This window comes from Periplaneta americana, chromosome 5, assembly GCF_040183065.1.
Source record: "Periplaneta americana isolate PAMFEO1 chromosome 5, P.americana_PAMFEO1_priV1, whole genome shotgun sequence".
NCBI lineage: Eukaryota > Metazoa > Arthropoda > Insecta > Blattodea > Blattidae > Periplaneta > Periplaneta americana.
Window position 1 is genome coordinate 178,388,582 of NC_091121.1, and position 135,938 is coordinate 178,524,519.

At 36.3% G+C, this 135,938-nt stretch overlaps 2 protein-coding genes across 14 annotated transcripts in view; both read left to right on the forward strand.

The window, feature by feature from the left end:
- The window catches only part of LOC138700302 (uncharacterized), a 507,020-nt gene extending 500,167 nt beyond the window's left edge, over positions 1 to 6,853 (forward strand). For all 7 annotated transcript variants that reach the window (XM_069826822.1, XM_069826826.1, XM_069826824.1 and 4 more), the window contains 2 exons: positions 2,039 to 2,197; positions 6,561 to 6,853. In XM_069826822.1, the coding sequence (XP_069682923.1) occupies positions 2,039 to 2,197; positions 6,561 to 6,684 (283 nt within the window). In that variant the 3' untranslated portion in view covers positions 6,685 to 6,853. The remainder of the gene's footprint in view (positions 1 to 2,038; positions 2,198 to 6,560) is intronic.
- A 9,386-nt stretch (positions 6,854 to 16,239) lies between these two features.
- LOC138700304 (solute carrier family 12 member 8) lies at positions 16,240 to 111,058 on the forward strand. Of its 7 annotated transcripts, none has more exons than XR_011332323.1 (18): positions 16,519 to 16,658; positions 17,192 to 17,478; positions 34,166 to 34,346; positions 38,306 to 38,451; positions 41,433 to 41,667; positions 46,279 to 46,480; positions 50,886 to 50,986; positions 51,108 to 51,241; positions 53,591 to 53,935; positions 59,326 to 59,496; positions 60,735 to 60,913; positions 63,033 to 63,203; positions 101,106 to 101,238; positions 105,973 to 106,134; positions 106,329 to 106,512; positions 106,989 to 107,070; positions 108,148 to 108,229; positions 111,013 to 111,058. XR_011332323.1 is itself a non-coding variant. In XM_069826835.1 (13 exons), exons 2-12 carry the CDS (start codon positions 17,248 to 17,250, stop codon positions 63,196 to 63,198), a joined length of 2,091 nt encoding a protein of 696 aa, XP_069682936.1. In that variant the 5' UTR covers positions 16,240 to 16,324; positions 17,192 to 17,247; the 3' UTR covers positions 63,199 to 63,203; positions 80,862 to 86,685. The 7 variants fall into 7 exon arrangements, 5 of the variants coding, with proteins under 5 accessions (XP_069682936.1, XP_069682932.1, XP_069682937.1 ...); XR_011332324.1 differs by having other exon boundaries at positions 106,329 to 106,473; XM_069826835.1 differs by lacking the exons at positions 16,519 to 16,658; positions 101,106 to 101,238; positions 105,973 to 106,134; ... (2 more) ...; positions 108,148 to 108,229; positions 111,013 to 111,058 and adding exons at positions 16,240 to 16,324; positions 80,862 to 86,685.
- The last annotated feature ends 24,880 nt before the right edge of the window (positions 111,059 to 135,938 follow it).

A 135,938-nucleotide genomic window follows, 5' to 3' on the forward strand; every position in this document is an offset into this window, starting at 1 on the left:
CGAGTTCAGCTTCATCAGCCCAAATTATGAAAGGCTTTGAGTTTGGCTTAAAATGAATTGGGAGTGGATCAGAATCATGCATGCAATGATTGCATGTCTCTGCCCTCATCATTCCCCACGTTTATCATTATATGCAAAGTTCGAGTGCTCAAAACTTGGCCGAAAGTAATAGATTTTTAATATGCAATGGAAAACAATTTTTAGTATGGCTTTCTTCAAAATGGCGGTAAAACCATCGTCCATTTCATAGATTTTTAGCACATAAAATAGTGGAGTGGAATACCCATTGTTGTAGGGTGAATTATTAGAAATAAAAGTCACATTGTTATCGGGTGCGTGGTGGTAAAAGTAGAATAGAAAATTACAATATTGTATTTCATTATGCTTTGATTTGTTGCTGAGTTTGTTGTTTGGACAAAAATAGATATTTTTAACTTTACTAATAGTGGAGGAATCGTGTTGGTTCTGTTAATAGAGCTTGGGTTCAAGTCCAAATGATTGCGGAATTTTTCAATTCGTCATAAGAATCAAAATAAGTCGAGGATCCACTCAACTACCAGTACTGTACATATAAATCAGTCGCAGCTCATGGTTTTAAAATTGAGGAAGGCTCTAGGCTGAAATGGCAAATTTTCATGGTCTCGAGCATGAGTATTTGTTCATTTATTTCTGTTTGTTTATTCGTGTATTTCCGTAACTGGGAATTTTTAATACTAAGTTATTATTATTATTATTATTATTATTATTATTTATGTATTATTATTATTATTATTATTATTACTTATTATTTATTATTATTATTATTATTATTATTTATTATTATTTATTATTTATTATTATTATTATTATTATTATTATTATTATTATTATTATTATTACTATTACTACTACTATTACTACTACTACTATTACTATTATTACTATTATTACTATTATTACTATTACTACTATTATTACTATTATTATTACTACTACTATTATTATTATTATTATTATTATTATTATTATTATTATTATTATTATTATTATATAACGGGCACCTGACTTACATTTACCTTCATTCATTTGCTTGTAGACAAAATTGGCCCTTCTCTCTTTCGATATATTACACACAATTCATTGTTCTCAAATAAACACTCGCAAAAGGTTCTCACAGTCACAAGTTCACAACCACATAAAATACTGATACGCAAGCCAAAACTAATTCGCACATTAGAAATTCGGTTGTGTTGTTTTCCCTCCCCTGACGGAGGTTTGAAAAACTTTCACTTTATGGGATACTACGGATACCAATTGTGTCAATGAATAACTAAACGACTCCTTCATCTTATCATCGCAATGTTATCCTAAAATGCCAATTAGGCCTATGACCTACCGTAAAATGAATGACAGAGCAAACACATAACCTCAAGAATGGAGTGTCAGTCATTGTTTCTTTTCTCTTCTCCAGGAGAAATTTTTAAAATGTTGGCAACGACTCAAGGCGTAGATCTCCACGCCTTAGCTGCCTATCCGTATTAGCCAGACTCCATTAAGAAACCTCCCCGTCCTGTTTCTATTGTGCTGAAGGGACCGTGAAAGGTTGAGCCTTTATTACTTATAACCTATCTCAAAAACATGTCGGTACCAACAGTTCCAAATATATTGACCGTTATTGACGAACAAGCCGGGTAAAATTTCGATGTTTCTCCTCTATTGAAAATCTTTATTCTACTATTAAACACAAACAGATGTCAAGATTTTTGTAGGAGATTTTTATAGGGGCGGCTCTGCCTAAGAGCCTTAAACTACGAGCCGCTACTGATATAAATTGAGTATCGGCTGTTTTCTAACAGTTTTAAAAGCAGTCAAACATTTTGTTGGCCACATCACCACCTCCTAGTGCCCAAATCAAAAAAGCATAGAAGCTTTACCTCCCTGTTTCTTACGCACCCCACTGGAGTATTAGCAGACAACTGTATTTCTTTTCAGTACTAATTAGTAAAGATAATTTGTTGCCCATTTCTTATGTGTATGTATTTTATCACAAATGTTGCAGCCATCAGAATGCCATTGTACGAACATCTAGCGCCCGTTTACTGGTGAACTTGGTGAGCAAAGTTGGTGTGGAGAAAGTAATGACATATCCTGGAGACATGAGAGACAAGATCCTCATTACAGGCTCCAACCTTTTAACTGAAGGAAGTCTGGACACAAGGTATGTTGTCTTTGAAAAGAATGTTCGTTGAGATTAAATTCACGTTTCTGCGCTTGCTTTAATAAAAGATAGAGATTGGAAACATCACAAGTGTGATTTGCTTGACATTTATTAGCAGTAACACTAAAATATAAATAGAGATAAGAACATTATTACAGAGATAAGGAACTATCAGATCAGATATAAACAGGATGATCCCAAATCGTCTGTCAAAACAATTGAATGGCTGCCTAGAATAACGTTGTAAGTCCGTTTTTGACCAAACTGAGTTTTCGGCTGAAAAATCTTGTATTGCACATTCTGCATCATGTGCTGTCATCGTCTTGCTGATATTCACACTACTTCGAGAGCTGTAGTATTTTGATTGTGTTGCTGAGCCAAATAACGTTGTAACGCAAATAAAATAGCGGACAATCATACTTGTAGCATGTCACAGGGGTAGAGGTTAGTGTCAAGCAAGACCAATCAAACCATTTGAGGTTGTTCATATGCAACAAGAATACTTTAGTGATATAGGGCTAGTAGAGCAAACAATAAGGAAGGATCCAGACCTCGAGATAACAACAGCTGCCTAGTTTCAGTTCAGTTCTGACCAGGGACGGCTCTACAATAAGAACTGCAGAGCTGCCATTTAAATGGACCTGTAAAGTTAAAAATGTAAAACGTGCTTTTATGTAACCTAGTTCATTGTTTCATTTATTTTTCCAATTCATTCTTCTTCGATTCGAGATTTTACTGTCTGTAGGAGCCTTGAACTGCTCGAGAATTTTATCTGTAGTGTACTTTTCGGATCTGTGATCGGCAGTTCCTGGAGCTCAACATAGGGTAGTCAGCAGCAGAAAACTGGTTTTCTTCACCACCCCATAAGATTGCATTAAAGCTGCAATCGAAACAGCTCTCTATGAATATACAAAAGAACAGTCAACACCCTCATCTCTTTATGACCTGCGTTAGAACACATAGGCTTCTGTATATCATTAGAGTTCCAGTGTGTTATTGTACTGTGCGTGGTGTGATGTGATTAGTCAGTGTGTCTAAGGAAATATTTTATATTAAAAATGAATGAAATTAAAACCTAATCGACCAACCCTTTTCGAAATTAAAAGAGAAATTGCACGTTAACTTAAGAAATTAGGACGTCCTACACCAAATTTAAATATTGAAATTTCTGGAAAAGGTCGAGGAAATCATGTAGCCTACTAGTCATTTTAATACCGTAATGTGTAATGGAAACGATTGGTTTTTTGCTGCGCTCATGAAAACGCTTTCTCCCCCACCCATTCATTCTGTTTAGAGGAGAAAATACATGGACAGATATCAGAGTGAAGGATATAGTTAATTTGATTAAAAAACTAGAAAAGCATGAAAATTCGAAAACTCATTTCAAGTCAAACAGATTTGTCACTGCTAGAAATATTAAAATATTCTAATTATTGGAAATTTCTCTTCACTGTCACCAAAACATTACGCTGAAAGTTTGATGCAAACTATCTTAATGGAATATAGGCTTAACGGAAATTCAGTCATGAACCACATGAATTAATTGTGCTGGTTAATGGTGGGGCTAACGTAATGAGTGGGAAAACACAGAGAATTTATTTTGTGTCCCACAGCTCATTTCTTGCGCTGTTATGCCAAAGAAATAAATTTAATAATGCAACAAACATGTTCACAAACTGGTCAAGTTACGATACAGTATTGCAAATCTGTAGGAACTCCCAACTCTCTGTTTTATAATTCCGTCAGCCGGTAGAAAAGTTGGCGTAAAGAAATTCAGTAGGAGTTAAAAGCATTCGAAAATAAAGTTCAGGTATCAACATGTGGGGCACATCTCCGCTGTTATATGTGACTAGTTGTATCAGGTGTAGCACACGGGGTGGGTAGGGCGCATGGATGGTTGGAGTACAATTTCGGGTGCACAGTCAACTTCGAGAAGGGGCTGTAATTACATGCGTTATCCAATTTAGATGCAATAAACAGAATGTGTTTGCTAAATACACTATTTTTTTTGCAGAACTGCCAACCTTTGTAACCGCGGGCCGCTACTGGTTCTGACAAGCCTATGTCTATGAAAATGCGGAAATTTCATGATATATTGTTACCGTGCACAGTTTATTCTTTATTAAAAAATAAAAAATAAAAAAGCAAGCGTGCAACAACAAGTGATCGTCATGCCATAGTTTCTGTGTTTCCCGTAGAGCCATTCATGACAATACCTAAGCTATAGTGTGCACGCACAGCAAGCAATCTCACTCTTCTACTTGCTATGGTTACAATTTAAATCCTTTACATCTGTCTATATTACCAGTATATAATTTTAGTTTTCAATGTAGTATTTTTATTAAACATTTCTTATTATAGCCTACTATATACATACTATAGTTACCGTAATTCTTTATTTAATATTCCTTTTTAAACCATAGTGGCTGATCAGAGATGAAATGGTGATGACATTATGATAATGAAGCGAAGGTAGAATGACAATGGTGGAAAAACCGAGATACTGGTAGTCAGAGAAAAGCTGTCTCTCAACCATTTCCTCCCCCCTCGCAAATCTGTCTGGATATGTTGATCAATAGGCATGAAAGTCTTCAGATCACATTTCGTAAATATTCTACTTTCAAAAAATAAACTTGAAATTACCAGTAATTAAATCCCTGATTTATATTATGCAAAATGCAAGTTACATGCAACGTTATAGGACATAAAAGGGTCCAGGGGAAAAACCTGCTAAGTCACATTTTACTGTTTTTACAGGAGAACAAGTTAAAATTTTCAAGGTCCATTACATTCTATTGTCTCTGAGGTATCATTCTTCAAATATTTCTGGCGTAATCAAGTTTTTACTCTGTACAATTAAACCACAGAAATCTCTACTGCCTGAGGTATTACATGGCATCCAAAACAAAAAATTGATAATTTTGGACTTAACAGGTTTTTCCCCTGGACCCTTCTATAATGTAACATTATGGTCTGATCGACGATTTGACAGAAATTTGATTAAATACGGTATACGAATCTTTATTTTAATGTTGTTGTTGTTTCTTGTTTTCTAATGCCAGGCGTTTGACAATAAAGTCATTTGACCTCTTGCACTCCAGTATTTTTCAAAGATATTGTCATGGTCAGCCACTGAAGCACAGATTTTGAGGTGTTCCAAATCCATTTCTTGATTTGAGTTGCACAATGGGCAATTGGGGACTAATAAATTTCAATTCTATGCAGGTGCTTGGCCAAACAATCATGGCCTGTTGCCAATCTAAATGAAGCTACAGACGATTTGCGTGGTAAATCGGGAATTAACTGTGAATTATGATGCAGAGAGTTCCATTTTTTCCCTTGAGATTGTGTTATCAAATTTTGATTGTTGAAGTCTAAGTATGTAGATTTAATAAATCTTTTCACAGAGTAATACGTTGATTTAATTACCGAAAATCGCTTTTTTTTAATTTTTGTTTGTATATCTGTCTCTCTGTCAGTATGTTTGTTACCTGTAAACTGGGGATACTTGAACCACCTCAGAAAGTTTCATTAACTCCTACAAAAAACGTATACCTTGAGAAACTTTCATTGCTCTCCTATATGTTGAATCTTGCGACATACAAACCATAGGTAAGCAGCTTTATTGCATTGTCACTATTGTTATGTATTTATTTATTGTTTTATTAGTGGCTCAAGTTACCCAGGAAATGGGTATACTTGAGCCATCCATTTAAAAATGCTGTGTGGTGCAAGTTAAACTTGATATGAGGTTACTTGAGTTAATAAAACCTTAAATGATAACATTTTATAGATTTGGGTACAGTATATATGTAGTTTATTATCTTTAGCTATATTCTATAATTCACTGAGATAATATGCACACATAATTTTCTTTTCTTTAATTCCAAAATTTGAATTAAAAAATTACAAAAATCACAGAAACGAAAACATCTAAACACCTGATTTGGCTCAAATATCCCCGATGTCTCAAGTAACCCCACCTTACCCGGTATTTTAAAATTGTTTAATATTTAATATCAATATTTTTTAAAATTTAATTTTAATTACTTATTTAAACAATAAAATGTATACTTTACTGATATTTTCTCATTTAAACTTATTAAATTAAGAAAACAAAATTTTATTATACAATAATTTTCTACTACAGGAAACATCTTCGAAAATTTTAGTAATGGAACTTGAAACTCGCGTAAATTTGTAACGTACTTTGTTGATCTACTAATTTTAACGTAATAGAGTGAACACCATATTTCTCAATTTTATTGTGGGTGCCTATTTCTAAATTGTTAATATAAATTAAGTTTTTATTTTACAACTACTTATTACTGGATGTTTATGAATGGTATATCTTTCTTTTCAGGTGTTTTGCAAAGCAACTGTTCCGCATGTTGTCAACTTATCCAACATTCAGTTCAGTAATGGCAGAAGTAATTCCTTCTCATGTTCTAAGAAACATCAGCAAGACCCTGCAGAGCTTGAAATAGGTTCCTTAGAAATACTAATTGGATATTTAGATAAGTTTAAGTGTTTAGTTCTATACATATGTGCATTGTTTTTGTTACAATAAAAGATACCGATACACATTTATGTAAATTCACAATAACTCTTAATTAGTTAAATAAACTTAATAATAAAGATGGTTTTTAAACTATTTTTTCAATGAAAATTATTTCCTCTCGTCTAAGACATGAATGTTGACATTTACACTCTAGCAGGTTTAATAAAAACATGGAAGTGCGGAAATTCACTTAATTTTCTAGCATAGTAGCACCTTAAGAAGAAGAAGAAGAAGAAGAAGAAGAAGACGACGATGAAGAAGAAGACGATGAAAAAAGAGAAGAAGAAGAAGAAGAAGAAGATGATGATGATGATGATGATGATGATGATGATGAAAAAGAGAAGAAGACGATGAAAAAGATAAGAAGAAGAAGAAGACGATGAAAAAGATAAGAAGAAGAAGAAGAAGAAGAAGAAGAAGAAGACGATGAAAGATAAGAAGAAGAAGAAGAAGAAGGAGAAGACGATCAAAAAGAGAAGACGGTGAAAAAGAGAAGAAGGAGAAGAAGACGATGAAAAAGAGAAGAAGACGATGAAAAAGAGAAGAAGGAGAAGAAGACTATGAAAAAGAGAAGAAGGAGAAGAAGACGATGAAAAAGAGAAGAAGACGATGAAAAAGAGAAGAAGGAGAAGAAGACTATGAAAAAGAGAAGAAGGAGAAGAAGACGATGAAAAAGAGAAGAAGACGATGAAAAAAGAGAAGAAGAAGGAGAAGAAGACGATGAAAAAGAGAAGGAGAAGAAGAAGAAGATGATGAAAAAGAGAAGAAGAAGAAGAAGAAGAAGAAGAAGAAGAAGACGACGACGACGATGAAAAAGAGGAGAAGAAGAAGACGATGAAAAAGAGAAGAAGAAGAAGAAGAAGACGAAAAAGAGAAGAAAATGAAAAAAGAGAAGAAGAAGAAGAAGAAGAAGACGACGACGACGACGATGAAAAAGAGGAGAAGAAGAAGACGATGAAAAAGAGAAGAAGAAGAAGACGAAAAAGAGAAGAAAATGAAAAAAGAGAAGAAGAAGAAGAAGAAGACGACGACGACGATGAAAAAGAGGAGAAGAAGAAGACGATGAAAAAGAGAAGAAGAAGAAGAAGAAGACGACGAAAAAGAGAAGAAAATGAAAAAAGAGAAGAAGAAGAAGAAGAAGAAGACGACGACGATGAAAAAGAGGAGAAGAAGAAGACGATGAAAAAGAGAAGAAGAAGAAGACGAAAAAGAGAAGAAAATGAAAAAAGAGAAGAAGAAGAAGAAGAAGAAGAAGAAGAAGAAGAAGAAGACGACGACGACGACGATGAAAAAGAGGAGAAGAAGAAGACGATGAAAAAGAGAAGAAGAAGAAGACGAAAAAGAGAAGAAAATGAAAAAAGAGAAGAAGAAGAAGACTATGAAAAAGAGAAGAAGGAGAAGAAGACTATGAAAAAGAGAAGGAGAAGAAGAAGAAGAAGATGATGAAAAAGAGAAGAAGAAGAAGACGAAAAAGAGAAGAAAATGAAAAAGAGAAGAAGAAGAAGACGACGACGATGAAAAAGAGGAGAAGAAGAAGACGATGAAAAAGAGAAGAAGAAGAAGAAGACGAAAAAGAGAAGAAAATGAAAAAAGAGAAGAAGAAGAAGAAGAAGAAGAAGAAGACGACGACGATGAAAAAGAGGAGAAGAAGAAGACGATGAAAAAGAGAAGAAGAAGAAGACGAAAAAGAGAAGAAAATGAAAAAAGAGAAGAAGAAGAAGAAGAAGAAGAAGAAGAAGAAGAAGAAGAAGACGACGACGATGAAAAAGAGAAGAAGAAGACGATGAAAAAGAGAAGAAGAAGAAGAAGAAGAAGAAGAAGAAGAAGAAGAAGAAGAAGAAGAAGAAGAAGAAGAAAAAGACGATGAAAAAGAAATAACAATTTTGTATTTTACTCCATCTAGGTACTTTTCAAGGTGACTTTTATACACTGGTCCACCTCAGTGACATTAGCTATTACTGTAGATTCGAAGTTCAGTAATTCAAATCCAGTCGAGAGTGATGTATTCGGACAGGTGGAAAAAAGTCTCAGCATGGCTTCCTTTGGAACAGAAGTAAAATCAGATATTCCATTTAATATTTAATAATCCTGCTTGAAAAAAATTTCCTCATCTCACCAAGTCTTCTAATTTGCCGACACAAAGTGACTTTTTATATCAGAAGAAGTAATGAATTCCGCTTTATAAGTTCCCACAACTCAGAAATGGAATTATTAATGTCTGCTACACTAGCAGAATTCCTGAAAGGACCTAGTATCGTATCTGGAGACACGAAACAACATTTTACAACATGGTAATGTTTACATCTTACTCTTAGTCCACCATTGTGGAGTAATGGTTAGTGCGTCTGACCATGAAATGAGTGGGTCCGGGTTCAAATCCTGGTTGGAATTTTTTTCGGAGTTTTCTCTCAACCAATTGAAGCAGAATTTCTGGGTAACTTTTGGCGTTGGACCTCAGACTCATTTTGCCATCATTAATTCACATATCATCATCATCCATACCATACTGTCTTCCTCCGACGAGTTTAGTGCTGGGACCTAAGATATTCTTGCCATCGGTGAGAGGGGTTGCAGGTAGATTCTTTTGTTGCTACAGCCAAGCCGAGAGGAGTGGGAAGTATTAATCGTCCAAAAATATGCAGTCTTCAGTGAATATGTCATATACAGGGAACGGATTTATATGGACTAAAAATATATGAAATATGTAAATATATATGTAGTTATTTTTACCAAAATATGGAATTAAATATGGATTTTTACCAAAATATGGAATTAAATATGGACTTAAAATTATAAAAAAATGACTATGTACGTTAAATATTGGTACATTTTAATCAAACTAAACAAAAAATATAATGGACGTACCTTATCTTCCAATGTAGTTTCAACAAAACACAATTTTTATTGTCTGTTACCATAACAATAGGTTACAAACATTTCTTTCAAGTGCTGAAAAGTGAATCTTCTTCTATTGTCTCTGAGGATAGATTTATACTGACTAAAAGAGCGTTCGACGTCACAAGAAGTAACTGGTACATAATTCAATTTCACAATGTCTGCTGGGGATAAGTCCAAGTTAATCTTCACTGTTGATTCACCACTCATCACAGCAACAACCTTTTGTAGTTCTTCATATCCAGGGTTTTTTGAAAGTACAGTGTCCACCTTAGCTCTTACTGCATCTGCAACTTTACCTCTACCACGATTCAGTTGTTCCACAGTACTATTTATAATTTCAAAACTTTCAGATAGTGAAAGGTGCCTATTTTGGAGACTTTTGAGCGTTTTTATGATGCATGAAAATGTATGCTGAATGTGAGCTAAGTCATTCTTCACACTTATGTCACAGGTAACTGTTTTCGCAGTATCAATTGAGACTGCATCTTCAGAGTCCAATGCAAGGAGAACATTGTTAATAGAGTCTATATGTTCGGCATAATATTCAACTGCTTCTAGCCATGTACCCCATCTAGTTAAAATTGGCTTTGGTGGCAATGGAATTTCAGGGTACATTTCTTTCAACACGTTAACTCTACTGGGAGCTTTGAGAAATACTTTTTTCACTGATGAAATCAACAAATCTACTTTAGGGAAATTGTCTCTGACCACTTCTGCCACACGATGAAATGCATGCGCCACACAAGTAAAATGAGTCAATTTAGGATATACAACAGATAATGCTTGTCCAGCTTTGACCATATAAGGGGCAGCATCGCTAATAAAGAATAACACATTATCGTACATAATACCCTTTGGCCACAGGATACCCATAGCTTCGTTGAACAGTTTAACTATAGTTTTGTTATTGCACTTTTCTAGAACATCACAATGTAAAAGAATTCGTTCAGAATATTGTTCACTTAACAAACCGATAACTACATTACCAACAAGTCTACCTTCTTTGTCGGGAGTCTCATCAATGGAAACCCAAATTGAACTATCTTTAATTTCATCTCTTATCTTCTGTATTGTCTCATCGTAGATGGATGGAGCATACGTCTTCCTAAGTGTTGACTCATCCGGGATTGTATGTTGAGTATATTTTTCAAGGAATTCCCTGAAGACCTTATTCTTTAGTTTGTAGAGAGGAATATCAGCAGAGATGAGAGAACGGCACAGGTCGATGTTAAACTCAGATCTTACATTCGATGTTGTTGGTTGTGTTAAAAACAATTGTCTCTGCTTGGAATTTAGTTGTTTGTTGGCCTGATGTTTACTAGTTGTAATGTGTTGTTGCACCAGGAACTTTTGTGTAGATGATACTGCACACTGACACAAATTACAAAATAATATTTTATTGTCAGTTGATAAACCATCTTCTTTAAATTCTGAAATGTAACTTGTTAGTTTTGATTTTAAATTGACTGAATGACGTACTTTTGGCATATTTACCGTCTTTATAGTATGATTTACAAAACTGAACCTATGTGTACTCTGACTGGCATTTAACTGTTGAGCTGCACAACTGAAGTCTGTTAAAAATTTTAAATTAAATTAATACAGTTTTGTAACTTACTTTCCCATTGTTGATAGGACTGCTAATTTTCAAATAACTCTGATGTTAAAGGGATTACTGAACATGTGTTTAAATCTCTATTGTTGAAATGTATTTTTAAAAGTTAATGGAATTTTGTTTTGTTTTATTGTTAAACCTAATATAATATGGACTGTTTTATATGAAATATGGAAAATATATGGAAATTAACGAAAATATGTACTAAACTCTAAAATATGGAAAAATATGGAAAATAAAAGTAGGATTTTTCAACCCTACACATTGTGAAACATAAAGATAATGCAAAATATAAATTATATTAGCTTTATAAGTAAATATGTATTTACATATAAATCCTTTCCCTGGTTATGACAAACGTTTTCACCAATAATTTGGCATCTTCAGGTCACATTAAAAAAAAATGTGACCTGAAGATGCCAAATTATTGGTGAAAACGTTTATCATAACTTTTAAATACTATTTTGAATCTTGCGTACACCACTTTTAACACTTGAGTATAATTAATTGATGAACTAGTGGACTTACTCGTGTTAAATATGTAATATTTGTCTGGCTTACAGCTGTTTCAGTACTTTACGCACCATCATCAGAGCCTAGTCTAGGCTCTGATGGTGGTGCGTAAAGCACTGAAACAGCTGTAAGCCGGACAAATATTACATATTTAACACGAGTAAGTCCACTAGTTCATCAATTAATTTAAATACTACTTCATGTAATAACATAAAGGTTCAATGTATGTAATATTGTTAAGTAATTGACTGTAAGAACTTACACTATTTGATTCATAATTCTAATGAAAAAATATATCCTGATTTCCTGGAATTATAACCACAAATTTTCACCAAGTAAATGAATTAACATAAGCAAATTTATTTTATTATGTTACATTAAAAGGAGTTGTAAAAAATAAAAGAAAGGACAAAACAGAACATTCTCTGCGGAGATTCGAAGCATGCTGTGGAGGAAGCCCAAATCAGCGCCTTGTATTATGGAGTTAACTAAAGCGGCGCACAGAGGTTTACGGTAGTGAACTGCGCGCTCACCCGAAGGGACTTAGAAAATTTTCACTGCTCGAGAGACCAGCCACTTTCATTTTGACCAAGTAAGTGTACATCAGTTTCAATAGCATTTACATAGGAATCCCAGCTTTCTCGCTGCAATTTTCTTGTTTCTTTCTTTATTATTATTATTATTATTATTATTATTATTATTATTATTATTATTATGTCTCGTGACGAGAATATTGTACGAAATGGAAATATAAAAATTGGAAATTTATCTTTTGAAGAGGTGGGGAAGTTCAAATATCTTGAAGCAACGGTAACAAATATAAATGATACTCGGGAGGAAATTAAACACAGAATAAATATGGGAAATGCCTGTTATTATTCGGTTGAGAAGCTTTTATCATCCAGTCTGCTGTCAAAATATCTGAGAGTTAGAATTTATAAAACAGTTATATTACCGGTTGTTCTTTATGGTTGTGAAACTTGGACTCTCACTTTGAGAGAGGAACATAGGTTAAGGGTGTTAGAGAATAAGGTGCTTAGGAAAATATTTGGGGCTAAGAGGGATGAAGTTACAGGAGAATGGAGAAAGTTACACAACGCAAAACTGTACGCATTGTATTCATCACCTGACATAATTAGGAACATTAAATCCAGACGTTTGACATGGGCAGGGTATGCAGCACATATGGGCGAATCCAGAAATGCATATAGAGTGTTAGTTGGGAGGCCGGAGGGAAAAAGACCTTTAGGGAGGCCGAGGCGTAGATGGGAAGAAGATAATATTAAAATGGATTTGAGGGAGGTGGGATATGATGATAGAGAATGGATTAATCTTGCTCAGAATAGGGACCAATGGCTGGCTTATGTGAGGGCAGCAATGAACCTCTGGGTTCCTTAAAAGGCAGTAAGTAAGTAAGTATTGCCGTTATTATTATTATTATTATTATTATTATTATTATTATTATTATTATTATTATTATTATTATTATTATCTTGATTCTATTATGTAATTATATTAAGAGAGTCACATCGTAGATTTTTGAGGGGATTAACATTTTGGTGTGCCATGTTGAGTCTAGGCCCATCTAGGGTGTGCCGTGAGTAGAAAAAGGTTGCAGAACACTGGGTTAGCCCATTCTTGCCATTACAGAAAATGTCTTTCGAGAAATGCAAGAACTTCTACTTGCTGTATATACCTAATACGATGGTTTGAGTATAGTCCAATGTTAAGTTCTCATAACTGACAACAAATAGCAGTGCTTATCTCGAAAATTTTAATTTTGAGGGTTGACCCATTTTTCCGGGCATGTCTTCAATTGCTTTGCCATTGAGCAGATGATCGGAATTCTAACTTGCTTTCATATGCGTACATCTCCAAAAAGCGTATCGTCATTCGTGCTCTCGATGCTGCCCGCCAAACACAGTGTGCCTCAGTGGGAAGAGACTCGTACCTCAACAGAAGGGAGCAATCAGTGGGGGATCACGGCAATGGTCTGCTTATGTTTACAAATAATAATAACATCAAAAGAATAAGAAATAGCATACGTTTGTGTATTATTTTGACATACTATGAAGCTGGAGCCCTGTCTGTTGCTATTGACACAAGCCATTGCAAATTCAACCTCTTCTGTTCTATGGTGCCTTTCAGTGCCTGGAAAAGATCTTCTCCATTTGTATTTTGTAATTACATCTAGAAGACATTCAGACACGTAAAATGTTCATTAACTCCTCGGATGAAAATGGCTAGGTGAGCTTTGTCATTTCTATCTGTCCAATCCAAGTGAGTAAGCTACGAACTGGTTAATTGTGGTTTCGACTTCAGATTCAATTACATTTACAGTCTTGAAATTCCTTCTCTGAACTGTAATTGGAAACAATTTAATTTTCTTAAACTTCGACTTTGTTCTAGACACAGCATTTTAGTAACGTCCTGTATGCACGATTTTATAAATGATGCTTCTGTAAAGGGCTTCATTGATTTTCCAATATTCCAAGCTAGAACATAGCTAGCAAGAAGCTTCTTTGTTTAAGACTGAGGACATGTATGTGATTTGTTTTTGTATTTTCTTGTTTTATATTTATCAAAATATTTGTAGGCCTACGCATTTCACCTAAAATTAAACGAAAAACTATAAGTATGTCATGCGGAATTGAGTGCAAACGTATTGTAATATACTGATTATTATGTATAACCAACAGTTATACAGATAGCCCCAAAATGCATTATTTTCGCATGTCCAACATGCCTGTAATTGTATGATATTCTTTATAAAGAGTCGAGTATTGTGGCCGCATGTTGAATTTTAACACACCCTTAAGAATTTTCGAACAAATTAAGGATTTCACATTCTCCCCACTAAGTCAAAATATTTTTCTTCCCTTTTATCCTTGAATGTACTACGGCCATGATTAGAAGACATTGTGAAACGGTGGAACACGCCGACCAACACAGTGATAATGGCAGTCCATCACTGCTCTTCGTTTGCGCATAAACATTGAGTACAGTACAGGTGGGGATGGGTGAGGCGGAGCGCGCTCATTGCATACTGGCTTCGGTTCCGTTCAGGGGCTTACTCGCGAGTACGGTTTTGGAGACGTCTGATCTAGAGTAATTCCTTCACAACTGGAGCCAAATGTTCTTTATATTGCGAATTCTGGTAGCAGCAGGGCCAAGTGAGTAGTGTTGTTGCTGGTAGTTCTGTCTATTTAAACTCGACAGTGACTCAATTAGTGCATTTTAAACATGAATTTATTGTCCAATTTGCTATTAAAATACTTCAGTTTGCATTCAGAGGAAGAGAAATTAGAAAATAAAACTTTACGATGAACCACTCCAGCTCTATGTACAGTATAGAGTATATTATAAAAAAAATATGCAACAAGAAAGGCACAACTGAAGTGAGGAATACATGGATTGTAAATAGACTTATTTTCATCGTCAATGTTATTGGCTTGTTGATCATCCTCAAAACGGGCAAATGTTGAAAATGTATCCTATTTCCGTGAAAATCTCAAAATTGATTTTTTTTTTGTACGATCAGAACACCTTTATAGATAACATCACAAAAGTTTTATCCAGTGGCACACTGGTATTCACAAGCCAGATATCGTCAAGGAGAAGTGCATGGTGACCATGGTTTTGAGTATATTTTAATGGTTTGTGTTTCTTTTTTAAAAGGATGGTTAGGGGTTTTCTCCAACATTACATAAATTTGCATGTTATCGTATGCACGTCTCCTCAACGAATTCCTATACTGTATAGCGTTCGCGTGACGCTTGATCCGAAAAACGCGTGAAGATCCCAACCGCTGATTGCTTCATGCTTCAAGGCTGCGCGGGACTGTATGTTACAGGTCGTTGTCACAGCTTAGTACAGTCTATGTTAGTGATAGAAGATGTGTGTGCTTGTGTAATTCTTTTAAATGCGTTTGAAATGTGTGTACTGTGCATTAAATTACTTGTATAGATGAGTGAAATGCCGGCTGAAAAGTTTACTCTACAACAGCGAATATTTATGTACGAAACTTATGTCAAAACAGATTCTTGCCGACAAGTGTGTAGGCAATTTGTAGAGAAATTCCCCGGTATTCGACCTCCAAATAGAGGTACAGTTCGAAACCTTGTCATTAGATTAAGAGAAACGGGATCGCTGAACTCTAAAATTCGTAGGCCAAGACGAAGGGTTCTAACAGAAGCAAAACTTGATGATATTGGAGCATCAATTGAACGTTCTCCTAATAAATCTTTACGTTGTGTTGCACAAGAAGTAGGTGTATCAAAAACTTCAGCCCATACGGCTACTAAACTTTTAAAATTGAAACCTTACAGAGTTACTATAGTACGAGAATTACGGCCAGGAAACAACAGGAAACGGACGTAAACTTAGGACTTCCCGTTGCCACCTACACTTTAATTTCTTTAACTTCTGACGCACGTTACTTGTTTTTTCATTGGTGTAATTATTATCTATTTGTTATCTACGTTATCTCCCAGTCTACCACTGACGGGACATGACAACTTCAAGGTTTCGTTACATTAAGGTAGGTAATACCTTAGGTGCTTTTGCATTTTTGAATGTAATGAATGAAACAATTTTAAACAAAGTACTCATTTTAACTTCTTTATTTGTTAGGGATAAGATTTAAACTTATAGCTGCTTGATCTATATAATAACACGTTCTGAATTACATTCTATACAATTTCGTACAAGTTTAGCACGTTGGTCAGACTGTATCCACCAGTTGCGTGTGCGTGGGCTGCTAGGAAGGAGAAGCAGTCGAAATCATCTGACAAATGATAAATATGTAGATAAATATGTAAAACGTGCAGCCGTACTGATACTGCTGATTATCAGATTTCATTATCAGGATTCAGGTATGGTGGTCAACTTTAATCGTGTAAAAATTGAGGATTTGTTTTAATTTGATCGGTTTAGTTCCCGAAGTGACAGGAAGTTTTTGCGAGAAAGAGACAGATAGGGGCCGTCAACCCAGCTAGTGCAGTCATGTATATTTAAAGACTTCTGAAATATTTACGTTACACTGTATGATGACTAATAGAGTAATGTAGGAGGAAACGATCTTAAGGCGTGTTTATTATTTTTGCGTGCCTCCAAAGAGTTAAATAACATGTTTCATTCCGTGGTAATATTTTGCATGATGTACTGTACAATATGGTAAACTTGCCTGCACAGTGTTTATGTCAAATTTGATATCTCAACAAAGAAACAACAAGTGTGGTGATTTAGTACTTGTGGAATTACTTATTTACAACCAATATACTCCTGTGACCAAGGAAATGACTAATAAAGATAATTCTTGTTGTTAAATTTAGTTAAATATGAATATGTCTGCATACTCCATTGAAGTGTAGAATTATAAGTAATATTTTAATTATTTTATTTGCAGAAGCTACAATGAAAAAGTGACATAACCTATAAATCTTCAAACTTAATCAGATTAGCATGGATCCTTCATATTCAGATCATAACCTTCCAAATGGAAGAAGTAAAACGGATATTGACTGGTCAAAGTTTGGCCTTGGTAACCGAGAAACAAGTTCACAACAGCAACAACCTAACGGCAGCAATAAGACGGATAGACTTCCAGGAGCAACTGATTTTGGCAGCGAATATCACTATGGACCTGGTGGTCACCAAGCTTCTGAAGCCAATGAACTATTTGCAGAAGAGCAGGTAAGGAAAAATTACTTACTATAACAGTGACTGATTTCTTTAATATAGGCTATAGGAATGATGTTTGAGTAGTATAGATTTTCTCTTACTGCAAATAAGATAGTTTAGATAATTTCATGGAGGCATGAAGGCTCATCGTTTCCTTGGGTTTGAAACGGCCGAAACTGGAATGTAAATCATTCACCACCGAGCACACTCTCCCCTTTATTAAAACCTGATCAGAAGGTAACGGTTATGAATCAATATCTCTGGCCCACTCTTACTTATCCCTTACAGTGTGCTCCACTCTACCAAATCAAAACCAAATTTCTTAATGATTTAGATAAAGTTACCAGAGGCGCATGCAAAGAGCTTATTGGTCTTCCTCATGACTGCCCAGACGGAATGCTTTACTCCCCTAAAAAATATCGTGGTCTTTCGTTAATGAAAGCATCTTGGGAAGCTTATGTGCAACACATAAATATCTGTAATACTCTTCTTCGTGTTGATGACTCCCATCTCCACAATGTTAGGGACCTTGTAAGTGAAAAAGTTTCTGCTCTGTCAAAATTGAATATCACAGCTATTGATGCTATCAACTGATCAACTGGTCAGGTCGTAAAATTCGTAAACACTTAAGAAATGACGCATTCCAAACTTGGACAAACCATACCTTGCGTGGTAAAGGGGTTATTGTTGGTGAAACGAGCGTTGAGCGGATTCCACCGATTTTGGAATAGACACCGACGTACTTGAACTGCCAACACAGAAAACAAAAAATCACACTCAATCGCTTTCACCTTCATCTTGACGGGATAATAAAAGCCTAAACTAACCTAACCTAACCTAAGTGCGTCGGTGTCTATTCCAAAATCGGCGGAATCCGCTCAACGCTCGTTTAACCGTTATATGTTTATAGTGATCTCCCCAAGGCTAACTCATGGGTAAGCAATCGAAAGGGCCTATCTTCCTCAGAATGGACCAATGCTTTAAAAATGTCAAGCAATATTTCGGCGGTTCGCGCAATACCGGGCAGAACTCTAAGCACAACCCGCTGCCGTCATCCAGACTGTAGCGAGCTTGAAACACTTGGACACGTGCTTGGACAATGCCCCAAAGGCGAGCTGCTGATCAATGCTAGACATCATCGTGTACGACATGCTTTGGCGACATCGTTAAAAACTTTAAATTGGGAGATTCATGAGGAAGTACATTGTGTATCATCAGATGGTTCTTTTAGACGGGCAGACATTATTGCTATCAACGTACGCTTAAAACGGGCTCTTGTTCTTGACCCTACTTCCGTTTCGAAAGAAACCTAAATCAGGCCACCGAAGTTGATATTGAGAAGAAGTCCATATATGAACCTTGTCTGCCGTCTCTTTCTCAAAAGTACAACGTCCCTCTTAAACAATGGTCCGTCATTGGTTTGCTGTTTGGCAGTAGAGGTTCAATTACAAAATTCACATGGAATTATCTTCAAGGAAATTCGCATTCCTTTTGATTATGTAATGTCTATTCTTATAAATATTATCAAGGATTCTCTTCAAATATTACATCATCATCTCTATTTCAATTAATCAACTTATATTTGCCTACAACAATTAACTTTCTTTTTTCTTTAATGTATCACATCACGTTATTGTACATGTTTATTGTATTCAGGACCCTTGTGGTCACTCAAAATTCTTTGAGCTGATGTCTATAATTTAGAAATTTATTATACAGTAAAATATCCACGTTTGAATAAAACAATACTTATTATTTGTTACTAAGGGAGATCTCGAGCTGGAGGCGTGATGGGGCGGGGTGGGGTGTGATTTTGAAAGCACATCTGAAAGGTAAAATGATTTACATTTGAAACGGTTAAGGAATCAAATATATAAATCATCAGAAAAATTTACTGAACACGTTTACTGTATTTCCTCTGCACTACTTTTGTTCCTTACCCTTGACTATAACACATTTTGATTTTCCTTATGCTATCACTTTAACTCCTACTCTATTTTATTTATTTATTTATTTAATCCAGTCAACAATGTAATTACAGAGTAGATAAAATGAAAATAACAGTAGTAATACATATAATAATGGTATTTAAACTTAAACAGTTACAATCCAATACTACTCAACAAAAGATATTAAGCAAATATTACATGTAAATCTCGGTAAACAAAAATAAAGGTATTTACAGTATAAAGAAAACATGAAATGCAAATAACTAGTCACAGATTAGCAACAATAATACAATAACTGCTGAGGAACTAGACCTACGTTGTCAGAATTAGGAGTGAGTTCATAATGATAATTGATATGAAATAATTTAAGAAAGAAGACCAAAAATACAATATGGAAACCAGTTAAGACCTATTTATTAGCAAAATACTTATGGAGTGTTTTGAACGCTACCGGTATTTATTTCTCTCAAGAGTGTGGTTCTATCCTGAAAGTTGTCAATATTGCTCAGTTTATTATAGAAGGAACAGATTCTAAGAAGTGGAGAGTACTTACAATAACATGTCCTAGCATAGTTTATATTAAATGTTTTACTGGTCCTACAGTTCTCTCTTGGTACATGTATTGCTATCCTGGAAAGTAGATGACTATTTACAGAACTTGTTAATAAATTATGGAGGCATTTTATATCAATATTATTTCTTCTGTGTTGCAAACTTTCAAAATTAAAGAGAGACAAAAGAGATGAGTACGAGATACTACTTTCATTATTTGATAGGGGTTCCATACAGTACTGCAATATTCAAGTTTTGATCTAACTAGTGAAAGAAATAGAATTTTTAAACTATCTTGAGAGGAGAAATTTGTGGTATGTCTATAGATAAATCCTAGAATTCACTTTACACTTAATATTCTGCCTCACTATTTCACTATTCTTTGCCTCATTTTAATCACCATTCCTCACCCACTAATTATCCTTCCTCACTGTTACCATTTGTGCTCTTGTCTCATGCGTCATTGTTTTTTGTCTTTCCCTTTATGCTCTCCTTCCTCAAACACCAGTTTCTTAAACTATAATTCCTCTGTCCATAATTACTTCTAATCCATTTACAAATTAACACAGGGTTTACTAGATCTATTGCCATAAAAGCTACCGCTATGCCTCTACTCCTTTTAGATGTCATTCTTGTCATTCAATATTTTTTCTTTAGTACAATTAAAGGTCTCTAATCCTCTTAACCACCACTTACAAATTAGCACACGGTTTACAAGATCCATTGCCCAGTCCTTGTTTTTCTGTTGTCTTTTATTACATATCACGTACAAAATTTTGTCCAATATTCTTTTGAGAAGATTAACTCCGTACATAGATGAAATTATTGCGGTTTTCGGCGTAATAGATCCACTATTGATCAGATTTTTTGTATTTGACAGATAATGGAGAAAAAATGGGAGTATAAGGGTACAGTACATCAGTTATTCATAGATTTCAAAAAGGCATATGACTCGGTTAAGAGGGAAGTATTATATGATATTCTTATTGAATTTGGTATTCCCAAGAAACTAGTTCGATTAATTAAAATGTGTCTCAGTGAAACTTACAGCAGAGTCTGTATAGGTCAGTTTCTATCTGATGCTTTTCCAATTCACTGCGGGCTAAAGCAGGGAGATGCACTATCACCTTTACTTTTTCACTTCGCTCTAGAATATGCCATTAGGAAAGTTCAGGATAACAGGCAGGGTTTGGAATTTAACAGGTTACATCAGCTTCTTGTCTATGCAGATGACGTGAATATGTTAGGAGAAAATACACAAACGATTAGGGAAAACACGGAAATTTTACTTGAAGCAAGTAAAGCGATCGGTTTGGAAGTAAATCCCGAAAAGACAAAGTATATGATTCTGTCTCGTGACCAGAATATTGTACGAAATGGAAATATAAAAATTGGAGATTTATCCTTCGAAGAGGTGGAAAAATTCAAATATCTTGGAGCGACAGTAACAAATATAAATGACACTCGGGAGGAAATTAAACGCAGAATAAATATGGGAAATGCCTGTTATTATTCGGTTGAGAAGCTCTCATCATCCAGTCTGCTGTCCAAAAATCTGAAAGTTAGAATTTATAAAACAGTTATATTATCGGTTCTTCTGTATGGTTGTAAAACTTGGACTCTCACTCTGAGAGAGCAACATAGGTTAAGGGTGTTTGAGAATAAGGTGCTTAGGAAAATATTTGGGGCTAAGCGGGATGAAGTTACAGGAGAATGGAGAAAGTTACACAACACAGAACTGCACGCATTGTATTCTTCACCTGACATAATTAGGAACTTAAAATCCAGACGTTTGAGATGGGTAGGGCATGTAGCACGTATGGGCGAATCCAGAAATGCATATAGAGTGTTAGTTGGGAGACCGGAGGGAAAAAGAGCTTTAGGGAGGCCGAGACGTAGATGGGAGGATAATATTAAAATGGATTTGAGGGAGGTGGGGTATGATGATAGAGACTGGATTAATCTTGCACAGGATAGGGACTGATGGCGGGCTTATGTGAGGGCGGCAATGAACCTTCGGGTTCCTTAAAAGCCATTTGTAAGTAAGTAAGTTATTACATATCAAGGCTCTTGTGAACTAGGCTTAAAAACCCTCCTCACGGACACCACATCTATTCATCTATGCTCAGTGTCATTTTTGACTTTAGTGCCTAAAGTTCCGAGCTCTAGTGATGAGTATGACTTCTTTTGTGGTAAAGAAAAGAGAAATTAGTCTTTCTTTTCTGAAGTATAAACCTTTTTATGGAATGAATTACGAGTAAAGGATGGAACAACCCCGTGAATACTTCAGCTACTGATATCAGCTCATTGTGGCACTCCCAAAATTTGACGTGAGTTAGAATATGGCCAGCAAATTTTTGCCTAAAGCCTTCTATCAGGGACAGACTTCTTTCACATCCTGTAAACATGTATGGGACTATAATCTTTACTTTCCCTTCCAAAGGAAGCCATGATAAAGATTTTTATCACACTGAACTGTCCTTCACCCTTAGTATGTTTAAACAACTTTGAACCTTGGAGCCAGTGGCAATTATGGTAACTTTAGACCATACCTGCACAAACAGCGCTCAACGAGCACGCGCACTCCTTCGGAGCGGGAGAGCCATGTTTACTGCTCGCCGAACGGAGAGGAAGATACGTCAGAATGATATAGACTTGCTATAGGTAGAGGAAAGGGAAACGACCACTCAGTTATCTAGTGGCGTGCAATGTGTAGGCCTATTCTCAGTAACTGTTTCACGTTGCTTACCTACTGCTACAGTACAGTATGGAGGAATCTAAAAGACGGAACATAACATTTAACATTTAACGATTTACAGCTCGAACTTATTGATCTTCAATGTGACCTAAGGGCTTAAGATCGTTTGAATAATACTACTAGCCTGGTTGAGTTTTACAGGACTAAACATTAGCAATAATATCCACGACTACACAGGCAAACATAAATAGAGGTGTAAGACAGGGATGTCCACTTTCGCCTTCTCTCTTTAATGTTTATATTGACGATGCCATATTTCATTGGCAGACAAATTGAGATTCACATTTTAAAATACAAGAACAAATATTAGATGCGTTACTTTTTGCTGACGACCAGGTTCTCATTTCTAGCTCAGAAAATGATTTACAGAAGGCCACATTTCAACTAAGTAATATTCTTAAAAATTATAATCTTAATATATCAACAAAGAAAACTAAAGTTTTAGCTTTTAAAGGGCCAGATACCTTACGAGCAAAAATTATTTTGGATGGGAAACCTATTGAGCAAGTAAATAATTTTAACTATCTAGGCTGTAATATCTCCTATTTTAAGAAGGAAGATCTTTTTAATAAACTTAGTAAATTTAATTTTACATGTGGCACAATAAAGAGATCCCTGAAATACACTAGAAGAGAAACCAATCTAAAATTCTATAAAGTTATGGCTGTACCTATATTGCTGTATGGTAGTGAATTTTGGACTTTAACCAAGAAAGAAGAAAAAACTATAAAAGCAGCTGAAATGAGGTTTGCTGTATGGTAGTGAATTTTGGACTTTAACCAAGAAAGAAGAAAAAACTATAAAAGCAGCTGAAATGAGGTTTTTACGTAGTGTAGCCAGTTGCACACTTTTGGATAAAAGAAAAAGTGAAGATATCAGGAATGAATTAAATATTTTTGAACTGATGGATAAAATAGAGCAATATAGGAACAATTGGGAGGAGCATGTTCAGAGTATGAAACCAGGCCGAATACCAAAAATTATTTTAGATTATAATCCAGAGGGTAGAAGAAGTGTTGGTAGGCCAAAGAAGAGATGGATACAACTTTTTAATTGAAATCTATGAGACTGGAACGAGCCTAAATGGCTTAAGCCGTGAAATGTTGATGATGATGACTACACAGGCTGGCTGTGAAAATGATTGCTATGTTTGGCTCAACATTTATATTTGTGAGCAACTGTTTTCTATAATCAACTTTAATAAAGGCAGACATCGAACATCTGTAACTGATGTTTCATTACGATCAGTAGGCTACTGTTCCTTTCAGCTGCCAACAGCATAAAACCTCGTTTTGATATACTGATAAATATAAATATAACAAAATGATATTGTACATTTAAGTAGCCATAGAATTTCTATTACTTCTATGAAATAAATATTTCTTTATTAATTAATAATAGTCCAAGATAGTTTTGCAAACACTGAACGGGAATTCATTTCATAAGGACTCGTAATAGTACTTCCTTTTGTGTACATTTTGTACGAGATCACCCCTTCTTCCAGTCCACCCTTATACAGAGCGCAGCTAATACAGTGAAACCTATCTTTGCGGACACCCCCAAGATACGGACACTCCTCATATACGGACAGATTTTTATGTCCGAACTGAAATAATATAGAAATAATGATAAATTTTACTCTCATTTACGGACACACTCAGACACGGTCACGGACAGCTGTTTCACTGTCCTAAAGCTTGCTTTACCTCCTGACTGCGGACAGAACTTGGATTTCAAGACCTAATGTCTTACAAAAATGGAAAATTTAGTACAGAAATTCCTTAACATGAAATAAGACAATAAGGGTCTTGTAGGCTACCACTAGCCCAACCGGCTACCCCTTGTTAACTGGAAGCGAGTAGATAAACAAAGTCATTAAAATTTAACCTATCTCATGGGTCCAAGGTTTCCGCGATCGTGAAATTGTATTCGACACATGATATGGTTAGTAGGATTATTCTCTTCACTTCACTCAGTTGTCCTGTTTCGAGAGACATGGCACCTGAACGTAAAGGTTAAGTTGAAAACTGTAAATTACAGTACTGCAATAACTGTAGACCTAGGATAAAATCGCTGGCACAGTACTGTATTTTCCTTTCTCGGTCTTATCTACTGTATTTCAAAGTTACAAAGAATTTATTGTAGTACAGTATACTGTATTTAGAATTAAACTACAGTAATACATTTCATTTAAAGCGTGAAGGGATACATAATGCATATTATAAATTTACTGTTAGATTGGGGAGCCTCCCTCTCAATAAAGGACACCTCCCAGATGCGGACAGATTGTTATGTCCCTTCGATGTCCGTAAATGAGAGGTTTCACTGTATCTGCATTCCGCTCATGAGCTGTGAGCCGGCTTGGAGAATGCAAACCTTGTGCAGGCCTGCTTTAGACCATTGGAGACGATTTTTTTACAGTGTTTTTCCTCTCTTCCTTGCATGATGCTTGTAACTTCTTCGATATTTACATTTATAATTCTGAGATTGCATAACATCCTCTTGCGTCTCTAATGGGTTCATTTGAAGAGCACACAATCTTGATTTGTTCTTCTTATTCAGATTTTGTGCCTGTTGTATGGAAAATTTCAGTTAGTGTGGTGGATAGAGAAGTAAACACGTCACACAAGTCTTTCAGTCTTTGAAAATGTGTGTACTCGTGCTGAAAAGTAATTTGAATCAGTTTCAGTGATAATGTTTCCATTTTATGTGAATGTATGACCGTGAAGTTATTTAGTAATGTATGGGTGACAATAAATCTGGACAAGTGTTGACAGACACGTAGTTATATTTCAAAATAGTACTCAGACTTATCTTCTTGTACTACCTTATCTCATAGCCTATTCACAAGTATATTTCAAATAGTACTTCTCTCCCTCCACTTTCCTTTCCCATGTCTCTTTTTTGTTATTTTGTGCTAAAACATTTCATATAACTGAATAAATAAATAAATAAATTAAATTAATATATAACACAAGTATACAATCCAAACGATTAGGGAAAACACGGGAATTTTACTGGAAGCAAGTAAAGCGATCGGTTTGGAAGTAAATCCCGAAAAGACAAAGTATATGATTATGTCTCGTGACAAGAATATTGTACGAAATGGAAATATAAAAATTGGAAATTTATCTTTTGAAGAGATGGAGAAGTTCAAATATCTTGGAGCAACAGTAACAAATATAAATGATACTCGGGAAGAAATTAAACACAGAATAAATATGGGAAATGCCTGTTATTATTCGGTTCAGAAGCTTTTATCATCCAGCCTGCTGTCAAAAAATCTGAACGTTAGAATTTATAAAACAGTTATATTACCGGTTGTTCTTTATGGTTATGAAACTTGGACTCTCACTTTGAGAGAGGAACATAGGTTAAGGGTGTTTGAGAATAAGGTGCTTAGGAAAATATTTGGTGCTAAAAGGGATGAAGTTACAGGAGAATGGAGAAAGTTACACAACACAGAACTGCAGACATTATATTCTTCACCTGACATAATTAGGAACATTAAATCCAGACGTTTGAGATGGGTAGGGCATGTAGCACGTATGGGCGATTCCAGAAATGCATATAGAGTGTTAGTTGGGGAGGCCAGAGGGAAAAAGACCTTTAGGGAGGCCGAGACGTAGATGGGACGATAATATTAATATGGATTGCTAGTAAAATTCATGTTCTGGGAATAATAAGTTAATTAAGTAGTAAAATACTGCTGCAATTGAAAACTATTGGGAATAAATTTGAATAAGGAACAAAAAAAGTTTCCTTCTCACAGCAGGATTCGAACCACGAAAGTCTTAGTTACCAGTCTATCGTGCTCTGAGTGAACAAGGCTCTGAAATCAGCTACAAGGGTCGGTCCGGTTTTTTTTGCCACTACTGTACATCTATTATCAGACAGTGCAACTCACTTGATGGTATGTGTCAGAGGAAGAACAAATTATTGTTTGTATACATCTGAAGTCTGATTGGTGTACTGAATTTATTGCGATGTTGCAGTTATTTCTAGAAACAAAGTCAACTTCCCGCTAAATAAAATAAATAATGCAATATGACAAAGAAAATTCTGTTCCTTTTACCTTAAGGGTTTACTCTGTGACGTTACTGTCATTGAACACTTTCCACTCTGTATACATATAGCTGAAGTGCGTCATATTATATTACATTGTTAATACTTAAATGGCTTTTAAAGAACCCAGAGGTTCATTGCCTCCTTCACATAAGCCTGCCATCAGTCCCTATCCTGAGTAAGATTAATCCAACCCCTAGCGTCGTATCCCACCTTCTTCAAATCCATTTTAATATTATTCTCCCATCTACGTCTCGGCCTCCCTTTCATCAGGTCTTCCAACTAACACTCTAATATGCATTTCTGGATTTGCCCATATATGCTACATGCCCTATCCATCTCAAATATCTAGATTTAATGTTCCTAATTTATTATGTTAGGTGAAGAATACAATGCGTGCAGTTCTGCATTTGTATAACTTTCTCCATTTTCCTGTAACTTCATCCTTCTTAGCTCCAAATATTTTTCTAAGAACTTTATTCTCGAACACCCTTAACCCCTGTTCCTCTGTCAAAGTGAGAGTGCAAGTTTCACAACCCTACAGAACAACTGGTAATATAACTGCTTTATAAATTCTAGCTTTCAGTTTTTTTGAAAGAAGATTGGATGATAAAAGCTTCTCAACCGAATAATAACAGACATTTCCAATATTTATTCTGCATTTAATTTCCTCTCGAGTGTCGCTTATGTTGTTACTGTTGATCCAAGGTGTTTAAATTTTTCCATCTTTTCAAAGGATAAATTTCCAAATTTTATATTTTCATTTCGTACTATATAATCATATACTTTGTTTTTTCGGGATTTACTTCCAAATCTGTGTCATTATTTCAAGTAAAATTGCCGTGTTTTTCCTATTAGTTTGTGGATTTTCTCGTAACAAATTCATGTCATCCGTATAAACAGATAGCTGATATAACCAGTTCAGTTCAAAACCCTCTTTGTTTTCCTGTTAATAGCCTTCAGGAAGGTAACCTACTCAGTTATCAGAATTGTCATGATATGATGGACTCAATTGATTAGGCTACCATTCCTAACGAGACTAAGTGATGATTACAGTATGTGGCGCACTTCATTCACTTCTTTGTTTCTGAAAGTAGAACCAGTAAGGAATTCTACCATACTAGAGGCAGTACCTTCTTCTATAAGATTTAAATACCAAAAAGCTGTAGAATCCATCCACAAATTCAAATTACATAATATCTGATAATTTAAAACTTTGAAATCTGCGTTTAGAAGATAGTTATAGGCCTACATTTTTGTTTTTAGATACGTAAAGTGAAATGTGGGGATGTTTTGTGATCCCGACTGAATAGCCTTCAGAAAGGTGATGGGGATGTGGGAGAGTCACCAAATCCAAACAGAATAAAAATGAAAAGTGAAGGTATGCACAAGTTTCTGTGAAAGTGGGAGGAAATGGACAGTGATTACTAGAATATTATTACTCTAAGTTAGTAGTGAAATGTAGGAATTAAAAATTAATACAGTGTACACAAAATTGTAGTATTAGTTCGTCGTGTTTTTACTTTTAATTGAAGAAATATTTTCCGAAAATTTAAAAAAAAATGAAATGTTATTTTAAAAGGTATTAACCATACATTATCTCGTAAAACCAAATGCATGTGCTGTAGCACATAGTAAGAACCTTATGGTGGGGGAAGTGAGCTAGTTAGCTACAACTGGAAGCGTAGCGAGAGAAGGAAGCTTTCCAGTCCACTTTATTCTTCCCCTCACGTTCAAGTAGGTTTCAGGAGATAATGAATGACTATCCAATTAGATCCCCTTAGAGATGAACAACGATCGAGAAAACGAGATTAACAGCACCCGCAAAGCCGAAAACCTGCACAACAATGTTGTATTACGTCGCGTCCTTGACGTAAAGACCGCTTGTGAGTCTTTCGAGACTCGATATTGTGATCAAGTCCCGAAGTCAGCACTTGTTTATACCCGACTGAACTTTTATCTACTTTGGCAACTGTTATATATGTATAAACAATCAAGTAGCCTATTCGAGAAATCTCTACCTTTCAGTGTATAATAATATGTTCCCTAGTCTTTATTTAATTACTAGGCTCTTATTAAAAGGCTAGGAATTTTCTTTTCATATGTTTAAGATCAAGTGTGCAATCTCAAGTAAAAAGATATTGTCATGTTTTATGTTTCTTAGAAATGTAAATTTATTTGAGAATTGTTTTTTTTTATTTATGCTCGACCATGCCGAAATGTAGTAATTATACACCTGGTAGTAGCCCTTTAATGCACCTCATTAAAGTACACCTATTCATTAAAGTTCGGATGTTCAGCCAATGACAATTCACCTTTGTACCGTTATAAAACCGCAAGCATCGATTATTCTCGGATATGCAATCGAAAGACAATTAGCGAAAAGTCACGGAGGCTGGAAATCCAATACTGTCGCAGAAGGTTATGTTCTGTTACTATAATAATTAGCGTTAATTGTACATAATATTCAAATAAATTCAATTTGTCATCTCGTTTTTCAATTCTAAATCAATTTCCAGGTTATATCAGACTAATGTTAATCTTATTCGCTATCAAGGTCAATGACATTCGGCCTCGGAAAAAATCAATACTTTCGCGTCTGCGCACATCTCACAATTCAGGTCAGTTCGCACATAACCATAACATGACCTAATTTTGAATAATTCCAAGTTAGAAATATGGTCGAGCATAAAAACTCGTATGAAACTTGCCAATAATGGTAATTAAGATGCTCGTATGAAAATTATGAAACTCGCTTGCGCTCGTTTCATAAACAAACATACTTGCGTCTCAATTACTACCATTATAGGCTTGTTGCATAATGTACTATTATATAACCATAGGTCATATAATAGAACCACTAAGATACTGTTCTGTCTTTTTGTCTCATTTAAACATTTATGTTATTTATTTCAATGATATATGTTATTCAAAGTTATGAAATCTTTCCACACCGACCAAACGCTATTTCGAGAATGATGAGCGAGACTCGAAGTGCACGAGAATGACGAGTCGAGACTCGAAAGACAAATGCAACAAACACAGCGAGCGAGAGCAGCAGTTAGTTTTGTTCATCTCTAGAGCCCCTTTATAGGCCATAGCCATTATCCTACTAAATGATCATTTGTAATCTATTGTACTTAAGGCAGGATCGTTAAATATCCTAATAACAACTTGATAGGTTGGTTTCCAATGCCTCCAGCTATGGTCAGTTTAGAAGTACGCTATGCTAGCCTGACTGACTTGAGTTGAGTTCCATTTGTGAGGTAAAGACGCCTGTTAGGTGGAGTGCATTAGTCCTGATAAGAGGGTGATAGAGTTGAGATAATGTCTGACAGAAGGAAATTTCACATTGTTTCTACAGGACATTGATAAAGATTAGCTAGTGGAGTTGTCTACATCCGAAAATGGAAACTTTAGTCAGATAATACAAAGGCTATTGAGAATTTTGCTTACAATATTTTCCGACCAAATGTTGAAAGGTTATGTTAGGAAACACAAACTTATTGCAACATAGGATTTCCAGTTTTACTTCCTTTGAGAAATGCAACCTCATGAGCCGGATTTGAGCCTGTGATGCTTGGATTCAGAGATAAACATAAACTAGTATCCTCTCAGGATAACAGAGAGGGTTTGGAATTGAACGGGTTACATCAGCTGCTTGTTATGTCGATGACGTAAATATGTTAGGAGAAAATCCACAAATGGTTAGGGAAAATACAGGAATTTTATTTGAAGCAAGTAAAGAGATAGGTTTGGAAGTAAATCCCGAAAAGACAAAGTATATGATTATGTCTCGTGACGAGAATATTGTACGAAATGGAAATATAAAAATAGGAAATTTATCCTTCGAAGAGGTGGAAAAATTCAAATACCTGGGAGCAACAGTAACAAATATAAATGATACTCGGGAGGAAATTAAACAGAGAATAAATACGGGAAATGCCTGTTATTATTCGGTTGAGAAGCTTTTATCATCCAGTCTGTTGTCAAAAAATCTGAAAGTTAGAATTTATAAAACAGTTATATTATCAGTTATTCTTTATGGTTGTGAAACTTGGACTCTCACTTTGAGAGAGGAACATAGATTAAGGGTGTTTGAGAATAAGGTGCTTAGGAAAATATTCGGTGCTAAGAGGGATGAAGTTACAGGGGAATGGAGAAAGTTACACAACACAGAACTGCATGCATTGTATTCTTCACCTGACATAATTAGGAACATTAAATCCAGATGTTTGAGTGGTCAGGGCATGTAGCATATATGGGCGAATTCAGAAATGCATATAGAGTGTTAGGAGGCCGGAGGAAAAAAGACCTTTGGGGAGGCCAAGATGTAGATGGGAAGATAATATTAAAATGGATTTGAGGGAGGTGGGCTATGATGATAGAGACTGGATTAATCTAGCTCAGGATAGGGACCGATGGCAGGCTTATGTGAGGGTGGCAATGAACCTCCGGGTTCCTTAAAAGTCAGTAAGTATTATTATTATTATTATTATTATTATTATTATTATTATTATTATTATTAGTGCTTTTCTTCTGGAGAAAAAGATGATGGAACACTGTGTAGAATGTATTAGAGCAGACAGGGAGATGATTACTGTCCTGGCACGGGAATTTTGTCGTTTTTAACCTTCTTTTCGTCCAACTTTAAGACTTTTAATGCCCAAGCGGAGTTAAAGAAAAATGATTAAAAACATAATTATTAACATAATGAAAAATACAACAAAAAAAGTGCCGTAATGCCATTCTGGTGCATTCTGGCACAAAAAAGCATTGATTATTAGTAATTGATTAACTAGCGGACTTACTCGTGTTAATTATGTAAGTTTGTGCAGCTTACAGCTGTTTCGGTGCTTCATCACATCATCCTCAGAGCCTACTAGATCTCGGCCTCATCTCGAACTTCTCTGCCTGTTATGTGGATGTGTTTGATTGTTGAAAGGTATTGAAAAGTGTTCATTCAGAAAGTAGAAATACAACATAGCATACAGAACAGAAAACACACTACAAAGACATCTCAACATAAAAAAAACACAAACAAATAAATACGACCACACAGGTGTATACAAACTCACATGTAATAGTTGCGACAAGTTCTACATTGGATAGACAGGCAGATCATTCTAAACACTATGCAAAGAATACATTAAAGCAATAACCAGAGGACACAATACATCTACATACGCCTATCACATAACCAATGCTAACCATACATACAATAACATAAATGCGGACATGGAAATCCTACACATACAACCCAAGAACCAAAAACTCAACACACTAGAACAATACGAAATATACAAACACACTAAAACACACCCCAATCAAATTCTCAACACACAGATCAATTTCAGTACACACACACTATTTGACTCCACTTTTCAACACCTTTCAACAATCAAACGCACCCACATAACAGGCAGAGAAGTTCGAGATGACGCCGAGATCTAGTAGGCTCTGAGGATGGTGTGATGAAGCACCGAAACAGCTGTAAGCCGCATAAACTTACATAATTAACACGAGTAAGTCCGCTAGTTAATCAATTACTTATATTTAAGTGTTAAAAGTAGTGTACGGAAGATTCAAAATGGATTATTGATTATTATTATTATTATTATTATTATTATTATTATTATTATTATTATTATTATTATTATACATACAGTAGTTATTGGTACAATAATAACAGTAATGAATTATATAACATGTTATTAAAGCAAGAAAGCGTTGATATTCTGAAAAAAAAAAAAAAAAAAAAACATGTAAACTGCAATTTTACACACCTAGTCAGAGCGATTCAAACTGGTTTTTGTAGAGGAAAATCAACTATTGACCACATATACACTCTAAGACAAATTCTGGAGAAAACAAGAGAGAGTAGGATAGAAACACACCATTTATTTATAGACTTTAGTACTGCTTATGACAGTGTGAATAGAGCTGGACTCTATAATGCTATGGAAGAACTTGGATTTCCCCATAAGCTCATAAGATTAGTGAAGACCACCATGGAAAATAGTCAATGTTGTGTGAAAATACAAACGGACCTCTCTAATAAGTTTACTACCAAGGATGGACTCAGACAAGGTGATTCTCTTGCATGCCTATTGTTTAATATATCATTAGAAAAGATAGTGCGGGAAGCAAAAATATTAACAAGAGGTACCATCTTTTATAAATCTGTACAAATATTAGCCTTTGCGGATGATATTGACATAATAGCAAGGTCAGAAAGAGATCTAATGAAAACCTTCAGAAATCTAAGAGATGCAGCTGGAAATATGGGATTAAAAATTAATGGAAACAAAACAAAATACATGGTAGTCAATAACAAAAATAATAATAAAACTTCTAAATACATTGAGATTGATGATGCCAAATTTGAGACAGTCCAGAGCTTTGTATATCTTGGATCACTAGTTAATAGTAACAATGATATCTCAGAGGAAATAAGTAGAAGAATACAAAGCGCCAATAGGTCTTATTATGGGCTGCAAAAACAAGTTAAATCAAGATTGCTATCTCGTGGCACAAAATGTAGACTATATAAGACCCTAATAAAACCAGTGTTGACCTATGCATCAGAGACGTGGCCTCTTAGCGAAAGGGATAAATTTAGATTGGCCGCATTCGAAAGGAAGATATTGCGAAGGATTTTTGGACCTGTAAGGGATGGTGAAACTTGGAGAATAAGATATAACAACGAATTATACCAGCTTTATGAGTCTCCCGATATAATAACATCCATTAAGATTGCTCGTCTGAGATGGGCAGGGCATGTTAAGAGAATGGATGAATGTGAAATACCTAGGAAGGTGATGGAATATGGGATTGCTGGAGGAAGAAGAGTAGGAAGGCCAAAGCTACGATGGATGGACTGTGTTATGGACGACATTAAGAGGCTTGGAGTGAAGAACTGGTGGACGGTGGCTAAAGATCGAGACCGATGGAGAAGAATTCTTAAGGAAGCCGAGGCCCGATCCGGGCTGTAGCGCTATGGATGATGATGATGAGTCAGAGCGATTCATATCCCTTAAGACAACCCCTCATACCATAGATTTGAATATCACTGCTCTAGACCACCAAACAAACATATAGGCCTATGTTCTTTTTAACGTCTGAAAATATAACTCGGACCATTGTGGGCTCTGTTAGCATGATGTAAATTTAATTTCTGGTGTGGGGTACTGTAAGTAGAAATTCATTACCTCTATGATAGGACTAATCAAGTTGAATTTCAGTGTGAACGAGAAATAGCCAGTAAATTTATCGTGAATCTCTCTTATTCAGGGACAGCATTCTGCTTCCGTGTGATATAAATTGACCAATTCGGAAATTTTCTTATTTTTTCGTACTTGTTTGCTTGTTTCAGGGTGACAAACCATGGTGGAAGTCACAGTTCTTTATATCAGAGCCAGTTCTGTTTGGAACCTGGGACGGTGTCTTCACATCATGTCTGATAAACATATTTGGTGTGATTGTGTTCTTGAGGTCTGGCTGGATAGTGGGTCAGGCAGGAGTCATAAATGCGGTGCTTATTGTGTTTGCTACAGGTAATTTTCAGAATTTACTCTCTTATACTAGTTTGCAATCAGAGATGCTCCTAAAGCTTGCAAAGTTTTAGGTTAGATCCATAAATCGTAACAATATAAGACTGGATTTGATATAATTATTTATTAATCTGTTTTATTTTTCTACATTTGGCAGTACTAAATTCGTAAGTAACAAAGTAATAATCTGATTTTGAAATTTGTTAATGCACAGAATCGCCATAGGGCTTGACAGATAATGGATTGTAGTACTTTCTTTTTATCAAATTCGACTTCGAAAAATATATTTTTACTAAAGTTGCTATAACAGCAGTAATACAGTTCATAATCTGTTTGAATGTCCTGTTAGTAAATTTTCGTGCTACATATCTTCAAAACTGATTATTTTACATTTGCTGTTCTTAAGAATATCACTTTAATATAGGAAAAATACTTTTACCTATAATTTCCGCAATTCCCTAGGCAGCGACGTTATTCAATTAGTTGTGGTAGAGTCGGCCAAGATGGCGCAGTCGGTAGAGTGCTGGCCTTCTGTGCCTGAGGTTGCGGGTTTGATCTCGGCCCAGGTTGATGACATTTAAGTGTGCTTAAATGCGACAGGCTCATGTCAGTAGATCACTGGCATGTAAAAGAACTGTGGGACAAAATTCCGGCACATCGGCGATGTTGATATAACCTTGGCAGTTGCGAGTGTCATTAATTTTAATTTTTGTTGTGGTACATCTACCATGTTTGCATTAGAATTTCATCTCATTGCGCCACAGCTGGAATGCTTGGAAGTCAATGCCAACTTCAAATGTGCATTCTGTTTCTCGTCCAATCATTCTACTATTTTAGCATTTCTTTAGGCTGCACAATTTACTATATTTTCTCTCAAGGCAGAGAGCTATTACTACATAAGACCATGAAGATGATGATGATGATTATTATTATTATTATTATCATCATCATCATCATTATCATCATTTGACACTGAATTGCTAGCTATTGATGCTGCTCTTCAGTATGTTACTCAAATTTCTGAAAAATCTATTTTCATACTTACTGGCTATATTTAACATAATTAAATATGTACCAAACCTATATGCACATAGAATTATTTCAATTCAGAAACAACTAAGTAAACTAAAAATTCTCCAAAAGAAAATAACATTTCAATGGATACCTAGTCATTGTGGTATTCCTGGATACGAGAAAGTCGATAATATTGCAAAACAGGCAACATATTTGCAACCAAGACCTCTTCAAGTCATATCTCTATCCAGTGCTTTTGCTTCAGTAAGGTCTCATTTTATAAACCTATGGATCAACAATTGGCTCTCCTCTGACAAAGAAAAAATTTTACAGTCCGTACAAAAGAAACAAAATGACCTGGAAATGTACAAAAATTTGCCCAGACATGTTCAAACATTTTTAACAAGAGCCAGAACAGGTCACATTGTCACACAATTGTACCTACACCGATTTCACATTTCTGATAATCCTACTTGTCTGTGATTTAATAATCATGATGAAGTTCTGGAACACATTCTTCTATACTGTCCATCCATAAATCACAAAAGAAATAAATTAAAATCACCAGTACCAGTTGCAGAAGACACAGCCCTGCAGTATATATTGACTACACCCCAACTCTGGCTACTACCAACAGGCATCTATAATGAACACCGATCAAAATACCGCTCATTTCTCGTGAAAAACAACAACTGAATAGACTACAGTGGACTTTATGCTGTCAACAAACAGCTGGATACATTAAGAAGATTGATTGATTGATCATTATTTTTTATTATTATTATTATTATTATTATTATTATTATTATTATTATTATTATTATTATAACTACTGCTACTGCTACTGCTACTGCTACTAAACATGTATAATTGAACATTTTTGTAAAGTTTCAAAACAGACTTATTTGTGAAATATTATTTTACAATGATATTATATGAGGAGCAAATAACCTAAACGTAGATTGTCACATCAGACGAAATTTTTAGGAGATACAAAAGAATTCATATTTTCCTATCTGTAGCAGAAAAATGAACAAAATCTTGTTTTGATCAATGATTGAAGGTGAATGTACCACATATCTCAATAAAAAGAAAAACTTTAAAAGTTATAGAAGTTATAACACTATTTAACTTGGACAATTTATGTTGTGATGCTGTTTGGTGGACATTTAACGAATTCATATAATTATTACAATCATATTTTAACAAGGAAATGCGAATTTATGCTCATTTTATGTTCTGTTGATGATTAATTTTTGTTGTGTTGTCTGGATACTGTATGAACTGTGCTATCAGTGACTTTTTAACTTTTAATGCCGGAATTTAAATAATTCTGTGACTGGAATTTAAATCCCAGAGTCCTCATTTTCGGACATTTTTACTGTGATTAAAACATACGTTAGTCTCATTTTTCCCATTTATGTTTTGATTAGTTGTTCCTTACATAACTTTGTAAAAATGGATGGGACAGGTTGCGATTTGGAGAATTCTGATTACACATATGTGTAGAGAACACTGCCATCTATCAGAAACCACTCCAAACTCAGTTTTGACCGGAGATGGCCAATTTACGTTTTGATTAATTGCTCCTCATATAGTGTTTTTGTTGAACTGGAGATTCGCTAAGGTATATAAGAAAATTAATTTTTATTCCCAGTTTCTTCGTGAGTATGTTAGTTTGTATGCAAGTAATTCTGGCACTTATCATGCACATATGAAGAGTCCACTGCAAGAATGATGGATGTCATTTGGAATACATTTTTCGGGAGAAGCAATTGAAAATTTGAAATGCTTAGCGCTCAAAGCTTAACTGTGATTTTCCGATCATTACTGGACAATGACTATCAGTGTTAATGCCATATAACTCTCTATGTACATTCTATATGTCTTAAGCTATGCATTGACAGTCTTGGTTCATTTCCGACAAGAAAGTGACATCCATCATTCTTGCAGTGGACTCTTCATATTATAGTGTGAATCAATAATAAACATATTTTTGTTATAATCTTTTTACAAGCTGTTCTTAGACAAATACTATTGTAAATTTTAGATATATAGTAGAACCTCTATTATCCGTGGTAATGAAGGGGATGGACTGAACGGTTAATTGAAAAAATCAGATAATCCGTACCATGAAAGATTTTGTAATTTCCTCCATTGTCTTGTATTTAACTCGCTATGTAGTGGATCAGAATTTCACTAATTTAAATCTGGTTATAAACGACGGATTTTTAAAGGACAAGGAAGCCCTTTATAATGACTGTCTCAGGAAAGACAGGAATAAAGGAGGTCTCATGTTGTAGATTTACATTTTTTTTACTCTTTGTCCTTTTTTTTTATTAAATCGCGCAGTTGTAAGTCCAATCTCGTATTCTGATGCGAGATGAGCCACAGTTTTTCTTTCTCAAACCATTCAATTATCTCCATTTTTTTTTTTTTTTGTCGATACTTAGCGCAACACATTTTCTGTGGAAGACATTTTATATAGGCCTACAAGTTATATTATAGAATTCGAACAGTAAATAATGCTGTGTAACGATAAAGGCATGTAATAAAACACTATAGCAAAAACATATGTAGAACCTACTAACATAGTCTAGTATATACAGTCACGAAGCTTGAGTTGTGAGGGTACTAGAAACAATAGACTGTGTCGGTACTATTTTGTATTGTCTGAAATGAGGCGGTAGTAGCGATAGTAGCGATCCTAGTGGTTAGCAACTATCTATGGATGCATATTCCCTACGTATTCAGTACGTGACTGTATATACTAGACTGTGCTACTAATATGATATACAAAACAGTACTTTTATATGTTATTTATTTCTGAAGAAAAAAAAAAGCGCGAGATATAGACAGTCGGATAATCCGCCAATCGGTTAATAGGGTGACGGATAATCGGGGTTCTACTGTAACTATTTATAGCAGTACTGATTTTCTTGTTCCAGTATCTGTGGCGCTTGTATCAGTATTATCAGCCGTTGGTATCTGTGAACGGTGTCGTGTGGAGAGTGGTGGCGTGTACTTCTTAGTGTCTCATGTTCTTGGTTCAAAGTTTGGAGGCGCTCTGGGATTACTTTATGTTTTTGGACAGGTCAGTATAATTATGTACTTTAAGAACTGTATTTATCTAAATCCATTTTGCAATTCATATTGAATAATTAGAAAATGTAAAACACGTCATGTTACTATAGTAAGGCAAGCCAAAAGGCACTGGAGTAATCATACAAATTTTTTCTTCTGTGTTCTGTTTCTTCACCAATCCTGCATCCAATCAAATCTATTCTTCATACCTTTCTGCCTGATTTTTGATTGGTGACAACAGGCCAAAAAAAAATAAATACAAAAAAATAATAATAAAAATAAAAAAAAAGACCGGGTTTTAAAGGGAATCCCTTTTTTTTATTTCAACACGAAACATGAAATAATTAATTACAATGTTCAAAACTATTTTCCACCGACCAAATTTTGACTTCCATTTTTTTTTTTTCCTTTTTTTAGTCCATATTCCCCTTTTTTAAAAACATCTCTTATTTTGGTCCTTTTTTTGACAGAATATCGCAAACATTTAGGTAATTATATTTTTCCGATAGGCCTATAACTTCCTGAGCAAGCAAAAATAAATATCGTTCTTCATCTGATTTGAGACATTGAAAAATTAATAAAGTGTGCTGATTTAGAGTTCAGGATAAAAAGAAAATTTTCGCCTCTACCTTTAGTTGATGTTGAGCGGTCATTTTCTGTTTATAAAGACATTCTGCATTCATATTGAAACATATTGAAATGTTGAATGTTATCAAATACATCACTTTCCTTATGTTGTGAAGTGATAAATATAAGCTTGTGTGTGCTATGTGTATCCATGAATGTGCTGAAGTGTGTTTCCAATTAAAATAGCACCCTTTTGAGGGAGTAATATAGTCCTTTTTGAAGTCCTTTTTTGACTGTATCAAATACAACACTTTCCTTGTGCCATGTATTTCCATGAATGTGCTGAAGTGTGTTTTGGGGTGTAATTTTCCCTTTAAAATCCGGTCTCTAGTGATGACTATGTGATTTAATTGTCTTATTATGCTCTCTATATCTATTGTAGTTTTCCATGAAAATAAATAGGAGACAATACTTTCGGAATGACCCTCGTATTCGTTGTGTGTATATATATCTGCAATGCTCGGGAAAAGTGACACAAGTCAGTTTCCACAAACCTTTTTTGATAATTTATTGACAACTTACGGAACATCTGCTCACTTGGAAAAAAAAATACATAAGTATTCCTCCCATTACAATAATTCATACAGAAAAAAATCAAATCGACATAAACCAGTGTAAGTTGTCAATAAATTATAAAAAAAAAGTGTGTGGAAACTGACTTATGTCACTTTTCCCGAGCACTGCAGATATATCGTCGTTGTTTCTGCAATAACTCCTATGTGCAAAATATAAAATTATTCAGTAGGAAGAAAAAACACATTTATTCGTCCTATGGCAGCCGTACATAGGAGACTGAATTCTTACATTTTCGAAACAAAGAAATATAATTACATACAGACGATTTTATTATTTGTTGTATCACTATTTAAGTTATTTAATAGAGCAAAAATCTGAAAATCGATAAATATGTCACATAGGAGTTATTGCAGGAACAATATATATATATATATATATATATATATATATATATATATATATATATATATATACACAGGGACATCATTTTATTTTTACTTCAATTTTTATTGTACCTGAGTTTTTTAATGTACTTCACTCCCACCCCTTCTACTAAGGAAGTTCCAACTCCACACAGAACCAAGACTGCAGATAGTAAGCAGTACTGAGTTACTGGGTATAGTACGTTCCAGAAATATGTTCGCGTTTTCCAGTGACGAAAGAGCTTTCAATATGGAATCATATTTTCGCACAGGTACTGTCCGTTTGCCTACGTCGCATCCCGATTTCTCCCACCTGCTTCTGCTCGCCCCTCTGTAGAAGCTGGGCTGTCTTAGCTCTTTTCTGAAAACATTAATTTCTCTTAGGAATTGGAAGTTTACGTAATATTATACAGCTGTTTAATTTAACTTAAATAAAAGGGCCTCGTTAAGTAATTAACTGTCACGTGATTTCCTCCCTTTCTACAATCCTGCGGCATAACCACTTGGACGGACAGTAGATAGCATGTCTGAGTAATTTTATATTTTCGGGTCAGGCAGAAGTGAAGATTAAATTTACAGTATGTAGAGTAGGTACAGAATTATTTCAACATGAGTTACTAGTACGAAGGACGAAACTGGCAATTGGAATTAGATGCAATAGTCTATAGTGCGATAATATGCACAAAAGAACTGAAGCCTGTATCGAAATGAACGGCCACCATTTTCAAAATTGTGTTTAAATATTCATATTATGATTATTTTTCAATTTGACTTCTTTCTCTATATTGTACGCTAATGTGCTGTAGACAGTATACACTGCATAATGAATACGTTCACATGGATAACTCACTTCGTGAGTAAAAACACTTATTCTTAATACAGTACTGTACTTTGATTAAAGAAAAACCTAATGAAAATTATCAAACTCAAAATCGCGATATTTCCTAGTTTACGTAAATGGATAAACTACTTTTCTTCCATCCTATACCTAGTAGAGTGATTTGTGTTTTACGCCAGTATCATCGAACTCCAGTCTTGGAGGGGGGAGCAAGCAGTGTTTCCGGTTCTCTAAAGGTATAGACAGGTTAATATTAAAAATGTTAATAAAAATAAAATGATGTCCCTGTATATATATATATATATATATCAAACTTCATTGTAATAACATTGTGCTTCATTGGTAATAGGCAGTTCTTTACATAACATTCCTTTTCAATGACAGAGGCTATTTGGAAATGAAATGAGAATTGCAGGTAAAACTGAAATACTTGGAGAAAACCTGAACCAGTCTGACAGCTGCTTCAATCCACCGCAATACTCAGAATTATTCCGAAATCGAATCATGGTTGCCTTTGATGCAAAGCCATCAGCTGATTGAAATACACGAATGTAGTTTTGTTAATATTCTATTTTTCTGTCTCTTCAGGCTGTGGGATGTGCTCTCTATGTGCTGGGATTTGGAGAATCCATGGCAGGATTAGTGGGGTTAGAGTCTTCACCGTGGGCAGAGCGAGGCTTTGCCAGTGCAGCAGTCTTGTTGCTTGGAATGATCAATGTGGCAGGAGTGAAATGGGTTATCAAGCTGCAGTTCATATTGCTGCTTATTCTGCTCCTGGCTGGACTGGACTTCTTTGTTGGCAGTTTCATCCATGTAGACAAAGGTAAATCAGTACATTTTTAATTTATGTTAATATATTTTGATTGGTTTGTTGATTACTGTTACATTCAGAATTCAAAATTCTGCTCTTAAAGCTCTAAATCAACTACATGAATGGAATATATCAAATTTGATGACACTCAATTTAAGCAAAAGTAACTACCAAATATTTTCACTCGGTAAAAAAGAAAGAGAATTCAATATCCAATACAATGGCCAACACCTTCCTAGGACTTATGAATCTAAATATCTTGGAGTTATTTTCGATAGTAAGTTAACATGGAGCAACCATTTGAAATACATTTCTGAAAAAGCTCGTAAAAGATTCTCCCTTCTAAAAAGACTAGCAGGAAAGAAATGGGGATGCTCTAGGAATACTTTGAACACTACATACAAAATGTTTATACAGCCAGTGCTGACATACTGCGGAGAAATTTTAATTACTTCACCTCTCATAAACGACATAGAATATGTTCAAAACCAAGCTCTCAGACTCATTACTGGTGGAATCAAAACAACTCCAATAGATTCTGTGAGGTTCCTCACTAATATTAACAGTATCAAAATGACAATAGAAGAAAAAGCACTGATTCAATATGAAAAACTTATTAGATTACCAGGAAACAATTGGCATTCATACAGTCCTCTCTGTAGATTGAAAACTCAAAAAAGTTTCATATCCATTGTTCAAGAAGTAAAACAGAAAATCAATATCCCGAATTCAAAAGAAAACTTACAAATTAAACCAAACCCTTTAACTCTATTAAATATAGAATATAATCTAAATTTAACAGAAGAAATACTGAAATCAGAAGTAAACACTGAAATACTGAAACAATTGTCTTTAGAGACGATTAATATTAGGTACCCTCCACAAAACTGGCTTCATTTATACACTGACGGATCCTTGATCTCCAGAGAACAAGGTGCTACGTGCTGTCTCTTCTCACTTTATAGATCACTTGGATATGGAACAACAAGTTTTGATGGTGAAATCATTGCAATAAGTGAATGTCTCAGGAATCTTCTATGCCACATCAATAAATTTAGGAATGCAGTTATATTGTCAGACTCCAAAGCAGCTATTCTATCAATAGTCTCTAAACACACACCTTCATCTCAAACAGCAGAAATAACTAAAATGCTCTCTCAATTAATATCACTCAATAAAAGAATTGTATTCCAATGGATACCATCCCATTGTGGAATCCTGGGAAACGAGAATGCGGATGCTTTAGCAAAGAAGGGCAGCACTGCTACTTACAGACCTGTTACTAAATCTACGTATTACTCTGTGAAAAAGATTTATTAAATCTACATACTTAGACTTCAACAAACAAAATTTGATAACACAATCCCAAGGGGAAAAATGGAACTCTCTGCATCAAAATCCACAATTAATTCCCGATTTACCTGCATTGTAGCTGCATTTAGATTGGCAACAGGCCATGATTGTTTGGCTAAACACCTGCATAGAATTGGAATATATCAGTCCCCTAACTGCCCATTGTGCAACTCAAACCAAGAAATGGATTCGGAACAACCTCAAACTCTGTGCTTCATTGGCTGGTCATGATAATATCTTTGAAAAATATTGGAGTGCAAGAGGTCAAATGACTTTATTGTCAAACGCCTGGCATTAGAAAACAACAACATCATTAAGATATTGTAAAGTAATATTTTCCTGGACTCTGACAGTGTCGAATTATATTTCTGGAGTTTGTGTGCCAGTAAAACAGATGATAGGCCTACTGATGATGAGATGATTAGCAACTACCAGCTTGGTCTAGGAATAACGAGCAGAATTCATGTTCTGATGCTGTGTTTGGAATTGAGTTTGAATCCCACTCAAGTAGATTACCTAGTAAAACAAATACACATTTCTGTGCTCCACTGCTTGTTACAAGTTATCTGAAAAGGCCATTATTTAAAGTTTGTGGAAGAAGTGTTCATATCAAAAACTTTCAGAATAGTTTAAAAGGAATATTCATGTTCATAAGTTACCTTCTGAATTAGATAGATTACCGTATCAACCTTGCATTAAGTCATGTTAAAATTTCATTATTAGCCTATATGTCAAATTTAGACTGTTCTAACATTGTTCTAATCCACTGCTTTGGAGTAATGGTTAACACGTCTGACCATGAAATGATTGGGCCTGGGTTCAAAATTAAAAATTTATTTTGAATTATGTTTTTTTTTAACGATGCTCGCAACTGCTGAGATTATATCAGCATCACTGGTGTGCCAGAATTTTGTCCTGCAGGATTTTTTTTACGTGACATGAGCTCGTCACATTTAAGCACACTTAAATGCCATTTACCTGGGTCGGGATCGAACCTGCAACCTTGGGCACAGAAAGCCAAACTCTACTAACTGCGCCACTCAGGCCAACAACCGAGTTCTAATCCTGGTTGGGACAAGTTACCTGGTTAGTGTTTTTTCCGGGGTTCTCCCTCAACCAATTGAAGCAGAATTGCTGGGTAACTTTTGGCATTGGATCTCGGACTCATTTCGCCATCATTAATTCACATATCATCCGTACAATAGCCTGGGTAGTTTACAGTGCGGCATGCTGTACTTGTACAAGAGCATGGCTGTTTGGCTACCCAATCATTCACGGAATAGGAGTGGTAAGCACAATAAGCCTCAGGCTGCAGTGCAAGCCTTCTGGTCCCTCCTCTGTACAAGTGAAAAAAAACCACTGTTCTAATTTCCTTTGATTGAAGTTCTGGCTAATGTGTACATTATTATCAGACAGTACATCTCATTTGATGATATGTGTCAGAGGAAAAACAATTGTTTGTGTACATCTGAAGTCTTACTAGTGTAATATGTAGCTAATTGGCGATGTATGCAATGGAGGGGGAAAGGAACCGGCCATCCCACCCCATTGTCTCCTGGCCTAGTTGCATCATGAGTGATTTGTTATTAGTATCACCTATGGCGGGCAGAAATCAGACTCTAAATGTGCAGTTATGTGTGCGGATTGCCGGTCTGTGCAGGTTGCATCAATAAAGCGTTGCTCTTACCCGTTCTTAGCTGGAGGGGTGTACAATAATCTATTCTGCGCTTCTAGGGTTGGATTAAATATACATTTGGACATTATAAACATAGTTAGTAGAACGAAAAAAACACGGTTATTATCAGTGTCTATACTTGATAATTGTAATACAAGAAACTTTAGGCTTACACAATTATACTTCACAAAGTAGTGGTTTCTTCTTCTTCTTTCCCTTAGTTTATCCTCTCCCTTTTAGGTAAAGTAGTGGTTTGTAAAGCATAATTTATTATTATGATTTTTATACAGTATTTGAAGAAAAAAATTTGCTGTAATTTCGAAACAACAAGAAACGAAGAAGTATTTCATTTTACGTAGTAAGTACTAATTATTTTAAAGTAATAGACCCTACTCTTTCATTGTTCGTCAAGCATTATTATTTACTGTGACCATTGGTACATAAATGTTGAAGAAAATATTATACTCCCAATTAATTACATGCAGTAGGACATTGTGAAGTTTTTACACTGAAATCATTTCTTTGCTGTATGTCAATATAAATTAATATTAATGTTAATAAATATAAATTTAGCTTAAAATTTAAATTCATATAGTTTATTTGAAAACGTTGAGAGCAAGTATATAAAAGTTGGGAGTGTTACTCAAAGAAATTAAAAGTGTAGTTCACAATCTGTGAAGCGACGATATTGCCTTTATGTCAGATTTAAAGATTTATTATATCAGTATATTGAATTAATATTGTGACGTGAAATGGAAAATTTGCCATTATATATTTTTCCAGAAAATTTTTCCGCCTTGCAAATAGTTGTTTTCTTGTCTCCTTACAACCTCAAGAGCATCACATGTATTTCTCACTATATTCTCATCACTTACCAGTTTATGAAATGAAAGTCGTAAGTCGTCTAACCTTCGATGGTTGTGTTAGTACAGACTCCAAAACAACGCCATTGTCAAGTACATTTTGCCGTGAGAGTACTGATTAAGAAATAAGCGCTGGCAATATATTTTGAGAACTTTACTAATCTGATCTAAATTGTCATCTCACAACACTATTACCTCGACATAGGCTGATGAAAGCCTTTCATTTTAAAATAATTATTATTGTTGGCTGAGGAAAACATTATAACAATTATGTTGTATGATTCGTGATTTCTCTTCTTCGTTATCTGTGAACTCCTCACTTTATTTATCATAACTCATTCATAGACACAGCCAAATCGGCACTCATACTGAAACTGTGTTACTGAAACAAAAGCTGCTGCAAGTATTTTATAGCCCTGTCACGTTCCTCTCCAAGGCGATTCACTTCCTCCAGGTAGGGGAATAGAGAGTGCACATCGCATAGAGACAGTTGCACAATGTGCGCGACTGCACAATATGCAGGGGTTTGACATGCCTGACCTATGGGATTCACACCTGTCTTCGGACAGTTGACTAAAGAACAAACGGTTCTAATATACAGCTTCATTCAGGTCGCAAATTGATAATTAGGTCTAAAACTTGAGAAAAGGGCAAATTATATAATATGCAATAAATTTGAAATACCAGTTTCCTTTTCCATTGCTAATGAATTTGTTTAATTTGATATTTCAGATCATGGTTTCACGGGATGGATGTCAGAGAATCTTGTCAACAATACGTTTCCTGATTTCCAAGAAGACAATAACTGGTTCACAGTGTTTGGAGTATTTTTTCCAACTGTGACTGGTATCATGGCCGGCATAAATATGAGTGGTGACTTGCGTCATCCTTCCAGGGACATTCCTAATGGCACATTGGCAGCTATTGGAACAGGGTAAATATTCGTTCTAGTGAGGCAAAGATCCTACATGGACCATAAATGCCATGGAAGAATACTAATAGTTATAAGTTAGGTCTGTACTATATATAATTCACCTTGATGACTTAAAGTTCTTTATCCATTACCAGTAGAACGAATTCTGAAAGAGGAAGCAGGTCTTATAAAATCATATTTAACTGAAAATACTTCCCAAATAACTTCTACATTTACATACCAATTTCAATTGAGCATAATAACAATAATAATAATTATATAAATGATGACAAAGAAAAGGCCGACTTATTAAATTCCTATTTCATTTCGGTTTTCAATAATAATAATAATAATAATAATAATAATAATAATAATAATAATAATAATAATAATCCCGCTGATAGGAGTGGTTGTGTCACAGACCGTGAATGTGAACCAAATTCGACTTCCAAATAACTTCCAAAGGGGTTAGAGAGAGAATAACGAAATTAAAAAATCGGAAGTTTCGAGGACCAGATAGTATTGCTACAGAGATTCTTAAATTAGGTTCCGAGGCCATAATTCCATACTTAATGCGTATATTTCATGTTTCCATAAACAATGCAGCTATTCCATGTGACTGGAAATCAGCTATAGTGGTACCCATACATAAAGGTGGAAATAAATTAGATGTCGGAAACTACAGACCGATTAGCCTTACATCTGTTGTATGTAAAGTCATGGAGCATTTGATATCGGATTATATTCGTCATGTTCTAAATGTGAAAGACTGGTTTTACAACCGCCAGCATGGTTTTAGGGAAGGCTTCTCATGTGATAGTCAAATTACGTCGCTGGTTCAGGATCTAGCTGAAGAGGTAGATAGAGGCGGAAGAATCGATGCAGTTGTGATTGATTTTTCGAAAGCATTTGATTTGGTGCCACATGACATATTAATAGATAAGTTAAGTAGGCTAGGAATAGATAAAAGAGTGGTGCTATGGATCCAAGAATTCTTAAAAGGTAGAACCCAGAGAGTTAGAGTAGGTCATGAAATATCGGAAATTGGAAATATAAGTTCAGGGGTGCCACAGGGCAGCGTTCTGGGTCCATTACTCTTTATAATATACGTAAATGACCTATGCCAGGATATTACATCAAATATGAGGCTATTTGCAGACGACTGCATTATCTATAGAAAGATTAGAAATAATTCAGATGTAGATGCTATTCAAACAGACTTGAATAACATTTATAACTGGGCGTTAAAGCATAGGATGAAAATAAATGGTTCTAAAAGTAAATCTATAACATTTTGTAAAACCCGAGAGGAAACTAGTCTTAATTACAAATTCAGTGGTGTTGTAATTCCGCAAGAACAATGTTGTAAATACCTAGGAGTGTATTTAAACTCCAAACTTTCTTGGGGAGAGCATGTTGATAATGTTACAGGCAAAGCATGGAGGGCACTTCACTTTATTATGAGAATCTTGAGAAAGGCTAGCCCCAAATCGAGGGAAATAGCATATCTAACGTTAGTGCGACCGTTAATGGAATACAGAACTACGTGTTGGGATCCCTATAGAATATATCAGATAAATTCCTTAGAAAGAATCCAGTATAGGGCAGCTAAATTTGTTAAAGGTAAAAGAGAAGATGGGAACGATACGATAAAAGAACTTAAATGGGAAACTTTGGAAAACAGACGTAGGAAAACTAGAATAACATCATTGTATAGAGCACTTCTAGGTCAGAAAGCATGGGTAGACATAACGGCTCGGTTAGAAAAGCCAACGTACTATGGTAGGAATGATCATGATTTTAAAATCAAATGTAGGAAACAGAAAACGGATGTAGGTAAATTCTCATTTTTAAATAGAACTATAAATGATTGGAATGACCTACCTGCAGCGGTCTTTGAGGGCTGTCCTTCCTTAAGGAGATTCAAGAATAACTTAAAAAGTTGTGTATAAAGTGCAAATTAAAATTAAGGTGACATTCAACATTTAATTTTTTAAGGTGACATGTATTTATCTAGCCTGACGAGTTTACTTCCTTGGTTTGAATTGTAAATTATTTAAAAATAGCGTGTAAGAGGGCCTTAGACTAGAAGTGTTTAGTTTAAATGTAGTTCTGTTTATAAGTATGCATAAGGATACAATTATTTGACTTATTTGAACTGTTGTATCAGTGAAGCGAGGTGAGTCAGTGAAGTTATGGTTTTACAGTGCAGTGAACAGTTCCGATCAGTGATAATTTATAGCGTCAATGAAATGTATTCTATAGTGTCAGTGAAATGTGTTACAGAGTGTCAGTGAAATGTGTGCTAAAGTGTTGAAATGCGTCATAGTGCCACTACAGGCAATGAGATGAGAGTAAAGTGAAAGACTATTGAAACTTATGTAGGACCTATACATAATTATGTAGGTTGTGTTGTAAAATTAGGTGTTTTATTTTATGTTTTATTATTATTGTGTTAAATTGTATTGTGTATTCTTATTGTATTGTGTATAAAATTGTATATGTGTTGTAAATTGTATTATGTATTGTAAATTTTATTGTGTATTGCTTATCATTTTATTGTGTATTGTTAATATTGTATATACCACTGCCACCGGGTGCTTGCCCACTTGCAGCGTAAATAAATACATACATACATTTAATCTGGCAGAGCTAAGGCCAGTAGGCCTTCTCTTCCGCCCAGCCAGACTCTAATTCTAATTGAATACAATTGGTTACATAGTTATTACATTAATATCTAGACCATAAAACAACATGAAAGTAAATAATGAAAGTTGGATGAGTAATGTTAGTGTGACAATAATAAACATTGGTATGAAATAGTGATAATAATAGTGGTAATAATAATAATAATAGTAATAATAATGAGATAATTTAAATATTTATTCTGTGATATAGCCTATATAACCATCAAATATTGAGAAACCTGTTAACAAGAATTGTTAGAAAAATATTTCGTTAGTCTATTCTTAAATTGGTTTGATGTCTGACAGTCCCTGACATGGTGCTCAATGAAATCTCAGTGTCTGAAATCTAAAAACCTTATTTAATTCATATTTCATAGATGGACATTTAGTGGTTTGCAAACCGGAAATGTGCTTCGAAACTTTTTCCAACACTGAGAGATGGGGCTGTGATTTACAGTGCTGGTCTCTTTGTATCAGTCATTCTGTACTGTACAAATAACAATTTAAGTCGAAAGCAAATGGGTATAAGTGCACTTTAATTACTTTTGATAAAATGTAATTGAAAATGTTTAAGCTTTCGTAAATTTCATGAAGTTTTAATTTTAATTAAAAAAAAAACATTATTTTTGCACCAATATTAATTTGATCTGAAAATTGAAAAACAAATCACTTTTTAAATTTTTGAAATAGACTCGGTCTGACAATACTACACCTGGACTGTTTAATTCTCTTAAAATGTAGGTATTCCAAACATTTTTCCAGCTACTTTTAGCACAGAATGTTCAATGAATTCCCCATAAATTAATTGTTTTAGACTTGGCCATGCATGTTTTATGAGAGCCTGAATGATCTAAAAAGATAAAATGTAGGCTAACAGTAACTTATAGGGACTGTTATCAGTATTTTGTTTTTTTGTCAAATTCTGTAGATGTTGTTTCTTCCAACTGACTTTTCAATTTTTTTTATTTATTTTTTTTTATTTTTCGCTTTAACGACCTCAAATGAAACTAAAATAATTGAGAATTCTGTTTCACCAAGACAAAATATGATCTATCATTTCTTGCAGGTTTTCGTGAGCGGACATTTAGGGTCATATTCATAGACATTCTTAGCGCGGGCTTCTGGTGGATGATAAGCGAACTAACGTCTTTCGTATTCATAAACCAGTGTTAGCGATATGATATGATTTGAATCCTGTACAAGTAATCAGTCAATAGTCGGGGCTAGTTTAGCACGCTCGTAGCACGGGCTAGCGAAATGTCTATGCATAGCACCCTTAAAGTTTGAACGATCGTATAAAGTCATAGTAATCACGTTTCATAGTGGCAAAGGGATGTATCTTTTAACCAGATCACACATTAAAATTAAGATCAAAATTTCACGGAATTTACGAAAGCTTAAACATTTTAATCACATTTTCTCATAAGTAACTAAAGTGCACTTATACTCCTTTGCTTCTGACTCCTTCAATTGTTTTTATATGTACAGTACAGATACGAAGAGACCAGCACTGTAAATCACAGTCACATCTCTCGGCGTTGGAGGAAAGTTTCGTAGCACTTCGTTTCATGAACCACTAAATGCCCATCCATGCTATTGAAAGTCTGAGTAAAGTCAGATTTTTCTTTGATTCGTATTGTCATATGTTTTCATAATGCTGATTTTTAAGTACTTAATTCACATGCACGTTAAACTTTACAGCAATTAAGTTCAAGATATATTTTTGTTTTCACTTACAGAACACTCCTGTACTTGATGTTTCTACTTGTTCTTGGCTCCACATGTGAACGTACTGTACTTCTAACAGACTACATGATTGCTGCAAAAGTGTCTGCAGTTCGTAAGTATTCTTTAACGTAACTACAATGTCTTCAACTCATTTGCAGTACCTAATATTGATATAGTATCCATGCCATTTGTCCATTTTGAACTAGTAATTAAGATGTGTAATCCTTGTACAGGTTTCCTCCTTTTGGCTGGCCTTTACGTGTCTTCAATGTCTAGCTGTCTAGCTGCTATGTATGGCACTCCTCGTGTATTGCAGTCCATTGCCAACGAGAATGTTATTCCTGTCATTCAATTCCTAGGCAGAGGGGTAAGTTCAGTGGATTGTATTATACTTTTGTTTGGGGAATGACTGTAGCATATCCACATGGACTGTCTGAGTACTATGTTGCCAGATCTTGCTGCCATGAAACAACACAGACATCTCTTTTCCATATAGCGATCATTGTCAATAACACACAAAAAGGACGCATTTGTTAATTGATGTGAAAAACTGACATTTAAGGACTTTGTTCGAATTCTGGTAACACTGTCTTTTTAACTGAACTTCCTTCAGATTTTAATAATTTCCCAACAAGGCGAGTTACATTAATTCACCTTCAATTAGAACTGAGTCATTTTTGTTCTGTCCTTATCACGCACACTGTTATTTCGTTATTAACAACTCGTATTAAAATTATTACAATTCTCAGTGTACAATATTATTTACCATATTTACCCGAATATAAGACGAGAATTTTTCTTCCAATTTTTGTGTTTGAAAAATGAGGAATCATTTTAAATTTACATATTAAGAAAAATAAAGTTGCCTAATTTTTTATGTTGTACAATACACTAATTAATACCATAGTCATAGTTGTTTCTTCTGTGGTCTGCTTGCTCACAATAGTATTGATTTGCGTAGTATATGAAAAAAAAACTATTCCATATGTTTACCATACTTCAACTTTAACCCCATAAGTATGTAGATTTATTAAATCTACATACTTAGACTTCAACAAACAAAATTTGATAACACAATCTCAAGGGAAAAAATGGAACTCTCTGGATCATAATCCACAGTTAATTCCCGATTTACCACGCAAATCGTCTGTAGCTGCATTTAGATTGGCAACAGGCCATGATTGTTTGGCCAAACACCTGCATAGAATTGGAATATATCAGTCCCCTAACTGCCCATTGTGCAACTCAAACCAAGGAATGGATTCAGAACACCTCAAAATCTGTGCTTCAATGGCTGACTATGATAATATCTTTCACAAATATTGGAGTGCAAGAGGTCAAATGACTTTATTGTCAAACACCTGGCATTAGAAAACAACAACAACATTAACCCCATAAAGCCATTTAGTTAGTTCGTGTACACAATTTTTTTAAATAAAATATTTAGACTGTTAGGTCCTACAGAGATAGAAATTTCATTTCATCAAGGGGATCTATTTATTCTACAGACATAATGTATTAATTGTCTGTGAATTCAACAAAAATACCGGTACCTTAAAAATTTTAATCCTATGGAAGCCATTGTAAAACTAGAGGTCGTCTTAAATTTGAGGTCTTTTATATTCGGGTAAATACAATATTTTTGTGTTTATTTTAAACCTGTTCACAGTTTATTATTATTGTTATTATTATTATTATTATTATTATTATTGTTGTTGTTACTGTTATTATTATTATTACTATTATTATTATTATTATTATTATTATTATTATTATTATTATTATTATTATTATTATTATTATCATATTGTGTTGCATAATCGTCGCATTTTTATTACGTTTTTTTTGACGTGAAAATGTATGGTGCGACCATTATGTGAAGAATAAATCAAAATGGTAATGACTGATTGCGCCAACTTTCAGTGATCAGCTAACATATTATAATGGGGACATGTGCGAGCAAGCAAGGCCAAATTGCGTGATTCGTAGTAGAAGAGGAAGGAGGGGAACCAGTATTATTGTGGGATACTGGAACCTTAATGTGTATAATAGCTTAAAAATATAAATTACTGTGGTGTTATTGAATTAGAACACTTTTTTATTGACTAAAAAACATTCACAGTATTGTTGAGTCACATGTCTTTCTTACAGTTACATGACTATCTACAATGGACTGTTTTCGTGATAGACTGGGACATTGTTTGGCTGTGAATGGTTCTCATTTTAAGCATCTGTTATAACTTTTGTTTAGTAATAGTGTTTTGTTTAATTTTATGACCTACTCAACATGATTTTACGTATTTATTTGTCTCAAGTTTGAAGTCCACGAAACAAGTTGAATAAATAGTTAAAAGGCATGAAACAGGTGAATGGGTAAAATTTCTACACATTCATATGTAAAATTTAATGGGGATTGGGAATATTAAATTTTAATATAGAGTGCCATACTGTCACATTGTGTATGCCTGAATAACTTAACTTTTTTCGAACACGGTATGATATTGCATGGTATATCTCCGAAAGCTTTTGTATAAAACTTTTTTTGTAAAATTAAAATTTAAGAAGTTATGAGTAATATTCTATACTTTTTGAACTTGTATTAATATATTTTTCTTTCTCGTTTGGTACATATTCAAGTTCCTTATCCTGAAATTGCATCACACTTATGGATGTGAGATTATTCCTGACCTGTACTTGATATTTCTTTCTGTTCCAGCGTGGACCTAACAAGGTTCCTGTGTATGCCATGGCTGTTGTTGCTGTAGTGACCCTCACGTTTATTCTCGTTGGCAAGATAAATACCCTGGCACCAATTGTTACCATGCCATTTCTTCTTACATATGCAGCCATAGACTATTCTTATTTTGCTTTAGCACAAACATTTGATATTCAACTGAGAAGGGAAGAACGGTTCAGAGCACAGGACTTCCAAAGTCCGACATTTGATACAAGTCCTCGTGGAGGGTATGGAGCTGTGGGAAACCACTCGGAGGCAGTGGATAAATTTGGCAGTGATCTTGACAAACTTTTCCCTGAAAGAACTCATCATAAAAAACATGGTGTAAGTGTTTTATTAATGCGTTATAATAGCTCATTATTGACTGTTGTGCTACCATATATCCTAGAACTCTTGCCCAGGAGTCTTGCATGGACCATACCTATGTAGGGGGTGGATGTTGATGACCTAAAAATCTACTTAAAATGACCAAAAGGGTATCCGTCAGATACAGGGGGGAGAGCCATTAATCCTTCCCATTGAAGGCTTTAAGGAACTAATCTGGACAAATACCTAATGTCCCATCCCTACCTTCCCGTGGTGCAGCTGTTAGTAAGCATAATTTTCTCCGTTCCATTACTCTTTCATCGTATGATGACGCAGAATATCTGCATGGAAATATCATATGTACTCCAGTACATTAAAATAATATATATGATATGCGTAAATCACTTCGTGATTTAAGACTGCGCTTATTCCGTCGGATCCCGGCCAACTAGTCACTCATAACAAGTGCACCTCAGCACATGTGTGGACTTCGGTCCTACGTTCATAGACATCTATGACATAGTGCAGAGGGCGGCCACTAGAGGGAACCCAAGAGTTGGAGCTTAATCTGAGACGATTCTGTCCGACGCCAGGGTGGAATCCGGTGTGGCTTTTAGGATAAAGCATCAGCACGTAGAGCTGAAAACCCGGGTTCAAATCCCGGCGCCGGAGAGAATTTTTCTCTGTTCCATTACTCTTTCATCGTATAATTTTATAAGCTGAACTAAAGGGAGGGGCTACTCATCAATTACCACTGGTCAGCTTGATGAGTTAATGACTGAATTTGGTATAATTTTCCTCTATTCAGTACCTAATTCCCTCTTTACCCTTTCCTATTCCAGTCCTCTGACTGAACTCTTAGAGCGTATTCCGAATCTCACCGGTGAGCAATCCGATGGCATCACGGTGTTCCGAATTCCACCAATGACATCATTGATGCTCCACCAGTGTCACACCGGTGCCATCAGCTTGCAGAGATGGTGGCAGTCTCCATCAGCCGCCATCAGTGAATCTGATTGGTTCTTGTATAGGGTGGGAATTAGCAGACGAATGACATTGTGCACTGTTGTGTCATGGCGGTGTGTTCTGCTGTATTGTTTGTAATGAGCACAACGTAAAAACAATATGTTAATAGCTTATGAGCGAACATGTCAACGGACCAGTTATTACTACCGGTTCAAGAAATAAGTTGTTTATGATCTCTTTTATTTGAACGAGATGGCAGTACGGAAATTTCGCAAAATTTTGCTAGCGTAGCACAGATAACCACTTACACAGTCGCCATGACAGCATCGATTCTTACAGCAGTTTTGTTCCTTATTTTCGTTGCAACGTGACGTCATCGATGCCACCGGACCGGTGAGATTCGGAATACGCTGTTACTTTCTTCGACCCCGACAGCATTAGAGCATTCGAGGCCTAGGGTTCATTTCACTTTCCTTCCTCCTCTTTCTACTTTTCAGTTCCTAGTGCTGACCTGCTATGGCACTAAAATCATCCTCCAGTGGCTTAAGGGGGGAAAGCTGGTGATCAACAAGATCTCCCAGCTAGGTCCAATGGATCCATCGACCAACAGCAGGTGTGGTCGTCCAGACATTCTGGGGATTGTGTGTGAATGAAGTAGCCACCAAAACGTTAAAATATGGTGTTCACTTAAATCGGCTACAACTTGCCATTTTCAGCCATGATTGTTTGGCCAAGCACCTGCATAGAATTGGAATATATCAGTCCCCTAACTGCCCATTGTGCAACTCAAACCAAGAAATGGATTCGGAACACCTCAAAATCTGTGCTTCAGTGGCTGGCCATGATAATATCTTTGAAAAATATTGGAGTGCAAGAGGTCAAATGACTTTATTGTCAAACGCCTGGCATTAGAAAACAACAACAACTTAAAATGATCATTAAAATGCCCTTAAACTAATGGAAAAATGACATGAAATTAAAAGAAAATGGCATTAAATATTATTCATCGTACTCGCACCACAACTTCTTAAAAATTAGGCATCTTGTTTCAATGACTGCCCTGCAAATGTAGGAGAGAGGCGGCAACTTCCTGGAATTTGACTAAGATAAAGGAAAAGAACATGCAATAAAATGGAGGTTTTAAGGGAAAACTATAGATTTTAATGAGAGTTTACAATCTGTTCCAATCAGGGGTGGTCCATGTCAGTGCCTTCATTCTCTGTCTACTTCCACGCTTCACTTTTGTTACCAGATCTTCCAGATGAGGGAGTGTGAATGACAAAACAAATTGTGGGTGCAGCATGCATTCTTGCAATCTTTGTGTTAAAAATACTGTCTACTACAGTAGACATCTCTTTCGAACCATGTTGAGGACACAACGTCCTGTACTGTGCTCCAACCACGAGAAAGTCTCTCCTGGATGAGATGAAGCGCAGTAATGCTGTGAATGAATGTTGATGTCATAAGGTCACACACGTGGGTACTTGTATCTCTATTGGCTCGCTGTCACAGCACAAACAATAACATTGATACACGTTTATACTACCCTAGTTACAAAATTAGATCACTGTTAATCTCCTGGTCTTTTAATCTCTCCATACAGGAAATAACAAATGCAGGAGAGCGAATGGTTTTTAAACAGACGTTATAATGATAATATTATCTATCTACTTTGCTCCAATAGATAACTCAATAGTAAGCACATTCCTTTCACGGTTGATCTCCTGGTTGGAGAACAGTACAGGACACGGTGAAAGTTTCCCCCCTTTCAAACATAAATTCTAAAGACACCCTCGTACTGACAAAAGAACAGTAGCGGTCGAAGTCCTCATATAAACTAAGGTGTTGTCAAGCATTTTATATTACTTCCGTTGTGTGAAGTGAAGCCTTCAGTGAAATGAGGAATGGACTTTAGAGTTTGTTCCAAACTATAAAACTCAAACTTCACTGTTATTCACTTATTCAGTAGGTAATTACTACTGATCTATTTGGTTAGAAAATTATTTAACAGATCTATCAGTAAAGAAGAAAGTAAAATGCATTCCAAATGATCTAAAAGTTCTTCGAAGTATTAAAAATGACCAAAAAATACCGAAAAAAATATAAAAATGACCTATCAGTTCAAAAACGTCAAAAAAATGCAATGTAAGAAATTATTTTTTTACGTTAATATTAACATAGAAAGGATTTCTCTATTAATAGGCATCATCCTAATGTGAAAAATAAGAAGATGACTTTTCATCAACATCTGCCCCCTACTTATGAGCATTCTCGCATAGAGGATAGAATTACCAAATGTAATGAGTTCCTAAGCATAAGACGAAACTAGCTCAGTGGACCAAAGGTTATAATTCTTCGAGAAGAAAAATACGAGGAGGAGGAAATAAAGTATTATTAATAAATAATTAGGTTGGGGACAACTCGCCACAAAAAATTGGCCACAGAGGCAACTCGCCACATAATTGAAATTGTATCAAAGATAATTAGCCACACATTAAAATTCAAGGCAATACTCAAATTCGCAACAATTTAGAATATATTTCTATAGTAACACATGACAAATCCAGAAGCTGTAAAGTAATTCGGAACTATGGCGGAAGAAATTCGCTTCACAAAATCAGAAAGAGGCTCTGACAAATTAATATATAAAACGCATCCTTCCTTGTATCACGTGCTGGAGCAACTGCAGTTGGAAGTGGAAGAAGTGGACAGATGCATAGAGAGATTGGAAGGTGGTCATTCTCCTACCAAAAAGAAGTGGACATGGACAGACGAATATCACGTATAATTGAAGAATACCCGTGGTACAAGGCAGAAGGCACCGCTATCCGGTATTTGAGAGCTGTAGGCCACAAGCTAACAGGACATTTTTGAAGCCATATTTACATGTACATAGCAATTCACATACTTAGTGGAATTTACATTTATTAATCTCTGTATCCATTCGCACATTATAGAGCTTCTGGAAGTCATGGATTTATCTTTGTACCTCAGTGTGACAAATTGTCTATCTGTGACAGATTGTCTATTTGTGGCGAATTGTCCCTGTTACCAATTTTCTGTGGCCAGTTGTCCCAGGTTACCAATTTTCTGTGGCCAATTGTCCGGAACCGTAAATAATTAACAGTGCTGAGTTGTTGCATTCCTGAAATCTCGTTTAGTTTACTGTGATCTTGCGTCTTCTGGGGTCATAGATACGTAGTTCTTGTGTGTGCGTGTTATGATTATTAAAGTATGTCCATTTATATGTTTGTACATGTCACACTCTCATTGCATTAGTGTATTTGCTCAAAATTGCAAGTTTAGAGAAAATGACTTCTAAGTTTCGAATAATGAAATTAAATACTTCTTCAGATTATCTGCTACCAGTTATGTACAATACATAAGAGGTAGCAGGTAACCTGAAACGTATTTAAGTTTCATCCTTTCAGCCATTTTCTCTAAACTAACAATTTTGAGGCGATGCACTAATGCATTGAGAATGTGATATATGTGGGTCATTTGCAAAATTTGTATAACAAATGGACGATTGAGAACGTCAAAATTAAAGTACTATTTAGTGCATATTCTGCATGTATTAATGTAGTGGAATGTCTCTGCCATAGTAATCAGCCACTGTACACTCACCTTGCTTTACAGCGCTGTTTTGAATGATGTAACAGACATGACGGAGTAACAGATCTGATAGGTAACAGACTTGGCAAAGCAAACAAGCATGTGCTAACCTAATTTTTTTTTTTGCTTAAAAATCTTCAAAATAGCAACTTAACTATGGCACATGTGTACTATTATGTCCTCTTGATCTTGACTTTATATATTGTTATTTGTGGAAAACACAACACAAACAGATCTGACAGAGTAAAAATGCACGCTGAGACTAAAACATAAAGCAAGAGTATGACACACAATCTCGCCAAATCAAAATGGGTCTTTGTGCATCATCTTGGCTTATGCTGACATCTGTGGGATTTCTTTTTCAATTGTGTATCCATAGGAACAGAATGGTGTAACAGACCTGACTGACTTACTGGACTAGAGTAATTATGTAATCATGTTTAAGGAAATATAAACTCAGACATAAATGAAGAAGTTTTGATAATATTAAATGTTTCTTTAATTTTTTTTCTCAATTACATTATTAAACAAACCTTTATCTGGACATAACCATGCTCCATTTTAAAAACTTAACTAGTATGGACACGGCATTTTAGCTGTTACTATGAGAATTTTATTTTATTCTCGTGAAATATTTCACATGAAGGAAATAATTCTTGTGACGTTTACTACATTAGTATTGAAAGTATTCACTGTTAGGAATTTATAACTCTATCGTTATAAATGCAATAATGGGAAGGGTAAGAATTGATGGACATCATTTGTTATACAGATTCTGCAAATGACTCATGTATAAAGTTAAAGCTATTTAATTTTTCTTCCTTTAGGCTACCCACAGTTCAGGAACGTCTAGTCTAGTATCATCACCAGATGAACATTCAAGTATACGAAGTGAAGAGGAAGGTGGCAAGGGTCGACAAGCAAGAGATACCCATATACACTCTAAAGCTAATAACTGGTACTCAGGGCTGTGCAACCGTTGGTTTTCACTTGTTGGGGTAAGTTACTTATTCCAAATATTGTCACTTGAAATCTTTAAATCCACAAACATTATATTCTGACTTACAATAATTGATTTCCAGTTGTCACGAGCACGTATATGTATATTATTTTGTTAAATTTATTTCTTCCATAGTTTCTTTGTCCTTTTACTAGTTTTTTCCTCTATATTCTTCTATTCCTTCTTTCTCTGATATTCAGTTAATTTTTCTTTCAGACAATCGCAGGTTTAAGACTGATATAAATTGGTAAATTTTTCATCACCCCACCACCACCACCACCACCACCACACGTCGCTACTTTTGCTGCGCAACTTTTGTACTGCAGCTGCAAAAGTTGTGTGCCGTGTTCACACGTAAGCCAAAAGTAGTGCACTGCACACTACTTTTCGTGCTGTGCAACCCGAGCACTGCAACAGTTGCAACTGGAGGTTGCGAGTCTGTTCACACACAAGGCGCTACTTTTGCAGCCGCAGTCATGCTGCAGATTTCCATCTCCGTGTTGACTTCTCAATATACATTTTGTGGTTATGTTCTCATTATTAAGAAACTCATGCGAAAGCTTACTTATCTATTATTTGCTTTTCTGTCCTAACTAGTATTCAGAAATTGGCACTATTTTTACTATAAAGCTTTTAAAAAACGCCTATATACTTAAATGATAACCAACAGCATATTCACGTAATCACTGTTGGCAACCCTCCTGTTTTTTGAAACTACGCTACGGAAAATTAAAAAAATGAATTATATCGTCAGCAAATATACTCAGACTGTGTTGTGCATTTAGTAATTGTTACAAATAATTTTTTTTCATCACATCTAACATTAAAATTTATCCAAACAATAAAAGTATCATTGGCACATTTGGGTGGCAACACTGGTCGCAACCGCAGCAAAAGTTTCAACAAAACCGATATCAAAAATGCTGCGGCTGCAACCCTGAGAACCCTGTTCACACGTCGCTACTTCTAAGCTGCGCGCAGCAAGAAAAAGTAGCGGCAGCAGGTTTGGCAGCCGCTACTTTTCAGGTTGCAGCATTGTTCACACACACAGTACGAGGGTTGTGCAGTTTTTTGTACTGCAGCGCTGCAAAAGTAGCGACATGTGACCGTACCTTAAGATTTTCTTGAATTTCGCAGTCTGATTGAAAATATTTTATTAGGATTTGGTTGAATTGAACGAAATAAATATTGAGTTCAAATTTACAGAATTAATTATTATGAAATTGTTTGTTTTAGGCGCTTGTGAAACTTCTCATCATGTTTTTGGTTCACTGGGGATACGCACTGGCAAACATTGTCGTCGTGTTTGTGGTGTGGTTCTATGTGGGACATGCGAATCCTGCTGTGAAGCCCGGCCTAGCTGCTGAGTTCCGGTTTTTTACTTGGCTTAAAAATGCTCTGTTGCGCCTAATGGGGTAAGTTTTTATAGCATTGAGTCTTTCATTATGAGCTAGGCTATTAATTTGTGTAAACCCATTTTGTTAGGTTATAGGACTCTGCTTAGGATATTTGTTTTGTTCCCTTAGTAATTAAAGTTTTAAATGCGAGAATAGTGAAATAACTTATTTGGTTCATTAATATTTTACCGTACCATCCTCAGTGATTCCATTATTACCATGCTTGCTGATTCCAAGTACAGTAAAATTTCATTTATACGTTTCTCTCTTATATGTTTTTCACACTTATGCTCCCAGTAAAATTTCCATACTTTCCATGTTAATTTATTTTAGTTACACGTTTTTCGTTTATATGTTTTTCACACATACACGATCATATTTTGAACTCCGAGAGGTACAAAACTTCATTTATACGTTCTAATTGAATTTTGCTTGAAATTAGGTTTGCCACGAAAATGTAAGAATTCGAAAATACCGTATTTATGCAATCAAATATAATACACATCCCAATTTTTTATCCTAAAATCCAGAAAAAAGAAACTGGCGATTATAATACACACCTATGCTAAAAGCCACTCGAGATTTAAATTATATTATCAAGACAGGTTATAAAGGCACTCCCTTACCTCTAGCTATACATCACATTCATTCTCATTGGCAACTGGAACTCCAGTCAACAGGTCTGGGTTGGTGTCAGAACATTGATTGACAATGACTAACGTCATGTTACTCTTTCGTCAGTAATTATTGGTAAATTCTTATGCTTTAATTAAAGACGCACAATTGTTTAGAGTTGTATCCTAGATCATATAGCCTATGTAACAGATAGGTCGGCCTTATACGCTTTGACGTTAACAACTTTTATCAGGTTTACTACGCTGCCATCTAGTTGTTACATAAGGAGTCACGTCATAATTCCCATTTGAATTGCATTAGCGACTGTACTGCCATCTCGTGTTCATTTACGGCAGACGGGTGGCGATCTTGGCAGTTGTTCTCTTCAAAGTGCTGCCGATTTTAACATAGCGATGAGTTATCTGTTACATATATGATCTAGGGTTGTATTCATAAAAATTTACAATAAAAAATGTTATTAAATCATTCTAGTAGTTAAAAATATTATTCTTATTAGTGATTGTTGTCAAAAATGGACAATTAATTACGAATGAAAAGTGCGCAAAAGACGAGGGGCCATTTCTGTCAGTTGTTTTCCACCATATCTCGTAACATAAATAGAGCATTATTTTTTAAATTTGTTCGCTTCTGAGTGATTGCGAATATAATATAGTACGAACCCCAGTTTTCAAGACGACAGTTTGTCAAAAAAAAATGTGCATATTATAATCACGTAAATATGGTACAATATGTGTTCATTGTTAAGAGGTGGCCAGCTTTGAAATTCCTGGAGATTCAAAGCTGCCCATTCTTGTCTCTGCATGTGCTAGCTTCAGTAAATGTGTTTTGCACCAGTGGGAGAATCAATTTAGAGAGGGGAGAGAAGTATGCGAGTAAGTGCAGAGAGAAGAAATGGAACATTTCAGACAATGAGAATCCAGATCCAAAGCTGTGACCGCACTGAATGTAACTACCCTAACATTCCTCCAAACTGAAAATATTTTGACAGTAGACTCAACCTGATACGATGAGCAGGTTGCTGATTGGTTTTTGAATTTCATTGAGTGGAAGAAAGAGGAAGTGTGTTTGTAACTGATTTTTTTTTTTTTTTTGTAAAATAATAGCATGTTATCAGTGCTATTTCAGATGTAATTAAATGTCTTTTCAGTTATAAGTTGTAAGTTGTTCTCACTTATACATTTTTTTTCTTTAGACTCCATAAAATAGTATAAATGAAGTTTTACTGCATTTCGAGTTAACTCCTGGTCAAGGGCAATGAATTTTGCTTTGAGTTCATTTTCACACTAAGTTTGTGGCATATGAATGAACCTTATGACATTCACTTAATTAATCGTAAGGTGAAGAGAGTTCCTCATTGTCTCGAGAAATGAAGTCCATGAAGTAAATGATAGCCTATATGTTTTTGAAATAAATGACTGGGATTGTGCTCTTTCCTCTGCCTCTGAGGCCGTGACCATGTTCCAATAATGAAATAATGTTTTTGCGTATTCTTTGGTTACAGTAAACGTGTACAGGAATATGAACAAATTGTGGTGACACCAATGCATCCAGGAGTGGAAGTTACATCAGCTCAACTTAATGAGGAGAATCAAGATTTTGCTTCCCGGAGACGCTACCATCAGTCATCTACAGTTCATGGTCATTTTGTAAATGTGGATGAGGACTAGAAACTGTGAGTATTTGATATTTATTTTGTTGATATTATTAGCTACACAATCATTTCAAAAAGAGAGTTCTACACTTAATAAGTATTATAAACTGTAAAGTCTTGTCTGCAGTAATTCTTACGTAGTACTCAGTAGTTTATTTTCTTTTTATTTTACACATCATAATTTTCTTTCCAAGTTACCCCTTCTCCAGAAAAAAATACACCCGCGTAATTGGTGTGTACATTATACAGAGACATTATTATGATCTAGCGAGAAAATGGCGGGTTACTGGTGACGCTCTCCGTGCACGGTTTGTGATGCGCAGGCTGTTAGAAGTGCGGTGTAGTAGATCCTCAATCGCCATCTGGCATTTGCTGTAGTCACAAATCTTGATTGTTGAAGTGTACAAAGTTAGTGTATTTAGGTAATACCTACCAACAATTCTCATTGCGTGAACGTGTATATACAGTAGAAAAGGGTAAAAAAAAGCTGGAACAGTTTATTTGAAACAGTTTCACAATTGAAACTGTTTCGTATCGAAACAGTTTCGTGATATAAGCTGTTCCAAAGAGTGTTACACTGCTCCAACGTTCCACATGGTTCCAACAGATAAACAGTTCAGTTTCTAAACAGTTTTTCTCTTCTTTGTTTTCTGCAAAGGCCTGTGTAGTGCTATAATTGACCTCTAATCGAAAGTAGACATAATATCCATGTTCCACACGGCCTTCGTGCAACAGTAGCCTATGTAGGATCGCGCAATTTAATTGTACGAATCAAATTCCCTAATAAAACTCCTAATTATTAGCTGTCCATTGATGGAGAATATGTTCATGGTGCCCTGACATAGTGTTAATTATTAATATACCGCGAAAAATATCATCAGCTAATGTCATCGTTATTAAACTATCCTAGGGTCATATGCGTTATTTTTACTAAAATTGATTTATTTTGAATTGTAGTTATTTACTGTATCCTTAACAGTAATTTACGAAAACTATCTTTCGTTGTCATAATACACTGAACAGCTGATTTATAGACGATTTAAGGCCTTTGAAACATGTTCCCAAAGCAGATGAGAGGTTGAAACAGTTGGAACACTTGGCACTGATGTTGTAAACATATTCTCATGAAACTGTTTCTTTGAAAGTGTTATTTTGGAACAGTTTCGTTCATGAAACAGTTACAGTCGAAACTGTTTCTTAAAAAGAACAGTTTATCTCATCTCTAATATACAGTGCCTTTCGCTGTCGAATCGCTTACTATCGCCGGCCATCTTGCAATGAGTGACTCAACAGTGGAAGGCACTGTATGTACAATACGTACATAAAAGGCAGAAGGTCGTGTGCAAAAACAAGATGTAAATTTCGAATAAAGATTCCAAACAGACCTATGGCGTCTGTCGAAACAATTAGAATATTATATAAATATTTTTGCGATTAAAAAAAATTATTTACATTTCCCCCCCCCCCCCAAATTCACTTCACTGTGCAGGGATGAAGCGTTTCCCACATAACTCAAAAACTATTTAACATTCTGTGATGAAATTTTTTATGTGTATTTATGCATGTCATATCTACAATATGATGCAAGATCACTTCTCTACCTTTGATAGATTGTTTGATAAAAATAAATTAATTAAAAAAATTGTCAAATATCAGTATGTTCTTCTAACACAAAATAAAAAAATAGTATTTATTAAGGAATGTAGTTGAAAGAGCATGATATTGTAGACATGAGTTTCAGCAATAAAATAAAAGGGAGAGAACATGAAAAAGTTAACAAGTTTATGAGTTATGAGGGAAACGCTTCATCACTGCACAGTGAACTACCACCATTATGAATTTTGAAAATATATATATAAATATTTTTTTTAAATCGTAAAAATGATTTTTTCATATAGCAGAAGGACAGTGTTTTACACATACCAATTTTCATTATTGTACAAGATACAGTAATGGAGGAAAAATATGTTGAATATTTCCAAAATTTTACTGCTGTAAGCTGTAGTTAACCCCTTAATAGATATCTCAAAATACACGCAAGGAATGTGAGTTTTCCAGCTACCCAGCATTGTAAAAACAATTAAAACCATTTAAAATCACAGTTACCGGTCTCTTCTTTGGAGCGAGAGGCACCATTCCGAAAGCCTTTGTAAAGTGGAGGGAAAAATACAAGCTGAAGAAAGATCTTCAAGATGCCATCATCACCACCATAATAAAATTTTCTGTAGCGATATTTCATCAGCATCTTTATGGTGTACATTCAATTTAAATTATATTTGGTTATATTTTTTTTCTTATGTCTTAATCAATTTTGTCTGAAACCTGTTTATATAATTTTTCATTTTAAATTTTTATTGTGAGCTATTCTGTGTCGCAGGACAAACCCAAAATATTGGGTCAGACCAATAAATAAAATAAATTAATAATAGCATTACTGGGCATGCATTCCTTTTCTCATATTGCTTTTTCTTAATATGTGTACCAGTCTTATAATTTAATGTCACTGGAACATTGTGTATGTTGAATAAGTATGTTATATTTTAGTTTATTGTGTTTACTAGGTTTCATCTCGAGTCTTCGCAGATTACCCAGAATTAACTTCAGCTTTTCTGCTGTCGTCATGACACCTTCAATAGAAACAAACTACAATCGTACATTCAGAATTCGTATATTTTAAGAGTATTCTGGTAGCTCTTCTCTTTTAGAGATTCCTTTAACTTTTAGTTGTTGGTGAAGAATAACCACTGCCACTTTCTTTAATGGCATCCATTTAATTTTTACATACTTCCATCATAGCTGGTTGTGAACTGAATGAAATAGTCAGGATGGAGGAATATTCAGATCAAAGCTGAGATAAGGCTTGCATTTAAAATGCTATAATTTGTGATTTATAGTTGAAGATATGAAACCTTTTTAAACTGTATCCCAAATATTTTAATAGTGATACCATTTACAAGTAACTTATTTTTACTTACGTATTGAAATGAGTGAAGCATCCTAGAGGTCTGTCAAACTTGTTCCTGCAACAGTAACATATGGTAATAATGCCTTGCCTAGAATAAATACTTTTTAAAACAAGTATTCAGTCCGGAGATTACTGTTAGTACTGACACTGAAAACTGAGAGTTAAATGTTTTAACTGTATCGTCCTCATTGGTACAATGCATACATTTTATCTTCCCCTACTTGCAAATGTGCAGCTGCTCTAAGCTCTGCCGCATCTGCTCTACATCTGCGAGCTGGGAAGATAAAATGTATGGTTATCCATGCTCGTCATTAGATATGGTTCAAACTCAGGAAAGGACAAATATTTTTTAAGAACTTATGTCGCTGAATAATAGGGCTACTGGCAAAAGTCACCATCCATAGGCTATTTTTGCCAGGTTGATATATACTGGGTGTTCATTTCAAAGTGTGTCATGACGTCACTGTTGTGAATCAGCGATTTGAAGCGAGTTTCAGCTTTTATGTCAGAGAAGTTGCCTATTAATCAAGGCGTTCAATCTGAACTTGAGAACGTGTACGGTATAACTTGAACGCCGTAGCAATAGATGGCGGCCTGTAAAGTCTGTGTGCTACCATAACCTCTTTCGAACTGTGTTTTGCGCGGCCAAGTCGTACGCAGGGTATTTGTTATCTTGGGTTGCGTACGGCAACATTCCACAACACAAATCAAATGCTCCATGTCCATGTTGACTGTCGAAGTTAATGTCACAAATACGTAAGTCTTAACCCTCTCCCCATAAAGGGAAAAACTCACCACAGTACGTGTTTCCAAACAGTTCACATTCATGCCACTACTGGCAATACCGTACATATCGGTAAGTACTCTTCAGAATGAATGCCGTACTTGCTAGGCAACTTCTCTGGCACATAGGTAATACACCTTTGCAGAATTTAGGAAGATTGAATTCTCTAGGCTCATCGGCTAGCCACATGACGGCATACAGCTAGCCATGACACACTTTGAACTAAACATGCAGTAGATGTGTTGGAAGTGGGTGACCAGATGTCGTGTTTTCTCTGGAGATGTCCTTTTTATGGTTACTTTCTCAATAATTATTAAACAACATATAAAAATAAAGTGTTGTAATACTGCAGAAAATAATTTTCAAAACTTTCACGAAAATATACATTTTCAGCATCCGTGTACTGAAAGGTAGTATTGGCCACTCTTTCTGAGTACAGCCATTTATACCGAACTTTTGGTGGGATTTTAGTAATATGCAGATACCCACATAAGGAGAATGTACAACAATTTTACTACTATTTTTATGTCTTTGCAAAATCTGATATAGATTAAGTAAGTTCCTTTACACTTATATTATCGTCCACACTTGTGAAGTAATGGTTAGCGCGTCTAGCCGCGAAACCAGGTGGCCCAGGTTCGATTCCCGGTCTGGGCGAGTTATCTGGTTGAGGTTTTTTCCGGGGTTTTCCCCCAACCCAATATGAGCAAATGCTGGATAACTTTCGGTGTTGGACCCCGGACTCATTTCACCGGCATTATCACCTTCATCTCATTCAGACGCTAAATAACCTAAGCTGTTGATAAAGTGTCGTAAAATAACCTACTAAAAAACCTACTTATATTATCAGATTCAAAGGGAACCGTGCAATCTATAATTTCACAACAGTCTACAAAAGGGGCTAGAATTCAGGACTGTAAGAAAGTGATGTCATTCATTGATGGTGTTCTGCCCAAGGGCAAGTCTTTCACTGCAAACCCAGCATTCTCCAATCTTTCGTATTTTTCGCCTTCCTCTTAGTCTCCGCATATGATCCATATATCTTAATATTGTCTGTCATCTGATATCATCTTCTGCTCCAAACTTTTTTCCCGTTCACCATTCCTTCCAGTGCATCCTTCAGCAGGCAGTTTCTTCTCAGCCAGTGACCAAACCAATCCCTTTTTCTCTTCGTAATCAGTTTCAGCATCATGCTTTCTTCACCCATTCTTTTCAACATAGCTATGTTTGCAGTTTTTTTTTGGGAAAAATAAATGTGGTATACTGTATTTTATTTCAAGGAGTGCAGTTCGGTGGCTCCTTTGAACACCCACTTACAGATTTATGACTTCCTACAGAAACAACTCTGACAATTCCATCCTGTCCCCTCATCCCAACATTGCACAGTTGCCACAATCCTGGTGACGTCTCGAAATGAGACTGACGGGATTCTTGGAATTCGGAAAAGATGCAGCAACTCTACCTCCACGTGGATTTGACGGGAACCTGTCAATTCTTCTGAACAAGGGTTGTGATTGGTTACTGACAGGAGAAGACAAGATTTCCGTCACAGTAAGGAAGACATTTATTTATGACAACCAATTAGTAGGGGGCAGTAGAAGGTCTGTCGGTGAAGTCCTTTCTATGAAACTGCACTCCATGAAAAAAAAATAGAGTATAGCTTCCCATTGCTTTCCACACACACCACTTGCTCTTTCGCATCTTAAAAGATTCCAGGGAACCCCAGCATGGAGGTAAGGAGATTAGATTTGACTAATTAGGCCCTTTGGACTTCACTGAAATTCACTGTAAGAGTTAAATATCAGTTCTATCAGGGTTTTCGTCCTAATCAGAGACCGAGAAATCCCAATTAGCCTTTGCCCCTCAAAAGTGTTCTATTATCTAACTTAGCTACAAAAAAAATAGTTTTCAGTTGATTTCTTCCCATTGTGATATAAAGAGAAATGAAGTAGCTGAGTCTTGGCACTGAAATTTTACATCTTTCTACTAACGGACGTCTTTTCATTCTGTAAAACAACTACCCAAAAACAACAAAATTCGGATGTAGTAAAAGATAAAATCTGGGAAATCTCTCAAGGGACCGTAAATCTGCTGCTTTAATGTTCAGATTGATAACAGGTCATGATTGTTTGGCAAGCCACCTACACAGGATAGGAATTTCCCATATATCTGCCTGTGTATTGTGTGTTGGAAATGAACTAAGAAAACACGTCAAAAGATGCACAGCATTGCTACAAGAAGATGACATCATACAAAAATACTGGTGTTCAAGATGGTGAATAACTTTGTCAAGTGCCTGGGCATTGGACCAACAACTTCTGCCTTGATATTCTTCGCTTCCTTTTCATGTTGAAACACCCAGGAGACTCCATGCTTCTTTCAATCACAGTGTTTATTAACACTTTTACACTCGCATTAACAATGGCAATGATACAACACACGAAAGCAAATTACATATAACACAAGTCGCCTGGTGCCATAAGTTTGGCAACATTGTCCCGCCAAACAAGAGAATATAGTACCGTGCTCAGTTGGCATTGTGTTGCCAGCTTTTTGCTAACAGACGAATTTTTGCATTATAAACTCCAGAGAAAAGTTACGTTCTCACTCAATGTGACAACGCTGCATAAGCTACCTCTCCAGCCCGCACACACCCCTTGTGTATAGAACTACTTTCTTCTTCATGGCTTTGAAACGTGGGAACTATGGTCGCGACGCTGTTATTCCCAGCGTGACTCCTCCTCTTTGCTTACGTCTTAGGAAGTCAAGGCTCTATAAAGTCTAGGTAGGTAGTATCATTCGCCATTTTTGTTCTTTCGTTGCCGAGCAACCAGACGAGGGATCTATTTGCTACACCGTTAAACATTACCATGTCGTAGTTCCTATGATAATAAATCAAACATACTGTAATTGAACAGCAATTAACGTCCTCGTGTGCTTTCTGTGAACGCCAACGAAAGAGCCAAAATGGCGGGCGATTATATTAAGTATTTATCCAGCCTTAGGAAATGAATGATGTCTTCATCAGCGAATCACAAGACGCACATGTTTAAATGTAGCTGACCTGCAATGCGATTGGCTGCCGGAAATTAGAGCAACAGGACTATAGTGTAAATGAGAAAGATTTCAAATTTTTAAATGCTCATTAATATATTTCATTATCACATCACTAAATGTTTCATTGCTATCATTCAATCTGCTAAAACTTATGTTACCTACCTCATATTTATATTAGGCCTATTGTTATTATCAGTATATACTTTAAATTTTTACCAAAGCCTAAAAGTCGTTAAATAAAAATTATCATAATTAACTATAGTGGGAAAGCAGTAATCAAACACAACAATACATGTAAGTAACACTTGAAATTGAACATTTAACAATAGAGTAATTTATGCAACTAAATAGGGGTTGCAGGTGAACAGTTTGACATGTCTGCTCTATGGGTGCAAACACTAATAATTACATTTATCTGAAGAAAATACATGTAACGTAATTTATAAGCTAAGTTGATTAAGTCACATTTGTATATATTTCGTTATTTCATTACGTAAATTATACAGAGATAACTTTAGTGCATGAAGTGCCAAATTGATGTTGCTTAGATTGCAGGTGTTACAAGTGTAGGTAAAAACAGCGTATGTTTATATTGGATATTTAAATACATAAAAATTACATCCTACATTATGCAAATCTGGCTTTCAGTTATAGCTCCCTGTGAAGCAGACTTGAATAATTTCAAGTGAAAAATTGTTCCGGGACTGGGTATCGATCCCAGGACCCTTTGCTTAGGGTACGAATGCTCTAATACAGCGTTTCTCAAACTATGGTCCGCGGACCACCTGTGGTCCTCGAGGTCTGCCCTTGTGGTCCTTCAAAAAAGACAGAAGAAAAAATAAAATTCAAACGAATTGCGTATCAGACTATAGCTGAAAATCTCAGAGTTTGTAAATGACACATGGCAATCGCCTTTCACTTTTTGTCCCAGTATTGACATCTTATGAAATTTATTTATCCTACCCGTCTATCGACTTCCCACTCTAGCAAAACAAGAGGGATTTAAAGCACTATGAACGTGATGTTTCTCGCTATCTTTTCTGTGCACATCTGGCGCTGTGCCTGTAACCCAGCTAAGGACCACCCGAATTCATAACAGGACCAAAGTACCGAACCTTTTCATGTATTTATGACTTTCTTAATAATTTGCACATTGAAATGGTCACATACTGTACATCGTACACCAATAATAGAACATGCAAAGTTGTATCTTTACTTGTTGATAATCAGGCATGTTTCTGCATTCATTTTTTTATTTATCTTTTTGCAGATGACGACATAAGAAATTTCCTTCTATTAACATTAACTTAATTAGTTAATAATAAGATAAAATTAATTGAATTAAATTAATTTTAATTAATTATTTCTACATTAAAATGTAAGTATATTGATATTAAAATATGCTACATAAATGATAAATTTGCTTTCGAAGGGAACAAGAGTAAGGTGGTCCGCGGAACTGTTCTGACTTAAAAAAGTGGTCCCCACTTCAAAAAAGTTTGAGAAACGCTGCTCTAATATATATATATATATGTCACTGTAGGTAGGCCTACGTTAACAGAAAAACAGAATTCAAGTCACATAGAGTTTGTGTGCACTCAAAGTAGAGTTCCTGGCACCTTGGTAGCCCACTTGAGTTGTGTGGCTATAAAGGGAAGAATTGAGACTGTGTCGGGTGTAGTTTCAGGGTAGCTCAGTTGGTAGAGCATTCGTGTGCTAAGCGAAGGGTCCCTGGCTCGATACCCGGTCCCAGAACAATTTTTCCTTTAAATTATTCAAATTATTAAAAAATTATTACATCCTACATTGGTTACAATTCATGGAATCCATAAGAAGGGCAACCTTAATAATTTGTCTCATGTAATTATTTTATTTTCTACTGAGTTTGTACTTAATTGTGACATAAACTTATTAGAACATCACAGGATGCAGCATTTTCAATAATGTATCATATCACAATGTCCTAAAACGTAGAAATACGTCTGTAATGTCTCTCTCCATTTAAAAGTTCGCCAATTAATAACTTCCCAACCATTACATTTCAGTTACAAGTATATCAGGTTAAATCGATGTAGATTAACCCAAACTATTTTATCCTAAAGTATTTTACAATGCTCCTGTATGTATGAAGTTAAGGTACTGACATAACTTTAATTACCTCCTTAGAAAATTAAGAACTTATCACAATGCAATGAGCATGATTAAGCTGGCCAGTGCACTAAAGTTACTCTGTTTTGTTTGTAATTATATGTAGTTTTGTTTTTATTTTTACTCTGTCCTGACCATGGATAAACATTCTCTCTTTATTGACAGTGTCAAAGAAGTCTTTATATAATTTAGGAAGTATGATAATATTTGATATACCAGATATAGCACTGATATTCAGATTGTCAGTTATGCAGACAAATCTTTTATATGAAGTGACCATGTGTAAAATTAATGGTAAAATTTATGTTATTCTGTATACCAGTACAAGATGAACTGTAAGTAATTTAATTAATTTCAAGGGTTTATTCTTTGAGATACTTCAAACAAAAAAGTTTAATACAATTTTGCTCGTTTTTGCTTCCTTCTGGAGATAAAAATTGTTTTATATGAAACATTTCATAGCGTGTTTTGGGAAAGCCATTGATTTAATTCCCAATATGCTCAGTCAATTTAAGAGAGCAGTGTATTATGATAATAAATGATTGAAAGAATATTAGTTCTGTTATTTAAATGTGCAGAAATTTGATCTGAACAAATGTAACTTTTCGTTCTGCAAAGAAATTTTACAATGTTGCATTTGTTCGGATCAAATTGTTTGAATTATCTCAAAGAATAACCCTCTGAAATTAATGACATTACTTACGGTTCACCCTGTATATGGTAAAAAACTGAACATATAGGTAAAATACGGTATTTTTGTGTTCAAACTACAAACATTACAGTAAAACCTCGATAAGACACTGTTATGTTATCCCATCTAATACGCTTTTTTTTTGTCCAATCCCTAAACATTTCATATATAACGCCTTTATGAAATACCCTGTTTGTTGCGCTCAAGTCCTGCATAATACGCTGTTTTTGTGGAATATTTTCGATGGAACTTTCATCAATGTACTGTAACAGCAATGAAACATCTTGGTCACTGAACTCACTGGTGCCATTAACCTGAAAAGTATTGGTATTCGACCCTTTACCCGCGCATTTAAACCTTCATACTTCTTACCTTAGTATACCCCACCCTCTTGTTACGCTCTCTTATTCGACTCTTTACCTGTGCACTTAAAGCATACGTACAGTTACAGTAATCCACCCTCTTGCTAACCCTCTCTCTCTCAAACAACATTCCTCACTCAACCATTATAAAATTCTGGAAATTTTTGTTGATCGTCTGTTGTCCTTAGTGTATTGAAGTGTCTGTGAGTGTGATTACAATGAGTGTTAAATAAAAAGTGCTTTCTGTGTTGGAAAAATTGTAAATCTTACGAAACTATGATGAAAACAGTACTCTTAATCAGAAACAACTGTTTGATTCATTAGGAATCCCATCACCGACATTAAGAACGATAATAAAAAATCGCGACTCAATCACTGCAGTTGCGACTTCGGGAGGGCGTAAGCACAAGAGAGTGAAGTGTGGTAAACGTGAGAACTTGGAGAACACGCACACGGCAAACAACTATAAATGACTCTTTTTCGAAATCACAGACATCATAACAAAGCAAAACTATTTCACACACAACAACAAATACTACACCCAAACAGAAGGATTGCCAATGGGATCACCCATATCCAGCATACTAGCAGAGATATTTTACACAACATAGAACAAACATACATACTCAACAATGAACACAACAAATATGCAAACAACATAATATACTGGCACAGATATGTAGACGACATACTCATACTATACAAAGGAAACAAAAGACAAATACACAAACTACACCAATACATAAACAAATTACACCCAAAAAACTTCAATACACACTAGAACTTGAAAACAACAACTCTATAAATTTCCTAGACATCACCATAACAAAAATCGACAACAAACACACCTACAAAATATACAGAAAACCAACCACCACACACATACACAACACATCTAATCACCCCACACAACACAAACATGCTCCGCACAAATCTTACTAATTAACACGAGTAAGTCCACTAGTTAATCAATTAATTATATTCAAGTGTTAAAAGCAGTGTACGCAAGATTCAAAATGGATTTTCGAAAGAATTAAGTACAGTACATACATACAGTATCATAAATGTCTTTAACGTATAGTACAGTAATTACATAATGGAGTAATACTGTATTACCTTTCATGAATCATGTATTTCAATAAAGAAAAATGCTAATAGATACTGTATATAATCAAAATTTGTTTGAAAAGGCGACTGGATTATCCAACAAATTTGATCCATTCTGAACTGAATGTTTTTAGAATTGACCAAATTTATAAATACTCTTTAATGAAATTCTATCATAAAAATAGAACGAAATTTGTAGCTCAGCCACATGCTCATAATACGAGACGAAATGAAATTCTTAAATTAGTTGAACCTAAATATTTCACATCTGCTGCTTTACTACACAGTACAAACTATGGTCCACGGCTATATAATTCGATAATAAAATTTCATCCAGAATTGACTACTTTAAGCAATGAAATTTTCAGATCCAGAATTAAAAAATTTATATGACAGACTTCCCTGTATATATATTATGTACCATGTATTGCAAAACAAGTTTATTTCTATCCTAAGTGTATTTTTCTATTTTATCTTGGTTACTATATCAACATGACCTGCACTAATTATACTACTAATAATAATTTAATATTAATCCATCAATCTAAACTCGTCTCTTTTTTCACTCAGTTATTATTAGTATTATTATTTACTAATTTTATTACAATCTTTATGTGAGCTTTTTTCTTAAGTATTTTGTCTACAAAGTATGTGTATCTATGTAGCGGAACTGTCCCCGAACACGAGCTTTGCTCTTTCGGGGTATTTTAATGTAACGTTTTTATGTATACGTTATTATTAAATAAACAAATAAATAAAATTAAATAAACAAATCTAAAAAAAAAAAAAAAAAAAATATATAAGTCAAAATTAGTATACCTGCCTAATACGCAGTCCTGGTTAATACGCGGTTTACATGCGGTTCCTTGAACAGCGTCTTATCGGGGTTTTACTGTATATGGAAAAAGGAATTACAGAAAATGGAAATACCAAACTAAGTACTTTGAAGATAGTAACAAGGGGTTGCAGTTGCTTTGTTATGGCACTTATGCATTGACATCCTTTGAAGCTGCATTTGTAAAACATGTTTGTGGCTATTTATTTAAGACTTCTTCCTCTGGGGTACCACGAATGACGCAATTTACGACTCATCATTTGAGGATGAAGAAATCTTAGTATTATGGCTTCAGGAGAAATGATACAAACTACTCTTTACATTTTTCAAATGCTTCAATCTTCATTGTGCCACGGTGTTGCTTGTCATAATGTCAGAAGTACTAATTTTAAACATATTGTGCGTTAAACATACATATTTGCTAAAATTTATATGATTTTTCTTTCCATATAACAAGCAACAAACACGTTTGACAATTGCAGCTTTACATTCTATGTGTGTCAGTACATGTAGCACCATAACGAAGCATTTGCGACTTTTGTTCCTATCTTCAAAATGCTAAGTTTGGTACTGCCTTTGTACTCTCTCATTTTTCTTAAATCGTTTTTCTACGCTCTGTATAGGTCTTAATTTTGTAAACATTATTGATGAATGTATACACTTCATACACTGAATAGCAGATACCAAAACACATCTTAAATACATTTATTTCAAAGGGGGGAATTTTCATTTTTATATCTGCTCAGTTTATCTTGTCTTCCTTCCTTATGTCTCCCAGACGTACACAGTGGGCCAAAAAAGAAGGCACAAAATTAAAAATACTCTGTTTTCGGAAATACATAACATTAATTTATAATGAATATACTGTTGGAAAGAGTAGACTTTAAAGATGAGCAGGACTTTTTATTATGTTTTTTGAGGTTCAATTAAAAACTTATGGAGGTCGGTACACAATGATGCGAAAAATGTGGTTTTTGAAGACAATTTATTACTTAAAAATGCAGAAACTGAATGTTGGTAAAATTAATAATAATGAATGATCTTTCAAACAATCAAAATGAAAAATGATGCTCTATGTGACCGCCATTTGCCCGCACAACCATTTGTAGGCGTCTTCTCCATTGTCCAATAGCACTGGATATCTGTCTTTGATCAAGCCGGTCCCAACATTCAAGAAGGCGTTGTCTTAAATGTTCAATATTACGAATTCTTGTTTTGTAGTACACTGCTTTTTGTAGTTGACTCCATACAATATAGTCCATAGGATTAAGTTATGGTTTGAAACTCTAGCAGAAACCATCAGAGAATCTGAGAAATGCGATCTTTCACGCAATAATCTCTCAGGAGGGATATCATGTCCGTATCTTGCTAATCAATCGTTGTACACTTGAAACAGACTCGCTGAGCGTAGTTCCTTAAAATTTGACGGGCAAATAAATTATCATATTGGGTGCAAATGTTTAATTAAAATCTTGATTTCATTCGTTAAGCGACCCATTTTTCACAAAATGAGAACTCAAAACGGAAGAAAAATGATGATAGCACAACAAACGGCTTGGCCTGCTGAACTCGCAAGACCATAATGCTTAGTTCCGTATAAACAATCGATTTTGCGCTGTGTTACAAAAAATAAAAAAAACAATGTTTAATAAATGGTAAAAAATTAAATATTGCAGTACTTTTCTGGTTTATAAGGACTATGAAATTTGTCTATGAAATAAACCTTCAAGTGAAATCATTAGCTATTGGAAAATAACCATTTAAATTTTGTGCCTTTTTTTTTTTTTTTTGCCCACCGTGTATATCCAGTAAGGTACTATTTTTTTATATGAGATTTGAAGCTTTAATTGCAGTTAGATTGTGGTATATATATTTTTTTTAGCCATGGAGGTAACTACCGCTATATTTCTATCACATATTCATAATCTTTCCCTTTTTCCTCATTCTTCCATATTTTTCTCTTCATCTCCTTTTTTTTCCTATCTTTTTCTTCTGATTTTATTTTTCCTCGTTCTCTTCTCACTTCATTTTTTTCTGCTTTCCTCCTCTCCACCTCCTACTCAACCTAATAGTTGTTCCATCTTCATTCTAATTATGTCCTTAAAAATTTAGTAGGTACTGGTAACTTAGTATTATGCCGGTATCTCTGCACCATGAGCATATGTAGATTATATATTATTTTAATGTACTGAAGTACATATGATATTTCCATGCAGATATTCTGCGTCATCATACGATGAAAGAGTAATGGAATGGAGAAAAATTCTCTCCGGTGCCGGGATTTGAACCCGGGTTTTCAGCTCTATGTGCTGATGCTTTATCCACTAAACCACACCGGATTCCACCCTGGCGTCGGATCCCGGCCAACTAATCACTCATAACGAGTGCACCTCAGCACATGTGTGGACTTCGGTCCTACATTCATAGACATCTATGACGTAGTGCAGAGGGCGGCCACTAGAGGGAACCCAAGAGTTGGAACTTAATCTGAGACGATTCTGTCCGACGCCGGGGTGGAATCCGGTGTGGCTTAGTGGATAAAGCATCTGCACGTAGAGCTTAAAACCCGGGATCAAATCCCGGCGCCGGAGAGAATTTTTCTCCCTTCCATTATTCTTTCATTGTATATGTAGATTAGCTCATTGGTGGGCTTGCTTTCTCTCTGCCTCTGATTGACTGAAAATATTCTCTCATGATTTTCCTGTAATTGATGTTTCGGGAGAATGTTATTTTTTAATAGTACATTAGTACTTTTCTATGGTCACCCAATGGATGGCCATTGTCTCGTTTCATTTTGCTCTTCCAAAGCATCATAATGTTAAAAACTTGTAAACTTTTGTCACTCTCATTGCTTATTTACAAACGTAAACATTAATGGTATTCAGTAACTTCATATCTTCACTTAAAAGATCAATCTTTTTTTTTTATTATTATTATTTTTAATTTTATGAGTATATAGTGGTTTTGGTTCTGCTAGTTGATAATGTCTGTAGAGTGGACAGTCTGTTTCTGTGAAATATCCTGGTAAAATTTGGTTGATATTGGTATTGTCACTGTGCATTGTACTTGTATAAAAATTGTCAACTACACAGAATTGGTTAATACTTACGGAAAGCACAAATAATTATAATATGCATGACATCTACGTTATTAAATAACGCAACGAGATAATATAATTGACACATTGTTTTAATTGTAACTGTATTTACACTCAATGGAATATTTAATATTTCTTTATGCAGTAACGAATTTTGAGATTTTTTTTAACGTGTTCAGCATTATAATTTGAACATTTTATTTATAATATTATGAATTTTATTTTAACTTTATACTAAACGATTACCATATTTTCAGAGTATTTATTGTTCCACAATAATTATTTTGTATCCTAACAGTAACTTATTAAACATACATATCAGATTATAACTAAAATGTGTCTCATATTTTCAGCAATATGGATTTATTAATAATACTGCAGGGAGAATATGTATATATAACATATGCAATTGGATAAACCGTACTTTTAAATGTTTAATTTATATTTTCTGTTAATAAGTACCGTATTTAGTGTAAGATGCATTTTTAATTATGAAGATGAAGTTTATTTTGATCATTCTATAAGCTTATGTATGGTTAGACCTATGTGGAAAGCACAAAAACCCAAAAATTTTGTATAAAAAAATAAGATTTCTTGCTTTTGTGATGATTCAGTTTTGGTGAAGTATTTGGATTTTGTAACTTGTGTTGAAAGTTAATCTCTCCAGTATCATGGAACAGCTTATTGGTTCTGTATTCAGAATTGTGTGCCTGCAAACAACTGGATCAAAGGAATAGGCCTAGTTTTTTTCTCTCTGTAATCGTGGGTGCTGAATTGATCAAGCATCTTCCTCTGTAAGTAATATACCGAAGCTAAATCACTTTGCGATCTTGCATATTGTCCATTGTACTTCACATGGAAGTTGATGTTAGAATGTAGCCAAAATGTTGGAGAGATTATATTTCTGTACAGTTTGTAAAAGTCTAAAACTTCATTGCAGTTTTAAGAAGAACTTTTTTCTCATTAAAATATGTAGAAATTATAGGTAAATTAAAATCCAGGCTCCTCCGTCCTTTGCCAGAAACTACTCATTCTAGAGTCAGTGTATTTTATATTTCCCTTGGATTACAGAGTTTATGGACACTTTGAACTGATCTTGATAGTTGAAGCGTCAGCTGGAACAATGTTGTAAGTTACAAAATTTTCATTCGGCGTGTTTCCATGTAATAATGTTGTATGTCACGTTACTTTGCTATACTCTTTGGCTTGCAACTGTCCATCAATGCAGTACGTACGTGAAATTTGTCCACTCAAAAGTTTGCTACCCTCATAAGAACAACGTTGTACGTGTACACATTTTTGCAGCTCCTGTAAATTTTACCAAATATAACTTATAACGTTGTTTCAGCCGACGCTTCAGTTCATGTTAGAAGTTTAACAGTAACAGTAATAACTAAAAACAAAATTAGGAAAAGCAAAATGTAAAATGATAAAAATGTTACCCTTGTGATCATTTAGTTTGTATTTATCCCACTATGTTTTCAGAATGCACAAAATCACGAAATTATTTTTCTCTTGTTAGAAAATTGTGCAAGGAAAACAGATCAAATGTGCCTAATTAATTTATAAACAAATTTAACTCGTTTTACCAAACGTGTTTATTTACTTGTGTATTCGTAATATAACTGCAAATACCTACACAAATTTTACCAATTGTTAACCAGAACCTACAATATCCAAATTACTTTACTACAAATAATTGATTGTGTGTTTGGTTGGTTGATTGAATGATTATTTGGTTGATTGATTAGCGACTAATGGTAAACAAAATTTACAACATCGAAATTTCTTGACTGAACATAATTCTTTACTCTACTATTAATTTTTTGGTCCTACAGAATTTTCTGTTATGGTTATTATTTATTAATAATGGAGAAAAATTCGCCCTGGCGCTGGGGATCGAATCCAGGAGAAAAACCAAAGGATAAAGATTCGATCACGTGCTGTAGATTGAGCGTTGGCATAGCTCAGTGGTAGAGCACCAGTGCATAGAACTGGGGTTGCTGGGTTTGATCCCCATTGTCAGAGTGAATTTTTCTCCGTTACTAACAAATAATTCTTTACGTTTGTTCCAGTGGATTAAATTATGAAATTGTATTTTGTGTCTTATTTTATGTTTTTGTACAGAAAATAATTAAAAACATTTTAAACATATAATTTTAATGTCATATACCAAAGAAAGCATGTTCCTGGATTCTGATAACTGTATGTCATGAATTTTGATCATTCCTAATATTATTTTTTGAGTGATATACACTATTCTTATTTTAATTATGTAAATATAGCCGTTAAGTCTTGTGTACCAGTATGTTTTATTTTGTCTGTGGTCAAAATAGCATATATTGTTCACGCAACTTAAAATACCAGCAGAAAGAAATTGCGAGATACTTGCTACTTTTCCTACTTCAAGATCAGTAATATATATGATGGTATACAGACGTGGACAAATTATTAGACTAAAACTTTTTCTTGGAAACATAATATAATTCGTCATATCAACTATCAGTATAATTCACAGAGTCTCTATTGTTGTAAATATGATTGTTTACATCTTCTGGTATATTTTTCCAATGGTTAAGTATATTTTTTTCTGGCTATGTTGGTACTACTGTTGTTTTAATTATATGCTGCAGAAGATATTCTCCCATGGCCTGCAAGAAGACCGGACATGAACGAAATTGAAAATCTGTGATCTATACTGAAGAAGAAAGTGAAAAAAAAAGAGGCTTACAACAAAACATAGACTCATTTAAGCACTGTCTCATATCTGGCCAAATGATGCTAATATTCAAAGAAAGTGTCAAACTTTGGTTTCCAGCATCCCTGACAAAACCAAAGTGTTAATAAAGAATAAAGGAATGTTCACAAAATATTAGTAACCTCAACACTCAATTTTCTGTTCATTATATCTGTGAAAAATGCATTTTTGTTCATTATTTCTGCCGATAAATACAGCTTCGTTGCACATATAATTAATTTAGTCTAATGATTTTTCCATGTCTGTACATTGCTAAATAAAATTTTTGGAATTATTACTTTTAAGTTTTCGAAGTACAGTAATTTTTGGAACCCTGTTTTCCGACTGGTAAGATTTGAAGATAATTTCAGTCAGTTGGACTAGAATAAGATTCAAATTATTTTATTCTAAAGCTGACCGAGGATTTGGTTTGAAGTTATAAAAATCATGTTGAAACCACATGCCCAATAGTATTGATCATAAGATTTATGATGTGAGAACAACTGAGCAAAACTGTGGCATAACCCAGTCATGATGAAAGCTGAAAGGATTAATTTCGCATATTCTGAAGTAAGTTTTCCTCTTCCCCTCCCCTGCCAATCCTTTCTGATAGCTTTGTGTGCACATTGGTTGTCTTTTCTCCGTGTTTTGTGTTAATTCTTCTTCTTCTATGGTACAACAGCCTTCTTAGGCCAAGACCGCCTCAATGATTCTCCTCCATCTGTTTCTGTCCCGCGCTTCATTTTTCCAGCGGCTTACTGCGATTGACTTCAAATCTTTTTCAACATCGTCGAGCCATCTTGTTGCTGGTCGTCCCACTTTTCTTACTGTGTAGAATGGGTCGGTAAGGGTGACTTTTTTACATGGGCTATCATCATCCATCCTATATAGATGGCCTAGCCATCTTAGTCTGTTGGCCTTGATCACTTTAATTATATTCGCATCATTATACAAACTGTATAATTCAGTGTTATATCTGATACGCCAGGTACCCTCTTCATTTACGGGGCCATAAACTTTTCTTAACACTTTCTTTTCGAATACCATTAACCTTTCTATATTTTCTTTACTCAAGGTCCAACTCTCTGATCCATATAATAGGACTGGTCTAATCAATGTTTTATATAGCCTACATTTTGTTTTTATGCTAAGAAAGCGGGACTGGAGTTGCTTCTTTAATCCATAATAACATTTGTTTGCCATCTTAATTCTTGAGTTTATGTCTACTGTTACACTATTATCATTTATTATGATAGTTCCCAGGTATTTAAATTGTGTCACATTGTTTTGTGTTAATATAATCGCAAATCTTTTTGAATGCACTTATTTTTGTTTTCTATTTATTTTCTTCGCGAAGAACAACCAGAATATAAAAAATGTTATTACCGGTTAACTTAATTCCAAGTTTTGTGTCGCATAGTAACAAATTCAAATATTTTAATGCTTGAGTAGAGAAATTGAAAGTAATGATAAGGTCTGTTCATAAAGAAAAATAGAATGAAAATGTGACAGAATTTCAAGATCTTACATTTTAAGTTGTTTTGATGTGACAGTGATTTCAATCATAATCAGAAATTTTGAAGTGAATATATACTTCACACATCAATATTTAATCAGGAATTATCTTAATTGTTAATGGTTTTATCGCATGTTTTTATTTCTGAGAGAATGAGATTATCGGAAATCAAGATAAAATACTTTCCTAATAAAAACAATATCCACTTCTCTTGTGTGACGTATCATTGCTTTTATAAAGAACTGTGGACTTTACACCAGGCCTGGGGGATTTATGCGTTAGCTTGAGCGATCTTCAGGTAGCAGTCTCTTATGAGGTTCATCCAGGAAGTAAGTTCCAATGGCCAATAAAGAAAACAAAAACATCAATAAGGAATAAATATTTATTGCACTATTTACAGAGATTCACTGGCTACTCCTCAACATAGTCACCACTGTTATTGAGACATTTATCGTACCGGTGCACCAATGTTTGTATGCCTGTGTCATAGGAGTCTGCCAACAACGTCTGGTGCCATGAAGTCACTGCCATCTGTACCTCAGCGTTGTGGAAACGTTTTCCTGTCAGAAAGCGCTCATGAGAGAGAAGAGATGAAAGTCACTTGGCGCGAGGTCAGGGCTGTAGGGTGGATGGTCGAAGATATCCCATCCAAACTGAAGCAACAGATGCCATGTGGCATTGGCAGTATGGGGTCGTGCAAAATCATTCCATGTCTCTCATTCTGGATCGCCTTCTTGAGATTTCGCAACGTCTGACAATACCACTTAGCATTAACCGTCTCCCCTCGCTGTAAAAACTGGCACATGAGGACACCACGTCGATCCCAGAAGACAGTGCACATAATTTTTTTGACAGATTGTCTGCTTGAATTTGGTCCTCACAGGTGAACCACTACGTATGTATGTATTTATTCACACTGCAAATGGGTATATACCCGGTGGCAGTGTTAACTAATTACACTCAATAATGACAATAATAAACACAACTAATAAAAAACAATAATAATAATAATAATAATAATAATAATAATAATAATAATAATAATAATAATAATAACAACAAGGAGCATCCTAAATTAAATGGAGCATGATCACTTAAAATAACATTTAAAGTAAATCTAATTTCTATCTTAACCCTAAGTTCGAACTAAGACCCTCGAGTGTGACAGGTTCATACCTGCACAAGTACCTTTTGGCACTACACTTATTTCGCTGTCAACTCACTCACTGTACTGATCCTATCCTGATTTCACTAACACTTCTTACCATTTCACTGTTCAAATACTTTGCACAGCCACTTCACTGACACCAACACACTTCACTTACACAATAGACTTCACTGACACTACACACTTCACTGACAACACACTTCTTCACTGATAGAACACTTCAAATAACAAGATATCAATTACACCCTTTAAATAGTGTGTATAATATACTACCGTCTATTAGTAAAGTCCTTAAGCCTATTTTTAAATACATTTTTGATTGTTGGTAAAGCCTTTAGTAAGTCTGCAGGTAAAGCATTCCAGTTCCTGATAGTATGATTGAGAAAAGAAAACTTTCCAGTGTCCGTCCTCTGTCTTCTTTCCCTCAATTTATATGAGTGGTCGTTCCTTGAAGAGTAATTTGGCGGCTGCAACCTATTTTTTATTTCTCTCCAGGCAGGCTCACCTCTGTATGTTTTGAATAGTGCGCATAATCAAATTCGCGTTCTCCGGTCCGTGAGTGTGCTGTGCTGCCATTGCATGGATTGTTGTTTTGTTTCTGGTACTTATCTTTTTTAGTTTGCATAATTCTTAGATGTGACTCTAATAATGAACATAGATTTGTGTCATTTTCCATAACACTTACTTCTTTTGCCATGACTGGGTTATTCGAACAGCTTTTCTCTTCCCATAAAATATAAATTGTCATGTTTTGCACCATCACGAAGAAAGTTGTTTATGGTAAATAGTAGATCATCTGAACTGTGTAGAATGCTTGAAATAAATAATATGAGAATAAAATTTAAAAAAGATAAAAAATAAATGTGTGCTTAAAATATCCATGACATTGCCCATGCTCAAATTGAAAATCGTAAGTTTTTCTCATTTCGTAATACATCAACCATTCTCGATTCATTGCAGGATGAAGGTGTCCCCAATTTTGATTTTGTAATATCTGATTACAGTTATGCGTGCATAGGGGCTATTCCATCTCAAATCGACCGAAATATAGAGAAAATTGACCTTGCAATTTTTAAATACAATGAAACTTTTTCTGTCCGTTGACAACTGTGATACAGTGCTTTGTGCAAAGTTTGAGGCATCAGAACTTCATAGTGTTTAAATTAAAAATATTGAAATTTATCGTATTTTCATAAAATTAGCAACTTTAAACTGTTGTAGCTCCGAAACCCTTTCATCCAATGATCAAAATCATGGTTTATTTTGATGCTGAGAAATTAAAGTTTATATTGACATGTAAACAGTTTTTCTTACTTTTTATGGAAATGAAGAAATTTAGACTTTTCTTCATTAAGACACCTTTGCCCACGAAAAAAATATTTTAAAAATATATGGTTAGATTATGCGTTGACAGTACAAATAAACACATATTTTTTACTGGTGCACCGTTGATAAGAAAGTATTGAAAATATCAAATAAAGAAAATAAATAGTATGCACGTGAAGTAACCAGCTGACTGTGAGGCGGGAGCTAGCAGAGACAAGCAAGGCCAGGAGACAAACACGTGATGTTTCGTCTAGTAGCACATAGCTGGGCTAGCTTTATCACAAGTTTTCATAAACACAGGAGTAAAATGACGCCCAACGTTCGCTTATCTTCAGCTCTCGGCCAGTGGGTGCTGTACTGCGCCATTCAAGTCTAGGCGTGTGAATATAATTTATTTAATACCCTCGAAACTTATTGCCATACCACTAAGCAAACAATGCCGAATCCCTCTTAATAATGCAAGGTTTTTTCTCAATATTTTTTACATTTTTACAAATTGGCAAATAGCCTAAAAGTAAGTAAAATCAGATTATCTGTCTCTCTGTATACAATAGAAATAAGGTTTACTTCTTAACATAACCTACCAAATGCACTGTCCTCAGCACCTTGTATAAATAGCGAAAAAATTAGAGTATTAAAACATGCTAGGTTTTTTACTGATCGATTTCATATGGAATAGCCCATAGTGTTTATTATTATTAAAATACAAAATTTACACAAAATATGAGCCATAATACCAGTACCAACAACAAAATGCAGAAAATATTTAAAATTGAGTTTATATTTTACACACTTCGTACAGCCTAATGGACATTAGTATTGTACTGGAAATAGAGAATAATTTTGTATTCTGTTTGATATACTTTTAACCATCCTCTCCACTTTAGATACCGGTACATAGTGTTAACTTCTCCCCCACTCCCTCTGTATTGCGAGAGGAAATTCTTCTGTAAATAAATATCTTCTGTTTAGTTTTAATTATCTTTGAAACAGAAGTCATATCTAACATTTGATTTATATTTATATAGTGAAATGAGAAATTATTTGATAAGATGTGTATACGAATTAACACTAAAATGTTCAGTTGAAGAAGCATTATTCTCACATATCATTGCTTTTACTTTTGAATCATGTAATCACACAATGCATAAAAGGTAAATAAAAGAGTCGAAAATAGTGACATATTTTGCATTAAACTCGTATTCATCTTGTGTTATGGATGCATCTTTCACACATACAGATATGGTAACAAATATTTTGACGTCAATTCTACTAATATCGAGAATGAATTAATTTTTGTAAGTGATTCTTCACACAAAGTGGTTATTTTTAAATTAAATTTATTATGTTGTGATTCACTCCGTGTAGTGAGTGAGAAAAATGAGACCTTAATATAACTGATTATATAATAATAGTGATGTCTAATAATACTATATACCTGTAAAATCAATCAACATTATGCACTTATGTCAGTGTGACAGAAAACGTACCTTAAATGTATAGCTAATGTATATTTTATATTATTCATTTATAGGGATACCAACTGATATTGGTGAAAATAATATATATATGACATGTAATTATATTTGTAAGATTATATTGTGTATCTAGTATGAATGTTATTTTAAAGGAAAAAAAAATTGTAATGGTAATTTATTTTTGGAAAATGTATGTCTGTGTTTGTGAGTAAAGTGTATGTTGTGATTTGTACATGGGGTATATTCTACAAGACCTGATTTACTGGCATTACCTAATTCCTGGTTTTATTTGATTCACATACAATTTTTCACTCACTAGATTTCTGATTACAAATTTATTTTGTTTATACTACAAATGGATACTTTAAAGTAGAAAGGTGCAAAGTGCCAAAATCATAGAAAACGAAATTATTACGCAGATAAGTGCAATGTGCCTAGGAGGATGATGTATGAAAGAGACTACATCCAGTTGTGTTTCATAAGTGAGATATTTAGATGTTATGTTGCCAGGACCATGCAGTTTCAGACGTAAGTGCCCTCTTGAGCTGCATCATAGAAGGACAGTGTGTGCACAAAATATTATGAAGACTGACACCAGTCTTTCACAGTTGCCTGATAGTTATGCTTGTTCCCTTGCAATGTATCTTCGACAGGTCATGTTTGTGGCCACACTTACACACAGAGAAATGTTTTACAGGCGTCAGCTTTTGCGTTATAACTTTGGAGTTTGTGTATGTGATACAATGTAGTGTTATATGTGTATGGGGGATGAAAGCATCGCGAGTGGAGGTGCCAATGAGATTGTCTCGTGTCTGCTAAAACTGAGCAATATGGACAGAACAAACAAGAAGTATCTGATAATCTGGAGCGACAACTGTGCAGCTCAAAACAAAACCATGTAATGGCTTTCATGTATCTCTTTTTAGTTGCCATTGGTTTATTTGAGCACACAAAACAACGTTTCCTTCTCAGTGGCCACAGTTTCTTACAATGCGATTCTGATTTCGCTTTGATTGAAAGTGACAAAAGCCTTCATTCCTAGAGACCTGTTTGAAATCGTACAAAACTTTCAAGTTATAAAACCATTTCAAACATTTTCAGTGCTAGAGTCAGATTTCCTTAATATCCAAGATGTTGCTGATCAACTAATTTCCATCAAGAACTTGAATATTTCTAAGGCATGTTGCATTCAGTATGATGTTAGTAAAGCAGGTAGTGTTCCTGTGAAACAGTCCTATGATAATGAAGCAGTGCATACCATTAAAATGCTTAAAAAGGAAAAAGAAAAAAAAAAGGTGAAAGATGTGCAGTCAGTGTTGTTTCAAGTTAAAATACAAGGGAAATTACTGAAGAAAAGAAGAGGGATCTACTAGCAATGATTCCCTACCTTCCAAATGAGGAACATAGGCAGTTCTACAGGCAGATCTGTGAATAAAAGTTGCTCCAGAATAGGAAAAAATACGTATTGGACTTTGCACCATTCTACTGCAACTGTACCCATTACTTAGCCCTTTTCACAATTTGTGTTATATAATTAAATCTGGAGAAATAATGTCTTTACATACCACTATTATTAATGAGTAAACACTGTACTATTGTTTTCTATCAGTAAAAAAAACATGACACAAATATGTGTACAATTATTCTTATAGCTACATTTGTTTATCTTATCTCCAATGTTTCATCTTGGCACTTTGCACCCTTCTACTTTAAAGTATCCAAATAATAATTAAATTTTGCCTTACAGCCCAAATGGTAAAAGTTCCTGCTCAAAACCTTAACAAAATGTTGTAGGTTCATAATAATATTAGCATTAGTCAATAAATTCATTGTCTGTTGAAAATGTTATGGTCCAATTCAAAAAGTAAATTTGTGTTCCAGGGTAGCCGGTAGGGAACTCCGTAACTATAATGATGTAACTTCATTAGTCATTACAATCAAAATAAAAATAATATAACACTGGTATATTTAGTTAATCAGTTTATTTTGTGTCTTCATATTATTATTATCTTAATGTGTTTCCAACTTTAATGATTGGTTAGACCCCAACCTTTTGAGTGTAATGGACCCCTTGATGCTCATGTCTCATTTTGACAGACCTCCAAAATGTTTTATAATATACTGTAATTTAGGCAGGTAATCATGTTCTACTCAGTAAACATTAGCATAATATACTTAGTGAATTAAACATCCTTAATAAATTTACAGCAATATTAAATTTCAGTTTAGCTTTTGAATATAATATGAAATACAAAGTTATTTTACATTATATCATGTCTTTCAGTTGGTAGAAAAATGCAAGAGTTCAGTCAAGTCATATATTTAGCATTCATTGATTTCGCAAAGGCATTCGACACTGTAGAACAGTGGTTGCCAAACACCATGAAATTGTGATGTAATAGAAATGCAACCCGCACACCACTATCGCAGGAGAGAGGTATCTCCTCAGGTAATGCAGTGAATAACAGTGCAGAGACTGACTGTGTGACCAAAAAACAAAAGCAATATAATATTCTTCTACTTATTAACTATACACACTTCTTTCCATGTTAATTTTTTATCCTCCTATTCATTATTTTTGTATTTTTAATGAAATAAAATATATTTTGTTATTTACCATAAAAAGAACGTGTACTTTACATCAGCAGATATTTGAAATTAGAAGAACATACCAGGCTGGTCACGAAGTTGTAAATTGCACTACATTGACTACATACTTTAAAAAAAAAACGTCGAAGTATTTTACTCCGATTAAGACATAGAGGCCGATACTTTTTATTGTTTATTTATTAATGAAATATTCAAATTACAGTACATACGTCGAAAAAAAGTGGAAGTATTTTACACCGATTAAGACATAGAAGCTAATATTTTTTATTGTTTATTTATAAATGAAAACATCGAAGTATTTTACCCTGATTAAGACATAGAAGCCGATACTTTTTATTGTTCGTTTATTAATGAAATATTCAATTTACAGGCAAGGGCGTGGTAGTCTTCATAACAAGAAGAATAATAACGTACATTGTTCTTTTATACTTCATTTAAAATTTTACAACAAATTAAGTATCTCATATTTTTGTCATCTGCACAAAATAAATACTTTTCTTCCCATGCTCCTTAAAATTTAGTTTTTACTTACTATCTGTTTTGGAAAAGACATCGAAACATATTATCCTACACACTTGTAACATTACATGTGTATGTCCGCTGCTGATAAATGTATTTACTTATATCGAAGTGATGGCTGTAAACAGAGGGTGGGGGTATGATGCCATGGTTACGCTTGAGTGGAGGCAGGGGCATGTGTCACGACACAGCTTTTGGCGATCACTGCTGTAGAACATGTCCCATTAATAGCAGCTCTACAGAACCAAGAAACAGAAGACAAATACCTCAGGATCTTAGCAAAATTATACTTAAGTGCCACAGCGAGAATACAACTAGACAAACAGGGGAAGAAATTCAAGCTACAAAGAAGAGTAAGGCAAACCCAATATCCCCCAAACTCTTCATATGGCTACTAGAAGATATATTTTGGAAGATCACAGGAGACTACGGAATATTTATAGATGGGACAAAATTATCGCACTTGAGGTTTGCAGACGACATAGTACTCATAGCCACAACACATGATGAATTGAAGACACATATTACTTACTTACTTACTTACTTACAAATGGCTTTTAAGGAACCCGAAGGTTCATTGCCGCCCTCACATAAGCCCGCCATCGGTCCCTATCCTGTGCAAGATTAATCCAGTCTCTATCATCATACCCAACCTCCCTCAAATCCATTTTAATATTGTCCTCCCATCTACGTCTCGGCCTCCCTAAAGGTCTTTAGACACATATTACAGAGCTAAAAAAACCTGAGCTCAAAAGTAGGCCTAAAAATGAACCCAACAAAGACTGAGTTGATGACAAATACCAGAGATTTAGATAACTAACCTCTGGAATACATTCAAGAAATTGCATACTTGAGTCAAACCATTTTAAAAATCAATCAAACAAGTCGACCTGGTTGGCGAGTTGGTATAGCGCTGGCCTTCTATGCCCAAGGTTGCGGGTTCGGTCCCGGGCCAGGTCGATGGCATTTAAGTGTGCTTAAATGCGACAGGCTCATGTCAGTAGATTTACTGGCATGTAAAAGAACTCCTGTGGGACAAAATTCCGGCACATCCGGCGACGCCAATATAACCTCTGCAGTTGCGAGCGTCGTTAAATAAAACATAACAACAACAATCAATCAATCAATCTTTAAATGAATTGGTAAATTGTCTTAAACCTCTATGATGCCTATTCTTTAAAGGTACTTTTTTATTATGTCCGTTATTCCGAATGAAACAAACCAAATTAATCTAAGGCAGACGTCTCAATAGGGCCTCCTCGGAGCACTTCCTTCTCTCTCTATTTTTTTATGTAAAAGTGGAAAAGATGCGTGAGCAGTTTGTGTATCTCCGGATGACGTCATTGACCGCAAATGTATGAAGAAATGAAAGCTTTTATAGGAAAGTGAAATTGTGGGAGTCGCAAGTTTCAGTGAGTAACTGTTATAATAATAATAATAATAATAATAATAATAATAATAATAATCCGTGGCGCTACAGCCCGTGAAGGGCCTAGACCGACCAGCCGGATGCTGGCCTCACGCCCACTTGCCGAAACAGAGGTGGACGATCATCCAACCAGAATGGAGGTATCGTGTGGTTAGCACGACGATCCCCCCAGCCGTAGAGTAACTGTTACCACTTTATTAATCTGAAATTGTTACCTAATTTGAATCAAGACCAGTGTAACAAATATAATGAAGTGCTGAAGGACTTTAGAAAATAATTTGAGATCAGATTTAAGATTGTGAATTTCTAAGATGTTTTGGTTATTTTTAATTATTGAAAACATCACGAACTATATTATTTAACTATTATTGTAATTAATATATTAATATTGACGTATCATAAAAATGCGTAGTTTAACAACCAACAAGTTTAATTGTAATTTTGTTATTATCTAATTGAATTTTATTTCATTAAATATAGTGTAAACTTAAAAAAAAGAGAGATACCAAAAACCATTTACTAGAAATGAAGTATTGTTGTTGTTTAGTCAACTGTCCGAAGACAGGTCTGAACCTCACAAGTGATACCAACAAGGCACCACTTAAAGACAACCAGGCCAGGAGATAATGGGGTAAGGTGGCCAGTTTCTTGTGCTTAAATAATTACGTAACATGTATGGTTCTTCATGCTTCAGATGTCTTATTTTTACTCATTGATATATCATTAGAAAATAAATTTATTACTACTACTACTATTATTATTATTATTATTATTATTATTATTATTATTATTATTATTATTATTATTATTATTGCAAACTACTTAAGAAATTTTATTCCTTCCGAAAATAACCGTCTACTGTGACAGTACAACTCAAAAGTGCAGCTTTGTGGAATTTCTCCCGCGACAGTTGCAACTTAGCTCGCTCATGCGTGTGACATAAAGCAGCGATCGGCTATCTTCGGGTATTGCGCTTATCTCTTCAGCTGACTACGCTATCTACATTTGCTCTCTGTAACAACTTTCATGCGTTGGCCTTGAGACACCTGATCTAAGGAATTGGAAATAACTTACCAATTAAGAAATAATATCGGAACTATAAGAAGAACAATAATGACTCAATAAAACACTATCCATTGATAAACGCGACTATATGACACTTTAACAGATTGACTCACATGTTTAACATAACATTGTCGTACGAAGACATTCACATGGACGCTAATACACACCCGTGATTTCATCTGCGAAACCATTAAATACCTCTCACATAACTGTACTGATGTTTGGGCTGCCTAAACAAAAATGAACGGCTTAAATTAGACACTCTGTATAGTAAAGTGTGTATAAAGTTATAACGTAAGATCGACGGGCCAGTTCAAGAGGAGAACAACTAGAGTTGCCAACCCTCCAGTATTTCCTGGGATCTCCCGTATTTGCCCCTAATTTTTAACAGTTTCCCGGTTCCCGTATTTTCCTTCTCTTCGAGCATTTTTCAAGTTATTTGGCTGTATTATTACGAGGTAAGTAGGTAAACAAAAAACAGGATATTTACTTTAAATGACGACGCACAAAGATTTAAACTAAATTTGATAATGCAAAGTAAGTACAAAAGTTAAAAGATTAATCCAGTGGTAGACGCCGTTCTACAGTGATAGCAGCAATCCCGCCTACTTCACCAGCTCGTACTCTGGATTGTGTCAAACTCTCCTTTCTATTGCTCAGTGGTGGCTCGTATAAGTTATATAATAGTACAAACTCAATGCTATCCTTAATAAAAAACAACCGTTTTCTCGTTTCGTTATTTTATCATTTTCCTTTTTCACACGTTCCCGTTTCCTCGCTTTATCGTTTTCTCGCTTTTTCTTTTTCTTGTTTTCTGCTATTGTCCCTTTTATCGGTTTATGGTTTTCTCGTTTTATCATTTCCTCGATTTCTTGATTTCTGGTTTTGTCGTTCTATCGCTTTCCCACTTTATCGTTTTCTCGCTTTTTCTTTTTCTTGTTTTCTGCTATTTTCCCTTTTATCCGTTTATGGTTTTCTCGTTTTATCATTTCCTCGTTTTCGTGATTTCTGGTTTTCTCGTTCTATCGCTTTCCCACTTTATCGTTTTTCTCTTTTCTCGTTCACTTATTCAATTTATTTCTTCTAATTTAAATTAAGTTTATTGAAGTTATTTTAACATAATTTAAGACTATTTCATTCACTTCAGTTAAATTTAAGTTCATTTTATTTTATTTCCTTGTATAATTTTAATCCGTGGCGCTACAGCCCTTTAAGGGCCCAGACTGACTAGCCGGCTGCTGGCCTCACGTCCATATGTTGAAACAGAGGTGGACGACCGTCCAACCAGAATGGAGGTGTCGTGTGGTTAGCACGATGATCCCCCAGCGGTTATAGCCGGCTTCCGTAACCGAATTTCGCTACTCATCGCAGCTATCTCCGAATCTCTCTGGACGTCACGCTCCAGCGAAATAGGAACAAAACTGCTGAAAGGTTCAATGGCTATCATGGCGGCTATACAAGTTGTTGTATGTGCTACGTTAGCAAAATTTTGCGAAATTTCCATACTGTAATCTCGTTCAAAGAAAAAGAGCGTAAACAATATATATATTTTCATAAAATGTTCTAGTTGTTTGACATACAAAATATGTAAATTCTTCTCTGTGTTAATATATTATGTGATTTCATTGTAGCTCTAACCTTAAAACAGTTTCTAGTTTATTTCTCTGCTAGACTAGACTGAATTTCAGAAAGTGGTCGGCTGCTACATGCGCCGTAGCATTTCTGGCATGTGACGTCACAAAGTTGTACAATAGAACCAATCAGAATCAGTCTGTAACAAGTACTTCCAGAGTTCGTTTGTTCACGTGTGAGTGTTGCAATACATTGAATAAGTAAAACTAACATTTACCATGTGTGTAAGATAAATAAATGGAAGAAGAGACTGTAAAAAGACAAGTATTGCACAGGCAGGCGCGGAAAATAGTGTTTAAGGTGTATAATTATTATAAAAACGTTGACGAACAGAACGCTGCCGGCCATCTTGATGCTGACTGCAACGTTGCCAACGCGCAAGAAACGACTGCAGAAACATGTGGTGTGGGATTGAGAACCGTGCAAAGAATATTGTTGGTGAAGGAAAGAGGGTTTGTTTGGTGTCATGCTTACAGTAATCAACGGCTAAGGTCATTATTGTCTTTTGATAATTTAAATTCTCTCCTGCGCTATTTGCATCGCACGTGCTCGTGAAGTACGATGTGGCAATGTTGTACGCTGCCTTGCCCTCTCTGTCTGTCTCTCTCGACGCAAACGCTAGCAGACTACCGCCTTCCGAATTGCCGTCGACTCTAGCCACACCCATGCGCTTCGCTGCACTTGCTGCTAAGAAATATTCGTTTTTCTCAGAATGGCTCAGTAACACATGGTATGAAAGGGATTGGGAATTTTTTAATAACAGCTTATAATCAAGTCTCCTTCATTCTCATCTCTTCATACATTTAGCTGCTTAATAACTTTAGAACAAATCTTGTGAAGTTTTATTTAGATGTAAGGACAGGTAATTTTTATTACAAAAATGATTCAACATCCACATTACATATAGGTAAATCAAGTTATGTTTTAAAAAATACATGACAGTTCTTACCAGGGGCGGACGCAGGATTTTTTTTCGGGGGAGGATTTGAGGAGATAGTAAAAATGGAGTAATGAGAAATAAGTTTATATACTCACAATTTGTTTCCGAGTCACAAACATTTACAAGTTGGCCTGAGTAGCGTAGTCGGTATAGCCTTCTGTGCTCGAAGTTGCGGGTTCTACTCCCACCCAGCTCGATGGCATTTAAGTGTGTTTAAATGCGACAGGCCTCATATCAGTCGATTTACTGGCATGTAAAATAAGTCCTGAGGGAAAAAATTCCGGCACACCGACGACGCTGATATAACCTCGGCAAATGCGAGCGTTGTTAAATAAACCATGTTTTTTTTTTAATTTTAACATTTACAATGACTGCAATACAAAAACAATGACAGAATGACATTTACAGAAGAAGGCGACGAGGCTTCTTAGACATTTCATCCAGTACTTCATGAGCTTTTACTTCTACATTTTTATGTATATACATCAAGGCCAGTCCATTTAATCTGTCTGCTCCCATCGTGCTCCTCAAGTAAGTCTTCAAATACCGCAAAGTTGAGAACGACCGTTCTGGTGTTGCTGTAGTTAAGACAACGTGCAGAAAAGTTTCAGCGCCTTGCGAGTGCAGGGAAAAATAATTTCATTGCACCTGTTCAAAGATGATATAAAATCAGTAGGTATTAGGTAAGATTTTTCTGATCAAGGAAATTTCTTCTCCACATCTTCAATTCATTGAAGAAAGACTCTGGTGATGCATCGACATCATTGGGCCACTGATTTACTATAGCCTGCACAGCAGTTTCTAAATCTTCACCTGATGCTCGCACTATGTTTTTAGGCAGAAAAGTTTGTATGGACTTTAGGATTCCCTTATGATTTAAAAACCTGTCCTTGAGCTGACTAATGAAATAGTCTAAGAAGAGAAGGAAAATTAAAAGCCTAAAATACTCTTCATGACTCTCTGTCTTGAAGTAAGAACGCTGTGTTTGTCTTCCTGCAGTTCTTGGAATTTAACATTTTAGCAAAGAGAATTTACGTGGAAAACTCTCTAATTCCTATGTACATTCACAAATTAAAATTCATATTATTTTTGTTTCTTGTTTCGTATTTTTCTCAAAATTTCGGGAGGGGATATATCCCCTTAATCCCCCCCCCCTTGCATCCGCCCTTGGTTCTTACTACACCAATTACCGACAGAAAGTGTTCATAATAATTATTACATTCTTCACATAATATTCAAATTAATCACAGTTGCTCGGTAACAGTAGATGTGTGGCTGTACGGAAGGTGAAAGTGCTAAAATTACAGGCGTTATGTTCGTCCATGTTGAATATTTCGTACACTACTTTTAACACTTGAATATAAATAATTGATTAAATGGCTATCTTACAAAAGTTGACAACAAACACACCTTCAAAATATACAGAAAACCAACCACCACCACCACACACATACACAACACATCTAATCACCCCACACAACACAAACATGCTGCATTCAGGACAATGATACACAGATTACTCAATATACCCATGAGCCAACAACACTACAATGAAGAAGTGAACACAATCAAATACATAGCACAAGAAAACGGTTACAACCCAAACATAATAGACAACATCATAAGGAAGACAAAACAAAAACTCAACAAACACAATAACACAACACAAACACAAGAAATACATCACACTAACATACGAAAACAAAAACACACACAAGATCGCATCCTCATTCAGAAAACAGAAATACAACATAGCACACAGAACAGAAAACACTACAAAGACATCTCAATAACAAACAAATAAATACAATCACACAGGCGTATACAAACTCACATGCAATAGTTTAGACAGTTTCTACATTGGATAGACAGGCAGATCATTCCAAACTCGATACGAAAAACACATTAAAGCAATAACCAGAGGACACAATACATCTACATATGCCGAACACATAACTAATGCTAACCACACATACAATAACATAAATACAGACATGGAAATCCTACACATACAACCCAAAAACCAAAAACTCAACACACTAGAACAATATGAAATATACAGACACACTAAAACACACCCTGATCAAATTCTCAACACACAGATCAATTTCAGAACACACACTATTTGACACCACATTTCAACATTTTTCAACAATCGAACGCACCCACACAACAGGCAGCGAAGTTTGAGATGACGCTGAGATCTAGTAGGCTCTGAGGATGGTGTGAAGAAGCACCGAAACAGCTGTAAGCCGCACATGTTTACACAATTAACACGAGTAAGATCGTCATTTAATCAATCATTATGTTCGGTTCAAGTTTGTCGAGTATGGCGAAATTCGATATTCGCCGATGTTCGCTGTGCAGAAGAAGGCCTGTCGTGTTTATTCCACCTTGTTAGAAAAATATTCACTGTTCCACACTCTCACTCCTTCATGTTTTAACCGTTTAAGGATTTGCGGACAGATCTTACGATTAGTTTTACATAGACTATAAATTAAGACGAAATTTGTAATGTCTTAGTTGCTGCTCTCATGTTCGAACATTGCAGGACACTATTTTAAACTGCCTCAGGATTATAGCACAGATCTTGAGATAAGTTTTGCATACTTACTGGCTTTTAAGGTACCCGGAGGTTCATTGCCGCCCTCACATAAGCCCGCCATTGGTCCCTATCCTGAGCAGATTAATCCATTCTCTATCATCATATCCCACCTCCCTCAAATCCATTTTAATATTATCCTCCATCTACGTCTCGGCCTCCCTAAAGATCTTTTTCCCTCCGGCCTCTCAACTAACACTCTATATGCATTTCTGGATTCGCCCATAGCCTACGTGTTACATGCCCTGCCCATCTCAAACGTCTGGATTTAATGTTCCTAATTATGTCAGGTGAAGAATACAATGCGTGCAGTTCTGTGTTGTGTAACTTTGTCCATCCTCCTGTAACTTCATCCCTCTTAGCCCCAAATATTTTCCTAATCACCTTATTTTCAAACACCCGTAAGGTATGTTTCTCTCTCAAAGTGAGAGTCCAAGTTTCACAACCATAAAGAACAACCGGTAATATAACTGTTTTATAAATTCTAACTTCCAGATTTTTTGAGAGCAGACTGGATGATAAAAGCTTCTCAACCGAATAATAACAGGCATTTCCCATATTTATTCTGTGTTTAATTTCCTCCCGAGTATCATTTATATTTGTTACTGTTGCTCCAAGATATTTTAACTTCTCCACCTCTTCAAAAGATAAATTTCCAATTTTCATATTTCCATTTAATACAATATTCTCGTCACGAGACATAATCATATACTTTGTCTTTTCGGGATTTACTTCCAAACCTATCTCTTTATTTGCTTCCAGTAAAATTCCCTAATCGTTTGTGGATTTTCTCCTAACATATTCACGTCATCCACATAGACAAGCAGCTGATGTAACCCGTTCAATTCCAAACCCTCTCTGTTATCCTGGACTTTCCTAATGGCATACTCTAGAGCAAAGTTAAAAAGTAAAGGTGATAGTGCATCTCCTTGCTTTAGCCCACAGTGAATTGGAAACGCATCCGACAGAAACTGACCTATATGAACTCTGCTGTACATTTAGACACATTTTAATTAATCGAACTAGTTTCTTGGGAATACCAAATTAAATAAGAATATCATATAAAACTTCTCTCTTAACCGAGTCATATGCCTTTATGAAATCTATGAATAACTGATGCACTGTACACTTATACTTAGTTTTATTTATACGTTATAGATATTTTTGTGAATGTTTAGTCACATTAATAATAAGAAACATTACCTATAGGCCTACCCATTATTGCGAGTAACTTCACAAGATATGTGCCTGGCGTCCTTATGTAGCTAGAGCATTAAGCAGAGGAAGAGGAGGAGCTGAGAAGAAAGGTACCGGACATATGTAAGGAAGGGGAAAGATTGAACAAACGCATAGGGAGTTTCGGTTCTACAGAAAGTCGACAAACATGAACCCAACACAAGGCTTCTTACCGGTTTTCAAAGGACTTGGTTATTTAGTACGTATGGTTGGATGCCTAAAGAGTAGGTTAAAGTTTGTAGTGCCTTGATATCCTCTCTCATGTTAGAACACCTAATGCAGGCACTAAGGTACGGAATGCTGTCATCCAGGCCTTAGTTCGTGTCTGTATTCATACGTGAGTCGGCGATGCGTTGTTGCGAAATTACCCAGATTTTCAGCCTAAGTTTAAAAAATTGTTCTTAATTTCAAAACGCAGAATAGGGTTTTCACGTGAATACGTCTTTGACATCAGATCGCCACATGAGGTACCAGGACGGAAACTTCGATGTAACGTTTGCAGGGTGATCCATAACTTCGTGACTAATAACAGATTGAAATAAATGTACTGGGTGTTCATTTCAAAGTCTGTCATGACGTCACTGTTGTGAATCAGCGATTTGAAGCGAGTTTCAGCTTTTATGTCAGAGAAGTTGCCTATTAATCAAGGCGTTCAATCTGAACTTGAGAACGTGTACAGTATAACTTGAACGTCGTAGCAACAGATGGCGGTCTGTACGGTCTGTGTGCTAACATAACCTCTTTCGAACCGTGTTTTGCGCGGCCAAGTCGTACGCAGGGTACTTGTTATCATCGGTTGCGTACCACAACATTCCACAATACAAATCAAATGCTCCGTGTCCATGTTGACCGTCGAAATTAATGTCAACAAATACATAAGTAATCGTCTTAACCCTCTCCTCATATCTCGACAGTAAGAAAAAAAACTCACCTCAGTACATGTTCCGAAACAGTTCATATTCCTGCCACTACCGGCGTTACCGTACGTACCGATAAGTACTCTTCAAAATGAACGCCGTAGTTGCTAGGCAACTTCTCTGGCACATAGGTAATACACCTCTGTGGAAGTGTAGGAAGATTGAATTCTCTAGGCTCATCGGCTAGCCACATGACGGCATACAGCGAGCCATGACACACTTTGAACTGAACACCCAGTAGTCTCATTCGATCGGTTATACTACTACGGTGCGAGCATGAATTTTGTTAGGGCCCGCGGCAACTCGTGGCCATTTTAGGCTTGCTTGAAAATATCTTGCCAGTAAGTCGATACGTTGCGACTCCGATGTACTAAGGCCCTGATTTTGGTGTCAAACGAAACATCTCGTTTAGATCTGTTGATGCGTATTCACGTAAAATCCACGGAACACAGCCACACAAATTTTGGTTATTCATTTTAATCTATTGTATCGCTCCCTTCAATTTGCACAGTTCTATCCCTGCTCACATATAACACCATAGCCCAATGGACTTCCAAGGCAATAACTCTTATCAATTGGCTATGCTGCCATCTAGCGGCTGCGAAAGTCACGTTATAACCCTGATGGAACTGTGGGGAATAATAACTTGCAGCAGTAGCAGTACTTCCATCTAGCGGTCGTTAACAAAAAATTCATTTTCGGCAGTGGAGATCCTGGTGGTTGTTCTCTTTTAATTAATGTTTCCAGTTTATAACACGAGAATAACCAATCTGACATAGCCTACGTGATTATTGATCAGGAATTATATCCTATCACTTCCACCCTGCATGTAATATATATATATATATATATATATATATATATATATATATATATATATATATATATATATATATACACAGGGTGGAAGTGAAATAACCTTGCAGACTGAAAGGGACTATAGGGTACGCTTAAATGAATAGAAAACCTATGTTACGTTTTATTAATTAAGTGTAATTAAAAATTAAGTTGGAAGTTTGTTTTGAAGCGCTCTATCAAAAGGTACTATATTTGACCTCGACTCCCATTTGAAATTTTAAAGTAATACGCCACTGACCCTACTTCCTGTTAAGGCTGATTGATGAAATCAAGCTCAAGTGAAAGTTCACATGTGGTTTAGTAATAAATATTTTGTCTCGAAAATTTTAATGTAATAGTTTCCGAAATAAATGGCTGTTATGGGTGGTCTGAATCACCCTGTATACAGTCACGAAGCTCAATACGTAGTAAATATGCATCCATGGATAGTTGCTAATCACTAGAATCGCTGCTATCGCCTCATACAGACAATGCGAAATAGTACCGGCACAGTCTCTTGTTCCTAGCAACCTCAACAACTCAAGCTTTGTGACTGTATATACTAGACTGTGGTACCACGCGATCCAAGAAAAAGATCCGTCACTTTGATAAAATTTAGATTATACTCATTTACAAAGTATGGTATTGTAGTTTCGATATGTCCTTTTTCTCCTTGTCGACTTCAGTTTGTCCACTTGATATTTCGAATCGAATTGTAGGATCGATAATTTCACCTTCAGCTCTTGATCGATTAATTACGGAATTTGTAAACACTTCGTAATCCGTAATTACGGTTAAGTGACTGATTGACAGTTTTTTTTTAATTGCGTGACTTTATATTTAGTATATTGTGCCTGTGTTTTAGGAAATTGAATATGGATAAGTAGCAAGAGTGTAAGTGTAGGAAATAGTTCTGAGAACTCCAGAAGCCAGTACTTCAACTTCTAGCCAACGAGCAGAGGACACCACCATTGCAAGGAAAACTCGTACAGGACAACGTAAGTACAGTCCTACTTATTTATCTTATGAGTTCACTTTTATAAAAGACGAAAACGCACCTGTTCCCCAGTGTGTGATTTGTTATGAAACTTTGTCAAATTATTCTACGAATCCTTCTTAACCCTCGACAAACTGACCTGAATTGCACACGCTGTAAGCTAAGTAGGGCACCTATAAATTGTCTTTGAATTGTGTTTTAATCTCATTTTAGGCGCGTGCGCAATAATAAACTGCATAGAACTACATACTGTCTGTCTGTGTGTCTGCCCATATAAATATAACAACTCTCCATCAGTGGAACGACTTTGTACAAAATTAAATATAGTGTAGAATAACACGTTAACTTTGAACACTGACAGTGTTAGTACCTTCTGTACAATGTTTTAAACATTATTGTAATATATTAAGCCTTATCTTTTCCACATAACTCGTAATGAAACTGCATTAGGACACTGCCTTCTTAATTCAGTGCTGCACCGTGATGTCATGGTTTTTAGAAAAATAGTCAATGAAGAAGTAGCGGCCGGTGATCGAAATCCTCGTAGAGGCCAGATGCAACTAGTTTAAGTGCCTCCGATAGGAAATGTTTATTTATGATATTGATTTATTATTGTTATTATATTATTAATATCATTATTACTTTATTATTATTATATTATTATTATTATTAGCCTACTATTAACGAAAAATAATAATTTCATTCACCAAATAAGCTTTTATGCTGTGAGTTTCAGTGATTGTTTCAGTGTGATGAAGCAACCCACATTATATGTTGAAAATCCTCTTTCTTTCTTTTATATTTATTTTTTTCCCTTGACAGCAACGAGCAAGGCCAACAGAGAAGTTCATTTTACACCAAATTACAACTTAACCATTTATGTTGCCCATACCAGGATGCAATAGAAACTCGCGTTTTAAGATTATCTGTCAGAAAAATTGTCAGCGATGTCGTAGGTATCTCGGTAGACTCTCTCTTTATTTAAAACTTCCTTTCTTTCAATATTATTTCTTCTCGAAAAAGGACACTCTAACAATGATTTAACTGTACCAGCATTATTTCTCGCATTTGTTTCTGTTTATATTTTCCCGAAATACATAACAACATTGGCCCAGATTCACTACACGAAATGCAATAGTACAGCACCCTAGCTTAAGTCATAAACTAAGACATAAGGGGAGGGAATAGTGTGGGTCTCTGCTTGCCAATGAGCTGGAATTTTTGTTATTTATGGCCTATTTAGGAAGACAAGTCACCATTGCTATTCCCACCCCACACTATCCCTGAGGCCGGTCCATGGATGGGAGAAATTATGAAACCTGACCAGGCCACGAGGCCAGACGAATTGTGCCTCAGCTACAACGTTTTAAGCGCAACCTCAAAGTCTGCGAAAATACAGGAAATTCAGAAGCCAGGCCTCAGGAACAAATTTTACTGCAAAACAGGTCTATATACATCACAAGCCAGACCAGGTACGAGCGATCCTGGCCTTAGGAATAAAGTTTACTGCAAAACAGGTCTATATACATCACAAAGTTTTCAAATGGTTCATTCAAATAACTAATAGATTATATAAAAACACAAAATTTGATTTCAGTTAAGCCAAGTGACTGAGGCCCGGGCTCACTTGCCTTAGTCAATCAGCCGCCACTGCAATGAAGAAGGCCATGAAGGTTCTTATGGCCTAGCAAGGTCAATGTGGACATATGTTCCTCGGAAAAAATCAATACTTTCGTGTCTGCGCACATCTCACAACATACGGGACATTGCTAAAAAAATAATAATATCAAGTTAGAAATATGGTCGAGCATAAAAAGTCGTATGAAACTCGCCTATAATGGTAATTAAGAAGTGAGTATGGATATTTATGCAACGAGCGCAAGCGAGTTTCATAATTTTCATACGAGCTTCTTAATTACCTTCATTATAGGCTCGTTGCATAATGTACTATTATTTTGTATAGTAGGAACCATATTGTCGACAAAATATTGCCATTTCTCTGGAAGTTTATAAATTCAATTATTCGAAAATCTGGCGGTTTTCTGGTTGATCAACAGTTCCATGTTGAGTCTGCAGTCCTCCAAGGAAATGAGGCGTTTTCCATTAAGAAAATTCTGCAGGGATCTGAATAGATAAAATTCTGAAGGAGCAATGTCAGGAGAATAAGATGGGTGGGGTAACACATTCCAGTCGAAATTGTGCAACTTTTGACGGGTCACCAAAGAAGTGTGTGGTCTAGCCTTGTGATGTTGTAAGACGACTCCACCACTGTTTGCCAATTCGGAATTCGGGTCTTTTCTCTTCAACGATGATCCAACTGAGAACAGTATTCCTCAGAATTGATGGTCTCGCCAGTAGAAAGAAATTCGTAACACAGAATTCCTTTCGATCTCACCATATAAAGCATAATCTTCCATGGATGAAGCCCTGGTTTAGGAACTGATAGTAGTGGCTCCACTTTCTTGCGCCATTATTTTCTCCTTCGGACGTTGTTATACACTTAATCTATTTTTCATCTCATGTCACTAGCCGTTTCAGAAAAGCACCATTTTGATTTTGTCTCAATAAGGAGTCTCAGATGGAAACGCTCTGAACCAAATTCTCTTCACTCAGTTAGTGAGGAACTCCTATGTCGCGAAGATTTACATAGCCAAGTTTCTTTAAGTGCCTGGCTTCACTAGTATGGGATAAGTTCAGCTCCTGTGGTATCTCCCGAGTTGTCATCCGTGGATTGTTTGAAATAATATCTTTTATTTTTTTGTACGTCTGTAACCATAGGCCGACCATTGCGAGGTTTTTCTTATAGGAAGAAATATCCAGCTCAAATCGAGTAAACCACTTTTGAGATACGCTATTCGTCACTGTATCTTCTCCGTAAACAGCACAGATTTTCCGTTGCTTTTGTTAGGCGGTTTTATTCTTATGGCAATAAAACGGTATAAGATGCCGAAAATCTTCATTTTTGCCTTCCATGTTATTTCTGTAGACACTCGCAATTTGTAGGCTTTCGATCATTTTACCGTGATCGTCCTCAGCTGTGGATAACAATAATTGTAAGTTGGCAGAGATATTTATATAGTGGCTCTTGGGTTCCTGCCCGACGCTCGTTCGTTGTATTATTGTTGTCTCTATTGTGATTGGTTCTTAGATCGTCCAAATTCTATGAATGGTCCATCATGTATGTACGGGATTGGAGCTGGCTCTATGTTCTTTGTCGAGTTGCCAACGGATCGTAGCGCTTGGACATTCAGCATAGTGATAGTAAAAGCAGCAACTGCCTGAGAATATTTTCTTCACATACTCATATTTCCTTGCCGACGGATTGGAGCATCTGGACCTCAGCATAGAAACCTAGTAGCCAGCCCCAATCCCGTACATACGTGATGGACCATTCACAGAATTTGGACGACCTAAGGACCAATCACAAGAGAGACAACAATAATAAAATGAACCAACATTCGGGCAGGAACCCAAGAGTCACTATATAAATATCTCTGCGAACTTACAATTCTTATCCACAGCTCTGAGGACGATCACAGTAGGATGATAGAAACGTTAGCTCTAGTAACTGACACTACGCAAAACAAGCCCGGAAACTACACAATCCACGTACTGACGTATCCAATAGCAGGTCCGGTTGTTGAACTCTACGTGGCAGGGGTGTTTCGGCAACTGTGATATCTTTGCTGTACAGACTATATGAAACTTACGATAAAAGGAAACAACTTATAACAAAACTCAATAAAATTGTCCTTTACTTCGTAACAAAGAAGAAAAAAATTCCTCTTTATCCATTGCAACACAGAACTGGGTGCGACAGAGAAATAAAACCAGGGGAGAGTGATGGTTTGTAAAATTTGTTTAATAGCCTCTGCATTCCTCTTTCTGGTTGTGTGGGAATAATTGGGTGAATGTCAGGAGAAGCGTGTAGATATTCAGGATGACTCATGAGTTTTGTCATCATAGAACAGACGACAGAACGAGATTCAAAGAAGAATCGGAAATGCATGGAAGAGATTTTGGAGCCTCAGTTTCATTCTGACAGACAAGACATACAATTTAAAATTAAGAAGCGGAGTCATGAACAGCTGCATCCTTCCAATTCTCCTATATGGAGCACAGACATGGTCTGTAACGGAAAGAGAGCGGGACATGCTGAGAAAGTGCCAACGGAAAATGGAGAGGAAGACGCTGAACATTACACTCAGACATAGACTACGTAACGAAGACATAAGACAAACACACCTCAAAGACGCAGGAAAGACGGCCGACAAGCTGAAGAAGAAATGGGCAGGACACGTGATGCGACTCAACGCGAACCGGTGGACACACATCCTTACGACATGGGACCCAAGGATTGGCAAACGCAACGCTGGAAGACAGAAGACAAGGTGGGCAGACGAACTTAGAGCAAGATTCGGCCATCTATGGTCAAGAACAGCGAAAGACCGACAACAATGGAAACTAATCACAAAGTGACTTGCAACCTAAACAGTGACTAGTGAACAGTGGACCCTTCAGATATGACATTACAAAAGTGACTATCATTCCCGGAGTGGCTAACTGGGAACTGTTTGCCAAGCCACCCTGCATAGTCAGGAGGCCCTTGCCCTTCATGGGATTTCGTGGCTAATTCTAATTCTAATTCTAAGGCATGAAAAAAGTTAGTATTAACACGGGTGCTAATCGCACTTGTTATAGTTGTTTTTCTGACTGCCTCTGTTTATTTGCACAGGAACCGTGCTATGCCTTCACAGTGGTTTGACATTGCGGAGTTTGACTAATTAGGAAGACCAGACTTCAGCTATGGCAGGCTACGAAGTTGGTTCTTACACGTGAGATGCGTTGGATTGCAGCTGAGACGGACATCTTCCTTCGAAAACACCCTTTTATACAGGTCAGTGAAATAAGAAAGATAACGGAAGTATAGGACTTTCATAAATGTAGAAAATAATGATGAGTTATTATGTTTATTATTAGTGTATTTTTCACATTGAAAGATTTATTGTCACCATTAGACAATTCTAATTTTATACGATTTGAAATAAGACGTGTGTTGATGTAATCTTATCGACATATCTCCACTTCCAGTGACGTTGGCCAAATTGAGAAGCCGCATTAACACAGCAATCAGGAACATCACACAAGACATGTTTGAGAGATTTTGACAAGAATGGGATCACCAAATGGACGTCTGCCTTATTACACATGGGGACTCACATCGAACGCATCTAAGGTCAGTGTAAAACTTCAAACTTCCCTCTTTCAAATGGTGGTAAGATCATGTATTTATGTTCAATACTGGTGAAAATATAGCCTTCTGAAATAGTCCAATAATTTTTAACCACGGTGTAAATTTTGAGGTAGGACAATGGGGCCATCCACTTCAGAAGTGGTGGTGCGCAGTCTTGTCCCATCATCCAACTTCAGAACTTACCATATCATACCTCCTCTTCCTTCTCTTCTAATGTATCAGTCCCTCCTTGTTTACCTCTTTCTACTTTCCTAATACCGGTATACATTTTATACAAATAGAAATTTACAAATTTATATTATTTACTTTATGTAAATATATACAGAAGTACAAATAAATGCAAAATAGAAGTAGAATAAAATAACAATGTACTTAAAAAACAAAGGTTGTAATAATGTTTAATAAATTTAAGAATGGAATGAGCAGTGTTTGTATTGTATTGTAATGTTACATCGTCGTTCACACTCTGGTGTAATGGAAAATCTTAATTTTTGCAGACAGAAGAAAAGTGATGCGAAGTTGCAGTCAGGTGTGGACTAAATTCTGGAATGGATGACGGAACAAATTGTCGCAACAGTGGTGAGTGTTTTTGTTATAATTATTAATATAATCATCATCATCATCATCATCCTGTCAAGTACTGGTCCCAAAAGAACTGTTACGGCCTGAAAAAGCGATTTTCTTGCCATCTTTTCATAGGTCGAGCAAGTGACCATTTCCCATTTGGATGATACTTCATTATTGCCATAGGGATCCTGGATGAAACCATTCTTGAGACGTGTTCCTTCCAGTTTAACTGATATCTGGACATATAGTCCAGTATTGATGACACATTAAGTTCTTGGAGGATATCTTCATTTTTTTTCGATTCCATTTAGTGTAGCCAGCTGTTCGGCGCATGAATCTCATCTCGCAAACTGTTAGTCTGCTTTCATCTTTTGTCCTTATAGTCCACTCTTCACTCCCATAACATAAGACTGGTCGAGCTATTATTTGATAAAGACGAGTACGAGTTGATTTTTGTACTAATGAAGGTTTTAAAACTCTATTAATGATGCCCATTGATTTGTTGAATTTTACCATTTTCTCTGATAAATCCAAATTTTCAACAAAAGAAAGTTTATATCCTAAATAATTAAACTCATTCACTCTTTCCAAAATTGTGTTATTTAAACAAATTTTGCTTGGTATTGGGTATTTACCACAAAAGGTAATTATTTTTGCTTTGTTAATGTATATTTCCATTGAATATTTTTGAGCTATTAAATTCAAATTATGTACTGACCATTGCAAATCATCTTCTGATGTTGCTAGTAAAACAAGATCATCTGCAAACGTTATTACATCTAATTTTAAATTTCTGTTAATAGTGATATATCCGTGTTTTGTTTCTCTAAAATCTTTCACAGTGGCATTCATATAAACGTTAAAAAGCAAAGAAGAGAGGCCACAGCTTATTAATATAATATTTTGGTTATTTACAACTGAACATTTGCCCTTTTGCTTTTCTTATGCTGTGAAGAATAGAAAGTGTTGTGGGAACGTTGTAATGATGTTTAATAAATTTGAGAACGGAAAGAGCAGTGCTTATAGTGGTATTGTAATGTTGCATCGTCGTTCAGACTCTGGTGTAATGGAAAATCTTAATTTTTGCAGACAGAAGAAAAGTGATGCGAAGTTGCAGTCAGGTGTGGACTAAATTCTGGAATGGATGACGAAACAAATTGTCGCAACAGTGGTGAGTGTTTTTGTTATAATTATTTAAAAAAACACATTCTGCATTTAATTGAGAAGCTATGTAAGTCGTCTGTGTTATGCTTTCCGGATTCTTGCGAAAATATCACCCATGGAACTTTTAAAATCAGTCTACTTTGGCTACGTTCATTCAATAATATCATATGGCATTATTACTTGGGGGTCTTCACCAAAATCGATACAGGTACTCCAATTGCAGAAAAGAATAATTAAAATTATAAAGTAAGTCCCTATCCAATCTGAAAGTATGAGCATTTTTAGAGAACTAAAAATTCTACCTGTGCCCTGCATATATATACTAGAGATACAGTAGTTTGCTACATTAATCAAAATATAGACTCTTTTAAAACAAATTCATTTTATCATGAGTATAGTACCAGAACATCCAGGAACATACATTTAAATTACCACAGACTTACCAGAAGTATTAACAGTTTATCACATAGAGGCAGCAATCTTTATAACAAACTCCCACAAAATATTAAAGACCGTAACATGCGAAAATTAAAAAAAGAGGTAAAAAATATTTCATTAAAACACTTGCCACTCTGCACAAATGATTATCTAAATTTAAAGCGCTAGTATTTAACATTCTCCTCCAGATACTACCTTTGATGGTTTTACGTTAGGTAGAGTTAAAGCCAAGACTGGGAAGAGAAAACAGAGGGACTGCATGGGACAGTGCCACATTGGCTCTAGCTTGGAAGAAAAATATTAGTATATCTAAATTAGTGTATTCTGAAATTGGTACAATTAAGATCGACTTTTACATGTTAATTAGTATTAAGCTCTATGTATAATACTGTATATATTAGCTTGTGTCGCCGAAAATGTTCTCACCTTCAGCGTATAAATTAAAACATTTGTAATTCTGTATCCTAGCATATTTAGCACTAGATGTATTATATTATGTATTGTCAATGTTCTGTATGCTGACGATACCATGAATGCTTGTCATTCTTATGGCTTAACAAAAATCTATCTAATATAATATTCTGGTTATTCGCAACTGAACATTTGTCCTTTTGCTTTTCTTATGCTGTGAAGAATAGAAAGTGTTGTGGGAACGTTGTAATAATGTTTAAAAAATTTGAGAACGGAATGAAGAGTGCTTACAGAGGTATTGTAATGTTACATCGTCGTTCAGACTCTGGTGTAATGGAAAATCTTAATTTTTGCAGACAGAAGAAAAGTGATGCGAAGTTGCAGTCAGGTGTGGACTAAATTCTGGAATGGATGACGGAACAAATTGTCGCAACAGTGGTGAGTGTTTTTGTTATAATTATTAATATAATATTCTGGTTATTTACAACTGAACATTTGTCATTTTGCTTTTCTTATACTGTGAAGAATAGAAAGTGTTGTGGGAACGTTGCAATAATGTTTAATAAATTTGAGAACGGAATGAGCAGTGCTTATTGTAATGTTACATCGTTGTTCAGACTCTGGTGTAATGGAAAAATCTTAATTTTTGCAGACAGAAGAAAAGTGATGCGAAGTTGCAGTCAGGTGTGGACTAAATTCTGGAACAGATGATGGAACAAATTGTAGCAACAGTGGTGAGTGTTTTTGTTGTAATTTTTAATATGATATGATATATATGACAAATATTTGATGTCAACATTTACATCCATGTAATGTGGACCTCACAATTTTTGTATCCGGTGCCACAATTACATTCATTACAGATATACCTTTTGTAGAGGCTCTTATAATTTGACTTTCGACCCCATTTAAATTGATCAGTATTCCCATCTTTAAAACCTAACTACTCTGTTCTTGATTGTCAGTACACTTATTTCGAACACACACTGTTTCTAATACTTGTTACTAAAACATATTACACCATTGTCCAATATGCTCGTTATTATGTCTGTTTCATGTGTATCTTTCATTTTCCGATCTCACTAATTTTCTACATATTATACTTCGCCATCCTAGCTAGCTTCCTCCACCATACTCCTTACCTATTTTCATTATTTCTATCGTCTTATCTAACTTACTATTTAACTTCCTATTACACTCCTCTAATTCATATATCAATTTATTTACTAAGTCCTTAGTAGTCTCTTCCTTAGCCGTCTCTGGATCAGAAACATCCACTTCACCATTTTCTGTTATAAACTCGTCATTCTTTTCGTTCACTTCACTTCTCACCATTTCAGCTCTTGCACTCACAGATACAGTTTCACTTCTCCTCTCGGCACTGACCTTCCTTCCCACTAATCTGGTTAAATCACTTCCCAAATCACTATAATTATTAATATAATATTCTAGTTATTTACAATTGAACATTTGTCCTTTTGCTTTTCTTATGCTGTGAAGAATAGAAAGTGTTGTGGGAACGTTGTAATAATGTTTAATAAATTATTTGAGAACGAATGAGCAGTGCTTATAGTGGTATTGTAATGTTACATCGTCGTTCAGACTCTGGTGTAATGGAAAATCTTAATTTTTGCAGACAGAAGAAAAGTGATGCGAAGTTGCTGTCAGGTGTGGACTAAATTCTGGAACAGATGACGAAACAAATTGTCGCACAGTGGTGAGTGTTTTTGTTATAATTATTAATACGATATTCTGGTTATTTACAACTGAACATTTGTCCTTTTGCTTTTCTTATACTGTGAAGAATAGAAAGTGTTGTGGGAACGTTGTAATAATGTTTAATAAATTATTTGAGAACGGAATGAGCAGTGCTTATGGTGGTATTGTAATGTTACGTCGTCGTTCAGACTCTGGTGTAATGGGGAATCTTAATTTTTGCAGGCAGAAGAAAAGCGATGTGAAGTTGAAGGGCGAAACAAATTACCGCAACATTGGTAAGTGTTTTGTTACAATTACGGTAAAGTGGGGTGACTTTGAATGCTGAGGTGACTTTGAACAGTAATGTAGCGCCTTTCTAAATTAAATGCTGTACCCAATTGCGAAAATCTGTTTAAGTTGTCAATAAATTAGTTCAGTTTTTTCGCAATTGGGTACAGCATTTAATTTAGAAAGGCGCTACATTACTGTTCAAAGTTACCTCAGCGTTCAAAGTCACTCCACTTTGCGGGTACCATATTTGTCATTTCCTATGCTATGAAGAATAGAAAGTGTTCTGGGAAGAAGTCGATTTTCAGATTTTCATACAAATACATTTTCATCTATTGATGTGCAGTAGTTTATTCTAAATTGCAGGTATTGGTTAGTCTATATTTAACACAGGCGTTCTCAACCTGGTTTTTACGAGCACCGTGGTGCTCTTCAAATGACATTTGGTGCTCTTTTCCTGCGAGCACAAGTGCTCCTAAGGTACTTCTTTTTTTTCAATTGAAACTTCGTGTACGAATCGGAATAATAGTGTTGCTATCCATCATTGTAAGTATTCGAAGAAATCAAGGCATATATTAGTTCATCAAATGACTTTAAAGAAAAGTTCTCCCAGTTATTTGAGGAAGATTTCAAGATTAGTATTGCTTTTATAGTAGACCTCTGTTAGTATCTGAACGAGCTTAATAATCAACTTCAAGGTCAATAAAACACAATGTGTGATATGAAAGAGATTATATTTTCATTTGGGTTATGTTAGAAAGATTCTTTTCTACAGCAACTAATAACGAACTACTTAATTTCTCAGAACTTGGGCACACACTTTGAGTCTTGACAGAGCCCAGTTTGATAGCCCTAAAATAGTTCAGGTGACAATTCAAGATCTTTTGAACGAATTCGAAGAGCTTTCGTGTTTTGGAAACAGAATGAAAAATTGTTTAAAATAGCATATCACCCCTTTGAATTCAGGTGTTGAATTAATAAGAAAAATCAAAGTTATTCAAGAGAATGATGTGGTTAGTCGGGCAGAACTTGAATTGATAGATTTCTAGTTTTCTTTAGCTCTGAAATATTTGTTGGAAAAAGAGAAATACATAGCCTTTTAGGGAACAGAACACACCAAATTTTTTTTAATATTGCGTAGTATTCCTCTAAAATATTTAGCTATGTTAGGGACGAGTTAGAAAGCTTTTTTTCAGCTATGAAACACCTCAAGAACAAAGCACGATCATGTTTAAGTGATTCACATCTGCAGGGCAGGTGTTACGTGCTGTCTCTTCTCACTTTATAGATCACTTGGATATGGAACAAGTTTTGATGGTGAAATCATTGCAATAAGTGAATGTCTCAGGAATCTTCTATGCCACATCAATAAATTTAGGAATGCAGTTATATTGTCAGACTCCAAAGCAGCTATTCTATCAATCGTCTCTAAACACACACTTTCATCTCAAACAGCAGAAATAACTAAAATGCTCTCTCAATTAATATCACTCAATAAAAGAATTGTATTCCAATGGATACCATCGCATTGTGGAATCCTGGGAAACGAGAATGCGGATGCTTTAGCAAAGAAGGGCAGCACTGCTACTTACAAACCTGTTACTAAATCTGTGAAGAGATTTATTAAATCTACATATTTAGACTTCAACAAACAAAATTTGATAACACAATCCCAAGGGAAAAAATGGAACTCTCTGCATCAAAATCCACAGTTAATTCCCGATTTACCACGAAAATCGTCTGTAGCTGCATTTAGATTGGCAACAGGCCATGATTGTTTGGCTGAACACCTGCATAGAATTGGAATATATCAGTCCCCTAACTGCCCATTGTGCAACTCAAACCAAGAAATGGATTCGGAACACCTCAAAATCTGTGCTTCATTGGCTGGTCGTGATAATATCTTTGAAAAATATTGGAGTGCAAGAGGTCAAATGACTTTATTGTCAAACGCCTGGCATTAGAAAACAACAACATCTGCAGGACATTTGTGTGTAGCTGCAAGCGACTTTTCCCTGGACATCAGTGAAATTCTGAGGAACATTCAACGTCGAGGACCTCATCAACATGGTGAGTGTTAAAAAATTTATGTATTTATGAATTTATTAACACTGTTGCATTTCATGGTGCTTGGGTAGGTACTTGGTACTACATGTGGGTGATGCGCACAGTCTTAAAAAGGTTGAGAACGCCTGATCTAGCATAGGAAATGTGTAACTATGTAGTAGATAAATTAATGGGTTCGTAGTTTAATATAAAAAACAAGAGCACAGCACGATTTTGTTTGTGATGTTTTGTATTATGTAAAATGAAGTGAGAAATAAGTGTGGTTCTTAGGAAGAAAAAAAAAATGACCTAATAGAAATGATTATTTATAGAAGAATTACTTTTACTGATTGACTTTGTAACTTCTTTACTGTGTTAACCTCTTCCCTTACTATATACACTCAGGGACAAAAAAAACCTGACACTTCTATATTTGCTTGTATTTTGTTGCCAATTATTTCAAAATGAAACAAAACCCATTTAAACACAATAATGTTTCATTTAGCACCTTATACGACAACGTTTGAAAAAAAAATCTCTGATGAGAAAATTTACAAAAAATTACAAAGGGCGTATAACTATGGCATCGTTTGGTCTGTTTTTTCATTTTATGGTGCCTTAAACATTAAAAACTCTTTTTAGTAATGGGTATTACCCCCTCTGGCTTGAATAACTGCATCCATACGTCTTGGCATGCTCTCAATTTGATTAGCAATGTCTTCTTGAGGAATAAGTTCCCATTCTTCGCCAAGTGCTCGCCTCAACTCTTCTAACGATTCTGGTCTCGATCGTCTATTCTTAACACACTGTCCCAGCATGTTCCACACGTGTTCAATTGGGTTCATGTCTGGACTCCTTGCTGGCCATGGAAGAACATGGATTCCCACTTCTTGGAAATAATATCCGACTACATGGGCAATATGCGGCCGTGCATTATCATGCATTAAAACAAAATTATCGCCTACAAATTGGCCAAATGGCACAACATGATCAGCCAAACATTCATTTATATACCTATCAGCTGTTAGTCTTCCATTTTCAACAAAAACCAACTCTGTACGAGCATCCGTACACACTCCTGCCCAAACCATCACTCCACCACCTCCATACGGCACATTTTCGAAAATGCAATACTGTGAAAATCGTTCTCCCCTCCTTCTCCAAACTCTTTCACGTCCATCAGGCGAGCACAGATTGAAACGGGACTCATCGGTGAACAGAACACAGCTCCACTGTCCATTTCTCCAATCCCTGTGATCATTTGCAAAACGCAGTCGTTCAACTCGATGCATCCTGAGAAGTCTGGGACCAGTTGCAGGTCTACTTGATATCAGTCCACTTGCTTTCAACCTCCTTCTAACTGTTTTGGCCGAAATTGGGCGTCCATACATGTTAACAAATTGCTGGGCTACACTAGTAGCTGGCAGGTTGCGCTCCCTAAGAACTCTCAACACCATATACCTGTCTTCATTTGGATTTGTAGCTCTTGGACGACCCGAACCTGGTCTTCTGGTATATTCTAGGGTCTCTCTATACCGTTTTATGGCATCATGGGTTGTGCTTCTAGCCATATTCATAACATTTGCAATGCGTCCATCATCGTAAAGGGCTACAGCTCGAGCCACATCTTCAGGTCGCATCTTGTTTTAAGACAAATGTTACAACCCCACTTAAACTCAGAAAATGTAAAAATAAAGAAATAACGAATGATAACGATAATGAAGCACAAAATGGTTGAGACAAAATTGTTATAGCTGAGACTCCGAAAGCAAAATTGGAATATTTGGTTGTAATGGCTTGTTTAAAAAACAAAAAACAATCAACAATGTATACACGTCTCCATAACAACAGATGGCTACCATAATATTGTATGAGAAGATAATATTTTTCAAAATACCAGCAAATATTAAAGTGTCTGGTTTTTTTGTCCCTGAGTGTATTTGACCAGTTTTGTGAAAAAAAGTGTCATATTTTTTTATTTTCGTATAGAGGCCATTTAATATTGCAGAATCACTGTACATCACTAATTTTCTTACATACCTAAAAAATCACTATGAAATAGACATTCATTTATACCTGAATTATTATCCCGAGGTATCTCGTGCACCTTAATTCCAGCTTATGGTAGTTGTCCCACTTTGATTTTCTCCTGAACTATTTATCAACTTATGTTTTTTATGGATTAACTTATGAGGTACAATACCAGTGCTGTTATCAAGGCGTTAAATGTTGCTTGTCGTGTGATAGACTCGAAAGCAGGGTATTACGCACAGTGGCACATTGCATTCCGGACAGTAGTATCTGCTCTTGTGTCGAATTTGTTTGTATTTTGAGTCTCTCGCAATACTACACATGAAACACTGTCTGGTTGGTTGTTCTTCTTCAGAGTTCGTGGAATAACTTCTGGAGATTGTCTACCTGTAAGCCGAAGTGGGTTGTATTTTGAGTCTGTAGTAGGCCGCCACGAATTATTTTCAGCATTCTGTGAACACTTATTAGCATGCCGAATCGTCTCCTCGAATATAATGTTGATGAGGTCATTATTGAAGAATAATTAAAAAAATTGAGAATTATCGTTATCAGAAACAATGTTAAAATTTCAGGGAATGGGGACCTCGGAGGTGCAGAAGAAATGGTGCCAGATGTCTTCTATTCAAACCACTGTCGAAAAGACGCGACATCAACTGATCTGAATTTGTTTGTTGGTCTATAACTTCGTCTTCTGATACCGATGTTTCATTTCCTAATCTTCTACAGGAATATATTCCTGATCAAAAGTTTCGGAATCACTAACTTGATCCATCTTTACACAAAACAGCACAAAAAACACTAAACACAAACAGAAACCGCCCAAAATAACTAGCATTCTACTCACTACTATGTGTGAATGCTATATGAGCATAGAATTCCCCCTCGCAAGGAAGAAGTACAAAAAACACCACCAGATATAGCAATATCACTAACTTCTGTAGCCATCTAGTGAGGAAAAGGTTAATGAAAGAATGGAAACGTACAAATTCGGGATAGATTATAATCCTTAGCAGGGAAAATGGGACTCAAACGAGTTAGCTCGGATTAATAAATTTTGACACAAGTTAGCAATCCGGTGTGGCTTAGTGGATTAAGCATCAGCACATAGAGCTGAAAACCCGGGTTCAAATCCTGGCGCCGGAGAGAATTTTTCTCCGTTCCATTACTCTTTCATCGTATGATCACACAGAATATCTGCATGAAATATCATATGTACTTCGGTACATTATAATAATATATATATGCATAAATCACTTCGTGATTTATGACGGCACTTATTCCATCGGATCCCGGCCAACTAGTCACCCATTACGAGTGCACCTCAGCACATGTGTGGACTTCGGTCCTAGGTTCATAGTTTTCTATGACGTAGTGCAGAGGGCGGCCACTAGAGGGAACCCAAGAGTTGGAACTTAAAACTGAGACGATTCTTCTGACGCCAGGGTGGAATCCGGTGTGGCTTAGTGGATAAAGCGTCAGCACGTAGAGCTGAAAACCTGAGTTCAAATCCTGGCGCCGGAGAGAATTTTTCTCCGTTCCATTACTCTTTCATCGTACAAGTTAGCAACCCAAGTTAACTCGGGTTTATCAGGGAAGTGGTTAATATGAGGAATTTTACTGGCTGACTAGTTTCGAAGTGATATTCTTCATTGTCCGAAGTCTAGTGAAGATTCCGCGCTATCTTCTGGTTTCCTATTGTGGTGGGATATGTTCATGATTGTGTCGAAAAAGATGTGTGTTTTAAAATTGAGTTGAATGTTCAGGATGTGCTGGAGATGTGTTTTTGTATGTTTCCAGATTTCATATTTTTCTAGAGAGGACAGGAATGACAAATGAAGTTTGATTAATTTTTTGAAGTTCATAGAAAAATTTACTAGATTCCAATGCTTGCTTAGGTTTACTTGTGTCGAATAATTTTTGGGACTTCATGGAGAGACTTGGAGATCTGGAACAGGGATTATATTTCTGTAGAATGATTTCTAAATAAATACCGTGATGCAAATAAGACTGACAGTGACTTGCTAAGTTGTGTTTCGTAATGAATTACTTATTAGAGGGCAGGAAAATTACTTGAAGAGGTGGACAAAACTGTTTTCCAAATTGTTTACCGTATTTATTAGGTTTCCATGCTTGCTTAAATGTACTGGTGTTTAATAATATTTGACGACATCTGGACAGCTGCAATAGGGATTCTAGTCTTGCATAATAATTGCTGAATTCAGGTCATGTTTCATATTATAAAACTGATAGTGTCTTTGCTAAAGGCTTTTGGTAATAAACAAATATTACACTTAAATTTATAGGGGAAGAATGACAACTGAGGAGTAGGATAATTTTTTTTTTTTAATTGTAAGTAAAATATACAGCGTGAGTATAAATGATTTCCCTGATTACGAAAATTATTTGTGGACAAACGATTGAATGTAGAAAAATTTTATGTATAGCAGTATATGGGCAAACTCTCCAAGTGTTTAAACATACCTTATAGGTGCTCGATATGGGCTTCCCTTGTGACCCTGCAGACATCAAGCTGGTAGTTCAATTCGTCCCACACACGGCTAAGTGTATCCATATTGATTGGAACGATGGCGTTGATGATGTGAGCGCGTAGCTCTGGCACATTTTTCCGGTAATAGAAGTCCAAAAATAGAGTCTTTAACATACCCCCACTGTGTTAAGTCAGGACAACGTGGAGGCCAGGACAAGATCTGCATGTCGTCTGTCCTCGCGCGACCAATCCATCTGTTCGGCAATCGGTTGTTCAGAAATGTCCGGACTTCGTTGTGGAAGTGAGGCGGAGCGCCATTTTGTTGATATATGAAATCATTCACTATCACTCTCCAGCTGTGGCATCAGCCATTCTTCTAACATGTCCCGACACAGTGGGTTCGAGAAAAAAGAAAGGGCCGTACACCTTGGACTTGGAAAGTGCAATGACAAAGACGACATGCATATCTTGTCCTGCCTCCACGTTCCCCTGACTTAACACCGAGTGACTTCTACCTGTAGGGGTATGTTAAAGACACTGTTTTTGTACCTCCATTACCGGGAAATCTGCCAGAGCTACGCTCCCGCATCATCAACGCTATCGCTGCAATCGATATGGATACACTTAGCCGTGTGTGGGACGAATTGAACTACTGGCTTGATGTCTGCAGGGACACAAGTGGAGCCCATATCGAGCACGTATAAGGTATGTTTAAAAACTTGGAGAGTTTCTCCATACACTCGTATATTTAAAATTTTTCTACGTTCAATCGTTTGTTCACAAATAATTTTCGTAATCAGGGAAATCATTTATACTCACGCATTACATTCCAATGGTTGCTAGGTTAGGTGGTGCTCAGCAATGTTTGTCGGTTTCTTATATATAATTGGACAGCTGCAATAGGGATTCCAGTCTTGCACAAAAGTAATAAATTCATGCCAGGACACTTACTAGACTGACAGTGCTTTTGCTAATTGTTATTCATAATAAATTACTTTAAACTTACAAATATTGTGGAGAAATTACAGCTGAGATGTGGGATAATTTTTTGCAAACTGAGGTTGAAATTTATTACATTCTAATGCTTATTAGTTTAAGTGATGTTGACTAATGTGTGAGAACTTGATATTGACACCTGGGAAACTGCAATAGGGGAGCTCTAGTCTTGCGTAATGATTGCTAAATTCTTGCCAGAACTTATACAACACCGAGCTTTGAGATTTTTCACACTACAGGTAACTTAATTCACTATCATTCTTACAAAGCAGGAATAACAACTTGAGTTTAGTAGGCCTATGTATACCTTTCTCTAAATTCCATACAACAGCGTTTCTCAAACTTTTTTGAAGTGGGGACCACTTTTTTAAGTCAGAACAGTTCTGCAGACCACCTTACTTTTGTTCCCTTCGAAAGCAAATTTATCATTTTTGTAGCATATTTTAATACCAGTATACTTATATTTTAAAATAGAGTTAATTAATTATAATATTTTTGTAATTATATTTTTGTAGCCAATCACAAGTAACTTATAACAAATTCTGTGCATTGTTGATTCATTGCGTGCCTGTTAGTAGTCAGTTGTTTGAAATCCTTCTTATGCTAGTAGTTGTCCATGTCTCTGTTAAATAGTGTCCATTATAAATAATGGAAAACTGGCTTCGATCCGGATCTTTGAAAAGAAAGGAACATGAAGATACGCTTCATTTAGGCAGTGCTAATAGTTCTGAAGCTGTGTGTGAAGAAATATATTAATTATAGTCTCATTAAAGAAATATCTAATCCTAGTGGTAGCTATTCAAAGAAGAAATACGTTTGTAAAAATGACAAGAGTTATTTGGAACTTGGATTTACTTGATATGGCAATGAGAGTGAACCAAAACCTTGGTGCGTTGTTTGTTATGAAGTGCTTTAAACGAGTGCATGAAACCTGCAAAATTGAAACGGCACTTAGAGACGAAACACGCAAATGTAAAAAGTAAACCTGTCGGATTTTAAAATAGGCGGAGTCTAAATTTTCTTATATCGTCATCTGGAAAAACAAATAAAAAAATTAATGCAGAAACATGCCCGATTTTCAACAAGTAAAGATGCAATTTGACACATTCTACTATTGGTGTACGACGTACAGTACGTGACCATTTCAATGTGCTGACTGGGTGTCGGTAAAACTATTAAGAAAGTCATCAATACATGAAAAGGTTCCTCTGTTGTTACTTTGGTCCTCTGTTATGAATTCGGGTGGTCCCTGGCTGGGTTACAAGCTCGGCGCCAGATATGCAGGAGAAGATGGCGAGAAATGCCATGTTCATAGTGCTTTAAATCCCTCTTTTGTTGCTGAGAGTGGAGTAGGAAGTGGATAGACGGGTAGGGTAAGAAATTTCATAAAATATTAGTACTGGGAGAAAAAGAGAAAGGCGATTGCCATGTGTCATTTCCAAACTCTGAGATTTTCAGCTATAGTGTGATACGCAAATCGTTTGAATTTTATTTTTTCTTCTGTCTAGTTTGAGAAACGCTGCATACAACATTTATTACATTCTCATGTCACTAGGGGTGTTGTGCTGTTGAAAAAATGTTTACGATATCATAGTGACATATGGACAGCTACAATAGGGACTCTAGTCCTGTATAATGACTGCTAAATTATTGCCAGGACTGATACATCACTGACACTTCTTTGTTTGCTGATTTTACATAAAAATCATAAACTCTACTATTTATTATGCTGCATTACCGACTGAGCTCTTGCACAAATATTTAGTATTGGAAGGAATTTAGAATTGGGGGCCCTTATGCTTCTTTTTATGTGTTTTTGCTTTGAAAAGTAATTGATGATTTTATTCTCATAGTTGGACAGATACAATAAGGACTCTAGTGTTGGAAAAATTCTGCAAAATTTAAGCCAGTGTTTATAGAGGACTGACAGTGCTTATTTCAATTAGTTTTCATGAGACGTGTCTGTGCAGTCATACTGAGGGCTGGAATGACAACTGAAATTTGATTAATTTTCTGAAATTCATTGAAAAATCTACTAGATTCCCATGCTTGCTTAAGTTTACTGGTGTTGAATAATTTTTGGGCACTTCATGCAGAGACTTGGAGATTTGAAACAGGGATTCTACTTCTGTACAATGACTTCTAATTAAATACCGTGATGCAAACAAAACTGCCAGTGCCTTGCTAAGTTGTGCTTCATAATAAATTACTTATTAGAAGGCAGTGGCGTAGCATGAAATTTTGAGCAGGGCAAGCTAATTCAAGTTGTCTTTCATGCAATATGAGAAAACGTATTACAAAAAGATAGTCTTAAAATAAATAGTAGTCAATGTCAATTCAGCAGTCGAAGATTGATTGGAACATCGTAACACCAATAAGGCATGACCTCAAATGGTACGTAGTAAAATATGATTTCACGGTTTACACATATCTCTAACAAATAGACACGTATATGTATAACATTAGCTCACTCCCTGTCATACTTAGATAAATCACAATATTAACGGCCAATAGATACAGTACGTAAGTATGCGTCTGTCTTTTGGTTGTGTCCTTCATTGACAGCAAGGGAGTCGGTCATTTGTTTTTTAGATCACACTTTTGTTCGTAAGTCAATCTTGATAATAGAATTGTCCTAAAAAATTCAAGTAAATTGGTGTCAGGAACTGTTATTTCACACATTATTTATTATATCAGCCACAATGCACACTAACACTTCAATTGAACACAACTGACGAAAAGGGATAACTCGGAAACTACTTATTTTCAATGTCAAAGCTAGCTTCTTGCTAGCCTTGCGACCAGGGTAGTTTAGTTAGAAAGGGATGAAAAATCTGCGGGGTGGGTTACACAGAAGAATGAGTGTAAGAAACCAGTCTGCTTGGAAACTGGTGTGTGCAGGCTTCTTGTTTACTGCTGCATCACAAATCATCCTGAGCTGCCGCATCACAATATTTAACGCGTAAATATAAATTCTATTAAAATTAATAAATAATTTTTCCGTAGACTGAAGGTTTATTATGAAATTATTAATAACTGGGGAAGCTGAGCTTTTTAGCTTACATTGACGCTACGCCATTGTTAGAAGGTAGGAAAATAACTTGAACTGGTCGACAAAATTGTTTTCCGAATTGTTTAACATATTTATTAGGTTCCCATGCTTGCTTAAGTATAGGCCTACTGGTGTTTAATAATAATATTTCACGACATCATACAAATATCTGGACGGCTGCAATAGGGATTCTAATCTTGCGTAGTAATTGCTAAATTTAGGCCATGTCTCATATAAAACTGACAGTGTCTTTGTTAAATGTCTCTCAGTCTTCCCTAACCTATCATCAGAGACACCACAGACAGATAAAAGTGCCGATTTACACGCGGCCAGCAGAGTTGGACAACCAATATTTGTACGTGTGTTCTTTGGGTTTTCTCCTGTAATGTTCATTGTCTTCCAACAATCTCAGACGTTTTCTTAAATGGGACACACTTCTATTACGCTGTGCAAATAACCGTCTTGCTCATTTCTTGTTCCAAAGGTTAGGAATTTAGAATATAATTCCATCATGACTTCTGAGCTAATGTTATTGGTCATACCGTAAACTGGGGTAAAGAGGATCACATGTGGTAAAGTGGATCATATGTGTATTGCCTAGATAAGGCAGCGCCACATGGATCACACATTAAAAGAAAACCTTTCTTCTATAAGTGCCACTAAAAATAGTTTTCTTTGCATGTGTGATCCATGTGGCGCTGACTTCTCTAACAATACACATATGAGCCACTTTACCACATGTGATCCTCTTTACCCCAGTTTATGGTACATTTCCACTTTCATCTACAACAAGAGAGCAGTGCGATTAATAGTATGAATAATTATAAATATTTTAATATATTAACACCAGACAATAATAGCGTTTCACAATGAAATATTAATGCATGTGACTTCCCTGCAATCATAACCTTGTTCTCGTGGCTTAACTGTTTCAGCTTTGTAGCTTACATACAATTGGTTTTTCAGTTTATGTACTTTCTACTATTCACTCAAGATTTTACGAATAAATAACACTTTTTACACCTTTCTTTAATTTAGTTGCAGTTAATTCACCACTGACATACTATACTATACTAAATTGTAACATCCATAAACAGAAAGCCTGCAGTGAATGTCTAGAAACAATACTAGAGTGTCAAAAACGGGCCGCTTACACAGCCCTACAGCGTCGAAAACGCGCCACTAACCCTACCCTAGAGGGTCAAAAGCGCGATGCTAAGCCAAACCTAGAGCGTCAAAAACGCGCCGCTTACCCAACCGTAGAGCGTCAAGAACGCGCCGCTAACCGGACCTTACAGCGTCAAAAGCGTGCCACTAACCCTACTAATGAGCGTCAAAAACGTTCCGCTAAGCCAACACTAGTGTCAAGAACGCGCCGCTAACCCTACATAGTGTCAAAAACGCGCCGGTCAAGCCAACACTAGAGCGTCAAAATCGCGCAACTGACCCAAGAGTAGAGCGTCAAAATCGCGCAACTGACCCAAGAGTAGAGCGTCAAAACCGCACCGCTAACGAAAGACTAGAGCGTCAAAAACGCTCACCTAACCCAACTTTAGAGCGTCAAAAACGCAACCCTAGGCCAATCATAAAACGTAAAAAAGCGCCAGTCAAGCCAACACTAGAGCGTGAAAAACTCGCCGGTCAAGCCAACACTAGAGCGTCAAAAACGCGCAACTGACCCAAGCGTAGAGCGTCAAAATCGTACCGCTAACGAAAGTCTAGAGCGTCAAAAACGCGCACGTAACCCAACTTTAGAGCGTCAAAACCGCGCCGATTACACAAGTCTAGAGCGTCAAAAAGCGTCGATTACACAATAGAGCGTCAAAAACGCACCCCTAAATCAACACTAGTGCGATAAAACGCACTGCTTACACAAGTCTAGAGCGTCAAAAACGCGCCGCTGAGCAAACATTGGAGCGTCAAAAACGCTCCGCAAAGCCAACATTATAGCGTCAAGAATGCGACTCTAACCCTACATAGAGCGTAAAAAACGCAACCGTAGGCCAAACCTAGAGCGTCAAGAACGCGTCTCTGTGCCAACACTAGAGCGTGGAAAACGCGTCGGTCAAGCCAACACTAGAGCGTCAAAAACGCGAAACTGACCCAAGCGTAGAGCGTCAAAACCGCATCGCTAACAAAAGACTAGAGCGTCAAAAACGCGCACGTAACCCAACTTTAGTGCGTCAAAAACGCAACCCTAAGCCAATCCTAGAGCGTAAAAATGCGCCAGTCAAGCCAACACTAGAGCGTGAAAAACGCGCCGGTCAAGCCATCACTAGAGCGTCAAAAACGCGCAACTGTCCCAAGCGTAGAGCGTCAAAACCGTACCGCTAACGAAAGACTAGAGCGTCAAAAACGCGCACCTAACCCATCTCTAGAGTGTCAAAAACGCGCCGATTACTCAACTCTAGACCGTAAAAACGCTAAACCAACATTCGAGCGTCTAAAACGCGCCGGTCAAGCCAACACTAGAGCGTCAAAAACGCTCACCTGACCCAAGCGTAGAGCGTCAAAACCGCATCGCTAACGAAAGACTAGAGCGTCAAAAACGCGCACCTAACCCAACTTTAGAGCGTCGAAAACGAAATCTAAGCCAATCCTAGAGCGTAAAAATGCACCAGTCAAGCCAACACTGGAGCGTGAAAATCACGCCGGTCAAGCCAACACTAGAGCGTCAAAAACGCGCAACTGACCCAAGCGTAGAGCGTCAAAACCGTACCGCTAACGAAAGACTAGAGCGTCAAAAACGCTCACCTAACCCATCTCTAGTGTCAAAAACGCGCCGATTACTCAACTCTAGACCATAAAAAATGCGAAACCACCAATTGAGCGTCAAAAACGCGCCGGTCAAGCCAACACTAAAGCGTCAAAACCGTACCGCTAACGAAAGACTAGAGCGTCAAAAACGCGCACCTAACCCAACTTTAGAGCGTCAAAACCGCGCCGATTACACAAGTCTAGAGCGTCAAAAAGCGTCGATTACGCAATAGAGCGTCAAAAACGCATCGCTAAGTCAATACTAATACGATAAAACGCACTGCTTACACACGTCTAGAGCGTCAAAAACGCGCCGCTGAGCAAACATTGCCTCTAACCCTACATAGACCGTCAAAAACGCAACCGTAGGCCAAACCTAGAGCGTCAAGAACGCGTCTCTATGCCAACACTAGAGCGTGAAAAACACGCCGGTCAAGCCAAGACTAGAGCGTCAAAAACTCGCAAATGACCTAAACGTAGAGCGTCAAAACCGCAGCGCTAACGAAAGACTAGAGCGTCAAAAACGCGCACCTAACCCATCTCTAGAGTGTCAAAAACGCGCCGATTACTCAACACTAGACCGTAAAAAACGCTAAACCAACACTCGACCGTCAAAAACGCACCGGTCAAGCCAACACTAGAGCGTCAAACACGCGCAACTTTCCGAAGCGTAGAGCGTCAAAACCGTACCGCTAACGAAAGACTAGAGCGTCAAAAACGCTCACCTAACCCATCTCTAGAGTGTCAAAAACGCGCCGATTACTCAACTCTAGACCGTAAAAAACGCTAAACCAACACTCGAGCGTCAAAAACGCGCCGGTCAAGCCAACACTAGAGCGTCAAAAACGCTCACCTGACCCAGGCGTAGAGCGTCAAAACTGTACCGCTAACGAAAGACTAGAGCGTCAAAAACACGCACCTAACCCATCTCTAGTGTCAAAAACGCGCCGATTACTCAACTCTAGACCGTAAAAAACGCTAAACCAACATTCGAACGTCTAAAACGCGCCGGTCAAGCCAACACTAGAGCGTCAAAAACGCTCACCAGACCCAAGCGTAGAGCGTCAAAACCGCATCGCTAACGAAAGACTAGAGCGTCAAAAACGCGCACGTAACCCAACTTTAGAGCGTCGAAAACGAAATCTAAGCCAATTCTAGAGCGTAAAAATGCACCAGTCAAGCCAACACTGGAGCGTGAAAATCACGCCGGTTAAGCCAACACTAGAGCGTCAAAAACGCGCAACTGACCCAAGCGTAGAGCGTCAAAACCGTACCGCTAACGAAAGACTAGAGCGTCAAAAACGCGCACCTAACCCATCTCTAGAGTGTCATAAACGCGCCGATTACTCAACTCTAGACCGTAAAAAACGCTAAACCAACACTCGACCGTCAAAAACGCGCCGGTCAAGCCAACACTAGAGCGTCAAAAACGCGCAACTTACCCAAGCGTAGAGCGTCAAAACCATACCGCTAACGAAAGACTAGAGCGTCAAAAACGCTCACCTAACACATCTCTAGAGTGTCAAAAACACGCCGATTACTCAACTCTAGACCGTAAAAACGCTAAACCAACACTTAAGCGTCAAAAACGCGCCGGCCAAGCCAACACTAGAGCGTCAAAAACGCGCAACTGACCCAAGCGTAGAGCGTCAAAACCGAACCGCTAACGAAAGACTAGAGCGTCAAAAACGCGCACCTAACACATCTCTAGAGTGTCAAAAACACGCCGATTACTCAACTCTAGACCGTAAAAAACGCTAAACCAACACTCGAGCGTCAAAAACGCGCCGGTCAAGCCAACACTAGAGCGTCAAAAACGCTCACCTGACCCAAGCGTAGAGCGTTAAAACCGTACCGCTAACGAAAGACTAGAGCGCCAAAAACACGCACCTAACCCATCTCTAGTGTCAAAAACGCGCCGATTACTCAACTCTAGACCGTAAAAAACGCTAAACCAATATTCGAGCGTCCAAAACGCGCCGGTCAAGCCAAGACTAGAGCGTCAAAAACGCTCACCTGACCCAAGCATAGAGCGTCAAAACCGCATCGCTAACAAAAGACTAGAGCGTCAAAAACGCGCACCTAACCCAACTTTAGATCGTCGAAAACGAAATCTAAGCCAATCCTATAGCGTAAAAATGCACCAGTAAAGCCAACACTGGAGCGTGAAAATCACGCCGGTCAAGCCAACACTAGAGCGTCAAAAACGCGCAACTGACCCAAGCGTAGAGCGTCAAAACCGTACCGCTAACGAAAGACTAGAGCGTCAAAAACGCGCACCTAACCCATCTCTAGAGTGTCATAAACGCGCCGATTACTCAACTCTAGACCGTAAAAAACGCTAAACCAACACTCGACCGTCAAAAACGCGCTGGCCAAGCCAACACTAGAGCGTCAAAAACGCGCAACTTACCCAAGCGTAGAGCGTCAAAACCGAACCGCTAACGAAAGACTAGAGCGTCAAAAACGCGGACCTAACCCATCTCTAGAGTGTCAAAAACGCGCCGATTACTCAACTCTAGACCGTAAAAAACGCTAAACCAACACTTGAGCGTCAAAAACGCGCCGGTCAAGCCAACACTAGAGCGTCAAAAACGCTCACCTGACCCAAGCGTAGAGCGTTAAAACCGTACCGCTAACGAAAGACTAGAGCGTCAAAAACACACACCTAACCCATCTCTAGTGTCAAAAACGCGCCGATTACTCAACTCTAGACCGTAAAAAACGCTAAACCAATATTCGAGCGTCTGAAACGCGCCGGTCAAGCCAAGACTAGAGCGTCAAAAACGCTCACCTGACCCAAGCGTAGAGCGTCAAAACCGCATCGCTAACGAAAGACTAGAGCGTCAAAAACGCGCACCTAACCCAACTTTAGATCGTCGACAACGAAATCTAAGCCAATCCTAGAGCGTAAAAATGCACCAGTAAAGCCAACACTGGAGCGTGAAAATCACGCCGGTCAAGCCAACACTAGAGCGTCAAAAACGCGCAACTGACCCAAGCGTAGAGCGTCAAAACCGTACCGCTAACGAAAGACTAGAGCGTCAAAAACGCGCACCTAACCCATCTCTAGAGTGTCATAAACGCGCCGATTACTCAACTCTAGACCGTAAAAAACGCTAAACCGACACTCGACCGTCAAAAACGCGCTGGTCAAGCCAACACTAGAGCGTCAAAAACGCGCAACTTACCCAAGCGTAGAGCGTCAAAACCGTACCGCTAACGAAAGACTAGAGCGTCAAAAACGCTCACCTAACACATCTCTAGAGTGTCAAAAACGCGCCGATTATTCAACTCTAGACCGTAAAAACGCTAAACCAACACTTGAGCGTCAAAAACGCGCCGGTCAAGCCAACACTAGAGCGTCAAAAACGCAACTGACCCAAGCGTAGAGCGTCAAAACCGAACCGCTAACGAAAGACTAGAGCGTCAAAAACGCGCACCTAACCCATCTCTAGAGTGTCAAAAACGCGCACCTAACCCATCTCTAGAGTGTCAAAAACGCGCTGATTACTCAACTCTAGACCGTAAAAAACGCTAAACCAACACTCGAGCGTCAAAAACGCGCCGGTCAAGCCAACACTAGAGCGTCAAAAACGCTCGACTGACCCAAGCGTAGAGCGTCAAAACCGCAACGCTAACGAAAGACTAGAGCGTCAAAAACGTGCACCTAACCCAACTTTGGATCGTCGAAAACGCAACCCTAAGCCAATCCTAGAGCGTAAAAATGCACCAGTCAAGCCAACACTAGAGCGTGAAAAACACGCCGGTCAAGCCAAGACTAGAGCGTCAAAAACGCGCAACTGACCCAAGCGTAGAGCGTCAAAACCATACCGCTAACGAAAGACTAGAGCTTCAAAAACGCGCACCTAACCCATGTCTAGTGTCAAAAACTCGCCGATTACTCACTCTAGACCGTAAAAATCGCTAAACCATCACTCGAGCGTCAAAAACGTGCCGATAAGCCAAGACTAGGGCGTGAAAAACGTGACGCTGACCCAACCCTACGGCGTCGAAAACGCGTAGCTAACACTACGCTAAAGCGTCAAAAACGAGACGCTATGCCAACCCTAATGCGTAAAAAATGCGTCGTTATACCAACACTAGAGCGTCAAAAAAACGCGCTGCTAACACAACCATAGTCAAAAACGCATCGCTTACGCGACTCTAGAGCGTCAAGCACGCGCCTCTAACAAGACTAGAGCGTCAAAAACGTTCTACTTACATAAACCTACAGCGTCAAAATCGCGCAGCTAACCCAAACCTAGAGCGTAAAAAATTCTCCGATAACCAAACATTAGAGCGTCAAAGACGCGCCGCTTACAGAACTGCAGAGCGTCAAAAACATGCGGTGAAGCCAACACTGGAGCGTCAAGACGCGCCGCTTACACAACTGCAGAGCGTCAAAAACATGCGGAGAAGCCAACACTGGAGCGTCAAAAACGCGCCTCTAAGCAATACTAAAGCGTCAAGAACGCTCTGCTAAGCCAATCCTAGAGCGTCAAAAACGTGCCGCTAACCCTACTCTAGAGCGTCAAACGCGCGCCGCTAAACCAAACCTACAGCGTCAAGATCGCGCTGATAACCCTATAATAGAGCGTCAAAACGGGACGTTAAGCCAATCTTAGAGCGTGAAAACCGCGCCTCTAAGGCAACACCAGAGCGTCAAAATCGCGACGTTTATACAAATCTAGAATGTCAAAAAACGGCACTGACCCAAACGTAGAGCGTCAAAACCGCTCCGCTAAGCCGACCCTATAGAGTCAAAAGGGCGCCGCTATGCCAAACCTAGAGCGTCAAAAGCGCACCGCTAACCCAACCCTAGAGCGTCAAAGGCTAGTGTAGACTGTCAAAACTGTGCCTCTTAGGAAACACTAAAGCGTCAAAAACGCGCCACTTGTCCAAAGCTAGAGCGTCAAAAAAAGTCGCTTACACAACTGTAGATAGTCAAGACACGCCTCTGACCCAAATGTAGAATGTCAATACCGCACCCCTAACTCAACACTAGAGCGTCATAAGCGCGCTGCTAAGCCGACCCTAGAGCGTCAAAAACGAGCTGCTAGACCAACCCTTGAGCGTGAAAGGCGTGCAGCTAACACTGCCCTTTGGCGTCAAAAACGCGCCGCTAACCAAATCCTTCATCCTTCTTGCTTCCCAATATTTTGATGGAAGGTCCACAAATGTCCTAAGAGTTTCACAATTAGCCAGGTGCTCCATCTCCATGTCCTCTTCTCTGGTGCACAGTAAGCATTTAGGTGAATTCAGTACTCCAATACGATGGAGGTGTTTACCGAGGCAATCATGACCAGTAATCAATCTAAACATGGCCACAGCAGATTTTCGAGGTAGATCAGGTATTAGTTTTGGATCTTTGAATGATTCTTTCCATTTTGAATTTTGATGTTTCGCCTGTTCGCTGTAACTTATTCTTTTTATGACTCGCTTTATTGATTCATATGGGAACTTGAAATTTGTTTTTAAGTTGATATAAGTTCCTTTCTTTGCTAACATATCTGCTTTCTCGTTACCGTTCAGTCCGCAGTGGGCCGGGATTCATTGGAAGACCACTTTTTTATTTAGCATTTGAATTTGTTTTAAAATAGAGCTTATCACACTGCAATGCTTGTTAGGTTAAGTGGTGTTGAGCAGTGTTTGACGACTTCGTACTGATAATTGGTAAACTGCTGTAGGGGTCTGTCCTTGCAAAATGATTGCTAAATTCATGCCAGGGCTTAGAGAATACCGACAGTTATTTAGCTTATTGGTTTTTCATAATAACTTATTTAGGCTGATACTTGCAGGGCTGGAATGTCTACTTGAGTATTCTCCAAATTCCATGCAAGATTTATTATTTTCTCATGTTGTGGTGTTGAAAAATATTTGACGACATCATAGTGGCACATGGACAGATGGAACAGGGACTCTAGTTCTGTATAGTGATTGCTGATTTCTTGCCAGGACTTGTACAACACTTAGGGTCGATTTCTAAAACACGGACGAAATCGTGGTTCCAAACCTGGGCTTTTGAACCGCAATTGAGGTCTGAATCCTTATGCGATTTCTAAGACGAAGTCGAGACGCGGCTTGAGAAGAAACCGAGGTTCGTGAGTTTTATATATGGCAACGCAGCTTAGAATCGATTTTTGTTCTTGTAAACAGTCGATAAGTTATTAGAAAGAAATGAACATCGGGATAAATATTTTTATTGAATTGCAGTAAGTCGCATTCTTTTGTTTTCATCTACGGTATTGTTATATTTACTAATTTACAGAATATATGTGCGTTTAAAATACTAGCATTACTTAGTGTTTAATAGGGAACGGATTTTTAGGTACCAGAATGATATTGCCCAAATAATTAGCACAAATCGAGCGTTTGTGTTGTAGTTTATCATTTGTTCATAGTTACTACCAACATTAACTACCTAAAAACCCAGTTCTAAGGAATTAATAACATAAATATTAACTGGATTAAAACTTCAATCGAAACTAAAATGTAGAATGGTTCTATTTTCACATATACTAAGCTAGTACTACGTGGAAAACCCCAGTAACATAAAACTTAAAATAAGAAGACAAAATTACGTTTGCTTCATGTTCTTATTGGCACACATCAATTTCGAGTATTAAATAAAATATCCAAAACTACTGTAAATACTAAAAATTGAGTCATAACGTCTTATAGGTATAAAGTATAATTAGTATAAAATATTATATCTTACTTCCCTGAAAGCAACAAGAAGTTGTAAAAAAAATTGTCAACCCGCCGCCTCTTGCATTTCTTTGCAGATTAGCCTATTATTTAGCGCTCTTGCTAAATTTTGCGTTGATTCCTTCGAAAATCGAAATATTCGCCTGAAATTATCGTCGTTATATAGTTACAAAGGATTATTCCTGTCTCTCATCACTCTAATCCGGAGATTTAATACTCGTAGAGACAAATTTTCATTTGATAATTATCCAGCTGATCTACTACCTCCATCTTGTATACATGAAGCCGTGGTTTTAAACCTACCCCAGCCGTGGCATGGATAAATATATAATTATATATATATAAATATATAATTATATATATATTATATATATATTATATATTTATCCATGGCCGTGGTCTCTGCTTCAGACCGTGGTTTCGAGCCATGGCTAAGAAAAATGAAAAAGACCTCGTTTTATAAATCCAAACGCGGTTTAAAACCCATGGCCGTGGTCTAGACCTCGTTTTAGAAATTGACCTATACAGTGCTTTTGTTCGCTGATTTTACATAAAATGTGACTTAATCTACAACCCACAAAACAGCTTTACTGATTGAGCCATTTCATAAATGTTTATAATTGGGAGAAGAAAATAGATTGTAGGTCTGAAATGCTTTGTTAGATGTTTATGGTTTGGAAAGTCATTGACGACTTTATTCTCACACTTGCACAGCTGCAGTAGGAACTCCAGTGTTGCATTGATGTGGAAAAATGTAATCCAGGCTTTATACGACATTGACAGTACTTTTGTTTAAGAGCTATACATGAGAAGTAAATTTACACTCCTTCCTATAGGCAGGGCCACCGACAGGATTTATGGGCCCCCGTGCAATATTGTGCACGGGCCCCGTTGAAAAAAAAAGTTAAAAAATGACAAGTTACCAATCTGACCATAATAATGTTTTGCAAAATAATATACACTTTTGTTACAATGAAAACTTTTAGCAAAATTTCACTTAGTACAATATATTGTATTCATCATGCTTCTTTTTCAGTAGAGCCTACATAGTATGTTTCGTGACGAAACGTTTGTCTTTTCGTTGTCGTTTGTTTCGTTTCGTTTTCATAAAAGACTATTCTTAAACAGCTGTAATTTCTGACTTGCAGGCCAACATCAACAAACAACCCTCCTTGACTTCATTGATGCAAAATCATCAATCATAACGTCAAAATTTAAAGACCTAGCAAGATCTCTCTCCAGACTAAGGAGGCCAAGTTACTCAATCTCTCTTGACACATTGTTACTTTGAATATATTTTTATTTCCTTCATTTTGTTTGAATTTGGTGTGAAATTGAGCGTTGCTAGTGAAGATGTAGAAAATAAAGCAATCTCAAGCCCGTCCGTTCAGGTTGTCAAAAATGAAGACAGTTCATGCTTAGAAGCGAATACTGATGGTTGTGGGTGTTTAGAAAAAAATTCTGATAACTAGTATTGAATCAGAACAAGCAAACAATAGTAAAAATGATGTGTTAATATATGCAAGTGAAACAAATTTACACAAACCAGTTTCTAACTCTGAGTCACGGCAAGTAACATGCGACCTAGGAAAACTAAAAAGTAGCAGACAAATTATGTCATTGAACGTGTTGTTCGAAAAACTGCCCCCAACCTGCCTAATAACCTTCTAAGTGATGGAACAAGAGCCTTTCCAGTATTATTTTCAAAATTCAAGAATGGAGAATGTGTTCCCAGAGACTGGCCAGTCTGGAGTGAAACAAATCAGTCATTATACTATTTTCTCTGATTTGTTTCACTCCACACTAGCCAGTCTCTGGGAACACATTATCCATTCTTGAGTTTTTAAAATACAGTTTTTGGAAAGTCTCTTGTTTTCGAACAACACATTCAATGACATAATTTGTCTGCTACTTTATAGTTTTCCAAGGTCGCTCAATTTCACACCAACGTCAAAGTTCTACTCCCTTTCTTAATATCTCCCAATTTTTCTGTCTCTCCTTGCGATTCTCAGCTTCCGACTTAAGCTTCTACTTGTCCATTGTCCACTTGTAACATTAATAAACAGAATTTATTAGAAAAATGACAACGAAAAGACGAAAGTTTCGTCACGAGACATACTATGTAGGCCCTACTGAAATGGAAATGTGATTCTGCGGCTTGGATTTGGGAGAGTCCACTAGCCTATTGTGGTGGGCCGGCAGGGGTTGGTAATAAAGAGGACAAGCCAATTGAACGTGTTCGGTATGACGGGAATATATTTTAGGCAAATCCCGGAGGCCTCAAGTGTCGTGTCGATGATTGTTAACATGGGAAACTGATATTCTATTATATAAAAGTTAAAAATTTACATAATGAAGTGGTATTAATTCTACTATTGTTGGTTAATATGTCAGATTCATGTAACGTTCTTACAAAATTTTATAGTACTGGTATGTATCTGTGAATAATTATTCATGCATTAAGAACGAAAACTCAGCGCGCATATTTAGTGACTCCCAAGCTGCCCTTCACTGCATCACTGACAAGTACAATCGTCACCCATTAGCGATAGAGGCAAGGGAATTACTTGAAAAGTACGCGCAGCACATATGCCTCACTTGGGTCCGTGGACACAATGGTGTAAGAGGAAATGAAAGAGCTGATGAGCTAGCGAAAGCAGCAGCCTCCAGCAGCGAAACTCCGACCTACAGTCTACAACCTATATCATACATCAAGAGACAAATACGACAACAGACTCATCAAAACTGGAATACTAGATGGACGACAAGCACAACCGGATCACTAACAAGAGACACCTACTTCCCAACAATCCACGACCGACTCAAAAGCCATCACTTCAAACCTACTTTCGTGACAACGCAGTTTCTTTCTGGACATGGGAAATTTGGTACTTACTTCGACAGATTCAACATTCCAGCAGACATCGACTCTACATGCTCCTGCCGCGAAGACCTTCACAGTGTAAAACAGCTTCTATTTGACTGTCCTATTATTGAAGCAAAGAGATTTCAAATAAAGACACATCTTCTGGACTGCAATACCGAATACAGGACTCCACTATGTGAAGTAATCAAAAACCCCTGTTGCTACAGACAATTTATAGACTTACTAAACTTCATCTTTAAAAGACTTTAGATACATATTTCACCATTATCTGTGTCAAAATAAATAGTATAGATAAGTAGTTTACCCATAACAAAAAACTAAAACCCTAGCATACCGCTTGGTGAATTAGGGTTCTTTTCCAAGGATATTTAATAATAATAATTATTCATGATAATGAAAAGTAAACAGATTCACTTAATCTGACGGGCCCTTACTGCTCACGGGCCCATATGCACTTGCCCCCTTTGCCCCCCCTTCTCGGAGGCCCTGCTATAGGGCAGGAATGACAACTGAAGTGTAGAGTAATTTTATTCCAATTTCATAGCAAAATCTATTAGATTCCCATGTTTGCTTACCTTGACTGGTGTTCAATAATGTTTGAAGACTGCATACTGATACCGATACTTGGTACACTGCAATAGTTAAGATCTTGTCTTGCATAATGATTGCTAAATTCATGCCAGGACCCGTACAGCACTGACAGTTTTTAGCTTAATGTCTTCTGATAACTTACTTTATACTCCTATGTATTGGGCAGGAATGACGACTTGAGTATACTAAGGTTGGATAAAAAGTAATGGCAACAGTTCGATATTTCTGACATGGCTTTATTCACAGGGGTACAACATTTACGTACCTTCTATATAGTCCCCCCCCCCCCTTATTTATTACCTTTTGCCAAATGTTTGGAAGGCGTCTTACACCATCAGCACGTCCATCTTTGTTGATGTTCCATATTGACCGCCCTAAAGCATGGATAAGTTCATCTCTGGTATTGTACCGGGTTCCTCGCAGTGGTTCTTTCACTTTGGTGAAAAGATCGTAATTGCATGGACTCATATCGGGTGAGTACGGTGGATGTTTCAGAATCTCCCATTGCCAGCGGCGCATGAAGAATGATGGGATTCTGTACCACCAAGTGTCGTCGTTTTCTCCTGAGGGCTGGACTAAGATGCTGCTGCAGAAATCTCCAGTAGTAGTCCGCGTTTGCCATCTGCCTTGGAGGTACAGCGTGGTGCAGTATTACCCCATCAATGTCATACACCACAGCACTTTATGTAGGGCGCACTTTCTTTAGACGAGAAGAACCTGGACGCTTCCATTCATTTGATTGACGTTTCAAGTTTGGTTGGTTCGTATGAGCGAGCCCAGGTTTCGTCCATAGCGACGATTCGTCCAAGAAAGTCGTCATCTTTCCTTTGGCACCGGTCCAACAAGGCCTGTGCGACTGCATAGCGGTGCCATTGTTAAACCTCGGTAACCCAGAATGTCTTGCAGAATGTGGAGCACAGTTTTGTGACATAGTCCGACTTCCGCTGCTAACTCACGCGCAGTCCAGTTATGGTGCAGTTCTAGGGACTGATGTGTAGGTTAATTGTTTTTGATTTTATGGGAAGATTTATTGCATTCCTATGCTTGTTTAGGTGTTGTAGTGTTGAATAATGTTGAATTAGTATTGCATTGAGGAGTCTATTGTTGAGTAGTTATTGTGAAATTGATGATAGGACTTGTGGAAAAGTCACAGTAGGTTTGTTTTCCGTTTTTATTTAATAATTAAGTTAATTTAGTATTTATGGAGCTGCATTACCGATTGAGCCTGGCATGAATGTTAAGAAATTGGAAAAACTTTGAATTGTTGCAGTGTCTTGGCTTTTTGGGGTGTTGTTGATTTGAATAGTAATTCAGGACTTGAT

Excerpts from the sequence above, each read along its gene's own strand:
- LOC138700304 (XM_069826835.1), top strand. The coding sequence starts at position 17,248 with ATGGATCCTTCATATTCAGATCATAACCTTCCAAATGGAAGAAGTAAA. Across the intron at positions 50,987-51,107 it reads TGCAAAAGTGTCTGCAGTTC|GTTTCCTCCTTTTGGCTGGC; the intron begins GTAAGTATTCTT and ends ATCCTTGTACAG. Across the intron at positions 60,914-63,032 it reads GCTCTGTTGCGCCTAATGGG|TAAACGTGTACAGGAATATG; the intron begins GTAAGTTTTTAT and ends CTTTGGTTACAG.